A 130,588-nucleotide genomic window follows, 5' to 3' on the forward strand; every position below is an offset into this window, starting at 1 on the left:
CACGCAGCATCATCAAGGACCACAGCCACCCAGCACGCAGGCTGTTCTCCTTGTTACCGTCAGGCAGACGATACAGGAGTATGGCTACGTGTACCACCAGACTCAAGAACAGTTTCTACCATCAGGCCATCAGGCTTCTGAACTCATAAACACATTTCAAATCATATATGTTGATTATTTTTTAATATTGTCTTTTTAACTATTTTTAATATTGTCTTTTTACCTTACTAATGTCATTTTTTAATCTTATTTATCCTTGGAATATTACTGCTCAGGTGACCCGTTGTCTTGTCAAATACATTTCATTGTACCGTTGACCCTGTGCCAACCTACGTATGACAAATAAAATTTATTATTATTTATTATTATTATATTATTAGAAGGGTGATTTGACTAATAGGAATGAAGGAGTCAAGGAATAGGTGAGGGACTCAATATCCTGGGAGTTTTTTTCCCCTTGAAGAGCAGTCACTGCAGGACCAAACAAACGGAGAAAATAGGAATAAATACAAATGGTGTTTGGTGTCACCAAGTGATATTGCTCTGGATACCAGCACTTTTTAGGATTCAGCACCACTCTAATTATTCTGACAGTGATTGGAAAGTTGGATTTCTTTGGCAAAAGGTAAAATAACTCTTTAATTACTATGGTAAAATTAAACATTACATAAGCACTGCAGGGAGAGTGTTCTTTAACTTAGCATGGCTGTTCATTGTTAAGACATTGGTCGTAAGTTGTCAAGAATGATGTGATTAATGAGTGAAAAACCTAACTGAAGAGCTGTTGGAGCCGAGACACTTTGTGGTTTATCTTTCTGACTGTCGGGTCTGGGATGTGTGTTTGAACTCAGCTAGACTGTGAGAATAAATCAATATTCTATAATGCTAATGGTTGCAGGGGACCGGATTGATCCTGCCTTATGCATTCTTTAAAGAGTGTGAAAAGGTTCATCCCCTCACTCTGAGCGTGTTCAAACCCAGGCTGTGGGAGGCGAGCGGGGAGTGATGGCTCATTTAGCTGCACAACACAGCCCATCACAGTGGTGACTGGGTGCTGTGAGACCAGAGGTGCCATCTCTGAGTGTCTCAGGCAGGTAGACATGCTATTTCAAATCAAAGCATTGAGTTTCCCCTGAAGAAGGGTCTCAACCCGAAATGTCATCTATTCCTTTTCTCCAGAGATGCTGCCTGAGTTACTCCATCTATTTGTGTCTAACTTCAGTTTAAACCAGCATCTGCAGTTCCTTCCTACACGAGTTTCCTCTACTGTTGAGGAAATGAATTTCCTCTGTGAACGCTGCCAATAATCACCCTCCTACTAAAAACATAATCACTATTGTGGCTGCTTTCTGTACCAAATTGACTCCTACTTTTCCCACATCAACATACAAGTACATGTCAAAGAGAGAGAAAGTGAGGAGAAATGATGGAAAATGTACCAAGCTTTGGGGGGAGGTTGTGCAGGGAGGGCTGGGATAAAGAGAGAGAAAAAAATATCTCCAGACAGGTCTGTGTAGTGGCCTTGAGATCAGATTCCAAATGTAACAGGGGCTTTCAGCTGCTGCAGCAACTTACACAACTACAGTCATTCAGCCATTCAGAGACTGAAAGTTACAGCTTTCAATACATTTTGTGATCCAGATTACAGGTTACTACAGAAAATTGTCCTGATAAAACTTGAAACCAGTGTAAACAGTGGCCGAGTGGTTAAATCAATCCAGAGATTTAAATTAATGACCCAAAGATCAGCATTTTAATCCCAGTTATTTAAATAATTGTGAAATATTTCAAAAATACAAAGCTGATTTCAGTAATGAATCCACAAATTCATCATTTTATCACACAAAAAATATCAGTTAATACGTGTCACTCAGGTATTGAAATTCTGACTGAATTATCTGTGATTCTCGGCATACAATAATGTAATTGTCTTTCATCTGCCAACTGGTCAGTTGTATTAAAACTGCTGCATTAAAGAGTCATCAGATGGAGTGTCACTACCAATGCACGCTGCCCTCAGGATGGCTGCTGTGGAGAGGGAACAGTTGCCCATCTCTTCGCAGTGTGTGGATTTGCAAAGAGTGTCTGGAGAAGGATACTACGATACATCCCACACTGGTCCGTTACAGATGACCCTCCGATTTACGGGATGTTCCCAGGGACATGTTCAGAGACAGACATCAAGAGCTGCTGGAAGATTATCCAGTGAAAGACACTCTTTGGTCTGCCCGAAACTTGTTGGTCTCCCAGCAGAGCGAGATGTGCATCAGGGAATGTTGGTGACTAGCCCATCCTGGACTGTAGGGGTCCGTGCTGAGGTACCCACCAAAGGTTGGCACAACCAATGCAAGTCTCTGTAAGGGAGGGCCACAGTCTAATGTCCTTCCGCTGCTGGACATTGAGGGGCAGAGTCCAGCGGGGACACCCCTCAAACAAGGCAAGGGATACCACCCCAGGGGACCACATGTGTGGCAAGGGTGTTTTGTTTAAAGATAGGTGCAAACACTAATGACTATGACACAATTGAATGTATAGATACTGAGAATGTACGAAGAATGTATCCCGACTATACTCCTTACACACTCACAATTGTGTGGCTATTTTTTACTCTAACTCATAAGTTCATAAGTTCATAAGTTGTAGAAGCAAAATTAGGCAATTTGGCCCATCAAGTCTACTACGCCATTCAATCATGGCTAAACTATCTTTCCCTCTCAACCCCATTCTCATGCCTTTTCCCCATAACCCCTGACACCCAACTCTATCTGCAAGTTTGCAGATGACACTACAGTGGTAGGCCGGATCATGAACAATGACGGTTTGGGGATAGCATCAAACAGGAAATTAGGGATGCGTGTAGCAAAGGTACAACAGTCATCATGGGTGACTTTAATCTGCATTTAGATTGGACTAACCAAATTGGTAACAACACTGTGGAGGAAGATTTCCTGGAGGGTATACGGAATGGTTTTCTAAGCCAATATGTAGAGGAACCAACGAGAGGGCAGGCCATCCTAGACTGGGTATTGTGCAATGAGGAAGGATTAGTTAGCCATCTTGCTGTGCAAAGCCACTTGGGCAGTGACTATAATATGGTAGAATTCTGCATTAAGGTGGAGAGTGACACATTTAATTCAGAGACAAGGGTCCTGAACTTAAAGAAAGGTAACTTTGATGGTATGAGACGGGAATTGGCTAGGATAGACTGGCAAATAATACTTAAAGGATTGACAGTGGATATGCAATGGCAAAGATTTAAAGATCGCATGGAAAAATTACAACAATTGTTCATCCCTGTCTGGCATAAAAATGGAACACAGAAAGCGGCTCAACCGTGGCTAATGAGGGGAATTAGGGATAGTATTAAATCCAAGGAAGAGGCCAGAGGAAGCAGTAAACCGGAGGACTGGGAGAAATTTAGAATTTGACAGAGGGTTAAATTAAATTAAATTAACAAAGGGGTTAATTAAGAGGGGGGAAATAGAGCAAAAAAGAAAGCTTGCGGGGAATATAAAAACTGACTGTGAAAGCTTCTATAGATATGTGAAGAGAAAAAGCTTAGTGAAGACAAATGTAAGAAACATAGAAACATAGAAAATAGGTGCAGGAGGAGGCCATTCGGCCCTTCGAGCCAGCACCGCCATTCATCGTGATCAGGGCTGATCGTCCTCAATCAATACCCCGTGCCTGCCTTCTCCCCATATCCCTTGATTCCACTAGCCCCGAGCTCTATATAACTCGATAACATAGGTCCCTTACAGTCAGAAACAGATGAATTTATAATGGGAAACAAGGAAATGGCAGAACAGTTAAACAAGTACTTTGGTTCTGTCTTCACTAAGGAAGACACAAACAATCATCCAGAAATACTAGGGGACCGAGAATCTAGTGGGAGGGACTGAAGGGAATCCACATTAGTCAGGAAATGGTGTTAGGTAAACTGTTGGGACTGAAGGCAGATAAATCCCCAGGGTCTGATGGTCTGCATCCTCAAGGAGGTGGCCCTAGAAATCGTGGACGCATTGGTGATCCATTTTCCAATATTTTATAGACTCTGGATCAGTTCCTGTGGAATGGAGGGTAGCTAATGTAACCCCACTTTTTGCAAAAGAAGGGAGAGATAAAACAGGGAATTATAGACCAGTTAGCCTGACATCAGTAGTGAGGAGATGCTTGAGTCGAATATTAAAGATGTTGTAGCAGCGCATTTGGAAAGCAGTGACAGGATCGGTCAAAGTCAGCATGGATTTATGAAGAGGACATCATACTTGACTCATCTTCTTGACTAACCAGGCCTACTCCTGCACCTATTTTCTATGTTTCAACGAGAAGCAGTCCAGATATAGAACCCAGTAACATCGTGTAAGGACGATAACCTCAATTTCAAATGATTCCAATCAAAAGGTAAAACCTAGGCCTTTAGTGTTCAGATACTGAAGAAATGTAGTCTTTACAATGGTCAACCGCATGTTGCAATGGGTGCCTGAGATTCTGCAATGATATTCAAATAAATTAGATTGGTAGGACCAGATCCTCCAAATGCACTGCTGAACATATTGATATATAATTAATATAAAGTGTCCAGTTGGTTTACATTCGGCTTCATTTCACTACCATTTCTCACCTTCTTTCCAGAAGGTAGGGGGTCACATGACAAGAGAGTTCGATTACGATACAATATGATAGAACTTTATCCCAGGAGGGAAACTGATCCGTCAACAGTCATAAAAAACACAAGTTACATAAAATTAAAATACGAGTGGAAAGGATTGGGGATGTGCGAAGATTGGGGGTGAGGGGGGGGGGGGAGTGAGTCTACCCCACAACAGAAGGGGGAGGAGTTGTCCAGTTTGTATCCCCAGGGCCATAGCTGCTGTGAACCGGTCCTGCTGAGCCGGATGGTCACATCACACAAAGAACCGGCACAGACCTACTTGAACTTTATACTGTTTTAAAACTGTTTCTAATTTTGTTTCACTGGGTTGTATAAATTTATACTGATTAGCTAATTAATTTATTGCATCGTATGGAAGGCGCATTCCCAATCTCGTTGTACCCCTGTACAATAACAATAAAGATATATTGTATTGTATTGTATTGTATTGTATTGTATTGTATTGTATTGTATTGTATTGAAAGCCACAGGGAAAAAGTATCACCTGTGGTGTTCTGTACTGCACCTTGGTGAAACCAATCTGTTGCTGAAGGTACTCCTCAAGTTGACCAGTGTGTCATGGATTAATATGGGTACCTGGGTTGTTTGACTAGATATTAGTGCTGGTGAGCACCTGATCATAAGATATCGCCCGCTGCTTATGGACTGATGAGAATGTTAGGGAATAGCTGCATCAGATTGAAATTTGTTTCAGGTTATTTAGAAAGGAATGGGAGAACTTGATGAGTTCAGCGCTACGCTGCTTGCTGAGGTCAGGGGGTTCTGAACAGAAACAAACATCAAATGATGTTGAAATATTGATGTAATGGAATTAGGTGACTGCTGAAGTGATGCACTTCCAAACTAACAGCCCATCAAAAATGCGTTTGTTACAGAAAAGAAAATATGATGGAAGGAGAGAAAGAGAGAGAGAGAGAGAGAGAGAGAGAGAGAGAGAGAGAGAGAGAGAGAGAGAGAGAGAGAGAGAGAGAGAGAGAGAGAGAGAGAGAGAGAGAGAGAGAGAGAGAGAGAGAGAGAGAATGAATGTTGGGTGTGTGAGAGAGAGATGATGTGCTTATGTGTGTGTGTGAGAGAGAGAGAGTGACAGAGAATGTGCATGTGTGTTTGTGCGTGCATGAGGGAGTTGTGTGTGTGAGAGAGAGAGAGAGAGAGAGAGAGAGAGGAGAGAGAGAGAGAGAGAGAGAGAGAGAGAGAGAGAGAGAGAGAGAGAGAGAGAGAATGAATGTTGGGTGTGTGAGAGAGAGATGATGTGCTTATGTGTGTGTGTGAGAGAGAGAGAGTGACAGAGAATGTGCATGTGTGTTTGTGCGTGCATGAGGGAGTGTGTGTGTGTGTGTGTGTGAGAGAGAGAGAGAGAGAGAGAGAGAGAGAGAGAGAGAGAGAGAGAGAGAGAGAGAGAGAGAGAGAGAGAGAGAGAGAGAGAGAGAGAGAGGAGAGAGAGAGAGAGAGAAAATGAATGTTGGGTGTGTGAGAGAGAGATGATGTGCTTATGTGTGTGTGTGAGAGAGAGAGAGTGACAGAGAAAGAGAAAGAGAGAAAGAGAGAAAGAGAGAAAGAGAGAAGAGAGAGAGAGAGAGAGAGGAGAGAGAGAGAGAGAGAGAGAGAGAGAGAGAGAGAGAGAGAGAGGGAGAGGGGAGGGGGAGAGGGAGAGGGAGAGTGAGAGGGAGAGAGAGAGAGAGGGAGAGAGAGGGAGAGAGAGAGGGAGAGAGAGAGAGAGAGAGAGAGAGAGAGAGGAGAGAGAGAGAGAGAGAGAGAGAGGAGAGAGAGAGAGAGAGAGGAGAGAGAGAGGCGAGAGAGAGAGAGAGAATGAATGTTGGGTGTGTGAGAGAGAGATGATGTGCTTATGTGTGTGTTGTGAGAGAGAGAGAGTGACAGAGAATGTGCATGTGTGCTTGTGCGTGCATGAGGGAGTGTGTGTGTGTGAGAGAGAGAGAGAGAGAGAGAGAGAGAGAGAGAGAGAGAGAGAGAGAGAGAGAGAGAGAGAGAGAGGAGAGAGAGGAGAGAGAGAGAGAGAGAGAGAGAGAAGGAGGAGAGAGAGAGAGAATGATGTTGGGTGTGTGAGAGAGAGATGATGTGCTTATGTGTGTGTGTGAGAGAGAGAGAGTGACAGAGAAAGAGAAAGAGAGAAAGAGAGAAGAGAGAGAGAGAGAGAGAGAGAGAGAGAGAGAGAGAGAGAGAGAGAGAGAGAGAGAGAGAGAGAGAGGGAGAGGAGAGGGAGAGGGAGAGAGAGGGAGAGGGAGAGAGAGGGAGAGAGAGAGGGAGAGAGGAGGAGAGAGAGAGGGAGAGAGAGAGAGGGAGAGAGAGAGGGAGAGAGAGAGGGAGAGAGAGAGGGAGAGAGAGAGGGAGAGAGGTGGTGTGGTGGGGACGGTGGTGAGAGATGAAAAGAATGAGTGAGAAAGGGGGAATAATAGAAAGTTATGGAGGAGAAATGAATGTCCTCTGTAATTCTTTTTTGTGCACAATTCGCAGGCATTGCCACTTTCATTTCACTGCACATCGTATATGTGTATGTGACAAATAGACTTGACTTGACTTGGGAGCAAGAGCCACGGATTAACAGGGGAAGTGAGAGACAGAGACAGGCATAGATGAAGAGTGATCAGGTAGGAAAGAGCAAGTGGGAGAGGGGAGGAGTGGCAGTAAGATAGAAAGAACCAGAGAGAGTCTGAAAGAAAGATTAAGAAATAAAGACAATACAAACGAGGCAGAAAGTGACAGCGAGGAGATAATTAAAGATTATTTTCCATCTGATGCTGTAAATTCCTTCTCAGATTTGTAAGTGCTACACCTTATTATTTTGAATGTTGTTTGCAATAATTTACTGATTGGGACATCTAACTTCATAACTTTGCATTTATTGCAGCACTTTTCATCTCAGGGTACTCCAAAGTACGTTGTCATTAACTATTTTGGTTTGGGGTAGTCACCCCTTGTCATGTCATTTATTACCGGGCTGCCGTGCACAGTACCATGAAGGGAATGGTCTCAACTGATCCACTGTGCACTTTACATTCTTTGGTTAATATCATCCAAACAAACAACCCTCAATCCTTTCCCAACTACAATGATTTCTCCATTTTGGGGACAGATTAAAGCACTTTAATGGTTCAATGGTACTTTATTGTCACGTGTCCCTCAGCGCAGTGAATTTCGTTTTTTAGCACACAGTTAAGTGACAATCCTACTATACATTAGGCACAATCGTGCTAAGTACAAGAAGGTAAGACAGTAGACCACTCTGAGACAGTACACAAGAGTCACCACAGTTCAGGCACCATCTAGTACCTTTCAAGTCCAAAGTTTTAAACAAAATGTCAGAGTCTTAATTTGGCTATACGTTGTCTAAGTGGCGGCAGTTGGAGTTGTAGGGTCCATTGGACTTGCAGAGTTGTGATGTATTAATGTCCTCCACCACTGCTCTGCCTCTCAGAGCCCATGTTGTAGGCTTGAGCCATTGATCTATAATGTAGGAAATGTGGCAATTGGTTTGTGTACAGCAACTCCTATAGGAAGGTGACGATCAGACTGTTTTCTGTCCAGCAATGCTTCCAGGATTTCCAGCATTTTTGGTTCAAGAGTTGGTGTTGGGGATGAATCTCAGGATTGCTTCCTCTTGATTTTATATCTCTTCGTTGCTGTCTCCAATGGGTCTGCCTTGCTGGTGGACCAGGGTGCTGCTGGTGATGGCGATAAAGGAGGCCAGGATCTTAGCGCTATGCCGTGATTCTGTAAGAGAAGAAGAGATTACCAAGTTGGGGAGCAGCTGTGGAGTTTACCCATGTCAGGTTACTCAGGTTGCCACTCTGTGAGATGTCCCATGGTATAAAGTGAGAAGAGCACTGAAAGGTGGTGAAGGTCAGGCATACCTTTACTGTGGCTGAGGCTGATTTTGGATAACCATTTTGGCTCTTCTTTTGTTATAGTGTGGATTCGTGCAACTGGGTAGCTAACAGGACTATTGCGGATGGATAGGTGGCAATGGGCCAAAGCAGTCAAGGTTTGCAGATTAACACAAAATGCTTGAGTAACTCAGCTGGTCAGGCAGCATCTCTGGAGAAAAAGGATCGGTGACGTTTCGGGTCGAGACCTTCTATCAGACTATTTTCGGTATATACCAGCATCTGCAGTTCCTTTCTACACAAGGTTTGCAGATTTGCTGATTGTACACTTTTACTCATTCTAGTAATCTCATTGCAATTAGTGCTGATATTTTTTAAACAAGTATGCATTTTTTATAACTCTTCTACAGCAGGAATTGAACTCAATCCTGCTGATCATTAGTCCACACCTATAGATTAGCGATTCAGTATCTTAACCCCAATGCTTCGATCCCTAAATGTCCTGTAAATGATCTGCACTGTTCCTGCCAGTTTTGACGGAGCAGTGAGGAGGGATCTTACCTCTGTTTCTAATCCAAGATATACTTGACCTCAGAGTGATGAGACATTGTAGAGAGATCTTTACCTTCATCTAACCCTTGCTGTAACTGACCTGGGGGGGTATCTGATACAGGCATGGTGCCTGAAGTTGAAAGGATTCAATTATAAAAGACAATATCCTCACCATGATGACTTTTTACCATCGTGATTTATTTAGTGGCATGGCGAGTAGTTAGAAATGTGCCATTTTTCTAATGCCAGACACGATAACCTGATATTGCTACTCTAGCTGGGGATGGTTTATATCAAAATGAAGTAGGTAGAATGTATTGTCAATCAGCATGATTCAAGGCTATAGCATTCCCTTTTTAATCTGAACTTCATACATTAATAATGAAAATAGATCCTGCTGCTGAATAATTTTGAGGGCTTGATAATCAAGTAGAGATAAGCTTTGAAACACATGTCAATCCACTTGCTCAGATCACCAGGTGTCCATTCAATACCCATGTGAAAGGTTTTATACCTTTTTTGTTCATCCTTTGGCAATGACAAACATCCCCATCGCACCGCACACTTCCCTGTTAAACCTTCCCTTGCTCCCAGCCCCTCAGAATGTACCTTTGTCCCATCCGCAGTCAATGAGTTCATCAGCACAAAAGGTTTTGTTGCTGGTACAGTCGCAGTATGCAGTCCCATGGTTTATCAGAAGCTGATGAACCCTGGAATTGCAGGCAACTAACATCCAAATGGCTCAGGCCGAATCTAGTAGGAGCAAGAAAACAATTTATATTTTAAAAGGACATTTGACCCACTAACCCTTTCCTTCCTACTGAACTGTGGTGAATTCACATCGTCATTAATACACAGCCAATTTCAGGAATATTCATGCGTTAATATTCCATAAAAGACTATACAGACATTTTCTTAATGCAAATGTGTGTATTAAACCATTTGGTTTCAATGTTTCTGGGGGGAAACGGGAGGAGGGTGATGGCAGGAGGTAGATGATGTGGTAAGACAGCAAGAAGCCCTAGACAAAATGATATTCCCATGAACTTGCAATTAATCACCATTGAAACAGGAGATAACATCTACCCATGATATTCGTAGCAGCTCCCCCACCCTTCCCCAACCGAATCCTCCACCATTCAGTTTACTTATCATTCAGGAACCAATAGCTCTCTATACTTTAAGTTTTGTTTAGAGATACGACATGGAAACAGGCCCTTCAGCCCAACAAATCTGCGCCAACCAACCTTCACCTGTACAATAATTCTATCCTACACATGAGGGACAATTTTCACGGAAGCCAATTAAGCCCACAAATCTGCACATCTTTGGAATGCGGGAGAAAACTGGAGCACCCGGAGAACACACGCAATCACAGAGAGAACGTACAAATTCCGTTCAGAAAGCACCCTTAGTCAGGATTAAACCCATGTCTCTGGTGCTGTAAAGCAGCAACTCTACTGCTGTGCCATGTTGCATCCCTCTTTTTCTCTTTCTGAAGAGCATATAGTCCAATCCTAATATTACAGATCCCAACAACAACAGGTTCCGTAACTCTACAACCTACTTTCTAAAATAACAACACCTACATTTCCTGGCTTCATACCAACTTTCAGCTGTTTCTTGTACTCCTCAGATCTCATGCTTGACAAAAGATATCGTTGGGGCTTCAGACCGTTCATAGCAACTCGACAAGGATCCCATGTGTGACCAGCCATGGAGAGGGATGGCTCCAGTCACGTTAAGTATGGAAATCTCAAACCTCCCTCTATTCTCTTTCCCTGAGGGTGCTCTGCTTGTAACCTGGCCCACAGAACTTAACTCTATGGTCCTAGTACAACAAGAGCTATTTTGTTTGAAATTGATTACATTTATTGGTATTCATTTTTTTAAGGTGTGGAGATCTAAGATGTCAGTGACACTAGGCACAGCTCATCAAATGATGCTTTCTTTTTTGCCTATCTCTGGCTCTTTTAAAAAATGCTTAATCACCACTGCATTTGATGGGATTTTACACAGGTGTTTATTTCAGCAAAAGCAGAGGCAAAGTGACCTTATAATTCTGCCTCCGTTAGTAAGACCTGAGCAAATATGACACTTTCATCAAGCCAGTTTCACACTGCATCCAACCAAGTCAGCAAAACCCTTTTGAACAGCCTTGAGTTTTAGCTAATTAAACCTGACTAGAGTCATCCTTCCCCACGGCTAATCCTATACAGGATCCTCGTCTAACTAGCTGCTCTAGAATCCTCTCCATAGAAGGTCAATCGAAGAAGCTTGGCTTATATTCACTGGAGTTCAAAAGAATGAGAAGTAATCCTAATCAGACAAAAAAATTAATCCCAAAGGGATTGAAAAACTGGAGGTACTGTTTTAGATCAAAGATACTTCTCCAGATTTCTGCCAATTCCCGTGTTACTGATTTCCAGTCGTTGGACCACTGGGTATCATGGACTCATCGAGTCATGCAGTGTGGAAACAAGCCCTTCGGCCTGACTCGCACATGCCAACCAAGATGCCCCATCTATGCCAGTCCCACCTGCCCACGAGTGGCACATATCCCTCTAAACCTTTCCTATCCATGTACCTGTCCAGATGTCTTTTAAATGTTGTTATAGTACCTACCTCAACTACCTCCTCTGGCAACTTGTTCCATATACCCACCACCCTCTGTGTGTAAATGTTGCTCCTCAGGTTCCTATTAAATCTCTCCCTTGTACATCAGTTACTGAAAGTAAGCATACAGGTACAGCAGGCAGTGAAGAAAGCCAATGGCATGTTGGCCTCCATTATGAGAGGATTTGAGTTTAGGAGCAAGGAGGTCCTACTGCACTTGTGCAGGGCCCTGGTGAGACCACACCTGGAGAATTTTGTGCAATTTTGTTCTCCTAATTTGAGGAAGGACGTTATTGCAATTGAGGGAGTGCAGCATAGGTTCACCAGCTTAATTCCCGGAATAGTGGGACTGACATATGATGAAAGAATGGATCGACTGGGCTTATCTTCACTGAAATTTAGTAGGATGAGAGGGGATCTTATAGAAACATATAAATTTCTTAAGGGATTGTACAGGCTAGATGCAGGAAAAATGTTCCCGATGTTGGGGGAGTCCAGAACCAGGGGGTTACAGTTTAAGAATAAGGGGTAGGCTATTTAGGACATAGGGCGGCACGGTAGCGCAGCGGTAGAGTTGCTGCTTTACAGCGAATGCAGCGCTGGAGACTCAGGTTCGATCCTGACTACGGGTGCTGCACTGTAAGGAGTTTGTACGTTCTCCCCGTGACATGCGTGGGTTTTCTCCGAGATCTTCGGTTTCCTCCCACACTCCAAAGACATACAGGTATGTAGGTTAATTGGCTGGGTAAATGTAAAAAAATTGTCCCTAGTGGGTGTAGGATAGTGTTAATGTGTGGGGATCACTGGGCGGCACGGACTTGGAGGGCCGAAAAGGCCTGTTTCCGGCTGTATATATATGATATGATGATATGATATGAGGAAAAACCTTTTCAGCTAGAGAGTTTTGAATCTGTGGAATTCTCTGCCACAGAAGGCAGTGGAGGCCAATTCACTGGACGTTTCCAAGAGAGTTAGATTTAGCTCTTAGGGCTAAAGGAATCAAGGGATATGGAGAATAAGCCAGAACGGGGTACTGATTTTGGATGATCAGCCATGATCACATTGAATGGCGGTGCTAACTGGAAGGGCCGAATGGCCTCCTCCTGCACCTATTTTCTATTGTCTATTGTCTATTGTCATCTTAAACCTATATCTTTTTGTTCCTGATCCCGCAACTCTGGGTAAAAGACTGTGTATTCGCCTTATCTATTCCCCTCATGACTACATATATATTTGTGACCACTCTCTCTTGGAAAGGGCAAACGGGATTCAGAGGAGCATTTTCTCAACAATCAGGTTAGGATGGGGAAAATAGATGTTATCATTGGAGGAAAGATAATTGACCAGCAACGTAATTCAACGCTTTGACATAATGTCAAATATGATCACAGTAGATGTGAAATTCATGTAATCGTGCAGCACAGAAATATTCACTTGCTCTTAGTAGTTTTGCCAGCTTCTTGCCAGAGCCATGCATTAGCTCTAGTTACCCTCCTATTTCTTACAGGTTTTTTTACTTCACGATCTACCAACTTCCTTTTTAAAATTATTATTAAATCTGCTTCCACTTGGTTTATAAAAATGTGTGCTTTATTTTTTTTAAAGATTAGGAGATTGGAAAGCATGGATTCTGAGTGTATAGTTGTAGGTCGGTCATATGGTTTTCCCCATAAAATGTTTGATACCCGCTTTAAATTTAAATTTTTTTTTTTTTTCGAGATACAGCGCGGAAACAGGCCCTTCGGCCCACCGGGTCCGTGCCGCCCAGTGATCCCCACACATTAACACTAACCTACACACACTAGGGACAATTTTTTACATTTGCCCAGCCAATTAACCTACATACCTGTACGTCTTTGGAGTGTGGGAGGAAACCGAAGATCTCGGAGAAAACCCACGCAGGTCACGGGGAGAACGTACTAAATCCATACAGACGGCGCCCGTAGTCAGGATCGAACCGGAGTCTCCGGCGCTGCATTCGCTGTAAGGCAGCAACACTACCGCTGCGCCACCGTGCTGCCACTTAATGTTGGTTACTGCAAAAAGGCATTGTTGCAACCTTCAGGTGGATTGTAGAGCTCTAATCAGGCAAGAGATGATTAATTAGTGGGATCTACAATGCAGCATGGCAATGTTTGGTGAATATGTCTGTTTGGTAGATGATCAACATCACCGTGTTATACTGTAGGAATTTTTTTGTCAAGCTGGAAAGGGCACAGAGAAGATTTACGAGGATGTTGCCAGGACTAGAAGGTCAGAGGTTGAGTAGGCTGGGACCCTATCCCTTGGAGTGCAGGAGGACAAGGGGTGATCTTATAGAGGTGTAAAAGATCATGGGAGGAATAAATCGGGTAGATGCACAGAGTCTCTTGCCCAGAGTAGGTGAATCGAGGACCAGAGGACATAGGTTTAAGGTGAGGGGGAAAAGGTTTAATAGGAATCTGAGGGATAACTTTTTCACACCAAGTGTGAGTATGTATGGAACAAGCTGCCAGAGGAGGTAGTTGAGGCTGGGACTATCCAAACATTTAAGAAACAGTTAGACAGGTACATGGATAGGACAGGTTTGGAGGGATATGGACCAAATGCTGGCAGGTGGGACTAGTGTAGCTGGGACATGTTGGCTGGTGTGGGCAAGTTGGGCAGAAAGGGCTTATTTCAACACTGTATCACTCTATGACTTTATAATGGTGCCAAAGGATCTACTACATTCACTTGATGGGCAGATGATTATGGTCTCATCTTAAAGCAGCTCCAGCAATGAAGGACAGCACTCCTTGCTAACAGAACTGAAGTGCAGATTTAGTGCTCAATATATCAGACGGAATTTGAAACGTCCTTTCAGATTCTGACGTGAGAGTGCTCCTCACACATTCATATGATCAATATTTTATATTGATGGTAAACTGATAAATCACACACAGTCAATTTAAAAAAAGTCGCAGATGGCATCTCGCATGAATATTATGCAGAAAAGTTTCACAAGGACGTTACCAGGACTGGTGGGCCTGAGTTGTGAGGAGAGTTGTTAAGTCATTAAGGATGTTGTCAAGCTGGAAAGAGTGCAGAGAAGATTTACGGGGATGTTGCCAGGATTCAAGGGCCTGAGCTTTAGGGAGAAGGTTGGGCAGGCTAGGAATTTATTTCTTGAAGTGCAGGAGGATGAACGGTGGTCTTACGGAAGTGTATAAGATCATGAAGGGAATAGATAGGGTAAATACCCAGAGTAGGGGAATAAAGAACAAGGGGATATAGGTATAAGCTGAGATGGGAAAGATTTAACAGGAACCTGAGGGGTAACTTTTTTCACACCAAAGGTGGTGGATATATGGAACGAGCTGCTAGTGGAGGTAGTTGAAGCAGATACTGTGACAAAATTTAAAAGCATTTGGACTGGTACATGGATAGGAAAGGTTTAGAGGAATATGAGTTTACCATGGGCATGTGGAATCAAGGAAATGAGAATGCATGGGAACCAAGGAAAGTGATTTGGGGATTTTCAATACATTAGTTATAGTGATTTCTGTGCACCCGGTACAGGATGTCAGAGGTAGTGGAGAGGTTGCGAGATGAAGGTGATGGAGAGCTGGGCACTTTCTATAGGAACATGCACACTGACTTGAGTTTTCAATGCACAAACGCTAGTGTACTCTGTTTTTGTTACGAATATTTTTTTTTTTTTAACGCAACCCTCATATGCTACTGGAAATGAGCGGGGGCTAATAAAATATGAAACAGTAATTTCATGGGTGGGTGGGTCACTGACATCTTGTAAATTGGGCCCTGTAATTGGAGCCAGCCTTCCAAACTCCTTTGTTTCCATATGCCTGTTTGCTGAGTCTGCCTGTTCTCGTAACAGAGGGAGAGTAGATCAGATTTCATGATAACGCCAACCCATCTCTCGGTGCAACTAAACCGACTGCCTGCCGACCAGGGCAGCTGCAGGGAGATGCAGCTTGCCGAGTGCAAGGTTGGTTCCTGCAGGGATCCGGGAGAGATTCCCGGATTCCATCTGTACTCCGTGGTGGCACATTACAGAGGGCTTTAAAAAAATCACTCCCTGTTTCCCGGTAGTGCATGGAATTTGTGCTGCATTTGAGGTCCGGATCTTCAAAGCCCTTGTCCTCAGTCAGTCACAACCTGTGCCAGCAATTACAGGCAGAGTTACCAGGCTGCTGCTCACATTAAAAAGGCAGACAGTTACATCAATATCTGTAAATACACAGACAGGGTCTGAAGAAGGGTCCCGACCCCAAACGTCAGCCATCCTTTTACTCCAAAGACTTTGCTCGACCCACTGAGTTACTCCAGCATTTTGTGTCTATCTTCACTTATGAACATACATATTCGTAAAGATAAGTGTGCTTACTCACACATGCTCGCATGTGCATTTGCACAAACACAAGTATCATGTCCTTTTCCCACAGTCCCTTGGAATCAAGGATGACAGAAATACGCACAAAATGCACAGACCCAAAGACACAGATATAGAAATCTGGATTGTAACCTAATGCGAAGGGGAATACTCAAGATCCCAATGTAGTTGTTGCTAAGCTTCTTCACTATCTATCATACCACCTATTTGTGTCTCAAGCAAAGTTACTATCCATTTCTTGTACATTCTCATCCTATATCATTTAATATAAAAAACGAACAACGATAGGCCCATCACCCCTGAAACATATGGCACCAATCCAAAAAACAACCTTCCACTACATCTAGGAACCTCTGCTTCCTAGCATCAAACCAATTATGTATCCAATTAGCTAGTTCCCCCAGGTAGCCTACCAGATGGGACCTTGTTAAAGGCCTTGCTGAAGTCCATAGAGACAATATCCACCATCTTGCTCTCATCAGTCCTCCTGCTTACCTCTCAAAAATATCTAACAGATCACCTCTGACCTCTTGTTGGCATAGATGTTCCATGCCAGCACTTTGAAAAGTAGATTTACACCTCAAGCAAAGTCAGATTCCTTGGTAAGTATCCCACTGTTGTTTGTGGGATCTTAATTTCCATAAAATTGGTTGCCTCCAATCTTGTTTCACATCAGTAACACAGTTATAATTCTCTGCCTCATCTCAATGCCGAGCCTAGCCTCACATACTGCTCTAGTTAAATTCACTGGAATTTGCTGATCACCATTTGTGTCATTCACAATCACAATCACAATCAAAATCATAATAAAACTTTATTAGCCAAGTATGTTTTGCAACATACGAGGAACTTCATTTGCCAGGCTTAACATCAGGTTCAAAGGTCTGTCCCTTCACCCCATTTTTTCCACAAAGCAGTTGTCATTCACAATTCCTGTTCCCATGTTCCACATCCTTTCAACCCATCCTATAACCTGTCCGAAGCTTTTGCCACTTCCTCATACAATTATTTCTTCCTCGTTTGACTACAATGTTGGTTACTCGGGTTAATATTTCCAGCAGTTATGTCCAAATCACACCCTGCACATTAGGATCCAAAACACAGCGTAAATGAGGTTCTCACCCTCCAGATGGGGTAAGTGCCAGCCAGTGCCAATAGTCATGGAGGTTGCCTCATTATCTCGGAGCAACATCCTCAACCATTCCTCGTGGGTGAAAGGTTTGGCTATTTCAATAATTCCCTCTGTTTCTGCTGAGAGGGAACCAAAGTTCTCACCCTGGGCCTCAATGGGGTGCATTGCGATAGGAAGAGTTGAAGTGAGAATTTCCAGCTGATAAACTTCCAGTTCCTCATCACTGGCTCCATCCATCGGCTGTGTCCCTGGTGGAAAATGCGAGGCATTGCAACCAAATGGAAGGCAGTTAGCAGGGAGTAACACAATCAGACAGTGAAACACGAGAGCATCCAAAGTCATTGAAAACACATGGCTTGTGTTACACCTTGGTGTAATTGAGCTTTCTGTTTAATTAGCTCAAGCTTCTCTACCTAGCCTCAGGTCGAACATTAACGCCATCATATTTCTGTTCTAGTCCACGGACACTCACTGAGCCTTATTGGCCTTGTCAGGAGACCAACGCTCTTCTTTGGTCCTCACTCAAAGGTGTTGACTCTATCTGGGTGCATTGTCACAGAATGAGCTATGGGTTCAGAGCAGAGAGTGGGTCAGGGTCTCACAGTGGACCACTCTAGCTTTGGCTCCTCTCGACCCACACCTGCTTCAGTTCAACCTGTCCCCATCCACTACCTCAGACCATGTGCTTGTCAGGGCTCCAACCTTTCCGCAGATAGCGAACCGACAGTAGGATATTTGAAAGGCTTTGAGCCATGATAGTCCTGTTACTGAACTTCTCCCTTCGTCTTAATGCTTGGGACCATCTACTTCCTTCTCTGCAACAACCATGGCCTGCCAAAAGCTGAAACCTTTCCAGGGTGGAAATGTCAAAGATTAGAGGACATAGTTTTATGTTGAGAGGGGCAGCGTTTAAAGGGGATGTGCAGGGCAAGTTTTTCTTAAACAGATGGTGGTGGGTGCTGGAACACATTGCCAGTAGGGGTGGTGGTGGAGGCAGGTATGATAGTAGCATTTCAGAGGCTTTTGCATAGGCACATGGGTATGTAGGGAATGTAGGGATATGGATCACATGCAGGCAGATAAGTTGAATTTATCTTGGCACCATGTCCAGCACAGGCATTGTGAGGTGAAGGATCTGTTCCTGTGCCATACTATTCATCCAGGCTCAACCATTCCAGTTGCCTCTGTGACCACATGGGCTTCTTCCAACATGTGGGTCGGTAGGTTAATTGGTCACTGTAAATTGCCCCTCATTTGTGAATGTAATGGTGTCAGTACCATCTGGTGGGAGTTGATGAGAACATGTGGAGACTAAAATGGTATGAGCGTAAATGGGTGTTTGATGGTCAATATGGACTTAATGAGCCAAAGAGTCTGTTTTCATGTTGTATGATTTTTTAAATGTTTAGAGATACAGCGCAGAAACAGGCCCTTCGGCCCACCGGGTCCGCACCGCCCAGCGATCCCCGCACACTAACCCTCTCCTACACCCACTAGGGACAAAAAAAATTTACACACGTTTGCACGTCTTTGGAGTGTGGGAGGAAACCGAAGATCTTGGAGAAAACCCACGCAGGTCACGGGGAGAACGTACAAACTCCGTACAGACAGCACCCGTAGTCAGGATCGAACCTGAGTCTCCGGCGCTGCATTCGCTGTAAGGCAGCAACTCTACCGCTGCGCCATCTATACAATGATCATTTCAGCAAAGTACCAGGAGATGGCTGGCAAGTGTGGAAAGGAAAACACAAAGTCCTTAACAACTGCAGCACAATGGTGCAGCGGTTGATTTCCTGCCTTACAGTGCCAGGGACCCGGGTTAGATCCTGACTATGGGTGCTGTCTGAAGGGAGTTTGTACGTTCTCCCTGTGACGTGTGGGTTTTCCCCGGGTGCTCCTGTTTCCCCCTATATTCCAAAGACCTACAGGTTTGTAGGTTAATTGGTTTTGGTAAAATTAGTGTTCGGGGTATTTGCTGGTCGGCGCAGACTCAATGGGTGGAAGGACCTGTGATCAGCCATGATCACAATGAATGGTGATGCTGGCCTCCTCCTGCACCTATTTTCTATGTTTCTATGTTTCTATGACCTATTTCAACACTGTATCTCTAAAGTCTAAAGTAAACAGATGATAGATGAGCTATTCAGTAGGGGAAAGCTCATCGATTGTTGGGTTCGGATTGGCAGCAGCAAGGCTGATATTTATCATCCTGAGATGCCCTTGAGGGTGGGAAGCTGCCTTCTCACACCACAGGTGCTCCCAGTAAGTGCCAGGTTAGATTTCTTGGAGAGAGCTCAGATGCACCGAAGCTCTGCTTCATTGCCTTTGGGACACTTGTGTTTTGCAGATGAGTAAATGCCGAGCTTTCACCCACTGTTGAATGTACTGCACATCAGCTCAGAGAGGTGAACTGTATTTTTCTGGAGAGAGACACAAAGTGCTGGAGAAACTCAGCAGTTCAGGCAGCAACTCGGGAGAAAAGGTATAGGTGACATTTTCGGTCGGAACCCTTCTTTAGACTGGATTTTTCTGGATTCCTCTGTTCTCAAGGTTCAGACAAAAGTTAGAGCAAGTACTATTTAAAGTGAAAGACATTTTGAAATCATCAGCAAGTGGACCAGTGCCCAATGCCTCGCTGTGCTGAGAGCAGAGCCACAGACCATTCAGCTCAGCTATCCTGGGACATTCAATACTTTGTGTGGTTGACATCTGGCGGTTCAGCTTCCAACTCTCACCTTCGTTCTTGGGATTTGCTTGTGGTTGACCAGATGGTTGATAATGTGAGCAGAGTTGGAAAGGACAAGGGTGTGCAAAGTAAAATGGAGGAAATGTAGCCTGCTGTGTGAATAAAATGGTTATATAAAGGTTAAATGAACTTGTCCCTGATCGATGGAGAATTCACATTCTTTGGACATTCTCACATCCGAACTCAACATCATGCAAAAGCAGGAAGAGTAATAGTTGCTTTATTTATTATGGTCCAAAATAAAAACAGAAAATGCTAGAAATACTCAGCAAGCTATGAATGGAGAGAGATGTTTCAGGTTAGAACTTCATCTGACCCAGGGAAGCTCTTACTCATTTGCTCTCTCCCCCCCCCCCCCCCCTTCCAACAAATAAAATACCTATTATCTATTTTACCCATTTCCAATAGATGGGCAGGGAGGTGTCACAGCTAGGAGCCAGTGCCAGAGACCCAGGTTCAATCCCAATGATGCTGTGGGCTTACCCCACATCTGAAAGATGAAGAATCTGACAGGTTCATTGGGCACTGCAAATTGTCCCTGCTATGTCCTTGCGAGGTCGGATCAGGGGAAGAATTTCAACAAGTGGGATTAATGCAGGATTGGTGTAGATGGATGGTTAATGGTCAGTCTGCTCCCAGTTTGCTGAAAGGCTTGTTCCCCGCTGCATTCCTCTATGAATGAGATGTTGCCTGACCTGCTGAGTGTTTGTAGTCTGCTCTTATTTTAGATTTCTTCCATAATTTATGTTTTATTTACAGTGGTCAAATAAAGGAATCTAATGGAATCATATGGCAGGATTTTTATGAATTTACATTCCATTTGTTTTCCTTTCATTCAACTTTTAACACTTAAATCCTATAAACACCTCACTATTGGGAAAATCAGCCAATTCTTTCTCTCTTTTCTCTAAAAGACCACCTCAACTCCAACCACAGGTGGGACACTGCCCCTTTAAGCAGAACCCAGACCCTGTTGTCATGTAGCTTTCACAGTGGCGAGTTCCCATAGCAGCGCCCGGCAACAGATACCCAATGACCTCATCTCTGGGCTGCAGCAAAATCACCTGCAGACAACTTGTTTATCGCAATGCGGAGCAGGGACTGAATACTTCATTGCATACAGTCCGTGGTGGTTAACTCTTCATGTGCCGTGTGCATTTAAAAATAGGCAAACAGGCTGTGATTTATTTTCGCCCTTTCTCCCTCTCTCTCTCTCTACCAGTTTCTGCATGGTCTGATAGTGTCACTCTGAGCAAGGATCAGAATGGCCAGACAGAGAATGGAAGTGGTTGTGAGATAAAAATACAGGAAGGGCTGGCAACACAAACTACTCATCCATAGAAAAGGATCAGGCGTCTGCGAGAAAGATCTGCACCTCATCCACCTGACTTCAACCATGCTGCTGTGATATTCTGGAATTTTCCATGATCACTTGCCATTCTGATCATTGTCGGAAATTAATTTCAGGGAGAATATATCAAGGGGATATATTCTGTACCTAAACAGGAATAAATCAGGGAGAAAATTTGGTTCTATGTAAGAACAGATTAATGAGTAATTTATTGTCTGAATATGATATGACATGTTAGGATTTCGATAGCACTCCCTGTATAAAGTCCAGGATGTAGATTGTACCTGCCGTTTGACTGAGATCATGATAGAACACAGCAGGTGGAGATTCCCCAGGGCTATTGGAACTGCACAGACTGCACAGTTTGGATGTTACATTGCCTTCTCAATGTCACTGCGCCCAACCTGTTCCCCTCCTGCAACTGGAGCATCAAACAAATGGACAATTTTCTTTTCCTTCTTTCAGTCACCTGAAGTGCTGATCTGGGACCCCACATTGGGATTGGAACTTGTTCATGTGCCTCGTTATCGGCCTCTTAATTTGTAACCTCCTGTCATGCACCCTACTCTTCCTGGCCTTCAGTGGATCCAGAACAGGTGCATCTTGGGAGTCAGAGATGCACAGCATGGACCGAGGTCCTCTGGTCCAGCCCATCCATGCGGACCAAGGTCCCTTCCTTGTCTCGTCTCCTTTGCCTGCATTTGCTCCATACACCTCTAAACATTGATCATTCATGAACCTGCCCAATTGTCTTTTAAACGTTGCAATTGTACCCACCTCTACCATCTCCTCTGGCAGGTTGTTCCATATATCCTCCACCCTGTGTGGAAAAATTTGCCTTGCGGGTGCTTTTTAAATCTTTCACCTCTCACCTTACCCTATGCCATCTAGTTTTGGACTCCCCTATCCTTGGAAAATGATTGGCAATTTTATCTATTTCCTTATAATTTTTATAAACCCCTAAGGTTACCCCTTTGTTTCTTTTGCTCCAGGGAAAATAGCCTCAACCTGACAGTGTCTCATTATGACTAAAGCCCTCTAGTACCAGTATTATCCTTGTGAATCTTTTCTGCACCCTCTCCAACATAATTACATCCTTACTATAGTACGGTGTGCAGTATTCCAAGTGCCATCTCACCAATGTTCAGTCCAGCTGTTAAATAACCCCATCTTATCTACTACCTATGTCACCACATTCAGAGGACTATGTTCCTGCACTTGTAGATTTTCCTGTTCTGCATTACTTCCCATTGCCCCGCTTATACTGATGTGAAACGACTTGGACACTTACTCTGATAGGTCAAACAGCTGACATTACATTAGGAATGCTTGGTCAGCTGGGATCATACAAGACGTGTAGGAAAATACACATCTGCAGATGCTGGTTTAAATCGAAGGTAGACACAAAAATACTGGAGTAACTCAGCGGGTCAGGCAGCAAGGAATGGGTGATGTTTCAGGTCGAGACCCTTCTGAAGATCCAAGGATTCCCTCAATCCCAAGGATGAGGACCTGTCATTCGTGGAGTTGGAGTAAGGCCTGGGAGATTACCACCTGCCTCTGGAGGCTGCGGTTCTCACAATGCAGCTCATCAAAGCAAATGCCTCACAGATAAAGAGCATGGCTGGGACATTGTTCACATCTTCTGCCAGAGTTGGCGTGACAAAGGAGGGACTCTGCTGTGACTGCCAATCCAATCACGATGGTATTCTCAGAACTCCCATTAGCAGTGTGACTAAAAGTAAAAATTGACAAATGCAGTTTGACCCATTGAGTTTCTCCAGGGTTGAATTTGGCTAATGATTCCAGCATATGCAATTTTGTGCATCCATTAACACAATTTGTCATTTCTTTCACATAGAGTTTGAGGAACATGAGGAAATAATAAACGCAAAGCAAATTTTATTCCATGTATCCCACATTTTTGGGTACTTATTTGTGAATTCAATAAGGACAAGATTCCATGACATGATTGGCCATAATGCAGGGGTGGGTGTGCCTGTAGTCTCAATAGTATTTAAAACTGGCACAATAAACAAACATTTACAGAGTGTAATTCTTTGTATGTTTCAGAAGGCCATAGATGCTCAGTCACTGCACAATTTTAAGGCTGAGATGAATAGATATTCAAAACTAAAGAGATCATAGGATAGGAGCATCTGGTGTAAGATGGATCTTGGGATAAGCCATGGTCACATTGACATCATGGTGCAAGAGGCCACATAACCCACTTCTCCTTCTATTTCCATTCCTATGAAACCCCGTTCCATTCCAATACAAGTTCAAGGGTGATAGGAACCTCTAGTACTTGATTGTAATTAACAGATGAAATAGATCATGATCACATATCAGCTGCACCTCAATCAATGCTGCATCAGCATGGTCAAGGTTTCCACTTAATGCTGAAGTTCATTTTTGATAAATGATTGACCTGAAAACATTAACTATTCCTCTCTCCATTCACAACATTTTCTGTTGGGTGTGATCTGTTCCATGTCCAACGCCCTTTAATGCAGCAAGATCATAACTACACAATGGAAAGAATTATTCACCTCAGATCCCACTTGCATCATTAGCTCAATGGGGTGGGAGCTGCTTTACATCCTCGTCGTCCACCCTGGGTAGTTCTACGGAACTGGCAACATTTGCAGCAAAGCTTCAACTACGGGACTCTGAAGCACCAATTGCCACTTTTGATTGTTGTAGTTGACATACGAAAGAAGAAGACTAGCTCCATTTTAAATCTGTGCTCCCTGGTTATTGAGCACTTGCAGAGTGACCAGCTTCCTGCTATCTACTCAGTCCTTTGGGGAAAAGACACATCACGAGTACAATTTCCTCCCTGGTAGTGCTATGGGAGTACCTTCACAAAAAAGACTGCAGAGGTTTACCACCACCTTCTCAAGGACAATTATGGATAGATGTACCAGTGTTCTATTAAGTATCAGTAATGTTCTACCTCAGGCTTCTCCAGAGTTCCTCCAGATCACAGAACCAGTCTCCAGCCAATTGAAGCCCCATGTTATATCAAGGCAAGACTGATAGCAGTGGACAGCAACAGTTAGGAGAACAAACAATATTCCAGATGTCATACTGAAGAGCCATCATCCAGGATTGATTGACCTTTAGCCATTCTATTTCGGTCGTTTACAACATCAGTAGCTATCCAAGAGTGGGAAATTGGCCAATTATGCCCTGCTCACCAAAGGCTGGACAAATCCAATCCGTCTAATTTCTACCCAATCAGTCCACGCTCACTCAGCTGCAATGAAAGCTGACAGTGCAATCAAGTGGCCGTTACTTGCCAATGCCCAATGTGGGTTTGCCAGGACCATTCTGCTGCAGATCTCATTACAGGGAGGCCCAAACACGGACCAAAAGATCTGAATTGCAGAGGTGAACTCTGATTTGGCTAAAGTGGCATCAAGGAACCCTGGCAAAATTGAGGTCACTGGGAAAACACTTAAACCAGGCTCCTTGACTGGCATCTTATTTACCACCCCTAACTTTCTCTCCACTATCAGCTGAGTGGCTTCAGTGTGCACTCTTCAGCATGCACTGCAGACCTGCTGAGTTCTTGAGTTTCCTTTTTAACTCAAGATTGCAACATCTGCAATATCCTCTTCATTCTGATTTACACTGACTTTTGAAAAGACAACATTTTACAGATTTAAATTAATTTTAGCAAAGATTAAAAGTCCCTTACCTCTTCATTCCTTGCACCGGGTAAGATCATTTCCATTTTATTACTTCACACAATACTTTTGTACAGGAGAACAGAGACATTTCTGCTCAGATTTATTCCTCCAAGACACTAATACTATTTAAGCAGAGTGTGTACTTCCCCCTACTTCCCAGTTTCCAACAGGGATTTTCCAGATCAACTGTTTTCTCTCTACCACGATAAATAACCTTCCAACTGTTGGTGGATAAATTAAATACAGTACCCAAAATAAACTTCAAAATGAATCTTCAATAGGAACCTGCTAATGCAACCATGAAATAGAGTATGATTAATAGCCTGGATACACACAAACTGCAAATTTTGAACAAAAAAAAACTGCTGGAGAAAATACTGGAGCATGTCAGGCAGCATTTGTAGAGAGAAATGGACAAGCAGCAGTTTGTGTTGAGACCATCTTCAGACGTTAATGTGTAGGAAGGAACTGTAGATGCTGGTTTATACTGTAGATACAAAATGCTGGAGTAACTCAGCGGGACAGGCAGCATCTCTGGAACATTAATATCCTGCCTGTCCGGGGCAGCTCACACGAAAAACAGTCACACAACTCAACAGATTCAGGCAAACTCAGAACCTGGACCAAATCCAATACTAATAGCTGAAGAATGGTCCTGATCCAAAACACCAACTGTCTATTCCCTACCACATGCTGTGTGGCATACGTTTCCGCCAGCACTTTGTATGCTGAAGATTCCAGCACAGTCATACAGCACGGAAACAGGCCCTTCAGCCCAACTTTCCCAAGCCAACCAAGATGCCCCATCTACACTAGTCCCACCTGCCCACGTTAGATCCTTATCCCTAGATACCTTTCCTATCCATTTACCTGTTCAAATGTCTTTAAAATGTTATAATACCTGCCTCAAATGCGTCTTCTGACAGCTCATTCTGTATACCCACAACCCTTTGAGGAAAAGTTAGCCCATGGAGTTCCTATCCAATCTTTCCCTTCGCAGCTTAATCCCAAGTCGCCTGGTTCTCGATTCCCCAACTCTGTGCAAAGACAGTGCATTTACATTATCGTCCCCCTCAAGATCTTGTGCACCTCTATAAGATTACCCCTCATTCTCTTGCACTGCAAGGAATAAAGACCTTAGAACGGAGAAGAGGAAGAACCTTTTCAGTCAGAGAGTGGTGAAGGTGTGGAATTCTCTGCCTCAGAAGGCAGTGGATGCCAGTTCGTTGGATGCTTTCAAGAGAGAGCTGGATAGAGCTCTTAAGGATAGCGGAGTGAGGGGGTATGGGGAGAAGGCAGGAACGGGGTACTGATTGAGAGTGATCAGCCATGATCGCATTGAATGGCGGTGCTGGCTCGAAGGGCTGAATGGCCAACTCCTGCACCTATTGTCTATTGACCTAGCCTGCCCAAACTCTCCCTATTGCTCAGCCCTCAAGTCCTGGCAACATCCCGGTAAATCTTCTCTGCACTCTTCCCAGCTTAACATTTGCAGTTCATGGTGTCTTCTTTAGACTAAAACCCATCTGGAGGAACAGGTTCTTTGGGAATAGAAAAGTGCTTTTCATGAAAATAGAATGTTCCAGAAAGAGTTGCAAAGAAATAATAAGCATAGTCACTGCTGAAACACTGAAAAATTACAAGCAGCCAAATTAGGAGTTGGAATAGATCAGTCCAACTGGTATCATGGCACCATCTCCTGGTGCACTAAAGTACTGCAAGCCATCTGCAAGATTTATTGCTCACAATGTCGTCTCTCTGAGGAATGCAAATGTAGATTCTCCTTTGCAGAACACCTTTCATGTAGTCCATAAATAAGACCCACAACTTCAATTTGTCCCACATTTTAATTCTCCAAATCTTTCCCACTCTTCCTTAAAGCCCTTCTCACATTTGAGCAACACCACGTATTTTGACCCTTTAGAACTCTGCCAATACATAAACTTAAGGCAATTAACAATTCGTCTTTTGTCTCACATTTGCTACATTCATAAATTTTTGTTCTGTCTTTTATCCATTGTTTTTGCATCTTCGTCAGACCTACATTGGCATTTGTTATTGCCTTTCACCTTTCCCTTTGTTTCCTCTGGTCCCGCATTATCTCCACATGCTGTGTGGCACCAACACTGTGCCAAACAGGTGATACTCAGCAGAAATGTGCTTATCATGTTCTGCATGCTCATGGCCTAGCACATCTCACCCTACAATTGTAATCCAGCCAGTAAACCAGCCTTGGCTCAATGTGGGATGTATTAGCACCAGGCAAAATAAAAACCAAGTTGGCAACCTGGATCAATCCTGCCACCAATGGTACAGATCACATTTCTGCTGCCCTATCCTAGCTAGCTGCGAATCTGGTTGGTAAACAAGGCAGCACATTGGTGCAGTTGGTAGAACTGCTGTCTCACAGCACCAGGGAGGTCAAGGAAAGAGTGTTCACGTCGTGGCCCTGTCTCCACCACTACACACAAGAAGCGCAAGACCCCATTGTATGCAGATGCTGAGAAGTGTGTTCAGCTCTAATCTTATGATGTGGACTTGATAAAAAGAAGCACCAGGGATCTGGTTTTGGATCTGACCTCGGGTGCCATGTGTGTGGAATTTGTACATTCTACATGTGGGTGCTTCGGTTTCTTCCCACATCCCACAGATGTATGGGTTTCCAGGTTAATTAGCTGCTGCAAATTGTCCCGCGTGTGCAGGGAGTTGATGCGAAAGTAGAACTAGTGTGAACGAGTGACCAATGCTCAGCATGGACTTGGTGGGCCTAAGGGATGCTTCCATGCTTTATCTTTGACCTCAAACTAAAAGTTAACCATTATTACAAGGAGTTTGCCAAATGAATATCCCCATCTTCAGCAGCGGTTGGAACTAATGACTAAAACATTTTTTAAACCATGTTTAGTCCAAGCATGGCCTAATTTGAATTTCACTGGGCGCTAGAATTTTCAGAGCCTTGGTCTAACCATGGACTAAAGAACCAAATTGCATTGACATGCAGCTTCAAGAAGTTTTGTTAAAACTGAAGTCAATGGATATCATGGGGAAAACACTCCAATGGTTGGAGCCATGACTTGCACAAGGAAGATGTTTGTGGTTGTTGGAGGTCAATCAATCCGGTCACGAGATATCACTGCTGGAATTCTTCAGGGAAATGTCCTCAGCCCACCCACCTTCAATTGCTTCATCAATGACCTCCTTCCATCTTAAGGATCTCAGATGTGGGGATTTTAGCTGCTGAGTGAACGATGTTTGCTTCAATTTGAAACTCTTCAATAAATAAGGCAGTCAATGCCTGCATGCAGGAATTGTAAACAGGTCGGTAGCAAGACATATCTACAACAAAATATCTGGCCATGACCATCTTCCAACAGGAGACAGTTTAACCATTGTTGGCATTACCACTGTCAACATCCTGAGGGTTACCATTGATCAAAGATTCAAATGGACCAGCCACACAAGAGGAAAAGCACATCTTTTAGGGATGGGGGTAATCCAGAGAACCTGGAGGAAACACACAATCATGGACAGGATAGTTAAATCCTGCATAAGGAGCACTCAAGATCAGGATCAAACCTAGGTCCTTGAAGACAAATACTGTGCCATCCCCAAGTAATGTGGGCAGTCATTACAGATGCATTTGTGTAAAGTGTTTCATTAAGTAAAGCTATGTAAATGGTAAACACAGACAAAAGGCACAATGGCCATTTTAGTACACTGTATTGCCATGGATGGAGACTGGTGTGCTTTCCTTCGTCGTGAGAAATAGCTTCGTAAATATAGATATGTATCCCAAAGAGTCAATAACATTACAGCACAAATCCATAAATCATACATTAGCACATCATTGACAATACACTGTGGGCAGGCCGTCGGATCCTTGGCAAGGAGTTTCACCAATGTGGTCCCGAGCTAGGACAGAAGGATCAAAGGCTGCTCAATTTAGTCAAGAGTCACGAGTGTTTATTTGTCATATGCACCAGAACAATGAAATTCTTACTTGCAACAATCGATAGTCAGTGTGCACTTGGTGGGTCAAAAGGCCAGTTTCCATGCTGTCTTTCTAACTAAAACCTGACCTGATAGATGTTTTCAAAAATCATGCTGGGCTTTATTGATTGCCGTAAACAAGGATGGCAGGATTAAATATCTGAAGGGAAAAGAAAATTCGAGCTTTGGCTAAAGATAGATTGGATTGATTGTTCTGTTGATCCAACCCTTCAGTAGTTACTGGATTTAACCTTCTGTATGATAATGATTAACTTTAAAAGTAATTTTTCTGACTGTTTGGATGGGTATGTTCTTGAATGACTACAGAACATTTCAATAGATGGCAGCTCAAAAAACAATTTCTCTTCTCATTGCCATCATTCAAGTTTCTGGTAACCATTAGAAAGTAAGTCTGTTTAAAAAAAAACTACCACAGGTGTCAGGAGGAAGAGCAGATGTACATCAAAGATGGACACAAAATGCTGGAGTAACTCAGCGGGGCAGGCAGCATCTCTGGAGAAAAGGAATAGGTGATGTTTTGGTTCGAGACCCTTCTTCACAGAGAAGGGTCTTGACCCGAAACATCATCTATCCCTTTTCTCCAGAGATGCTGCCTGTCCCGCTGAGTTACTCCAGCATTTTGTGTGTAAAAATCCACAGGATTTGAGTCACTTTGTTTTGCTGAATCCACAATTTTTTTTTATATCAAACCAAAAAGCATCTGCACAGAGAAGGTAGTGTTCGTGTTTGAGGTCAATGACCCTTCATCAGAAAAAAACCCCAGAATATGCTGGAAACACCTGGCAGGTCAGATAAACACTTATGGTACAAGGGAGAATTAATGATCCAGGTGAAACACAGCATTTTATGAGAATTTAATGAAGTGCAATTTGGCTATTGCATTTCCAACAGTACAATTGTGACTTCTCAAACGTATTGAGTGGCTGTCATGCACTTTGGGGTGTGGTGGGTTGAGAAAAGAGGCACATCTCCTGTCCTGAAAACATACCACATAAGTGCCCCTGTTCTGCATCAGATCTGGCAACACACAGCAATGAGCACACAGGCCTGAAATATTCCCATCTAGTCATAGAATAACGCAGTACAGAAAAAGGCCATTCGGCCCACCATGTCCATGCTGATCTTTTTGCCCACCTGCACTAATCCTGCTTGCCCTCATTTAGGTATGTGTTCTTCTACCTTGCTTTTTCAAGTACCTGTCTAAATGTTTCTCAAAAGTAGTTACTGTATCTGATTCTACCGGCTCCTCTGGCAGCAAGCTCCAGATATCAACCACCATGTAGAAAATACACATCAGAACCCGTTTAAAATTCCTCAGCACATTTTTGATAACCCTGCCAAGAAACCCTCCTACCTATGCTTATTTTATAGACCTCTACCAGAACACCCTTCAATCTCAGGAAAACAAGCCCAGACTATCCAATCTCTCCCCTTAACTAAAGTTCTCCATCCCAGGCAACATTCTGGTGAAGCTCCTCCACACTAGTGTAACGCGCTCTCCCAACAAGATCAAACATGAGGAAAGGCGTGCACTCAGGTAGGTCAGAGGGGTTTGGTTATTCAGATAAGTCCATAAGGAGAGCCATGATCAACTGATGGGATACGTTAATGAAGATCTTGTGGCGGTCCCTGGGGGATTGGGCCACTCCCTGGGTCGAACCTCTCAATAGACAATAGGTGCAGGAGTAGGCCATTTGGCCCTTCGAGCCAGCACCGCCATTCAATGTGATCATGGCTGATCATTCTCAATCAGTACCCCGTTCCTGCTTTCTCCCCATACCCCCTGACTCCGCTATCCTTAAGAGCTCTATCTAGCTCTCTCTTGAATGTATTCAGAGAATTGGCCTCCACTGCCCTCTGAGGCAGAGAATTCCACAGATTCACAACTCTCTGACTAAAAAAGTTTTTCCTCATCTCTGTTCTAAATGGCCTACCCCTTATTCTTAAACTGTGGCCCCTGGTTCTGGACTCCCCCAACATTGGGAACATGTTTCCTGCCTCTAACATGTCCAACCCCTTAATAATCTTATACGTTTCGAACTCTCGGCACTAGATGGACAGGTATGGGGGGACGGCCTTAAGCTACAGGGTTTCTGGAAGGGGCAGAGATCTTCCCTTAGTCTGCCTCGTGGCTTGGAGTTGAGCATATGTAAATAAACAGCTTTCCTCAATACAACCGGTGACTTGCTTCATTCCACACCCGACACCGCTATAATCTCAGCAAAAGATCCACAAAGCGCATAACTTAGAGGGCCCACTTGGCAATACCAAGTAACAGAATGATTATCTTGGTCCTGAACCGATGGGGCCCCTTTAAAACCCATTGAAGTATGCCTCACATCTGTTGTGGCCAATAGGTTTATCTGGACACATGCGTACAAATGAATTTGGCAGGTGAAATTCAAACTTGCATGGCTAACTCTGTAGGTAAATAAAATAGACACAATGTAATTGGCACTGGCCCAATTGCGGTTGTTATCCATATCAATGATTTGGATGAGAATGTACTAGGCAAAATTAGCAATTTTGTAGTTGAAACTAAAATAAGTGGCATCGTAGGCAGTGAAGATGGTTATCAAAAATTGCAAAAGGATCTTGATCAGCTGGGCAAGTGTGCCAAGGAATGGCTAATGGAGTTTAATGCGGATAAGTGCAAGGTCTTGCATTTTTGGAAATCAAACCAGGGCAGGGCCTTCACAGTGAATGGTAGGCCCCTGAGGAGCGTTGTAGAGCACTAGGATCTAGGAATATAGGTATTTAGTTTGCTGAAAATAGCACCACAGGTACAAAGGGTGGTAAAGGCGGCGTTTAGCGTTTTGGTTTTCAGTCAGGGAATCGAATATAGAAATTGTGACGCTGTTAGTTATACAATATGCTGGTGAGTCTGCACTGGTAGCATTGTTTTCAGTTTTGGTCACCCTGGTTTAGAAAAGATGTAATTAAGTTGAAACGGGTGCAGAGAAAATTTACATGGCTGTTGCCAGGATTTGAGGGCCTGAGCTAGAAAGGTTGGTTAGGACATTATTCCTTTGAGCAGAGGAGGCCAAGGGGTGATTATATAGGTGTATAAAATCATGAGGGGATTAGATGGAGTGAATGTACAATCTTTTTCAAAGGTAGAGAATCAAGAACCATAGGTTTAAGGTGAGAGGAGAAAGATTTAAGAGGAACGAGAGAGGTAACCTTTTCACACAGAGGATGGTGGGTATTTGGAATGAGCTGGCAGAGGTAGTTGAGACAGATACAATAACATTTAAAAGACACTTGGACAAGTAGGAGAGGTTTAGAGGGACTATCTTAGTGGAGCATCTTAGTCAGCATGGAGTAAAGCCAAAAGACACATTTCTGTGCTGTATGATGAGGAATCTAAATCTGCATGTTCAGGAGTCAGAAGCAAATTGTTGCCAATTCCTCATTGTCCTCTTTTCCTTGAAATTTCAAAAAACATATACTTTAAATGCTCCCAATGATCTAACCTCCAATATTTACCAGGGAAGAAAATTCCAGAGACCCAGCTATTGCAAGAAGCTCCTATGTAAGTCAATTTTAAATATCTCTTCCCTAATCTTGTAACTGCGATCTCTTGTTCGAAACTTTAGTACAATGGTCATCCGTATTGCCCTGTCCTCATCAGAATATTGTGTTTTTACAAGATCACACATCATTCTAAATTCCAAAGAATATAGATCTAATTTGTTTTAAAACTCATGATAGGACAACCCACTCACCCCAGGTAGTAGTCCAGTAAATCACTTTTGGAGAACCCCAAATGCAATTTTTCAGTCAGAGAGTTGTGAATCTGTGGAATTCTCTGCCTCAGAAGGCAGTGGAGGCCAATTCTCTGAATGCATTCAAGAAAGAGCTAGATAGAGCTCTTAAGGATAGCGGAGTCAGGGGGTATGGGGAAAGGCAGGAACGGGGTACTGATTGAGAATGATCAGCCATGATCACATTGAATGGGGGAGCTGGCTCAAAGGGCCGAATGGCCTCCTCCTGCACCTATTGTCTATTCTATCTTAAACGAGGGAACAAATCTGCATAATATTCCAGGTGTGGTATCACCAGTACCCCATATAATTCCAAAGGCCAACCATGTTACAATAAAGCTCAATGGCATTTTCTTCCTCATTATGTGCTGCACCCACCAGCTACCTTTTACAATTCATGCACAATTTTGTACCACTCATCTGCAATCTTTCTCCTTTTAGAGAATAGTCTGGCTTGATTCCTCCCAATGAAGTGCAATAAGTTTCCCATATTAACTCCATTTGCTTGGTTTTGCTCACCTACTGACTCAGTCTGCCAGTATCATGTTGAGTCCCAATTTCACAGCTCGGATCAAGGATCTTTGACCTGAAACGTCGAGTCCAATTCCCATTCCACATATGCTGCCCAATTCAATGTTTCCAGAATTTTCTTTTATAATTTCCAGAATATGCAGTTTCTCAATTTACATTCATTTAGTTCTGTTAAGTGAATCAGAATCTGAGTACTATCATTAACTCCCACAATTCCATCCCACTTTTTAAAAAATCACAAAAAATAGCTTTCTCATCTCTCCTGAACTAGTTTCCAATTATTTGCTCAAGGTCATTCATTCAGTCCCTTATAAAAAAATATCCCCTTGAGAAACTCGATTATATTAAAAGGTGTATGAAAGTTAAAATTGCTACACTATTTAGGTTTGATGTTAAGGCACATCACAATTGGGTTTTTGTTGTTGATGGTCTTAAATGCAGTCTGCCATTGAACCAGGAAAGTGTACCAATTCATAGGAAAACCTTATATTGCAAGAAAATCCTTTAGGGAGATCAGACGTACATTCCAGGTGCAGGTTCACTGGGATCAAATGCCTATTCAATTTGTTTACGGTTGATCCATATCTCACATTAGTTTAACTGCTTTAGGATTTCAAAGGGTCATCCGTAAAGTACAACACCAGAGATTATTACACACCACAGCACAAAGTGCAGGGAAATACCACATGGATTCAAAATTGGTTTACACATAGAACAGAGTAGGAATTGGTCATTTTTGGGTTCGGAGGCTAAGATTAGAAGAGTGCCACAGGGTTCAATCCAATACATCCAGATTTGCCACTGATACAAAAGCTGTGAGGAAGATGCACAGGGGTTGCACATGAATAGGCCAAATACATGGTAAGCATGTAGGAGATGGATTATAATGTGTATATGAATTAGAGAAGGCTAACATGCAGCTACTAATAGTAATTAGGAAGGCAAGTAGTATGTTGGCCTCAATTACACATGGATTGTAAACAAGTATACATACATTGTGCTCCAATTATAGTCTTAGTGAACAGCATCTGAAATATTGTTGACAAAACTGGTGCCTCTGCCCAAGGATACATGGTGACAGTTTAGCAAATGTTCATTTGATGGCTTACTGGGAAGATGCAAAGATGTATCGTATAAGAAATAAGGCAGACTGCAAAATATTTATACATTTAAAAGTACAACAGAAGATCTCACCGAAATGTGCAAAGTTCAGAGGGCTTGACTGGGTAGATGTGCAAATGACATTTCCTCTGGATGAGGTCTTCAGGATTAAAACGAGAGGAAATTCCTTCAGTCAGAGGGATTGAATCTTTCCATTTCTCTTTCTACTAGGATTGTGGAGACGCTCTTACTACGTTTATTCAAAACTATTGACCAACTTAAAAATTTTAAGCATTACAATGCAACTACTGTAAAGGATCATCCATACTTTTATTGAATAGCAGACAAGCGAGTGAAGGGCACACTCTGACTTCCATTTCCTATTGCTTACCCATCACAAAAATTATTGCTCAGCCTTGAAAGTACTGTTCCCCAAGTACTAAGACTCCAAATTCTGGAGGACTTTTGTGGAAATGTGCTCAGCAATTTCCCTCCTGAACAGGCAAGCTTTAATTTTTAAGATTATGCCCTTAATCTTCATCATACCCAACATGGAATACTGCCTTTGTTCATTGCCATCAAATCTTTCATTAAGCAAACTATGTGCAGGGGAATGCATCATTTTATGAAATTTGCCCTTGCCTTTCAATGGATGGAATACCCCAGACCTGTGTGTCTCAAAGTAACAGATCAGCTTCTTGTCATTGAATTAACTTTGCCCAATCTTCAGTAACTAGGGAAATCACAGTGCAATCATTAATAGATTTATTCATTACCCTTCACTTCTGAAGGGCAAGCCTAACTTAGTCACTACATAAATAATAAATAAAGGTTAAACAAGATAGGCAGCAAATGGTTACAAATGGCACGTGGAAGAAAATTAAATGAGAAACAAAATACCGCCACCAGTCTGCTGACCATTGTCTGAGTGCATCTCGATCCAATCAAGCAGTTTCCTCAATGTAGTCTATGCCCAGGTTCAGCAACGACCACTTGCCACTCAGCTACATTACAGTGACTATACCCTGAACATAAGCATGCTTTTTTAACCAAGTGACCTGTAGTTCTTTCAGGTGTTATCTTACTAAGCTGCATCCATGATGTCATGGACATTTACTGTGAAGTTATTGCAGCTCGCTCAGCTTTGCGTTTATATTTATATTTATATCCTGGGCTAGAGTCAGCCAGTAGGCTAGTTCATCACCGATTTGTTGATATGCCATTAATCTTTAAACTACGACCCAATGCAAATATAAAAGGTTAATCCCATAGTTGTAGCATACATTAGAACAAGTTGAAATTGAGTAGTCCAATTCTACTTTACGGTGATTATGTGCCGAGATTTTCAAAATCTCAGAGTGAAGTTAGCCATAGAGCCATAAAGCACACCAATAGCCCTTTAGCCCATTAAATCTGCACTGACCATCTGGGCTCTCCTAATGAAACCAAGATCTACAAGATGTGTGCAGTAACCCGTTTAAACAGCGTGTTTAGATTGCTCAACTGTTTTAACAGCATCTTCTGCAAAAGTAAACATTCCCAGGAGTGGGGCAGGTAACAAAATCTTGGTTAAATAAGCAGGTTTAAGGAGCATTTTAAAGTGAGAACAAGCATAGGAAAGTGGACAAATATATCCATTCATTTCAATTCAGCCAAAACACAATAAAATGCTACTTTAAGAATTAAAAACAGTATATATTTAACCAATTCCTACAACTATTTATATTTGACTGAATTGTGAAGACCTTTCAATATTACAATACTTAGTCATTTGACCTCCAGTATTTCTTACTTGGGCAACCTAAAAAAAAAGCTTTGAAATAAAAGTGGTGTCTGAAATACTCATTGATTAGGCAGCATCTGGAGAAAAGGGAATGTAGGATTAATGCTTCAGTAGATAATTTTTCACCCAATCACATTCACAGTTTTCAAAGTGTTTTACATGCCATGAATAGCTAATCGTTCAGATATCTGGGAAAATGCAGCATCCATTGTTCATGTAACAATAATTCACAATGAGTAGAAGGCAATATATTTTTGCAGTACTGGTTGAGGAGGAATGCTGGTGGAATAATGGGTGATCTCACCCTTATGAAAGTTGTCTCCTGAACCACCAGTGGCCTGAACAATGGTGTAGAAGGACTGAAGACTGAAGAATGGTCTCGACCCGAAACGTCACCCATTCCTTCTCTCCAGAGATGCTGCCTGTCCCGCTGAGTTACTCCAGCATTTTGTGTCCATATGCCAAGACCAACTCTTATCTGCCTGCACCTAGTCCATAATTCTCTATTTCCTGCACATCCATATGCCTATTCAAAATGCTCTTAAATGCCACTATCGTATCTGGCTCAACCACCACCCCCACAGCACATTCCAGGCACTCACCACCCACTGTGTAAAAAAAAACTTGCCCCACTTATCTCCTTAAACTTTGCCCCTCTCACCTTAAAGCTATGCTCTCCAATATTTGATTTCTCCATTCTGGGAAAAAGGTACTGATTGTCTATCCTATGTATGCCTCTCATAATTTTATACACTTTATGCAAACTTTCCTCAACCTCTGGCATTCCAGAGAAAACAATCCAACTGTCTAACTGCTCCCTGTAGCTACTTCCAATTCAGGCATCATCCTGGTAAACCTTCTCTGCGCCCTTTCGGGAGCCTCCACATCCTTCCAGGGGTGACTAAACCAATGTCCCATAAAGCTGTATTGTGACTTCCTGACTGTTATATTCAATCCCCCAACCCATGAAAGCAAGCATTCCATACGCTTTCTTTACCACTCTATCTACCCGTGTTGCCACTCTCAGGGAATTATGGACTTGAACCTCAAGATCCCTTTGTACACCAATGATGCAGAGAAACAATCCTCAAACTCAAGAGAGTGGTCTTTTATTCTGAAAGCAAGCTGCACCATAATAATCTAGGTATACTTACCAGTCAGGCAGAAATCAAAGATCTTGGTGCTTATTGGTTAAGGAAGACATACAACTCAAATTTACCTAGCTCTATCACTTTGCGTCCATATCACAACAACTAATTCAGAGATGAAGTAAAGCAGTTGGTTTGTGACCTAGAGGCACCCAAAATAAAAAGTTCCAGACTTATGCTCATCACAATAGAAAAACTTGATGTAGGATCTGTGCAAACCAGAGAACAGTACATTTACACATGAAGCTTAAAAAAACCCAGCCACTATGTATAGCTAAAATACACAAGTCCCACTAAGTCTGAACTTGGTTTCTTCTCTTGGTCAATGGTAACATATCCAATCCCACTGCTGGAATTGCACAGCAGCACAAGTATCAGAGATCCCCATTTGATATTAAGTTTCCCTGCACCACAAAATCCATAATCTTTTTACATACTTCTAAACCAATTAAAACATAGAAAATGTGAGATGTCAACAAACAACCTTCCTTTAACAATTAAATCTTACAAAGAGTTCATTTGGAAGTTAGGTTCTAATACATTGTCACATGGTAAGCAAGCAAACTGTTGAATATACTTGTATCAGCCTGATGAACTGGGAAAGTGTGAAGTGTACTGGACAAGATACAAACCTTTCACTCGGGAATGTAAATCCACGTCAACTTGGTTTCAAAGTCACCTCAGCCTCAGAAAGTGAAGCTGGTTCAATCCCTCTCCCAGCTGCACCATTCCACTGCACAAATGTTACTGGTTTCAATCACGAGACGGCTAATTTGTAAAATGTGAAGATATTACAATGATGCACATTTCCAATGATGTGATGTTTCAATAGGATCATCAAACAGCTCAAAACATTAACATATGCTGCGTTTACTTCATGGAAACGGAAAATATCAATGGAAGGCAACAGGCTATGTGGAATGAGTAGAAGAACAAGTGTATTCCAAAGACCAGGCCCAGGCAAATTGGGTGAAATGATTCCTCCTGAGCTGAATGAGACTACAGTTGAGGATGGCTTTTAAGAAGTAGTGGGTGTAGAAGGACCATTATCCTGATTTAGAACACGTTCAATTTCCCTGTATTCCATACACACATCAGAGACCAAGGGATATGTAAGGGGAAGGTGGCTGGAAATGAATATGGGCCATGAAGGAGAAGGTATCAATCTTCCCTTGTAGTATTACAGAATTTACAACTACAGGCACAAAATTCCACACCAGGGTAAAAACTATTACAATCAATTCCAAATCAACTATTGTAACAATGAAAATATACATTTTTTTATTTTGAAATCACCAGCGAGCATACTAACTAACCCTAAATAAGTCAAACAGGTATAAGTCAGCACAGAGCAATAGGCATTTAAAAAAAAAATCTATAGAGCAAGATAGGGTGCTGGCAAGTATTCCCCCAATAATAATACAACGTGCTAATTAGAGTAATCAAGTTCACCACTACCTAGTAATTACTTAATACTATCCTTCAGGTTAAAGCCACAAACACTAGGTTTTTTTATAATTAAATCTGCTTTACGAACCAAAGTCCTAAACAAGTTGTATTCTTCCATATCATGCCACAATAAAAAAAAAGGATGTTGTAATCTGTACGTCCAATTTTATTCACGAGGAAAAAATAGAAACAAAAAACATGCAGAGCAAATAATATTAGTTTTTCTTCTGCCTAGTAAACCTTCCATTGTGCTTCGATTTTACTGAAACTTTCTGTTCTCTCTAGCGCTGCTGTTCTGGTCAAGATACGGACAGGGCAAACGGTTGTTCTTGCTTGGTTGTTATTCTGCTCTCACCAATCCGTCGCTCTCCTTTTCTTGCTCTTTTCCATTTGGGGCCAAAATATTTATGAGTTAGGAATACCAAGGTTATGTGATAACATGCATTTGGGCCTCACATAGCTACCATTGGAATGTGGGGTAAGATGCACCTCAAGTTGGAGCAATGACCAAGGAGAGAAAAAAAAATCCAGGGCGATAATATACCAATGCTATCCATAAAAACCTGGTTTTAGTAATAAAAAAAAATTGCTTTTTTGTTTTTAAATATGAATATTATAGTCTGCTTTTCAATGGTTAGGAAATTATATAGTCTGTCTCTTAGAAAGAGGTTGGTGACACTACTACAATTCCATATCCTGGGCCTCATCTTCGGAGAAGTCAGACATGGAACTCTCCGATGAACTTTCGCCAGCTCCTTCCTCTTGTTCCTTTAGTGCCTCCTCTGTTGCATATTTCTGGATGTATTCTATGCAAGGATTTGGGTGAAGGGAGGAAGAAAAGAAAAAAAGAAAATCAGTGAATGGCTTCTAGAATCAATCACATCTCTCAATTTTGAATGTAATATTAAGACAATGCAACAAAGCAAGGGCACAATGCAGCAATAAAATAAATGGTCTGTGGATTTTGAATTGTGGTCTGAAGAAGGGTCCCGACCCAAAACGTCAACTATTCCTTTTCTCCAGAGATGCTGTCTGACCTGCTGAGTTACTCCAGCTTTTTGTGTCTATCTTTGAATTGTGGTGTTGATGATCATCAGCATCAGCACTCCGTCAGAAAGCACTGAAGCTCTCACTTCTCCTGGACTCAATACGAAAGGTCTGTGCAGGAAACGCTGCACTGTACATTGCATGTGCAAACCACACGGCAACTTGATTCCTTCACCTCTCAGGTAAGGGTCCTTCTTGCTATTTACTTGACAGGATGATTTCACAAAATTAAAAATGAGTCGACCAAGGACCGAGAGGGCTGGTAGTTTTGTAGAAATATAAATAGTTGTCAGATTATACTCTGTGTAGGTTTAACAATTACACATTTTCAGTGGAACAACTGCAAAGGAGGAAATTAAGTTTGAGGATGTTTCGATTTGAGTTACTTATTTGTAAGTGCAATTTGTTGTTCTTGCATTTTTCTTTTACAATTTTTTTTTCAATAATATGTTTGTTTAATAGTTTTTAGGATTATGAAAGTCTGATTAATTCTTAAACATTGGAGTGGCTGTGTATATCCTAGTCTTTTAGTTCCCCAAAGTATATAGTCACAGATTTTTTAGGATTAAATCCTAGTTGACATTTTCTTTCTGCCCATTTTACCAACCGACCAATTTTATTCTCTAATCAAAGACTATGCACAAGACCCCAATTCTCACTATGCACAAGACCCCAATTTTCATATCTTTCGCCAACTACATTCATATCCAGATTGTTAATGTATATAAAGAGCAACGTCCCAGCATCAATTACTGCAGTAAACCACTATTCACAGGTTTTGCACAAACAACCCTTGATCATCTCTGCTCCTTGTCAAAACAATTTCAGATCGCAGCCTTTTTAAGCTCTGTCCACCTGGCCTCATTTTAAGAACCTTTTAGGATATTCTCTTTCCTTACTGAAGACTCCTTGATTACTAATGCAATGCCACCTCTTTCATATCTCTTCCCCTGCTAACCTCACAATTCTCCACTGAAGATTCTAAATCCTGTACCATTGATTGGCCAGTGCTGCCTGTTCTTCAAACACATCACAGAAAGCAATAATGTTATAGTCCCATTTATTTATTAAATTACTCCCTTCAGTTAATCAACCTTGCTTGTCAGACTCTTTGCATTAAAAGAGATGCAGTCCAACCTTGCATTCCTCCCATATTCCTAGAGACCAGGTTTTCCTTCCATATTTGTCTGCTCCTCAGCCCCCAAAGTACCTGCCTCACATTCACCTTCAGAATTAGTTTACACTCTTCTCAACACTTCCAGCAAATTCCCCCCATTCTCCGCGAGAGAATTTCTCTGCTAGGTGTGACCTGTCCAGCTTGAATCATCCCATCTTTCCCAGAGATATTACTAGCGAACATGAAGTCTTCCCTCCTTCACGACCTCTTCAGTCATTTGAGCTACCCTCCTATTTCTATGCTCACTAAATGCAATTCATAAATAAACCAGATAATCCAGGAGGTTATTCCTGTTTAATGTTTTTGGTGGGACTAACTATAGAACATAGCCTCATATAGCATTGCAAATTAAGGCAAGCTAAACCCCTCAAACATGCAGCAGATCAAGACTCCAAGACCAGTATGATCCAGAGTTTCTTCTTTGGCCATTAATTCCCAGGGCTATGTGTAACGTTCTATCAGTGTGGAGGGCTTGCTACTCTTTTGACTGCTACTCTTATCCACATTGACTGGCAGCTTACAGTTTTTAAATCCAACCAATTTCACTACAATTAGCAATCTCACCTAGCACAGCCCTGAAAACAGAAGACAAAAAAAGTCAGGAATATAAGAGAGCATTTGAAATTTAGTGAAGCAAAATGTTTAAGCAGTGACTATCTCTCTAACCATGCTATATTTGATTTAACATTGAAACATAGAAAATAGGTGCAGGAGTCAGCCATTCGGCCCTTCGAGCCAGCACCGCCATTCAATACGATTATGGCTGATCATCCAAAATCAGTACCCCGTTCCTGCTTTCTCCCCATATCCCTTGGTTCCATTAGCCCCAAGAGCTATATCCAACTCTCTCTTAAATATATCCAGTGAATTGGCCCCACTGCCTTCTGTGGCAGAGAATTCAAGATTCACAGTCCCGCCATCCCGGTAATTAATCTGGTGAACCTATGCTGCACTCCCTCAATAGCAAGAATGTCCTTCCTCCAAGTAGGAGACCAAAACTGTACACAATACTCCAGGTGTGGTCTCACCAGGGCCCTGTACAACTGCAGTAGGACCTTCTTGCTCCTATACTCAAATCCTCTCACTAGGAAGGCCAACATGCCATTTTCTTTCTTCACTGCTTGCTGTACCTGTATGCTTACTTTCAGTGACTGTTGTACAAGGACACCCAGGTCTCGTTGCACCTCCCCTTTTCCTAATGTGACACCATTCAGATAATAATCTGAATAATCTGATTAGAGTGCTTGCTAGCCACACAGGATTCTCCTGGACAATGAAAAATCTTCATTGTTTTTTTAGAACAGTAAATTAAATTTTAAGTCATTTTTATGCTATTAAATATAATTGTAAAGCATCCTTACCTTTTATTTTCTGTTTGTATTCTTCTGGTCGATGAAGATACATAGCTGCAGCATCACCGTTTAGAGGGTCAATTGGATTTGGATAGGCCAGAAGCTGGGGGAGGAACGACTCAAATATATTGGTGAGATCTGCGGGGAAAATACAAGTTACCGGTTATTCCATTTTCAATGCCAGGACTATTGTAATACATCAATCCCCTCTCCCATCGCCCCATCATTCTGCGTCATTGATTCCACATACCACTTTCTTTCCATACTGGATTCAGGATAAGAAGCCTTGTGCTCCAACTTACCACCTTCCAGCCAGTCTCAACAACCACCCTCCCCCCACCTAATTCCACCTGTCCATCAACTCCTCCTCACCTTGTTCCATCTACTGTCTGCCAGCCCCTGCCTCACTTCTCCTGCATGCCACTTTACATTGGCCAGCTCCCCTCTACACTCATTATTGATGCAGGAACTCAATCTGAAACATTGACTCTCCCTTTTATTGTCACAGATTCTGCTTGACCGTTGCCACAGTAGTTTGATTTTTGTTCCAGATTCAGCATCTGCATTCTCGTGATGTGTGTAAAAAAACTTAGAAACTGCTGTGGCCAGAAATCTAGGAAGAAAAATGCTGGAAATATTCAGGACAGACTGCGTCTGTGTGAAGAGCAGTGTTAATATTTCAGGTCAGAGATCTTTGTCAGAACTGTTCTGACGAATGGTCTTTAACCTGAAACTTTAACTCTGTTTCTCTTCCCACAGATGCAGCCCGACCAGTCAAGTATTTCCAACAGTTTCTGCTTTTAAAACAAATATGCGTAGTAGTCCCTATTATTGGCCATAGTGACTTCAATAAATCCTGGGAATTTAGACTTGTTAAAAAGTTTTAGTAACCCAAAATACGGATATCCATCCAAATCCAAAAATAATGGCCCCAGATGGGACATCCTGTACACATAGAAAACATTTACCAAATCCACAAAAAATCATTCATGAATATCATCTAATTGAAATTCCTAAGCCTGAAAGATTGATAAAAAGTGGATTCTGAATAGTCAAAAATTAGAAGCAGTCTTTCTCCAGTTCTCCAAACACAAAGCAGCTTGATAAGCACAAACAAAAAATTACTTTGTACAATCCACAAGCAAAGACAGGCTTTGATATCAGGTCGAAACGAATTTTGCAAATTGCATCAGTCATTCCATATGGAGCATTGCCTCGGGGGCATCTGAATCAGGATGGAAAAGATCCTGATGTCCATTGACCACATCCACTTTCCTGGTCTCATTAATAGCTGGCTAATTATTAGAAGTATTATGGAAACACTGGTACAATGTTATTTAAGGAAAGAGTTTTAGAAACTATGCTAATAGTGCTGGACATGGCAATGAGGATTTTCATCAGTAATGAAAAATGGGCATTATGGGCAGCATTTAGTGTACATCCCTAATTAACTGAGATGGTGATGGTGAAGTCACTTTTGTGAAAAAATACTTCTACAATTTTTGGAATAAACCCATGTCACACATTTCCAAGTCAAAAAGCCGAAAGACTTGGAAGGGAAACTGTAGATAGTGTTATTCCATGCGTCTTCAAAGTAGCGGTTGTACATATAGGAGCTGCTGAGGAACGGACCTTTGCGAGTAGTTGTGGTTCATTTCAGAGTTGGTAGATACAGCAGCCAAGCATCTAGAGTAGATTCAAGCTGATAGATATTCTGCCAGTTGGTGGATTTTTCTGTCATATCGAGGTGTGAAGTTCCTCATTGGAGTTGCATTCATCCAGGAAAATGGAGCGTTTTCTCCATCACACTACTGACTTATGCTTTATAGGTAAAGAACCATTGAACCATAGATAAAGGCCATGGATAATTGGGGAATAGCAATGTGAAAGTTACTAGCCAAAGAACACCTAGCTTCTAACCTATTTCCTGTATCAACAGTATTAGGCAGCCGACAGTAAGTTTCTGATCAAAAGTTATCACTCTAGAATTCCAAATACCCATGGTAAATGACTAGCACATTTCCGGCTTTTTTTTATCACTTATGTTATACAAATGAACATGCCAGAAAGCTGTCAGCTTCTGCTACTTAATCTTTGAGTTAAGAATGACATGTGACAAGCTAGCAACTTAATTGGCGACTGTAAATACAGAGAATCAGTGAGTTATAATAGGTATGAGAGAATATAGATTACAGGGGGATAAGTGTGGGAAAGGGTTTGATATGATCATCCTGAGAACAAACACACACTAATGACCCAGAGAACAGCATTCAGTGCTTTAAAGAAATGTAAAAATAAAACTTTATCAACCCCTAAATTCATTTTGATACCTACTTCCGATCATCCTGCTTTACAATAGGGTTTGCTACTCATTTTATCCTCTCAAAAAGGCATTACAGTCTCAGATATTAGATATTTTGTGGCACTTTATTCAACTAGTTAAAAGTGCAAGAGACCGAACACCGCCAACAGGCCATTCGACCGCAAGGATAACACACTAACCTCAATTTGTTTTTCTCAAATCTACACTGATCCACCCACTATCCCAACATCAAGTGGAATTTTATACTTCAATAGGTGTCTGGATAAAAATCATATCACTGATTATTGTCCTCTTCAGAACAGATCAACTGTGGGCAATTTAAGTCCATTCTAGATTAATTATGTTACTATTTAATTTATGGCATCTTGAATATTGACTATTCAACATTGGCTGTGAAGCAGTTTGGAACATTGAGGATATGTAAAGCATCGTGTAAATACAATTTATTTCCATCTTACACTGACACATGTACAAAATAGGACAAACGCAAGTGTAGGCTAACGGAATGTGTTCAGGGAGAGGAACCGAGTGCATTCGCCGAACGGAGGTTGCGTATCAACCCGCCTCCCAGCCCAGGCGGCTGCCATTGGTGGAGCGGGAGCACGTGGCCGCTGGCTGGCCGAGGTCACATAGGGCGCAGGGCGGTGATGTCACCTTTTATCCCTTATTTGAGTTAGAAAGTTGGCAGCTCCTACTCACAGTCAAAAACACAAACACTAAATCACAATAGTTGCCCATTCACTTGATTCCTTTGTTGGTCTTGAGCAGGAAGCTCCAATTTCTACGCCAGAGTTTCAGTGGGAATTCAGAGAAGCTTTATAACTCCAGGAAAAAACTCACTACATTGAAAATTGAATAATATCTTTTTTTAAAGTATATGGTAAATCCTTAAAATATAGACTTCTGTGGGGCAAGTATAGGGAAACATTAGTGATTTTCATGAAGGCATAACAAAGTAGATTCTCTGAAAGGATAAGGTCTGATTGCTGAAAGTCAAATGGCATTGTGAAGAGGCTGAAAAATGCACATGCCTTCACTTGATCACCAATGGGTTTGTGTCTATTCATGAAAGGTCAGTTTCCTTGTGCACAGTTGAATTTCAAGTCAGTTACAATTCTTACCAAAACAAATCAGCTGGTATGCAATGGTGGAACATTACTGAAATTGAGAGAATAATATTGCAATGACCAGTTTATCTCTTGCATATGTGGCCTGGACTCAAACTCAACACAAAATTATTTAGCACTACTGATACCAAATTGATGTTAAGAAATTACACGACGGAACTCGACAAAATGAATCTATGAAAGATGTGAATGGATACATAGGAAAATAAATGGGGTCATACAGGAGCACCCGGAGGAGGTCATCATACAGCTCCTTTGACTAACTTCCTTGTGAGCAGACCACAATCAGTACAAATTGGCAACACTTCCTCCACGAGGATCATCAACTTAGGAACACCTCAAGGATGTATGCTCGGTCACCTTCTCTCCTCCCTCTACACCCATGACTGTGTATGCCACACATAGCTCCAATGATACCACTGTTGTTGGATGAATAATGGGTAATGATGAGTCAAAGAACAAGGACGGATTGATAATCTGATTAAATGGTGCCAGAACAACAATCCTGAACCGGTGAAGAAGTGCTCGCTGGTGCAGGCCAATGGCATCGGCATCTAGTTTTAAGGTGAAACGACACAAAGTGCTGGTGTAACTCAGCAGACTGAATCAGTCTGAAGAAGGTTCCTGATGTCACCTATTCATATTCTTCAGGGCTGTTGCCTGACCCGTTGAGTTACTCCAGTACTTTGTGTCCTTTTGTGTATTAACCAGCATCTGCAGTTATAGAGTCACAGAGTGAAAGAGTGTGGAAACAGGTCCTCAGCTCAACTTGCCCAAACTGGCCAACATGTCCCAGCGACACCAGTCCCACCTGCCTACGCTTGATCCATATCCCTCCAAACCTGTCCTATCCATGTACCTGTCTAACCGTTTCTTAAATGTTGGGATAGTCCCTGCCTCAACTACCTCCTCTGACAGCTTGTTCCATGCACCCTCTGTGTGAAAAAGTTTCAGATTCCTATTAAATCTTTCCCCGTTCACCTTTTCTGTTCAAACTACATACAATAATACCTTACTCAGTTATAACGGACAATTGAAAATAATGGACTTCATTCCTCCTCCCTCCTCGCCTTCAGGTTTACTGAACTGATCAGGCTTTCAGAAAATTCAATATTACATACTTCAGACTTTGTTTCTACTGCCCTTCATGTCTCCAATCCTACGTTAAATCCTGCATATCACTGCATTACTGGGCCTGGGAATAAAACAGCATCAGCAACTCTAGAAGTATTTGTTAGATCTATTTGGACTATAAACGATGCTACTCGAGGCTCATGTGTGCCATTTCATGTACAGAATGTACAGAAAGATGCAATGTATTCAAGTAATATCACTACTTTAAAACAGATCAAAATGTCCCAACTAGATAACAAGCTAGAATTTCAGTTGCTTTCAAGTACAAGGTATTCACATTGATCCCATTTTGCTGAAGTCAAGAATCACTTCACTTAATGTAGTGGTCGTAGAGAAGAAGGGTCTCGACCCGAAACGTCACCCATTCCTTCTCTCCCGAGATGCTGCCTGACCTGCTGAGTTACTCCAGCATTTTGCGCATAAATCACTTAATGTAGTGTTCGACTGGACTTCCAGTTCAAAGATTACGTTAATTGTGTTGTACATTCAGTGGATGTACATGGTACTAGCAAGGGAAGCATGTATTGGCCATCTCTTATTTAAACGTATTATGCAAAAACATTTTCGAATACTTACCATAAAGGGCTGTCCATGTCTGATTAATTACATCTAGGCATACGGTTCCTGACCTGGAGAAAGTAAACATGTGAAGCATATTAGGGTTCAATAACAATGTCTTGCAACCCATGGCATTGTCCAAAACCAAGGTCTGCAGTTACTAAAGCAGGAAAAATCATATTAAGGGGCAAAAAAGTAGAATGAAACTGCTGATAAAAGAGGGACAGTTTTTAGGTGGAGAGTTAAACTGATCTAGAATAATATGTACAACAGGCAGCGTGAAAAAGTTGTTAAAACTCAGCCAGATTGCTACACAGTCAATCCCAGTTATAATAACAAGGAATAAATCCCTATATAGCTTCATTAGTTATTTTTGCTATCATTGCACAATTACAAATTCACCCTTTTAATCTCTTTGAAAATCATAATATGATTTTCTTAATATCTGACTACCATTCACAATTCTGCAACCATCTTTTGGTGTGCAGTTAATTCAGCCTCTCAAAGACCCATCCCATCTTGAAAGGTTAGAAAACAAAATGATACAAGACATCAATCAAGACAAAACAAGGACAGCCTAATTTCAGAATGGAAAATAAGTAAACTAGTTACTTGTGGATGCAAAAAACAATTGCTCATTGTTTTCTACAATAGACTAAAATACTTTTGTTGCTTCCCAGTTTTACATGTGCCATGGATAGCAGACACAGGGGAGATGCCTTCATACACAGCACCATCTGGCACACTGTCTTGACCATTCACAGTAGCCAATTTTACTAGATACGCACAATGAAATTTAATTTTAGTGCTTTAAACATTTGTTAATGGGTCCAATCTTTCTCCCTTCTCATCTTAATATGTTTCCTTAGCTGCTACTGAAAGTAAACTGTCACTTACGCTTCATCGATGTTTGGATGGAAAATTTTATTCATGAATCCTGAAAACAAGCATAGAAAAATCAATTAGCTACTCAGAAATGGAAAGAAAAACAGCAATATGGATAAAGTGAAAGCATAAACTATTTTTAGTCTAACGATTTTTTGGGTTGTGGAGAGGGTGCAGGGGTAAGTGGAGATGGACAACATATTTCAGAAATAAAAATGATCTCCATTTGGTGTTGCGCTCTATACCTGCAACATTTCCCATTTACGTTATCACTACAATACTCCAAGGAAAAATATTTTACACCATGTTCTTAATGAAGTTGTCCGTTGTTGCTGTATTACGAGTTTGACTCAGAAGCACCTCAAGTAAAAAATATACATTATAAACTTTGCACAATTAACATGATTGATTCACTCAAAGTATTTTTGTTTTAGCCCTGACAGCTATAAATTTCATAAAGATAAAAATTTGTATATGATGTACACCTAAAAAAAAAGAGAGCGCAGAGCAGAGCAGAGCAAATCAGAGCAGAAGATAACATTAACTTATCACCTTCACCATGCCTCAATATCAGGTCTAAAGTGACAAAGTTGCATTATACAAGAAAATACTTGGAAGAAAGTTTCAATTAATTACTTGGCAACTCAACATGTCAATCCGGTGATGCAGCTTACAATGCAAGTTAACAAAATGCTTATTTCACCATTCAAGAAGCACCTCAATATTTATACGTCCTTGTAGTGTGTTTTACTGGGTTACAAGTCAGTTTCCTTGTTAACTAGTTCAAAAGTCAAACAAGGTAGCACAGCATGTATAGGATATGCTACAGAAGGCTGTGGAGGCCAGTTCAATGGATATTTTTAGACAGATATAGATAGTTTCTTGATTAGTATAGGTGTCAGGGGTTATGGGGAGAAGGAAGGAGAATGGGGTTAGGTGGGAGAGATTGATCAGCCATGATTGAATGGTGGAGTAGACGATGGGCCGAATGGCCTAATTCTGCTCCGATCACTTATGAACTTATAGCCATGCTAAATGAGTAGTGATGTAATTGGGATGGCTGATGATTTTCCTGCTTTCAGCTATTCTCTGATCACATACAAACTTCAGTGTAATTCTCAACAGTGTCACCATTTCTTGCTCCTCAATCTTCTTGATTGGTTCATATTACTCAAATGAAAGAACCCCAAACCAAATATAATTGCCATGCTCCAACTTGTCACAGGAGTACAACAGCAGAGCTCGATCACATCCTTACCTGGCAACTTTCCAATAAGTGAATGAATAAAATAAACATAAACTTGAAAAGTTGTACCATTCCAAATCATAACCACGCTGTAATCAACTTACACAGAAATGATCTTTGCAAAATCACTAGAATACCCATTTAAATCAATACGTTCTCAGACCTTTTATCGGATCTAACCTGCTCTACAACCAGCTGGACACAAGGGGGAGCTCAGCTGTATAAAGCAAACAGGAAATCAGTACAGCCAGAAAGTTCAAGACTTCCCTTTTGTTCTCTGTTGCAGAAAACTACATGCACTTGCGTTGACATTTGCTATCAGTTCCCTTTGACAAAATTAGACCAACCTATCTTCAAGATTTGAATAAGCTTTCCACAAACAAATTTTAGACAAATGCACATTACTTTGTACCAATGTGTAGGTGGGAACTGCAGATGCTGGTTTAAACCATAGACACAAAATGCAGGAGTAACTCAGCGGGCAGGCAGCATCTCTGGAGAGAAGGAATAGGTGAACCCTAATGCACCCATTCCTTCTCTCTAGAGATGCTGCCTATCCCGCTGAGTTACTCCAGCTTTTTATGTCCATCTTACTTTGTACCAAGTTGTGAGATTAATGTTTTATAATTAATGGAAATTGACAAGACATTTTTACATCTAACTTTTTGTTTCTGTTAAAAGGTTAGTATATTATCTAGCACGCAGCAGAGCTGCATTTTGTAAGGCTCAAAACTTCTTTGATGTATGGTACCATATATTACATTCCATAGAATAAAATAGATCCAAGAACAACAGCAGCAGAAACATACACATCATAATCAGGAACTTCATTCTATTACTGCGATGGATCATTAAGTACAGAGGGACACCGCAGCAACATCAGACACACAAACGAGGCGCTATCTCAGTGAACTACAATGGCAGATTTCATGTGCGCTAAGCAACGAAATAAAACATGCAACGGACAAAGCCAAACCGTAGCAGAACTAATATATCAGATCAAACCTCTAGAATGCCACCACTCCTCATGAGTGTTGATTGACAGCTAACAACAGGCTCCAATGACAGTGTCCAACATTAGTGCTAAATACGGGAGCATTTATAACTACATTCAACCTAGCAGACAATCTTGGCTTTCTTCCAAGACCTCCAGTATCACAATAGCCAGTATTCAGCTAATTCAACTCACTCCACATGATAAAGAATGATGGTTACCACAATTTATTCACAAAATGCTGGAGTAACTCAGCAGGTCAGGCAGCATCTCAGGAGAGAAGGAATGGGTGACGTTTCGGGTCGAGACCCATTCCTTCTCTCCTCAGATGCTGCCTGACCTGCTGAGTTACTCCAGCATTTTGTGAATAAATACCTTCGACTTGTACCAGCATCTGCAGTTATTTTCCTACATTACATGGTTACCACAAGATACAATAACCTAAGGGACTAATAACCACATTCTACTGTGCCCCCAAAGACATGCTCTACAGAGCTAATGGTAGGTCGAGCCTGCAGCTCCAATACAGAATTGCATCTGATCTTGTTGAAAATCGCCCCCAAGTGCATACTCGTCAAAATAAGCACGGCAAAGACAATCTGGCCAACCACCACTTAATCAGTCTACTCTCAAACAAAGTGATAGAAAATGTTTATAACTTATCCACCAGTGCCAGTTTGTTCTTAGTAGGACCGTTAAGCTCCAGAGTTCACCACAACCTTGAAGCAAAGAGCCAAATTCCAAGGGCAAAGTTAGTGATGGACCTCAACAGCAAGACAGAATATGACCGCGTGTATAACAAAAACGTAGATACTGGTAAGGCCCCAACTCCTTATATCAAGTTCACCAAGTTTATTGTCTTGTGCACAAGTACACGAGGTACAGGTACAATGAAAATCTTGCTTGCAGCTGCACAGGCACAGATTCCGACAACACACAAAAAAGGCAAATTATACATAAATTATAAAAATTACAAATTCTTGAAGACAGCACAAGCAAAGGACTGAGCAAAAGAAAACTTCAGTACAAAACACAATTAGAGAAACAAGTTTGTGGTAGTGTAAGAGGTGGTCTGTAGTGTTCTGTTTTGCCAAGTTGGATCAAGATTGTGCAGATCAGTTCAAGAACCTGATGGTTGTAGGAAAGTAACTGTGATTGGACCTGGTGGTGTGCAACTTCAACCTTCTGTGCCTCCTGCCCAATGGTAGCAAAAGAAAAGGACATAGCCTAGATAAATAGTAGGGATCCTAATGATGGATGCCGCCTTTTTGAGGCAGTGTCGCATGTAGATGCTTCAATGGAGGGGAGGGCCATGCCCATGGTGGACTGGGCATTCCCCTCAATCCTCCAAATAAAGCTTCACACATAAATAAACACATCTATTTCCATTTAATGCCTCGATTCAGTGATTGTTGCATATTATGATTTGAAAACTTATGTAACAATGGGTCCATTCCAAAAGGACACGGTAAGGAGCTAGATATGTGGTCCGGAAACTAATCATTATATTTCTATAGACAATGATTGGTTCCTCTCTGTATATGTATAGATATTTGCATGGAAAATTGAGACAGTGCCAGGGGCCAACTTTGTGACTACACAGATAGGAAATCAATAGATAACAAGGACTGTGCACATAAAAATGATGACAGCTATTCCAGCACTTTCTTCCTCCCTAAAATGCAGTGATAGTTTACAAAACACACAAATTGACAGAGCCAGAGGTTCTTCTACAACACACCAGTGCTAGCAACACTGCCTGCTTTTACATTTCAATTAGCATGAACACCAGCTGTAACATTATGGCAAATTTAAGCTGTAGAGCATTTTGAAGGTAAAAATATGTCCAATTTGGGGAAATTAGCCAAAGTGGTTGACAAAATTTTAAGTTTAACTCGTTTAATAAATTAATGCAATCTTAAATTTAGAGCAGAAATTATATTGATGAGAATCTACAGCAAAGTTGGCAATTCAGCCCAAAAGATATGTACCAGTGTTTGTATTCCAACCAAGCCTTCTCCACCTTGCTTCATCTCACCCCATTATGCAGGCACAATAAATAAGTTGTTCTAATCACAATCTGTTCATGCAAACATATATTAGTGTTGTCAACTCCCATTGTGTGCATGTCAATCTGAAGAGATTGTTACTTGTTGGACATTATGGAATTCAGAAAAAAATGGATTTGAAAAATAAGTTGAACACACATAATAGGAGGCAATAAAATAATTGGGGCACAGTAACACTGGTTGCCAGGCAGCCAGAGTCTTCAAGTTCACGCTGCTCTGGTCTCACTGATTAAATAGGTAAAACTAGACTCAACAGTAACATCACAATCGAGAATATTGGACCAAAACTTCCCAACCTGGCGTTTTTAATCAAGAATCACTACCCTTTCATATGGATGTGGAGGGTTTTTATTTTGTTGGCTCAAAGGCATTCTGAACTTCAATGGCATGGTCTAGACAGTGGCAGTGGTGCACTGAAGCCTCCCCTCCTGACCAGCTCAGCGACATTTAAGTAAATAATTTTTTTAATGAGTTCAACAAATAACCAAAATACAAATAATTAAACTGGAAAAATATTAAATAAACCACAGGTCATGCAATTCCCATCGAACTCAACAGGTCCAGCCTGGCAATGGATGCGAAAGGCAATTTCCCAGCAATGCAATTCATAGCACACATGAAAGACCCTTGCTACTTGCTCATTGCTTTTTAAACAATTCACCTCATTTTGTGACCTTTTTCTTCTATTCCTTCATGCTTTCAAGGAAAAACCCCAAACCATATCCTCAATCTCTTGACCTTACCATTACAGTCTTACACCATTATCTTAATCATAAATAGTCCAATTTCTGATTACAGCTTTGTATCCCTCCTTACACCAACTTCTTGCTGAACCTGCCCCAGGAAAAAGGACTCATTAAATTCTATTACTTTAGCAATTTCAAAATCTAACCAACTAACCTCGGGTGCCTCATTTGTTACAGCTTTTCGGAAGTTATTGATCTGTCAAACCAAAATCTTCCACCATATTTGATACCCTAATCCATGTTAGATGGGGATAGTTACATGGGTGCTATGGAATCCATGGTTTATGCTAAATGGGAATTTAACCCCCATTAAACACCCCTCTCACGCTGATTGTTGCACATTCCCATTAAATTATTGATGAAAAATACTTCCTTACCTGCCCCCTAAATTAACCGACAAATCGTTAACTGTTCTCAACTAGGGTCTCCCTCTGGTTTAAAATCTGTAATATTTACCTGGCAAATTATCACTCCACCTCCAATCTCCTTTGCTGCACACTGTCAAATTTGTGCACTTCTTTCCAATTTCTTTGCTCAAATCCCCACCATGCAACTTTATTTTGCCACTGCTATTTTATTCAAAGCTCTGGTAATAGTCACTAATGACAACTGATGTGTTTGCAACAAACCTATCTAACTCGTCCTGTTCCAATCTTAATAAATGACAATGTCACTATCTTTTTCCAAAAAAAAACCAATTTTTGACTATCTTGATGGGACTGACTATACTCATTGGATTCTATTACCTTTCAACCTATAGCTCAAAATAAATTACCTAAGATTTATTTTCCCATGCTTCCACTATTACGTCTGGCATCTTCCAAGGAATTTTCCTTGCCTCCCTCCTCTTCCTTAATGTGACAACTCTTGGCCCCATACTCCAAAACACTGGAGTCGTTTGCACCCAGCTGGTGACACCCAGCTTTTACCTCACCTCTTTCTCAACTTCCCTGCTGTCCTCAGACGTTGACAAGATTTGTCTGAATATCCAACAATGGACGGAAATCAATCTCAAATCTACACTCCATTCCTTACATTTTGCCTGGAAACTGCCTTGAAGCTGAAGCAGATGGCACAAGCACAACCTTGGTGTCATTTAACCTAAAGTTTCTACCTCAATTCAAACTAAACCAGAATACATGCAACCCTGACATTGGTTCATTCCCAGCTGGAGCATATCATCTTCACTCCAGAATCTTCAGTGCATCCAAAATTGTAGCATCCAAGTATCTATTCTATCTTGCACCCGATTCTGCCGACTCTACACCCATGACTTGGCGGGGCCCATATTGCTCCTGTTCCAGACATTCAAATATAAAATTCCCATCCTTGTATTAAAATTCTCACCTTTACCCCAGCATTCTTCCTTTCTAATCTCCTTCCAACTTAACAATTTGTTCAATTTTACCATTTATTCAACCGTCTCACCTTACTCCAGAATTCATTTTTCAAAAAGCACAAGCACATTAAAATTAAATCTAGGAAGATTAGAAAATGATGAAACCCTATAATTAATTAAAACGAATAGAAATATATCCATGTTATGCATTTAAGTTGCTATTTAAGTACGAGCCAACAGTGGCAATTAATCCTAAAATACTTTGTTTCATACACAAAAGTTGTGCACAAAGCGTACTAAATATTTTATAGCTTTATTGCCGTTATTCAGTATCTGTGCAATTCTGGATTTAGGACCATAGGCTTGTGATATTACGCACTGCAGATGGCTCTCTTTCCAGCCTACAATTACTTCAATTTCATTACTTAAGTGAAAAACAATACTGCGGTGCAAAATTCACCCATGTCAATTCTTAGTAGGAGTAAAGACAAGTCACATCAGCTAGCACACTGAGTGGAAAGGACAACAGAAAATGTTTTGCAAAATGTGATTCGCACAAATAATATGACATTTCATAAATGCAGATCGACAGATATTGCCCTCCTGCTCCATTTATTGAAACTACATTATGAAACAGCTGAAGATAGCTGGACCTAGGGCACTGCTTAGATCTGGAGGCAAGGTCCTGGGCTTGAGATGACTACCTGTGCCTCACAATTCCAACCAATAAAGTTTCTCCTTAAATCCCACCAACCTCAACTATATTACAGCTCATTGATATCCCAGTCAATAATAATGTTACTAAAGCAATCATTCCCCTTCTTCCCCCCCCCCCCCCTTTATATTTGGCCCAACACTGTGGTGACGTCTGGAGTAATGTGGTCCTGGCCAGTTATTGTAACTTTATTGGCAAGTGTTACTTAACCGCACTATCAATTACACCCTACAGCAGTTTCTTAATGATAAAGTAAATAAGACTTACTCCTGTGCTGGCCCAGTTTATTGGGGCACAGTCCCATTAATATCTCAAATTTAAATAAATATCTTCCTTGTCCACATCACACTTTTAATTTCCTCCAGCCCTTTAAGCAGCTGAGATCTTTAATCCTGGCCTCTCCCATTCGCCCATTTTTAAAATCACTCCATCAATGGGGCTATGCAAAATGTTTTGATATTTTATGTGTTTAACACACGATACAAATGCAAACTGCCATTATTTTCTTGAACCCCCAGCAATTTGACATGGCAGTTCTTCCTTTGTCCTCTTGGGGAAAAAACTCTATTTCCACTCCAAATCCTTCCCAAGATCTTAGCAATGTCAACATCTTTACCTCCTCTCCATCTCCAATCTACCGCCAAGAAAACTAACTACCAACTGGTGCAACATCTTGCATATACATTTAATAAATCAAAACAATTAACAAGTGTCACAGTAATTCGGGCAGATAACAGCAGATAACAAAAGTTGACACTTAGAGACATTTTAGAAAGATCAGGAGTTCTTGGTCGGAAAGATTTATGGGAAGGAATTCCACAGTGCTGGTCATGTCAGCTAAAGACCAAACCATACAATGTTGCACTGATTATATTCAGAAATTACCAGGAGGACAAAATTGGATGAGCATAGATATCCTATCACGTTACAAGGTTGGAAAAATTACACAAATATGGAGGATTTGAAAGCAAGGATAATTCTTTAAAATCAACTTTGCTTAAGAAGAACGAGTGAAATAAGCCAATTTTATCACAATAAAAATCTGGCCACTTTTCATCATCATCTACTCTCATCTCCAAACCCCATTTCCTTCGATTCAAAAGGTCTAAAGTTTTTAATCATTTTTTATCTTCAACATAGAACGTAGGCATTCACAGCCCCAGCGGGGGCGAAAGTCTCAAAGATTCCCAACCTTTGATTAAAGAAACTTCTAAATGACACTTTATCCAAATATTACCTTTACTTCAATGTTCCCCAGTCGGGGGATTTTTTTTTTCTTCAATAAGATCATGCATCTTTCTGATAAATTTTTACTCAGTCACTTACTTCATAGGGCAATCGCTTATCCAAGAAATTAATTTAGTGAGTATATTTTGCGCCACCCCAGCTTTAAGTATAGAAATCAATTGCTTCAATATTTTGTACTCTTATTTTCCAGCAACAAAGGATAACATACTATTTTTGCAATTCTCAGTATTTACTTTACCTGCCTTTAGACTTTACTTTAGACTTTAGAGAACAGCGTGGAAACAGGCCCTTCGGCCCACCGAGTCCACACCAACCAGCGATTACCCCGTACACTAACACTATCCCACACATATGGCATGGGTTCGCTTGGGATCCAAGGAGAAATAGCTGGATGGATAGAAAATTGGCTTCACGGAAGAAAGTAGAGGATGATGGTGGAAGGTTACTTCTCGGACTGGATGCCTGTGACTAGTGGTGTGCCTCAGGGTTTGGTGCTGGCCCGTTACTGTTTGTCATCTACATCAATGATTTGGATGAGAACATACATGACAAGATTAGCACGTTTGCTGATGATACAAAAGTGGGTGGTTTTGCAGACAGTGAAGATGGTCGTGAGAAATTGCAGCAGGATATTGATCGATTGGCCAGGTGGGCTGAGGAATGGTGATGGGATTTAATACAGAGAAATACGAGGTGTTGTATTTTGGGAAGTCAAGTTTATTTATCACATATACATACACGATGTGCAGTGAAATGAAAGTGGCAATGCCTGCGGACAATGCCTGTGCAAAAAAAAGTTACAATTATAGCATATAAATTAAAATTAATACGAAAAAGAAAATTTAGTCCCTGGAGTTATAATAGTTAACAGTCCTGATGGCCTGTGGGAAGAAACTCCGTCTCATCCTCCCCGTTTTCACAGCATGACAGCGGAGGCATTTGCCTGACCGTAGCAGCTGGAACAGTCCGTTGCTGGGGTGGTAGGGGTCCCTCATAATCTTACTTGCTCTTGATCTGCACCTCCTGATGTATAGGTCCTGCAGGGGGGCGAGTGTAGTTCCCATGGTGCATTCTGCCAAACGCACTACTCTCTGCAGGGCCTTCCTGTACTGGGCAGAGCTGTTCATAAACCAGACAGTGATGTTGCCGGACAGGATGCTCTCTCCTGCCCCAGAGTAGAAGCATTGAAGGATCCTCAGAGACACTCTGAATTTCCTCAGCTGTCTAAGGTGGTAAAGGCGCTGCTTTGCCTTACCCACCAGTGCGGCAATGTGTGTTGTCCATGTCAGATCCTCTTTGATGTGGACTCCCAGGTATTTAAAGCTGCTCACTCTCTCCACAGTAGACCCATTTATTTCCAGTGGCGTGTACGTCCTTGGATGTTGAGTCCTTCTAAAGTTCACAATCAGCTCCTTAGTTTTTTTGACATTCAAGAGGAGGCTATTGTCCCGACACCAGAGTGCCAGATCAGCCACCTCCTCCCGGTAGGCCTTCTCATCGTTGTCGGAGATCCAGCCCACCACCACAGTGTCATCAGCAAACTTGATGGAGTTTGAGCTGAACCTGGCCACACAGTCATGTGTGTACAGGGAGTACAGTAGGGGGCTAAGGACGCAACCCTGGGGGGATCCTGTGTTCAGGGTGAGGGGGCTAGATGTGTGTTCCCTCATCCTGACCACTTGGGGCCTGGCGGTGAGAAAGTCCAGGACCCAGGCACACAGAGGAGTGTTAAGCCCCAGTTCCAGCAACATCTCAGCAAGTCTGGTGGGGACTATGGTATTGAAAGCTGAACTAAATTCAATGAAAAGCATCCTCACATAGCCCCCCTTCTGGCTGTCCAGATGAGAGAGAGCGGTGTGCAGAACCTGGGCAGGACCAAGTACAACATGGGCAGGACCTACACAGGGAATGGTAGGGCCCTGGGGAGTGTTGTAAAGCAGAGGGATCTATGAGTGCAGGTGCATGGTTCCTTGAAGGTCGAGTCACAGGTAGTCGAAAAGGTTTTTGGCACATTGGCCTTCATCAGTCAGAGCATTGAGTATAGAAGTTGGGATGTCATGTTGCAGTTATACAAGATGCTGGTGAGACCACATTTAGAGTATTGAGTTCAGTTCTGGGCACCATATTATAGGAAAGATGTTGTCAAGCTGGAACAAGTACAGAGATTTACAAGGATATTGCCAGGATTAGAGGGTCTGAGCTATAGGGAGAGGTTGAGTAGGCTAGGACTTTATTCCCTGGAGTGCAGGAGGATGAGGGGTGATCTTATAGTGGTATATAAAATCATGAGAGGAGTAGATCGGGTTAATGCACAGAGTCCTTGCCCAGCATAGGTGAATTGAGGACCAGATAGGTTTAAGGTGAAGGGGAAAAGTTTTAATAGGAATCTGAGGGGTAACTCTTTCAGAGGGTGGTGGGTGTATGGAACAAGCTGCCAGAGGAGGTAATTGAGGCTGGGGCTATCTCAACGTTTAAGAAACAGTTAGACAGGTACATGGATAGGACAGGTTTGGAGGGATATGGACCGAAAGCAGGCAGATGGGACTACTGTAGCTGGGGCATGTTGGCCGGTGTGAGCTAATTGGCCGAAGTGCCTGCTTCCACACTGTATCGCTCTATGATACTATAGACAACTTTACCGAAGTCAATTAACCCTCAAACCTGTACATCTTTGGAGTGTGGGAGGAAACACCCAGAGAAAACCCACGCGGTCACAGGGAGAATGTACAAATTCTGTACAGGCAGCACCCGTAGTCAGGATCAAACCCAAGTCTCTGTTGTAAGGTAGCAACTCTACCGCTGCGCCATTGTGCCTGTTAACTTCCTGCACTTTATATACCAGTACAACCAAACTTCTTCAAAAACTAATATTTAAAAATTTCCACAAAAAATCAGTATTTTCTTCTTGCCAGACCGCAAAACCTAACACCCTCGCATATACCACTTCCTAAACCAGTTACAGAGCTATCCCACGCACTTTCATACGATTAGCATCCTCCTCACAACTTGCTTTTTCATCTAGTTCTGCAGTACCAAACATGAAAAGATTCAAGGAGGAAACAAATTTAACAGAGGGGGGATACAGGCCAGCCTTAAGTGCTTTAGAGGAGCTGGGGGATAATACACAGAGATTAAGCATTCTGGAGATGAGCCAAGGCATTGTCGAGTCAGACACTATAAAAGGTCATTCTTAAGGGTGGTGTGAATAAGTGGTACGAGACAATTTTAAGGAGAAATATAATACCAAGATTGAACAACGTATTTTACTTCCCTTTCTCCTCCAATCTACCATTGTCAGAGTTAGATAAATTCAATGCATATAGAATGCTTGGTGGGAGCCATAGTCCTTGTGGGTTTCAATATTTAGTTGAAGAAAATTTCTGCTCATCCTTTCTGATGTCTGACTAAGAAGTCTGACAAATTAAGAACAGTGGAGCGCAAATGAGATGGCCAAAGTTTGGGATTTTCCCTCTGAAAATAGATTTTATACAGCGCCCAAGTGCAATATGCTTACAGCCATTCTCACATCCTTATGCATCGCTTTAGAAATTCAATCCTATGCTTTGGGCACAATTATTCATTAATTGATTGTTGAGAATGCCAATCCATTTGAAACAGCGCTGGGTGAATTTTAATTAAATTACCTTGAAGCTTTACATCATTGGGCACTCCAAAACAACTATAGCTTAGTAAGATTGCTGCAAATGGAACCCTTGTCACTAAATCCCTTCCTCATCTTTGACCTTGCAGCCCTTTGTAACAGAGCTAATGAGAAAAATCAACAACTGGCTTACTACACTTATTTCTAATACAGCTTGAGTGCCAGTATGTAGAAATTATTTATTTTGAAGGCACTGTAGGTGTAAGTAGAGATCCTGTTGCTAGGTATTTATAATTATCAACTTGTAGCTAGCAAATAGATCCTCACCAACCCAGATGGACAACATAGCATGCTGTGGTCAATTGTGTGAAAGGTCAATGACTTGGAGGAATTTTGCTTTGGTCTTAATCACAGAGGATGCTAGCAGTGGGCCAGTTGGGTACTGTATTAGAAAGGAATTCTAAGAGAAATAACCAAGGAACCCTGGGAAAGTTGGCTCAAATTTGGAGGCTAAAACAAATGTATTGGGTACAATCTAGATAACCACAATTCTTTGATCTTCTTTACAGTCATTGTGGTTCATGGTACTGTAAACCCAAGATTTTTATGAGAGACAGGAAAAGTTGCTTAACATATCCAAAACAAGTGTTAGCATCATAAAATAACTTAAGATGTCATGTCCCTTTCCTATTGAAAACAGATATTTGAAACTTTAAATACATAGACATTGAGTTTCCAAATCTAAAGTTCTCAAAATTAATAACAATTTCTACACAGCAAGATTTCAGGTCAGTAATGAAGCTAAAAAGAATGTTATTCTCACTTAAACAGAGAAAGTAATTACTATGATAGCAAGAACTCCTCACACACCTCACCAAAATAGCAATGATATAAATGTACATCTAACTCTTGCTGAGAGATATTTTTACACCTGCTTCATGTTTCAGGGTTGCGTGGCAAATCCTCCCCTATGCACTGCAAACATACATTGATACATGGCTGCTGAACACTATTCAGCTATTACTGCCGAGCTGGAGTAATAGCTGAAGGGATACTGTGCTGTCCTCTTCCTTCGAAACATAAAATAATGCTGAAACAAAATCAGAGGCACCAGATGCACCCTAATGCAATTGCATGCTAGGTGTTAGAAGGAAACCCATTGGAAAAAAAAGGCATGAATAAAATTTAACAGCAGTTTCAATTAGGGTTTGAGTTAAAATCCATTTACTACCCATAGTACTATTAATGCATGGAGAAAGGATGGAAAGAGAAGGAACTGGCAGGAAGAAAGGTATGTGCATGTTTGCAATAACTAATGCTTTGCTACTATGCTCAAAATCATAACTCAATGCAAACCCAACCTATCTTAGACACACAAAGATTTAACATTGCTCGCTCCCAATATTTACAAAGACCCTGCCCTTTCCTGTTTTATTAATAGCAAGGAAAGATGCCTGGACAGAACAGGGGTTAACTCATCTTGCAAAGTTTTGGATAGAAGCACAGTTGGTTACTGTGCTTCTTAATGTCTCCAACCAGAGGCACCCAACAGGGCAAAATGCAAACAGAAGTTAACACAGAGATTGGAAATCCAGGTTACTGATATTTCTTAGTTAACACTGGACATTAAATTTTAAACTTAGCTTTTGTTTTACATACTTTCAATATTTTCTTTTTTTGCATTATAGCATTATCTTTGCTTGAGGATATACAATAGTCAAGATGCATTTATTGGCCCTCTTCTTGTTCATTTGTCTTCTCCAAATAGAGAAGGAATGCATGAGCTACATTTACCCTTGAATACATTTACCCATCTGCTGTAAACCATGAGGATCCCTCAAGAACCAATACTATTTAATCCCAGCTGAACCCCATCCCGTCCTCACCCATTTCTCTATACAAAGTGTTCCAATCAAACATTGGTCTGTAGCTGCACGGTACAGAAGATTTCATCTTCCTACTTGACAGAATTAGTTCATTAGATAAATATGAAGTGATAAAGAAAAATCCTTCTCTGAATGGCAACATGCCTCGATTGAAGATTTTTAATCACTTGGACACAATACATTAATCTAATCCATACCTATGGAAGGAGATTTGAATGGATATTTGTCTGGTAGGTCCACTCTAACTTTCCATACACCACCTTCATAGGGAGCTGAACAAATAGAAAAAGAAAATGAATTTAACTACATTTAAACAAGTCAATACACAAAAGCTGTAAAACAGATGCTTAGAAACACCCCCAGGATGACCAACCTGTAAGAATTATGATGTTTTAATACACAGTTCAAAAATTACATTGCAAATTTTTAATCTTTTGATCCAACAACTGAGAAGATTTCACCTTTTCTTGCTTCTGAAGACAGAAACATTGAACTTTCACACTATAAATCCACATAAAGGAAAATAATCAAAGGATACGAGTACGTAGGGTTGGGTATGTGAGAACAATGAATGTAGATCTACCTTAATCCTCCCTAATTAAGGGCAGATTAGGGCATCCCTACCTTAAATGTACAAATCAATCAAGTCATTTCTACTTAAAATTCCCTACATCATAAATGAGCATGTTTACCTATCCTTAACTACCCTCAAGCATGTAGAATTATATCTCATTAAGCATGTGCAGTCAATGTGAACCTCTCTTATAGCTGGTAGGTAGGAAATCTTAGATCTCTGCTCAATAGTAAGGAGGCAATGACAGCCAATCTCCAAGTCAATGTATTGGATGAAGAGATTAAAAGTACCATTAGCAAATTTGCAGATGATACAAAGCTGGGTAGTAGTGTGAACTGTGAGGAAGATGCTGAGGTTGCAGGGTGACTTGGACAGGTTGTGTGAGTGGGCGGATGCATGGCAGATGCAGTTTAATGTGGATAAGTGTGAGGTTATCCACTTTGGTGGTAGGAATAGGAAGGCAGAGTATTATCTGAATGGTGTCAAGTTAGGAACAAGGGACGTACAACGAGATCTGGGTGTCCTAGTGCATCAGTCACTGAAAGGAAGCATGCAGGTACAGCAGACAGTGAAGAAAGCCAATGGAATGTTGGCCTTCATAACAAGAGGAGTTGAGTATAGGAGCAAAGAGGTCCTTCTGCAGTTGTACAGGGCCCTAGTGAGACCGCACCTGGAGTACTGTGCGCAGTTTTGGTCTCCAAATTTGAGGAAGGATATTCTTGCTATTGAGGGTGTGCAGCATAGGTTTACTAGGTTAATTCCCGGAATGGCGGGACTGTCATATGTTGAAAGACTGGAGCGACTAGGCTTGTATACACTGGAATTTAGAAGGATGAGAGGAGATCTTATCGAAACTTATAAGATTATTAAGGGGTTGGACACGTTAGAGGCAGGAAACATGTTCCCAATGTTGGGGGAGTCCAGAACAAGGGGCCACAGTTTAAGAATAAGGGGTAGGCCATTTAGAACTGAGATGAGGAAAAACTTTTACAGTCAGAGTTGTGAATCTGTGGAATTCTCTGCCTCAGAAGGCAGTGGAGGCCAATTCTCTGAATGCATTCAAGAATGTTTGGGGTCAGGATCCTTCTTCAGACTCAAGCATGTTTATTAATTGCAATAATTGCTCTCGTAAAGAGTGGTTTCGAACTCGATCAATGGAACTGAACGATCCATTTAATACCCAAGTATTGGCTGCAATAAACTTACACCAGTTAGTTTGCTATCATGGATATGGAGGACTAGCTGCTGGAGATATAATTAACAATTCTGCAACCCTCTTTTTGATTTTCCAAAGGCAATTGCAATTCATTGCTTCAGTTATTTAGTATTGATCATGTAATTTTGATGCTTTCAATACTGATCGATTACTAGTTTAATTATTCATTCATAATAAGCACACAATTGTGTCTGAAAAAGGGTCCTAACCCAAATCACCGTCTATCTATTTCCCTCCACAGATGTTGCTCGATCTGCTAAGTTCCTCCAGCACTTTTTTGATGACTTCGTTGTAGACAGAGCAGGAATCGAGAGAGGGGCCACACGACCCTCAGGGATTTTCTTCCAATTTTTCAAGTTAATTTTCTCCTCATCCTGGAGATATTGACACTGAGCTGAGGTGTAGGTCGACAGGTGCCAGTTAGTCTTCAATACTTTTGCCCAGTGAGCATTCTTCATGCACAAGATTGCACTTGATCTCATGGTTTGTTATTATCTGACTAGTGTGGGAGCAGACATTCATTTAAGACAAATCAGCCTTGGCAATGAACCACCTACTGTTGAACAAGTTTAGGTTTACACACGAAAAATGTTCATCTTTAGCACGGAATTAAAGACTGTACTCTTACCACGAAGCTTTGTGGGAATGGGGTAAAAAAATTGACAAAAAGGCACCTCTATTTCAGATCTAAAAATGTAGCTTCTAATAGAAGGACAAGTTTCACACAGGCAATGAAATGTGGTCTTGTACATTGTTCAACAGACTGGATAACTTTTGACTAAGGAAATATTAATTGTATAAACTCAACACAAGCATGTGGTGCTGATCAAGTAAATACTTCATGAAATGGAAGTGCCCATAAATTATTAACAATGCATAAATTTTCCCATGTACTTTTGCATAATGAGATTATATCACTCAGAAGTCTGATATTTATCTGCTCTAATTCACCCATCACCCAACAATATGCAAGTCAGTGGCACTCTTAATTTGTGTCCAAAGCATTCGGAACATTGCATGTCTACTTACTTCCTTGTGGTCCATAAAACTTGACTACAAATTCATTCAGCCCACCAAGTATGGTAACTTCATGCTTGCTTTCAATACTGAAAATGTGTCAAGGAAAGCACAAAATGCAGAACAGAGACAATTTCCAAATAATTCATTAAAGGATGTTAACTGAATTCGTTTAAAAAAAATAAAAGTGGAAATACAGAGCAATGGGTTCTGAAGAAAGTACAGTCAAGACTGTATAAATTAAAACAGAAAATACTGTCAATACTCAGCAGGTCAGGCAACATTTGTGCAAAAAAAGTTAATGGTTCTGGTACTGGACTCTTGAACTGGCCTGAAGCATTGATTATTTCTCTTCCCACAGATGTTGCATGACTTGTACTCTTTCCAGCATGTACTGATTTTACTTTGGATTTTCAACATCTGTCAGTTTATGATGAACATTGTAGGGAATTATCATCTCACTAAAATAGCTTCTTCAACGTTCAGAATAAATCAGTTTTGATCCCAATTTTAAAGTAACATATTGCTCTGAAATTGCACAAAGAACCACAATCTTAATTTTCTCTCCAACATTTTAATTGCTCTCCAAATAGCAAAACACAGCCTACTTTCGCAACCTTTAGAGCATATTTAACTTTGAAACATTTATGAAAGGTGTCGACAAATTGATTGAGAAGAAATTGTAATTTCCAGAACAGCCAAGGTCAAAAAGCCTTGAGGTTCTGGAAGACAGGAAGAGAAATAGCAACGACACACGAGGACACAACACAAGCCCAGTCTAAAGAAGGGTCCTGACTCAAAACATCACCTGCCCATTCCCTCCACAGAAGCTGCTTGACCCATAGTTCTTCGAGAAAAAGCAACGTTTAGAGAGGGGGTCTTGATGACTGTTTACAATGGAACAGATTTAGTTGTGATAAGCAATACGCAGAAACAGAGTGGAACATGAACATGTATAAATGTATTTTTAGAAATAACGTGCAAAAAGATAAGTTAAAAGAGGTTGACAGGGATAAACATTAGGAAGTAGTTTTAACCTTAAGTGTACAATCAGTTCATGTTTTATTTTTACAAGCCTGGTGTCTAAAAGTGTTCTGGAACTGTAAAGGAAACATTCATCCCTCAAAACTGAGCCAAGGCAGACTGAAACTGCCCTCAGAGCACCAAAATACAGTAAAACCAAAAACCCCAAGTCTTTCAGAAGTTAATTCTACAGTTAATCCAAATTGATGCCAAGTGCTTTTATGTTACAGAATTATCTGTACATTGCCCAGTGAGTTCATAATAGTCTCAATGAGGACAAACTTGTATTGCAATGTACCTAAAATCTGCAATCCAAAATTGGAATTGGTTTCTCAATTGCATGAGAATAGACTTACAATACAGTTCTCTGTACCTGACTGACTAGAAGCTTTCCTCATTCTCTCTATAATTTCAGATGTCTAATTAATCTGTGCCATACCAGCTCACAGGTGAAATTCTCCTTTGCTTCAGTGTAATACGGCCTGTTGCAATCTCCACTAGCCTATTTCATTATTTAAGTAAGTTCCCACAATGACTGCAACAATGATTGGGATGGAGTAGAGAAGACCTATGGAAAATAATGGTTTGCTTTCTCACCATTAATAAAGCACTTGAACATGCAATAAAATAGATGTGAGCAAGTTCAAGGAAGGTACCAGTAAGAGTTCAAGGAAGAAAGTAGGAAGAAAAAATGTATGCACATGTAGTGGGTGCGGTCACCGCGGTAATCAGGCCAGACGCCAGGTGAGTAATTAATAACTTTATTACCTGTGGTACCAAACACCGCACTCAAGAAGAACGTGAGTCGACACACCCAAACCCTTTATAGTCCCAGACCACCTGACCCAAGGGGACTGACCCAGGAAGTGACCTAATCCCTCCCGTCCACTGAGTGCCGAGTGGAATGACCAAGGGAGTGGCCTAGCCCCCGGGTGCCGCCACAGTACCCCCCCCCCCCCCCCCAAGAACCGAAGGCACGAAACGGACAGGGGGACGGACGAAACGGCCAGCCCGTGTGCGCGCCACGGCGGGCGCAGGAAGCAGAAACACCCCGCCAGGGGAAGGCACCCGCGGGAACTTCGGGGGTAAGGGCCGGGACGCGGGACGACCCCGAGGGCGAGGCTGCGCCAGTAGAACCGGCTGGCTAATGTCCACATGCGCCGGCTTCAGCCGTGAAAGAGAGACCGTCTCAGGACGACCCCCCATGTCCAACACGAAGGTGGCAGAGCCCCGCTCAAGCACTTTGAACGGTCCCTCATAAGGCCGCTGAAGGGTTGGCCGGTGGGCATCCCGACGCAGGAACACAAAAGGACAGTCCTGCAGGGCGGAAGGGACATGTGACCGCACCGAACCGTGGCGAGACGTCGGCACTGGCGCCAGCGAGCCCACCGTCTCCCGAAGGCGTTGCAGGGCGGCTGAGGGCTGTTCTGCCTGACCCTGGGTGGAGGGAACGAACTCTCCGGGCACCGTCAACGGAGCCCCGTAAACCAATTCCGCCGAGGAGGTGGCCAAGTCCTCCTTGGGGGCGGTGCGGACACCCAGTAAAACCCACGGCAACGCGTCAACCCAGTCCGGGCCAACGAGCCGGGCCTTCAGAGCGGCCTTGAACTGGCGGTGGAAACGCTCCACCAGGCCGTTCGCCTGCGGATGGTACGCTGTGGTGCGGTGCAGGTTAACCCCCAGCAGTTGGGCCATGGATGACCACAGCTCGGAGGTGAATTGTGGCCCCCTGTCGGACGTAATATCGAGCGGAACCCCAAATCTGGCAATCCAATTTGCCGCCAAGGCACGGGCACAAGTAGAGGCACACGTGTCCGGCAGTGGAACTGCCTCCGGCCACCGCGTGAAACGGTCCACCATTGTCAGGAGGTAGGTGAAACCCCGAGAAGGCGGCAGCGGCCCCACGATGTCCACATGGATGTGGTCAAAACGGTGGCGAGGGACGGGGAACTCCTGGAGCGGCGCACGCACATGCCGCTGTACCTTTGAGGTTTGGCACGGGATGCAGGTGCGCACCCAATGCCCAACCTGCTTGCGTAACCCGTGCCAAACGAAACGGGAAGCCACGAGGGTCGTCGTCGCCCGAATGGAAGGGTGGGACAGCCCGTGGAGCACCTCGAACACCCGGCGTCGCCAGGCAACAGGCACGATTGGGCGTGGCTGCCCGGTGGACACATCGCAAAGCAGCGTCGCGCCCCCAGTGCCACAGGGAACGTCCTCCAACCTGAGGCCCGAAACGGCGGTACGGTAGGCGGACATCTCGTTATCGGACAGCTGGGCCGCCGCCAGGGCTGAGTAGTCGATTCCATCAGCCACTTGCAGGACGGCGTGGACCGCGGGTCGAGACAAGGCGTCGGCCATCCGGTTGTCTTTACCCCCGATGAAACGGATGGAGGTAGTAAATTCCGAGATGTAAGCCAGCTGCCGCTGCTGGCGAGCTGACCACGGGTCGGACACCTTGGCGAAAGCGAAAGTAAGGGGCTTGTGGTCCGTGTACGCGGTGAAAGTCCGCCCCTCGAGAAAATAGCGGAAGTGGCGGACCGCAAGGTAAAGGGCAAGGAGCTCGCGGTCAAAAGCACTGTAGTTCCGCTGTGCGCCGCTGAGGTGCCTACTGAAGAAGGCAAGAGGCTTCCAACACCCATCCGTGTGCTGTTCGAGCACCGCCCCAACCGCTACTTCCGAAGCGTCGACCGTCAGGCTGGTTGGTGCATCAACCCGTGGATGCACGAGCATCGTGGCCGCAGCCAGGGCTTCCTTGGCGTGTTGGAACGCCGCCACCGCATCGTCGGTCCATTCGACCTCCCTGCGCTTGCCCGCCATGAGGTGGAACAGCGGGCGCATGATCCGGGCTGCAGATGGCACAAATCGGTGGTAAAAGGCCACCATTCCCACGAACTCCTGGAGGCCCTTCACGGTGGTCGGGCGTGGAAACTGGCGCACCGCGTCCACCTTGTTCGGGAGCGGCAGCACACCGTGCGGGGTCACGTGGTGGCCCAGGAATTCGATGGATGCCACCCCGAAACGGCATTTGGTGATGTTGATGGCCAGCCCATGATCGCTAAGGCGTTGGCATAGCTGGCGGAGATGGGCAATATGCTCCTGTCTCGAGCGGCTCGCCACCAATATGTCGTCCAGGTATACGAATACGAATTCCAAGCCACGGCACACGCAGTCCATAAGCCGCTGAAAGGCTTGCGCAGCGTTCTTGAGTCCGAACGGCATGCGGAGGAATTCGAATAGGCCAAATGGCGTCACGATTGCCGTCTTGGGGACGTAGTCGGGGTGGACTGGAATTTGGTTATAGCCACGCACCAGGTCGACCTTGGAAAATACCGTGGCCCCAGCCAGGTGGGCATTAAAATCCTGGATGTGAGGGACCGGATACCTGTCGGCGATTGTGGCATCGTTAAGCCGGCGGTAATCTCCGCAAGGACGCCAACCACCGTCTGCCTTGGGGACCATATGTAGCGGGGACGCCCACGGGCTGTCTGAACGGCGCACGATCCCCAGTGACTCCATAAGGCGGAACTCCTCCCGAGCGAGACGGAGCTTGTCCGGTGGAAGACGCCGTGCCCGGGCGTACAAGGGCGGGCCAGTAGTCGTTATATGGTGCACCACCCCATGCTTCGGGGCGGCGGAGTGGAACTGGGGGTCCAGAATATCGGGGAATTCGGCCAGAATTCGTGAGAACGCAGCGTCCACGGACGACAGGGGCCCATCAGGACGCACGACCGGGTCGCCCAAGCGGAGGAAAATGGGCTGCAGAGTGACAGAGTGCACTAAACGCTGCCGCTTAACGTCCACGAGCAGGGAATGTGCCCGTAGGAAATCCGCACCCAACAGTGGCTGGGACACATCCGCGATCACAAATGGCCACGAGAAGCTGCTCGCCCCGAATTTGAGGGAGATCGTGCGCACACCATATGACCGGATTGTGGTCCCGTTGGCTGCGGCGAGGAGGGGACCGCGGTTACCACTACGGAGGTCAGCCTGCGAAGGGGGAACAACACTCACCTCCGCCCCGGTGTCCATGAGGAAACGGGCCCCGGAGCGGCGGTCCCACGCAAACACACGATGAATCTGGCCGGCCGCCGAAGCAATCAGTGACGGCCGGCCTCTGCGTTTCCCGGGAACGAACAGGGCTGCCGGCATTGACGGGCCGAAGGGACCCACCGCCGATGGAAGTAGCACCAGCCCCCTCTGCTGGGTTCCGTGAAAACGGGCGGCTGTGCGGGCCGATCTGACCACCAGCGACCTCCGGTGGCGTATGGAGGAACTGCCGGCAGGCTGCGCGCGACCCCTGGGTCCGACCACCAGCGACCTCCGGTGGCGGATGGGGGAACTGCAGGCGGGCCGTGCGAAAAAGACGCGCCGCCGGCTGGGTGAGCTGCTGAAGCCGGATACCGTCGGGAAGGCTGTCGGGGAGCGGTAGTAATGCGGGCGATCGAGGCTCCTACCTGCGGGTAGTCGTCGGCCGTCGGATGGACTTCCAACGTGTCGAGGGCCAGGTGACGGGCCATCATGAGCTCATCGGCGCGCCTGCCCAATGCCTGCATGTTGGGGAACGGGGCGTCGAGGAGCTGCTGGCGGAGGTCGGACGGCAGCAGCATCAGGTAAACATGTTTAAAAAGGAACCCGGGCTCGTAGTCGCCTAGCAGTGCCTGCATGTCGGCCAGTAGTACCGACGGGCGGCGGTCACCCAGGGGCGGCATTCGGAGGATCCTGGTTGCCCGCTCAGCCTCGCAGAGGCCGAACTGCTGACGGAGGAAGGCTTTAAGGGCCACGTATTTATCGGTTGCCGGGGGGTCGCGGAGGAAGGGTCGGACCAGGCGCGCGGTGGCCGGGTCGAGGGCGCTGACCACGTGAAAGTATTTAGTGGCGTCGGCAGTTATGCCCCGCAGGGCGAACTGTGCCTCGGCCTGGTCAAACCAGAAGTCGGGGTCCTCGGTCCACAATGGAGGCAGCCACACCGACACGGCGTGGATAGCGGCGCGGGCGGCAGGGTCCGCGGGAAGGTCCAAAAGCGGTTGTGGTTGTGGTTGACTGGAAGAGTCGGGTAGTAGCAGGTTCTGGTCCATCGCGACTTACGAGGGAAAGTCGGGGTCACCAGTGTAGTGGGTGCGGTCACCGCGGTAATCAGGTAATTAGTGGTACCAAACACCGCACTCAAGAAGAACGTGAGTCGACACACCCAAACCCTTTATAGTCCCAGACCACCTGACCCAAGGGGACTGACCCAGGAAGTGACCTAATCCCTCCTGTCCACTGAGTGCCGAGTGGAATGACCAAGGGAGTGGCCTAGCCCCCGGGTGCCGCCCCACACACATATACTCAACTCTATGACTCCAATAAGTTTTCTTTTATTTCAAATCATTCAAAGATTGAATGCAACCAGGACATCTTCTGTTCATTTCTCCTCGAATGCTCCCTCTCACATTATAGTCCAAAATCAGAGTAAAGTACAGGGTCTACAGTCTTCACGTACTGCTTAACAATAGCTTGTTAGTTTGAGTTAGGCTTGACTCTTCCGAATGCAATATAACTAAATCTTTTGGATTTCAGCCATTTAAAAGTTGCTCTCCTCGCCCCAAGACATGGTGGATACTTCAGCAGCAAACTAACTTCCATCGTCGGTTTCACTCCTTCATTCCTGTGGAATACGTCAACATTTACTGTACCCCATCACAACTTCTGCATTCCCCCCCTCCTTCCATATTTCAACTTCAGCCCAGGCTCTACAATGTACGAAAAATAAAAAATGACCCCACTGGGTATTTATAGTAAATATTAATAGTTATATTAATATTAATAATTAATAGGTATTTCTAGTTTAAAAAATACATGCGCAGTTCAATTTAGGAATTGTTAGAAAGTTGGGAAATTTTTACCATTTAAATATCAGTGCAAGAGAAGTGTCAGTTTTAATTTTGAAGTACAAATCACAAGATATTACACTTAGATCACAAGCACAAAACCAATTATTTTGAAGGGACAAAGAAGAAGTAGTGGTAATCAGAAGTATTTAAGAGTAGACACAAAATATATTGGTTCCTGTTAAAGGAATGAGTCACAAGTGGAAAACGTATGATCAGTCAAGAGATGATACTAAAATTCATCATCTCTTCTAATATATTGATACTCAACCAAAACAATTGGACAAGAGAATGATCAGAAAGAAAGCAGAGTTTCTAGCATCCCAAAGTTCTATGGTGTATCATGAAGGTGGTGGTCCTGAGCAGAAACGTCATCTGTCCATTTCCATCCACAAATGCTGCCTGACCCTATTTCCCCAAGAAGGGTTTTGCTCAAGATTCCAGTAACTACAATCACTTGGGTCTCTAATTTGAACACACTATCATGATCAGAGTCCACATCGCTCAAAATACATTTGATATATTCTTTTTAGAATTTCATTTTGTGCAACTTGCAATATTTAACTCAAATTTATTCTGCAAAAGCAAAATGGCACATTAACAGAAATATATTATAAACATTTTTTTTTAATGTATCCAATTATAATCATTGTCTCTACTCATTTCCTGTAAATCTGGTTTACCAACCATTCTTCATTATTTTTCCTTACATATTCTCACAACAGGTTGGAGAACAAGATTCTGTTGGCTGGATAATTTTGTTAGATTAAAAAAGCTAAATATGCTCAGGATTTGTTTTTATTTTCATCCTCGTGATAACTGGAAAATGATTTTAAAATGCTTGCCAAAATGACAATGCTAAGTCTCATTGGAAATATGGGGCCCTTCTCCAAGATGTATGAAATTGGATACAGTCATTGAAATAAATAATTGGTCAAGTCCGATGGGTTTTCATCTTTAAAAACGTAAATTTCATTAAAATAAGCAGATTTTGGTCCCTTTAAAATAGGGAGATTGAGAGCTTGCTCATTATGTTCTTTTTATTTAAATTGATAAGACTGCACAAACAATAGAACACTTGTTACTAGAATTGTATTTAAATAAAATGTTCTTACAGCATATAGAACAGACAGCACCAAGTAACACAATTCAATACATCTATAATTAAACCATCTCTGCTCAGAACATTTTAAACTGAGTAACAGTAGAATGACTCACTGCTGGTTAAACAGTATGTCATGTGAAGGGAGTAATTGCAAGGAAATTAAAAATATCATATAATAAATTATTCAACATACTGGTAATGCAATAAAACAGTATTAGTTTAATATCTTCATAACTGATGACAATGGAGACAAAAGTCAAATTGAATACCAGACATCACAATTAATCTCAGAAAGCTGCAAAATGGCCCGTTTCATCTGTTACTGGTACGACAGACAGTTTCTCACAATAAATGAAAATGTAACTCAAAGGCAACCAACTTTAACAAGTTATGAGGCACGCTGGGAAAATTAACATCTTGACTTATTGGCACAGGTGAAGTTGTTCTGGAGATCTTTTCCAACAGGTGAAATCATGTCTCTAGGGCCCATATAATCCATTCATCAGTTTTTAGCAAGAACGGAACAAGTGTTAGACCAAGAAAAGGCAAGTCATGGATGGAAAAATATGGGGAGAAGAAGAATGTATTATTCACTACAATTGCCCAATTCACAAAATTAGGAAGCTGAATGTTTCAACCAAATGTCTGGACAATCCAGCACCTCATTTGGCTTGATACTGGTATTGGAAAAGTAAAACCAGGATAGCCATTTCAAAAGAATAGGGAGTGGCACGTCTAGGGAACATTGTATTTAATAGAGCCAAATGGTTAATTAGGGCAAGACAAATAAAATGGTTCTTACATCGGATTTGCCACAGTACAATAAGCCTGTTTTTGAGAAGTGTCATGGAAAAAAAATTAAGATTAAATTAATTTAGTTAATTAGAAATATGCATTTGCATCATTACTTTGGTGATTTGAAAGTGATCTTAATTTAGAACGGAATTTTACCCACTATGCTGCTCTTTCAAAGAAAAACTAACTTCGCTATTGTCATCATAATAAAAATAGAAACATACAATAGGTGCAGGAGGCGGCCATTTGGCCCATGAGCCAGCACCGCCATTCATTGTGATCATGGCTGATCAAATACAATTAATAACCTGTGCCTGCCTTCTCCCCATATCCCTTGATTCCACTAGCCCCTAAACTCATCAAGTTACTCATCACAACTTTCAGTTAGTATTACTGAGCCCAATAGCCCAGGAAACACCACATGTAATTTATATCTGACCTATGGTTAGTTGTGCCATGTTTATGAAGACCTTGGGAATGGATGCAACTGATACCTATTTTAAAGTTGAGTCAGTGTTATGCAAGAAAAAGAAACTGCCGATATTCCTGCCATTGATCTCACCAAGCTGTGACCATCACTAGGAAACACATGTGGACAACAAGTAATGAAACAGCTTTGGCTGCAATTTCTCCTAACAAATCAATTCAGCCTGTCATGATATGATCCAGGTCGTTCCATGAAAATGGGTGTTATAGTATAGAGTTAGAGGATTACTGGATCGTGAGGAACTGTGTTTTAAAGAAAAGTTTAGAAAACAAAGAAACAAATCTAAAAAATATGTTATTTGCTAACAACTGAACTAAATGGAAATCATTCATTATTTTTAAAGTAATAATTCCACACATTTCCCACTGTCTCTCATGTGTCTTTGGTTTTAAAATGCAACCTCAAGTGTTACCAAAGCAACCTAAAAATAATCACAAAGTACTTAAGTTACTTAACCCTTTGGCAGCCAATTTTCTCCGCTCTTCTAACGCACTGACTGCAAAATTTCAGAGCCAGCTGTTTTCATTGGTGTTTGAATGGAAAGGACGGGATTTCATACCAGAGGTAGATCCTGTCAACAAGTATCAGTATTTAACACGTATGAATTTCTATTCCCAATTTCAGAGCAAAACGAAGTGTAACATAGTTATCAGTGCCAGACATCTGCTTATGCAGCAGTGTTAATCAATGCTAGACTGTGCATTTCAGCTGTTCATTAGATAAATACGCAAGCTTCCATGAATTCCAATGAATTTGAATAAGAACAGACTAATATACTTTCCTGATGTTTGTTTAGTATCAGGTTCAGTAAAGGATATCAGAAAACAGGATACTGACAAGAGCTTCAGAAGTCCATCTGCCACCCCCAAGGAGACATAAAGGCAAAAGGCAAATCTATTAACAGAGTTCTCAGTCACATACTCAACTTCCAAAAAATTATTTGGGTCTCTAGTATCAACACTTACCCCATAAAAGAGCTTGTTGTTGTGCAAAGCTGGCAGGTGTATTCACAGACATTTAACCTCTCCCTGCATTAACCTGTGGTTCCCACCTGCTTCAAAACAACCACTATCATTCCAGTGCCAAAGAAAAATAATTTGCTTTAATGACAATAGTCTGGTGGCTCCGACATCCGCTACCATGAAATGCTTCGAGAGGCTGGTCTGGTCATGGCACACATCAGTCCCAGCCTAGACCCAATGCAATTTGGCTGGCATCGTAACAGGTTCATCCGAATAACACAGGGTCCTACGTCAGACTTGATTAACTGTAGCTCCACCTTCAACACCATAATTCCAACCAAATTCATCTACAAACTTGTGGACTTTGTATCCTCTCTAAAACTATATCCTTGACTTCCTGACACAGACTGCAACCATTAAGGATAGGTGACAAAGCTACACTTCATGCTGTCTCAGCAAAGCCACCAGCATAATCAATGACTCATCTCACCCCAGACACTCCCTCTTCTCCCCTCTCCCATCAGACAAAAGGTACAGAAGTGTGAAAATATACACCTCCAAATTCAGGGACAGTTTCTTCACAGCTGTTATCCAGCAACTGAACCATCCTATCACCAACCAGAGAGCAGTCCTGAGCTACCATCTACCTCATTGGAGCCCCTCGGACTATCTTAATCAGACTTTTCTGGACATTATCTTGCACTAAATGTTATTCCCTTTATTCTGTATGTGTACACAGTGGGTGGTTTGTATGTGTTCATGTATAGTCTTTCCATTGACTGGATAAAATGCAACAAAAAAACTTTTCACTGCACTGTGCACGTGACAATAAACTAAACTAACATCCTTCACAATAATTCCAAACAATAATTGTGCATCCTCAGCCCCTTACTATTCTTCCTTTACACTTTCTTTGCAAATGTGCGGTTTGTAAACGTACCCACATTACTGGTTGGCTCCATTGCCCAATCTAACTATTTTCTGAAACATTATCATCATCAATGAGACAGTACTGTTGGTAAACGTTGGTAGAACATGAAGCTAATTGTCATACATTATCATTACTTTTAATAACATATCTTCTTGTTGTTTTATACTAAGACTACTTGAATTTTGTATGCAGGTATTATTTCATTTGAATGCATGGCATTATTTCAGTTGAATGCAGGGCTCTGCTGAACAGCAGTACAAGGTTTAGTTTAGCGTCCACCATACTCAAGCACTGTTGCTATATTAGCTGACTCCTAAGGGATGAGAGGAAAAAACATTTTATACACCAAGTGACTGTTGAGGCTCACTCTAAAACTGTTGTTGCCAGGATATTTGTATCATTTTATTAGAAAATGAATAAATGCCTTGTGGCTTTCAATTGGGGTATTGAGTATAGACGTTGGGATGTATGTTACAATATGTAACACGTTGGTGAGACTCCATTTGGAATATTATGTTCAGTGTTGGTCGCTCTGCTATAGGAAGGATGTCATTAAGCTGGAAAAGAATGTAGAGAAGATTGACAAGGATATTGCCAGGTCTAGAGGGCCTGAGCTGTAGGGAGATGCTGGGAAGGCTAGGACTTTACTCCTTGGAGCACAGGAGGCCGAGCAGTGATTTTATAGGGGTGTATAAAATCATGGGGGGAAATAGATAGGGTGAATGCACAGAAACTTTTACCCAGAATTGGGGAAATCGAGAATCAGAGGATGTGGTTTAAGGTGAGCGGGGAAAGATTTAATAGGAACCCGAGGAGTAACTTTTTCCACACAGGCGTGGTGGGTATATGGAATGAGCTGCCAGAGGAGATAGTTGAGGCACATACAACAACATTTAAAAGACATTTGGACAAGTTAATAGATAGGAACAGTTTAGAGGGATATGGGCCAAACACGGGTAGTTGGGAATAGTGTAGATGGACAGGCCCGCATGGGTACCGCCGAGAACAAAGGGGACCATTGGGGACTAAATGGAATACTTTGTAACTTTGATGGCGCCCTATATGTGGCGGCTTTTTGCATACCTTGTGTATGTAAAACAAAGAATCTCACTGTGACATGTCACATGTGATAATAAACTATAATTCATTCATTCATTTAGATGGGGCATCTTGGTCGGCATGGACAAGTTGGGCTGAACAGCCAGTTTCCATGCTGTATGACTATTACAAAGCAAGGATAGAGATGTGGAGCTTAGTAGCTTAGTGTCTAAACACCAAACCCTCCCTCATTATCAGCAAGTCAAAGGAACTGATCATTTGCTTCAGGAAGTAGGGTGGAGAACACGCAGATCCCCAATGATTCTTACCAAGAGATGCATCAAAGAAAGCATCCTATGCAAATGCATTAAAAGCTTGGTATGTCAACTGCTCTGCCCAAGACCAAAAAAAAAGCAGAATGCTGTGGGCTGTGAAAGCAGTCAAGTCCATCACACATCCCAACCCACCCTCCCCACCTCCGCAACCTACTCCATCTACACTTCACACTGCCTCAGGAAAGCAGCCAACAATCAAGGACCACTCACACCCCAGTCATTCGTTCTTCTTCTGACAGGCATAAGAATCTAACACTTGAACAGACCTCTCATGCGCTAAGGATGTATTTGCGATCTTTCAATCCACTCTTTGAAGCACTTGCACTGTTTTTAATCTGTACTTTCTGTAACTAACATTAGACTCGGCATTGTTTATTTTCTCTTTTTCCACTATGTTAGTACATACAGCAATAATAAATCAATGCCACAGGCTTTCTATTGAATGGATCCGATATTGCTTGCCTTTAGTACCCTGGAACTGAATGATAATTCTCAATTATACTTAACCAGAGTTCACAAGAGTTGGTGAGGTTATGCATAATATTAATCGCATAACTCAAAATGACCCGAAAATAAAGTTTAAAAGACTGCCTTCCAATTTATGGCTTGTTTGCCAGTACCCATGAAGGGTGATCAATTCAGCCATCTTGGGATGAAAAAAGATATTCAATTTGGTGCAAGGAATCACAAAAATCGTGGAAGTATATTTTAGTTGGAGCGCAATTTTTACTGAAGACAATCACTACCAGTCTATGTACTATGTTGAGAATCATGTGTAAGAAGGAATTGCAGATGCTGGTTTAAACCAAAGATAGTTACTAGCTACTCCAGCTTTTTGAGTTTATCTTTGGTTTAAACCAGTATCTGCAGTTCCTTTCTACACATTTCGTTTACTCCATTGCGAAATCGCCTCAAAGTATGCCAAAAGTATTGAAGAAGTTCTCCTATTCTCTCTGATGAGAGTTCTGTAACATCCTCTCTCGCTGCACCACTTGTGCATTCATTTGTTCTATCTCTCTCTATATCACCATCGATATCTCTCATTTCCCTTTCCCCTTTGTCTCGAACTGAAACGTCACCCATTCCTTTTCTCCAGAGATGCTGACAGTTACTTCATCTTTTTGTGTCTATCTGGATGAGAATCATCCTTGGTTCAGTGGTAACACACTCATCAAGGTAAAAAAGTTGAAGGCTTAACCCTCTCCAGTTGAACACACAATCTAGGTTCAGACTCCAGGGCAAATGCAATACCAACAGACAAAGGAAATGCTGAGATGACAGTAATGCAATGACTATGCTTCTGGACAAGCATCCAGAGGCCTAGACTAATGAACCAAGTTTGAATTACACTATCATAGCTGGGGTTCTTAAATTCAAGTAATTAAGTCTGGAATCAAAGTGTTGGTATCACTTACACAATCAGATTATTGAAAATCTTACTAGTTCATTCTTCAACAAAAGAAAGGAGAGTCTCTGTCTGGTCTGGCCAATATGAGACATTAATCAGAAAACACCAATCCCATGTCAGCTTGAACCAGTCAATAAAAACTGTCATTTGGACATACGCTTTACTCTGTTTAGTTCGGTAATTACTGCCAAGAATTGAAGTGAAAGCAAACCATCCTCATAGGAGCTGTCTGATAAGGTGGTTAGAAAATTAAATAATGATAGTTACCCGATAACACAGCATAGTTAAAAGTTATTTTTTACTGGCAGTAGGCAGGAGTGATAAACTTTAATGGTGTGATTAGAAAGCTAACTGGTATGTTTCTGAAGCTCACTCATAATCTATTATGAGTGAATAAACCCACCCTACCCATTCAGATAAATCTAGTGGGAAATGCTCAAGCGACACATGGGAAATAACCCAAAAAATATAGGACATGAGAAAATTAGATTAGACTTTAATCATGGAGACTGATGCAAAGTATTTCCACACTGTAAACATCCTTCACCTTTTATAGCTGAGACAAATGTCAACAATTCTAGGGATTGTTCCAGGTTGGAAATGGAATTGCATGGCTATCAATAGATTTCCCAGCTAAATATATTTTAGTCTAACATAATAGTTTTAAATAACAGATGACCCTCAGTCCATCTGTCCCACTTAGCCACAACACTATTTCTAAATAATAAATCTCAATGATTAGGAGATCTTTGAAACTGTCAAATCTTCCAACATTCCTGTCAGTAATCTGCTCCAGAGATTCCCACTCCTTTGTTAAACTATTGCACTTGGATTCCCAATTTTGGCCCCAGTTTATAAATTAGAATCATTGTACTTAAATTATGTAAGAATACAATTCCATCAAAAGTATTTTCATTCTTTACTTAATTGTGAAAAAAGTTTGTTTTCTTGCATTTCAGAATTTCAGAATCATTTGCTCTGCAATCAACTAGATCAAATGTAAGCAACACAAATGATTAGCACAAAATATCATTAAAACAACTGTCAACATAACCTTGTCATTAAAAAGGTTTATTTAATATGGTAGCTTACTCACTTGCCTCTGAACAATAGGGCCAGCAGTAGGCCATATGCCATTCAATAAGATAATTGTTGATCTGATCTTGGCACCAGCTTCTTCCCTGCCTATTCCTTGTACAGTCCAAAAATCTTGCCTTAATTACATCTGATGACTTGGCCTTCAGTTTTCTGGGGTTGAAAATGCCAAAGATCCATGATCCATAGAAGGAATTGTTCCACGTGTGTTCTAAATGATTGATCCCTTATTTTGAAACACTTGTTTCCAGATTCCTTCAGTAGGGCAAACATCCTTTCTGCACCCAGCCTGTTATGCCTCATCATCTTAATAAGATCACCTCTTATTCTGCTAAATGCAAAGGAGTAGGGGGCGGGTGCAATAGTTCCTCATGAAATAATCCTTCCATCCTAGAAAGGAATTTACTGAACGTTCCCTGAATTACTTCCAATGCAAATATGGCTTCTTAAATAAAGTGACTAAAACTGTGTAGTCTATTGATAGCTTCATCGACACTCTACATTGTTGCAGCAATATATCCCCACCTTTATTCTCCACTCCATCTTGCAGTACAAGTCAAAATTTAATTTGCCTTCCTACTTTCTTGCTACATTTGCGTGCTAACTTTGTTTGTGTATGGAGACACCTACATCCCTCTGGACAGCAGCAGTCTGTGAAATCTTTCCATTTAAATATTATGCTTTCCTATTCTTACTGGGGAACTGGATGACTATACTTTTCCCCTCATACTTTATTAAGCATTTTTCCACTGAATTAACCTCTTCATATCCCCTGAATATAGAATTCTCTTCACAATTTGATCTGCTTCAGCAATTTTGGCTACAATAAATTAAATAGTGAAGATTCCAATGTCAATCGCTGGGGCCCAAATAGCGTAAAAACAGACTAAATGAAAAAGCGTAGCAATTTGTCTGCCATATCATTCTTTTAAACCTGCATCACAAAGAAAAATTCCTAAAGACATGCACTTTGTAACCTCAGGGCTGATTGTGTCACCTACTAGAGATTCAACAAAACAATACTAATTTTACAGTCCAAATAATGCACTGAACTCCAAGTTGAAACTAAGACATAGGAATGGCAACAAGATTCCACCAAAGACACAACACCTCACTTTCCCTTTTACTTTTACAAAGGGAAATTGCTCCATTTACAATTCCCTGGTCAACTCTTCCATTCCCACCAGCCACTCCCTGTTTTATAGTTTTTTTAACATTTGCCCTGCACCTGAAAAGGCGTTGGATCTTCGGGTAGTGAGAAAGGAAGAGGTGAAGGGTTTGGAGAAAGTGACCTGCTTTTAAAAAAAATCATTTATCCACGAAAGAACCAGTTGAACATTATTACTGTACTCAACTAAGTGCACATTTACAAACTATTAATGCTCAGATTCAAAAAGAAAGCCAACTTAAGCAGCAGCTTGGAGACAAAAGGAAATGCAGATGCTAATTTACAAAAAAAAGACAAAGTGTTGGAATAACTCAGTGGGTCATGCAGCATCTCTAGAGAACATGGATAGGTTATGTTTCAGGTCGGGATCCTTCTTCAGTCTGATGAGATGCTGTCTGACCTGCTGAGTTACTCCAGCACCTTGTGACTTTTTAAGTAGAGCTTGCAGTCACGAGCAGCAACAATTCTATTCACTATGAACTCAATTTACTTCCATGCCATGCAAAAGATAATTAGCTGAGTTTAAGAATTCAAATCTCTTTCCATTCCATTGCTCTATACCTTAAGCTACATTGCCAAATGTGTCCTATTGCATACACCAGTCTTTTACAACTTCATCTGATGGCCTATTAGATAAATATCTCTTGATGACGTAATAGACAAATATAGTCCACACTATGGCAGTCTGAAAGATTCAAGTGCAGCTCACTAAATTAGTCTGAAGAAGGGTCTCGACCCAAAACGTCACCTATTCCTTTTCTTCAGAGATGCTGTTTGCCTGCTGAGGTACTCCAGCTTTTTGTACCTATTTTCGTTTAAACCAGCATCTGCAGTTCCTTCCTACTCACTGAATTAGTTTACTGCTTTCAGAACCTATGGCATTTGGGAAGGTGGTAGTGAGAGCAAGGGAAGGGAGGCTGCGGTGGTAAAGCAGGATGGGAGAATTGTGTGCAAGGGTGCAGGAGGAATTGTGAAAAACTGAAAAAAAGTTAGTCCGTATTAGAGGTCTAAAATCACTATCTGGTAACCTGCTAAACACTACAATTTACCACACGACAACAAGCATAGGACAGGGAATGAGAAGGCCTCAAGAACAGCAAGTTAGAATTGAAGATAAGCAGCTTATCTGAAAAAAATGAAAACACCAGTCAAATCTTTCAATTAGAGCCCAACATAATAGTGCCATTCAGTCAATGCAAATAGCACAGGGCATTAGTTTCACAGAACTTTGTCATAGAGTTTGACATAGGTTGTGAAGATTTGGAATAGCAGAACTATTAAAACAGACATTTGCTGCCATGTTGGCAGGGTTACAGTTTGGTATTGCTTGATCAGGGAACAGCATTCAAACTACCACAATCTTATACAGTGCTTTTTTGTACATTTTAAACATTAGAACAAACAACTTCTCCCAGGAAACACAGCACAACGTTCATGGCATTACATACCTTTTTATCTTGGCCAACAGTAATTCCTCAGCTAAACTGACAAACAGATTAGCCATTCATTTTGGGGCCCAATAGCACAAATTGACAAATCAGCATGAATTTTAATTTACTTTAAAGTAGGTAGCCTCTTCTCCCTTTAGGTACTGTCCTTGCTAGTTTATAGCACCATAATTGTTCATTGCCGTTTTCATGGAAAGCGAATGAACTGCATTCTTATAATACGTGGATCCACAGAGGTTGGAAGGATAGAGCTGTGCATTGGATATGGTCAGAATTAGAGAGATATGGCAGGAGTTTCCATTTCCTAGCCTGGGGACTACAAGGACAATTGCCAGCAGCAACTATGCCAAGACCACTAGCTCGGCTCAGATCAATCACCATCCCCACAGCCTAAGACAGGTTTGCCTTTTTTTTTAATGTCTTGTTTAATATCTGACCCCATTTTAGTCAGAAATCCTCATACACAATTCTGCACCCAGATTTATTTTCAAGTGTAATCATAATTTCTATGCACATCATTGCTGTTCTATATATTAAACCATAATTCTATGTGAATAATTGTCAATCCACACTGGCTAGTGAATCTTGGAATACTAAATTAACAAGTAGATAATAGATATACTCACTGGATATTGTTCTCCACATCTATCAGTGTCCTGAACAAAGAAAGAGACGTGTTTGGCATGTCGCATTATTGATGTTGACGCAATTTATTCTGAACTCAATCAACTGTTGAACAAATCCCTGGAAATTACATTACAATGCTCTGCCTGCTAAATTCATGGCAGAACCACAAACTTCAGTGAAATAATGATTATAAAATTGCAAGTTAAACAGTAGAGTTTTGATAAATATGAAGTCAATTAACCGACTGATGGCAAGGCATTTTCTACTACAGTCTGTACTTTGACCATTAGAAAAATTATGTTTATGTAATTGTGTATGCTAGCTTTTTACAATGCTAAATTCCACAAACAAGAACAAGTTAGTTTTCTTTTTGCCATTTAAAGCAGCAACATTGACAAGATCCCAGAGTAACGCCAACTACAAATATGTCACATGCTTTACCCTCACTTGGAGATAGAAGTCTCAATTTAGTCCAGGCCAAAAAAACAGAACCTCCCAGACATCAGCCCACGTGAACACTCAAATCCTGGAGATTTCACTTCCAAATCTGAGCTGACTATTATGATCTTAACAAAGCTGAAAGTACATAACCAGGTAATGCTCCACTTACTAGGGTTTAAAAAGCAACACTACACATCTAATGCTTCAAAAATTAACAAGAGCAATAATTCAGTCTACAACCAATCTTATCAGAATTACAAAGATTGTCAATTTACAAGCCAAAATAAAAAACTGCATTTCTCAAAGTACAGAACTTTTTTTTTTTAAAGAATACACACAATCAACCACAGACTCAGTAAATTGAGGAAAGCCTAAAACACAAATGAGATAATCTAATGGAGACACAAGAAACTACAGATGCTGGCATTTTGATCAAAACAAAGTGCCAGAGTAAACTCAGTGTGTCAGGCAGCATCTGTGGAGGTAAAGGAAAGGTGACATTTTGTGTTGAGACCCTTTTTCCAGACTAATTATCTCTAATGGTCCAATGATATTTTAAAACATGATTGAGAACTTCAATTTTCTCAATTCAATTATCAGACATTTAGTTGTTTTTTTGGGGGGGGGGGGGGGGGAAGAAATGGGGAGAAGTAGAATTATTTGTTTGAAAAATTGAAGTTAAAAATAAAGGATTTTCTCTCCTTAATCTGATTATAATTCATTTTGCGAGGGAGGATTTCACTGGTAGGATTAGTGACCACTACAACACCAAATAAATAACTTCGATGGGCAAATATCAATTAAAACAGAAATTGCAATAAACCAATCGATGAAAAGTCTCCAACCTGAAACATTAACCGTTTCTTTCTCACAGATTCTGCCTGACTTGCTATCTTTTTTCCATTATTTTGTGTTTTATTTTTGAATTTTTATTTAAGAATTAAATTAGCAATTGGATTGGAGTCATGTACAGGCCAGACAGGAAACTAATTGATGTTGTAATCACAGCCACTTATCATGTGTGATGGCAATATTTTAATATGAATGTAAAAATTTTGACAGTGTTACTATATGTTTTTTATCTATGAACATTTTGTCTACTATTCATTATTTAAAAAACATACACAAATGACAAGCCAACACAAAAAATCATGCCACTACTCTCAAAGAATCAAATCTCTATTGTTCAAGTGTAAAGTCACTGGTGTTGGCTCTGAACAAGGGCGGAGATAAAAGGAAGTGTAGGTCAGTGAGATGATTCGAACAAATGGAGGATCACTTCAAGTTGATTTAGAAAAAAACAATATATTTAATCTCTCAACATTTCAAAATTTGTTGGTACCAATGATTTGTTCTTGGAAATATTGATATAGCTTGGTTCTGTAACCAACAGCAAAATAAAGTCTGTATAATTGTGACCAGATAATATTTTGAGGAGTTTCAGAACATCGAGACCTCATTTTGTATTACAACAGTGACAACACTTCAAAAGCTGCAAAATGTTTTGGCATGCCCAGAGATCTCAAAGGTATTACAGTAAAATTATACTCATTATATTTTACACTTCCTTTAAACTCACCAAATTCATTGGACAATAAAAATGTATAACAGCTTTAAAAAAATGAAATAAAGTTTGGACATTAATAGTAGTAACATAGTAGTTGAATAATTTACTAGTCTGACAAAATCCCAAGGATAGAGACAGAAAGAGGTTGATAGAGGTTTTTAAAATTTTGAGAGGGACGGACAGAGTTGACGTGGGTAGGCTTTTCCCTTTGAGAGTGGGGAAGATTCCAACAAGGGGACATAGCTTCAGAATTGAGGGACAAAGGTTTAGGGGTAACATGAGGGGGAACTTCTTTACTCAGAGGGTTGTGGCTGTATGGAATGGGCTTCCGGTGGAAGTGGTGGAGGCTGGCTCGATTTTATTATTTAAGGGTAAATTGGATAGGTATATGGATAGGAGAGGATTGGAGGGTTATGGTCTGAGTGCAGGTAGATGAGACTAGGTCAGGGAGAATGGTCGGCGTGGACTGGTAGGGTCGGACAGGCCTGTTTCCATGCTGTAGTTGTTGTTGTTGTTATATAGAAAGAACTGCAGATGCTGCAATCTTGCGTAGAACAGTGCTGGAGTAACTCAGTGGGTAGGCAGCATCTCTGGAGGACATGAATAGGTGATGTTTCGGGTCGGGACCCTTCTACAGACTATCCATGTCCTCCAGACATGCTGCCTGACCCACTGAGTTACTCCAGCACTTTGTGTTTGATGCAAAGTCCCAAGAATGCCTATTATTGGACTTTTATTGTATGTGAATGCAAGCCTTTTCCCCCACCTTTCAGGCAGGAAGTTAGATTTTCTCACAATTTCATGCTTTATCCAGGCAGTCCCCAAGTCAAACAATAGTTCCATTCCAGAGTAAGCTGCCTAGAAACAAGAGTTCTTCGCAACTCCAAAACGTCAGTTTTCTGTACTAATTCATAATCCATCGCCTTACGTTGACTTGATATCATATATTTTTTCAATTTTATTTTGGTTTTAGAGGGGCAGCAAGGAAACAGGCCCTTCGGCCCACCAAGTCCACACCGACCAGCGATCCTCGCACATTGACACAAGCCTACACACACTAGGGACAATTTATACTTATACCAAGTATACAAACCCAAGCCAATTAACCTACAAACCTGTGCGTCTTTGGAATGTGGGAGGAAACTGATGATCGTGATGAAAACCCACATGGTCACAGGGTTAACGTACATACTCCGTACAGACAACACCCGGAGTGGGGTTTGAACCCGGGTCTCTGGCGCTGCAAGCTGTGTAAGGCGGTAATTCTACCGCTGTGCCACTGTGTTGCCCTTATTTCATTGAATGACCACCCTAACTATATCCATAATTAAACTAATGGAATATATATTGTATCCAGTCATCAATGAATACCATGAAACATTATTATTACAAGCTAATTATTGGGAATGAAATTCTTTTGAGAGGATGGTTGTGGCATAAATCAACTCCTGCCTCAGAAATTACCCAGATTCACATCAATTTGCCTATTGCCAGAACGGGTTAACAGAGGATGCAATCTAGACGCAAGGAACTGTAAGAGCACAGGTACATAGCTCCATGAAAGTGGCACCACAATAAGATAGGATGGCGAAGGCAGGATTGCATTCATTAGTAAACATAGAGTACAGGATTTGGAAAAGCTAAAGCTAACCATGACATTGGCAAGACCATATTTGGAATATTGCATGCAGTTCTCGTCTCCCTCCTATAAGAAAAGGTTGGAAGTGAAATAGATGCACACTCTTGCCCAGAATAGGTGAATAGAGGGCCAGAGGACATAGGTTTAAGGTGAAGGAGAAAAGATTTAATAGCAATGGAATTTACTGCCTCAGAAGGCAGTGGAGGCCAAGGCTCTGAATGCATTCAAGAGAGAACTAGATAGAGCTCTTAAGGATAGCGGAGTCTGCGGGTATGGGGAGAAGGCAGGAACGGGGTATTGATTGAGAATGATCAGCCATGATCACATTGAGTGGTGGTGCTGGCTCGAAGGGCCGAATGGCCTACTCCTGCACCTATTGTCTATTGTCAATCCGAGGGGAAACCTTTTCACACAAAGGGTGGTGGACGTATGGAACAAGCTGCCAGAGGAGGTAGTTGAGGCAGGGACAATTCCAACATTTAAGAAGCAGTTAGACAGGTGCAAGGATAGGACAGGTTTAGGAGGGATATGCAACTCGCACACAATCATATTTCCACCATCAGCCATTGAAATTTAATTATAAGCTGTCAATTAATCACGAATTCGATAGTTTTATATTCTCCTACTCTATTTGGAGTTCTGAACCAAATACCACTACTAATGGTATTCTCTGTAACGTCAGACCTACAAAGCCAGGGTAGATTGTCATCTGAAGAATTAATGTCCGAGAGGAAAAAGAACAGTATTCAAACCACTGCACTTTCCACATCCCAATTTCATTTATATATACTGGCATTTTCATTTTTTGAGGAATCGGAGCCTGGCCAATATTTATCGTGCTTCCCAAATTGCACTTAAGGTTGGTGGTGTGCCATTTTCTTGAACCACTGCAATGCTTTTGGTGAAGGTACTGCCACAATGCTGTTGGGTGGTGTTCCAGAATTCTGACCAACTAATAATATATACTGATGAGCCAAAACATCGTCATCATGGGCACTCTGACCTGTCTGCGGCTACGCAGCCCCATACGCAGCAGGGTGCGATGCACTGTGTATTGTGATACATTCCCCCAGTGACCACCATTAAAATTTTCTGTGACTCGTGCCACAGTAGACCTTCTGTAGGTTCAGACCAGACAGGATAGCCTTCGTTGCCCTCGCGTATCTATGAGTCTTGGGCACTCAACATGCTGTCGCCTGTTTGTGGATTGTCCCTCCTCAGATCACTGCTGACCGAGAGCACCCCACAAGCCTTGCCGTTTCAGAGATGCTCTGACCCAGTCGTCTGGCCATAACAATTTGGCCCTTGTCAAAAGCGCTCAGGTCTTTACTCCTGCCCATTTCTCCTGCATCCAACACATCAACTTCAAGAACCGACTGTTCACTAATATATCCCACCCCTTGACAGGTGCCATTGTAACAAGATAATCAATGTTATTCACTTCACCTGTCAGTGGTCATAATGTTTTGGCTCATCGGTGTAGAATGGCAATACATTTCCAAGTCAGCATGTTGTGCGGGTTGGAGGGGAACATGCAAGCAGGTAATAGTTTTCCCATGGATCTTCAGGGAGTAAATTTCTGACCGTGTGATGAAAGGAAGTTCGCTGATGAAGCAATTGCAGACTGGTGAATCTAAGACAGTGCTCTAAAAGAACTCCTGCAAAGGCAGAAAAGATTGATCTCTAATCACAACCACCATCATCCTTTGTGTATCCCACAGCTTCAAAAGGTTGAGTCTTTTCTCCTTGATGACTGTCAACTTGATATCATAATCAAATACTGCTTTGATATCAAAGGCTGCCAACTCTTGTTTTAGCTCTGGAATTTAGCTCTTTGTGCTGATATATGCAAGGTGGTTTGCAGGTAATTGATCAATGGATTGGGTGGGAACAACTAGTGGTCTGCTCCATTTTATTTCTAATACTATAGTGCAGTGGTTATGGTATAATGCAAAGACATTTACAAATCAGATCCAGAAGGCAGGATCCACATCCTAAAAAGATTAGAAAACCATACGGGATTTTTACAATAATCGTGTAGTCTTCAATCATTACTAACAACTAGTTTCTTGTTTATTCCAGATTATTAACTAGTTTAAAATTCTGTAGCTGCCATAGTGATGTTTGAATCAGGCAAGGCTAGTTTAACCTTCTTGACTAATAGTACAGTAATCTAATCACTGCAGAGCCATTATCACTCAAACCACAATCATATTTATTCTCTGGAAGGTTAAATATTTTTACAAGACATTTACAGAATGTGCAAACAAAATGTGCTGCTCAATGAAGTTCTGTCAGATACCAATAGCCTACCCCTTTTTCTCAGATGTTAACACATAGTCTTCCCCGTTTAGACCGAGTTTCTCCCTGGCTCCAAACTAACCACTTAAAAAAAAACAAGCCAGAAGAAGTCCAAGTTTTTTGGAATCTGCACACAGCAAATTCTCAATCCCATTTTCAGACTAGTACACTGTGCAACTCAGATTTGTAAAAACATGGCCATGTACAAGGTAACATTGTGTTACTTTGTGAATCAAAAAACAAAACTACTGCAGGACATTTGTACAACTGCGCATCACTCCTACTTTTTAAACTACATAGATGCCATTTCCTGGGTGAAAGTACAGGCAGTCTCCAGATTATGCAAGGTTTCCGTTAATGTTCGTTAGCCGATTTATCCACGGCAGAAATGTCCCTTCTCTATAACTACCCATATTATATTGCTCTGTAGACACTAGCTATTATTCTTTCATTGGATAATCCACCCTAAAATTACCCATAACTACTGGAGTATATACCCCATCCAGTCATGGAACGTTATCATTAGGGTTTGAAAAATGTATGGGAGAATCTGCATAATGTCCTATCACCTTGACCCTGGGAACCCCAGTACCTCAATTTCCTACAGCAGCAATCTGATGAAAACAATTTGTGCTGTTCAGTTACACAGATCTGCAATACATTCTCTAGTGATTTCTATAGTTCTACTCACGAGATTTCAAGATTGATTGTGCAATAGTCCATTGCCTTGCCTTAGGGATAGCAACACGATCCCATTTACAAGTTTACTGAAGCCTTGTTCAATCATACATTGAATTTCAATGAAGTCTTTTGAGAATTAATTTTAATGTACAAACTCTTCAAGCACTTCCTCATTGAATGGATGTCACAAGATACAATCAGAGCCACACCAAAAGGTTTGAGAATCACTCCCTGGAATGTGAAGAAGATGTGAAGCAAGAGGTTTGCTTTTGAGATGGAGCCTGGTGTGCTTTAATGAAAGCACACAAAGCAATAGTTATAAGTACAGAATCAAAGCAAAATAATGAAATAAAGCTTAAACTATTCCTATTGGGGATCTCAGATTATTGCTAGTTATCCCAATGATTCTGGGACAAGTCTTCAAGATTAGCAGCTTCCAAACCATCCCGACTTTCCTTCTCATCCAGCTGTTTTGTGCATGAATCACATTGGAATTACTGATCTCATGTTTTGAACGGCAGGTACAGCTAATGAGTCTGGAGCTGCTCGCTTTTATTTTCATCTAGGACAAAAAATTCCAAAGTATGGACAGCAAACCAGTACTGGATTACTTTGTAGAATAAATGTAAGAGGCACCCCAATCATCCAGACCACGGAGGGATTAAAAACAATTCTGAAATCACACTGTAGATCAGGATACATACATACCAGTGGAGGGAAACGGATAATGTTTAAGTCGGGGAATATTGAAAGTTTATTACAATACCCTTGTAACTTAAATTAAGATGTTTTACTGACAATACATTTTACCAGGAACCTGGCACAAACCCCTGCCATACCTGCTGGTGTGAACAACTGTGCCAGGAGCTTCACAGGCTTCCGCAGGCACTGCAGCCTGTCCAAATCCAGGCCTCACAGGGAACTTTATTCATTACCTGGGTGGTTCACTCCCCTTATGCCCCACCAATTCATCTGGGCACAAAGTTACTAAGACAGTGTGTGGAAACACCACATTCCTGCCACAGCAGTGGGCTGCACAAGCGTACAAATATATTACCAGTGAGTGTTTAGAGTCCAGGACCAAAACATTTTGCAAAGTTAATACTGTACAAGGCAACATCAAGCCAAGTAAGTCTACTTGGAAGATAATATTCCAACATCATCTCGTCCAAGAAAAGGTTCTCCCAAAGGCTATGGACATGAAACATTATTTATTCTCTTTCCACAGATCCTGGTTGGCCTGCCAAGTACTTCCAGCATTGCTTTTATCTGAGTAGATCAATTTCCACCCACCACCCAACTGTCTGTGCTTGTTTATAAATTACATTACATCATCTTTAAAAGTATCTCATTAGTTTCCTCCATGTGTAAAAACACAAATGGATTAAGCTGGCTTTTGTGATTTTTATTTAAACTAGTCAGAATATTGTTTTGGATCAACATTTTCTCTCATTGGATCCAGGTTAAAAAAACCTGATATGTCAAATATTGATTTAGACCCATCTTTTATGAACAAACAAAAATAAACTGCAAATTTGGGAAAGCTGTACAGTTAGCTGGCCAGGCAGCATCAATGGAAAACATGTTTGAGGTCGAATTGGGAAAGAAACAAACTAGTTTTAAGTTGCAGAGGATGAGGGGGGATAGATAGGGAAATGCAAATATCTTTGATAATGTGAGTTCAGAGGGATAAGTTAGGGGTCATTCAATCAATGGATTAATGGAGAAGGACAAATTCAACAAGAGCTATGAAATAGGGATTGCTGGAGATAAAATAACTTAAAAGTTGCAAAATACAGTTTTAGGAGACAGCCAGCAGTTCTGTGTTAATGAAGAAGAAATACTAATCCAATGTCACAGATGGATGTCCTACAGTAGAAAACAGTCAGTACAAATATAAAGGTACAAATCGTTGCATCGTTTTTTAAAAATCTGGAAAAACTACAGTACTTTGAATGCCTGCAAGCTGTTCTGGGGATGATATAAACACCAACACGTGCTCTCTCCCAGTGGGAGTTCTGACATGCTACTTGCAACTAGGGCAGTTTTAACACAATGAATTTGCTTTCTTGAGTTCTTAAATTGCACTGTAAAAACGAACTCTGCTTATTACATAAACCATGATTTTGAGCATCAAGCATTGCTTCCAACTTCAAATTCATAAAATAACTGTCTCATTGGTCAAATTTAGACAAACACCAGTTTTAGGTAACCCCTACAACTGTCTTCTTCCCTTTTTCGTCTATCCCCCCTTTCCTTTCCCCCACTCCTTCCCTATGCCCAACTGGACTCACACCAATTTCCCCCCTCCCCCTCAACCCACATTCCTTTCTCTGGCTTCACAATTTGCAAAACCTTAATTTTTTTGTCGTACACCTTCTGTTATAATCTCTGGCATCTGTTCCAACCGTCTGACTATCAAAAACCCCACTCATCTGCATTCCCCTATTACCTGCCACGCTTTGTTCTGCCTCTTCTCTCCCCCAGTCCACCACAATCAGAATGAGGAAGGGTCCTGAACCAAAACCTATTCATGTTCTCCAGACATGCTGCCTGATCTTCCATATCAAATTTGAAGTAACCCTAGAGTAACCGTATTATGCAGCACAGAAAGTGGTCATTTCATTCATCGTCCATGTCAATTTCTTTGCCCATATCATTTGCCTCAGTAGAATTTGTATCCTTGAATGCCTCCTTTTGCCAATTCCAAATATCAATCATCATGTAAGACATTCCACACAAATCCCCTTTAACTGCTTCTTTGCAGTTTAAACCTATACCTTCTCATTTTTTTATATCCCTCTTATGGGGGGGGAAAAAGCTTATCATCGACCTCATCTTATGGCTCTCAATTTTACATACCTCTCTCAAGCCACCATTCGCCCCCCTCTGCTCCAGGAAAAAAACATCTCCAGCCTATCTAATTCAACCCATAACAAAAGTCCTCCATTTCAAGCAACATCCTGGTGAATCGCTCTACCCTTTCTAGAACAACAATTTGAATGAAATAGGTGAACAATTTTTTGTACAAAATGTACGGAAATCCTATCCCGTGGTCCAATAAATTCCCACTGATGCAAAGTTCACTGGCCTGTAGTTACCTGGTTTATCTCTGCTGTCTTTCTTAAATAAGTGAACATTTGCTGCCCTCCAGTCTTCTGACCAGTGGCCCATGAACGTACAAAAACCTCTATCAGGACCTCTGCTCCCTTTCCATAGCAACTTGGGATACATCTCATCTGGACATAGGAATTTATCAACCCCAGGTGTCCCACGAGATCTAAAACTTCCTTTTCCTTACTGAACTGCTCGAGATCTAAAACTTCCTTTTCCTTACTGAACTGCTCCGATAGTCCACATACCCTACCCCAAACTCAGTATCTTCCATGTGGTTTCCTTGGCAGGTGAGAAGCATTAATTTAGGACCTCATTCACAATTACCCAACTCCACTGAGATTACTCGTCAGCTCCCCAAGACGCTATGCTTTTCCTATCTACTCTTTTGCCCCAATATACTTATTCGTCCAACTGCTTCAAGATGTAGAAAATACCAAACGAGGACAACAAACTGTACAGGCCAAAAATTAACTATGCTTATTCATCTTAAATATATAGCTGAGAATCTTCATTGTTCTCTCCTCATGAAAATGCTCATAGAAATAAGACACTCAATGTTTGTTTCTTAATTCAACAGTAAAGTTTAATATCTTTAGTAGACTTTAAGATAATGTTTATGTGCATGGCATTAATTACCATTGTATGCAGAGTTCAAATTATTCACAATTCCTGAAAGATGACTAGTAGGACAGCAATTTTGCAATGGAACATTATACATTATACATTTAACCCCTCACTTTGTGCAGTACTATTCAGAAATACCATGCTATTTACCAAACTTTCTGCTGAAAAGCTTTAAAATAAGGAACTCCATCTGTCTTCAATCTTTTCTTCCTCCTACATTTGCCCATTAACATTTAAGCATAGGACTACAAAGAATTCTGCCATCCTCAAGTCAAAAATGAAAGCAAATAAAAAAGGAGCTAGAATTCTACAAGGGAATAAATGTGCAGAATCAAGCTTGGATGCAGTAAAACCCCTCCCACCAGAGCCTCCAAATTAATAACCCACTGATCGGCAGTTGCGGTGGGATAAGACACAGGAGGGCTATTGCCATTTATGGTCATTGCTCTATTTAACTTTGGGCAGGCTACACAGAATGCACAGGCATCTGTAGTGTTGCATGAGTGACCATCTTTTAGATAGACAATAGGTGCAGGAGTAGGCCATTCGGCCCTTCGAGCCAGCACTGCTATTCAATGTGATCATGGCTGATCATTCTTAATCAGTACACTGTGGCGCGTCGGAAGAGGCCCGAAATAAAGGCGAGAAGCCGGGTATTTCGGGACCTTCTGTTTTATTATTCCTCGGTTATCAGATGGGTCGAGTCTGCCGGAATGGCTTTGCGCCCAAAACCTTGTCCTTATATACATGGTACCGGACCGCCCCCCTGGACTGGTCCATTCCCGTGCCGAGGGGTCGATAGTAGTATGGCCCGACCCTTGGGAGCCGCCACAGGACCCCCCCCCCCCCACAGAACCGGAGGCACGAAGCGCACTGGTGGTCGCACAACCCGACCGGACCGTGTACGGTAATTGGTCGACAGAGGGGCCGGCGGAGGCACAGTTGGAGGGACAGGTGGTGGGATCCACAAAGGTGGGCGACCTCGTGGCCGAGGCTGGGCAAACCGCACCGGTTGGTCGATGTCTAAGTGGGCCGGCTTCAGGTGGTCAATTGACACGGCCTCCGGCCGGCCCCCCATGTCCAAAACAAAGGTTGTCTGTCCGTGCTCCAGCACCCGGTACGGGCCCTCATACGGCCTCTGGAGTGGCGTCCGGTGGGCGTCACGGCGCAGGAACACAAAGGCGCAGTCCCGGAGGGCCGATGGCACGTAAGGGCGGAATGTCCCATGGCGGGACGTCGGCACGGGTGCGAGCTTGCCAACTCGCTCTCGGAGGCGCTGCAGGGTGGATGAGGGCGGTTCCTCTCGCCCCGGCAACGAGGGCACGAACTCCCCGGGCACCGTGAGCGGGGACCCGTATACGAGCTCCGCTGAAGATGAGGCCAGGTCCTCCTTGGGCGCAGTCCGGATGCCCAGCAAGACCCATGGTAGCTCGTCCATGTCGGGACCGGAGAGTCGCGCCTTCAGCGCTGTCTTCAACTGCCGGTGGAACCTCTCCACCAGGCCGTTTGCCTGCGGGTGATAGGCCGTGGTGTGGTGCAGCCGCACGCCTAACAGGTGGGCCATGGCCGACCACAACTCAGAGGTGAACTGTGGCCCCCGGTCCGATGAGATGACCACCGGCACTCCAAAGTGAGCGATCCAGTGCGCGGCCAACGCACGAGCGCATGTAGCTGTGTCGGCCAGCGGTATGGCCTCCGGCCACCGTGTGAAGCGGTCCACCACCGTGAGGAGGTGCGTGATGCCCCGGGACGGCGGAAGAGGGCCCACAATGTCCACGTGCAGGTGGTCGATACGCCGGCAGGGTAGACCGATCTCCTGGAGTGGCGCCCGGACGTGGCGTTGGATCTTCGCCGTCTGGCACGGAATGCAGGTGCGGGCCCAGTTGCCAACCTGGTTGCGCAGACCATGCCACATGAACCGCGCAGCTACCAGTGCGGTCGTCGCCCGGATGGATGGGTGAGCCAGCCCGTGGACCACGTCGAACACCCTCCGGCGCCACGTGGCCGGAACGATGGGGCGCGGCTGACCTGTCGACACATCGCACAGTATCGTCGCTCCTCCGGGGCCGAGGGGAACATCCTCAAGGCGGAGGCCAGAGATGGCAGTCCGGTAGGCGGGCATCTCCCCGTCCGTTAGAAGGGCCTCCGCCAGGGCAGAATAATCAATGCCGGGCGCCACTTCTAAAACGGCATTGATGGCGGGGCGAGACAACACGTCGGCCACCCGGTTTTCCTTCCCCTCGATGAAGCGGATGGAGGTAGTGAACTCCGAGATGTACGCCAACTGGCGCTGCTGTCGGGCAGACCATGGGTCGGAGACCTTTGCCAGGGCAAACGTGAGCGGCTTGTGGTCCGTGTAAGCGGTGAACGGGCGGCCCTCCAGAAAATAGCGGAAGTGACGAACGGCCAGGTACAGGGCGAGGAGCTCGCGGTCAAAAGCGCTGTACTTCCTCTGGGCGTTGTTGAGGTGCCGGCTGAAGAAGGCCAGGGGGCACCAACCCCCGTCCGTCAGTTGCTCCAGTACGGCACCAACCGCCAACTCTGAGGCGTCCACCGTAAGGGCTGTCGGGGCATCCTCCCGTGGGTGAACCAGCAGCACAGCCCGAGCCAGGGCCTCCTTTACATTGTCAAAAGCCGTTACTGCCTCGTCGGACCACACGACGTTCTTACGCTTGCCCGCCAGCAGCTCGTATAGCGGCCGCATGATGTGGGCCGCGGATGGCAGGAACCGGTGATAAAAGGCCACCATGCCGACGAACTCCTGCAGGCCACGCACCGAGGACGGACGGGGAAACCGGCGGATGGCGTCTACTTTGTCCGGCTGGGGAACCGCGCCTTGCGAGGACACACGGTGGCCGAGAAAGTCAATTGTGGCCACGCCAAAGCGGCACTTGGCGAGGTTTATAGCCAACCCGTGCTCGCTGAGCCGCTGAAAGAGCTGCCGGAGGTGGGCACATTGCTCCTGCCGCGAGCAGCTGGCTACCAACATGTCGTCGAGGTAGACAAACAGGAAATCCAGCCCACGACACACGCCGTTCATTAATCGCTGGAATGACTGCGCGGTGTTCTTGAGGCCAAACGGCATCCGTACGAACTCGTAGAGTCCGAACGGCGTGATGATTGCCGTCTTGGGCACATCTTCCGGGTGGACCGGGATCTGGTTGTAGCCTCGCACCAGATCCACCTTTGAGAATATCGTGGCCCCGGCCAAATGGGCGTTGAAGTCCTGGATGTGGGGCACGGGGTATCGGTCCTCGGCGGTAGCGACGTTCAGCCGTCGATAATCTCCGCAAGGTCTCCAGCCCCCATTTGCTTTGGGGACCATGTGGAGTGGGGATGCCCATGGGCTGTTGGAAGGGCGGACGATCCCCAAGGACTCCATCGTGCGGAACTCCTGTCGTGCCAGGCGTAGCTTCTCAGGCGGCAGTCGGCGTGCTCGTGCGTGGAGGGGTGGGCCGGTAGTTATTATGTAATGGAACACTCCGTTAACTCTTCGGCCGTGTCCTGGTCAGGGGCTCCCACCAGGTGGAAAAAACGGGTGTCATCTGTTGTGATGCCCCGCAGCTGGAACTGGGCCTCCGCTTGGTAAAACCAAACGCGAGCCCGGGTGGTCCAGAAAGTCGGGAGCTTGATGGCTACCGCGTCGACAGCTGCGGCCTGGTCGGCCTGCGAGCCGGACGGACGGCTATCCATCGTTTGTCCATCCTATTATGAATGGACCGTCGAGGTCACCAATGTGGCTCGTCGGAAGAGGCCCGAAATAAAGGCGAGAAGCCGGGTATTTCGGGACGTTCTGTTTTATTATTCCTCGGTTATCAGACGGGTCGAGTCTGCCGGAATGGCTTCGCGCCCAAAACCTTGTCCTTATATACATGGTTCCGGACCGCCCCTCCCGGACTGGTCCATTCCCGTGCCGAGGGGTCGGTAGTAGTATAGCCCGACCCTTGGGAGCCGCCACAACACCGTTCCTGCCTTCTCCCCATACCCCCTGACTCCACTATCCTTAAGAGCTCTATCTAGCTCTCTCTTGAATGCATTCAGAGAATTGGCCTCCACTGCCTTCTGAGGCAGAGAATTCCACAGATTTACAACTCTGACTGAAAATGCTTTTCCTCATCTCCATTCTAAATGGCCTACCCCTTATTCTTAAACTGTGGCCCCTGGTTCTGGATTCCCCCAACATTGGGAACATGTTTCCTGCCTCTAACGTGTCCAACCCCTTAATAATCATATGTTTCGATAAGATTCCCACTCATCCTTCTAAATTCCAGTGTATACAAGCTTAGTCGCTCCAGTCTTTCAACATACGACGGTCCCGCCATTCCGGGAATTAACCTAGTAAACCTACGCTGCACGCCCTCAATAGCAAGAATATCCGTCCTCAAATTTGGAGACCAAAACTGCACACAGTACTCCAGGTGCGGTCTCACTAGGGCCCTGTACAACTGCAGAAGGACCTCTTTGCTCCTATACTCAACTCCTCTTGTTATGAAGGCCAACATTCCATTGGCTTTCTTCACTACCTGCTGTACCTGCATGCTTCCTTTCAGTGACTGATGCAGTAGGACACCCAGATCTCGTTGTACGTCCTTTTCCTAACTTGACACCATTCAGATAATAATCTGGCTTCCTATTCTTACCACCAAAGTGGATAACCTCACACTTATCCACATTAAACTGCATCTGCCATGCATCCGCCCACTCACACAACCTGTCCAAGTCACCCTGCAACCTCATAGCATCTTCCTCACAGTTCACACTGCCACCCAGCTTTGTATCATCTGCAAATTTACTTTTAATCCCTTCATCCAAGTCATTAATGTATATTGTAAATAGCTGCGGTCCCAGCACCGAGCCTTGCGGTACCCCACTAGTCACTGCCTGCCATTCTGAAAGGGACCCATTTATCCCCTCTTTGCTTTCTGTCTGCCAACCAATTTTCTATCCATATACCCTCAATACCATGTGCTCTAATTTTGCCTACTAATCTCCTAAGTGGGACCTTGGGGACCTTGTCGAAGGCTTTCTGAAAGTCAAGGTACATTACATCTACCGGCTCTCCCCTGTCAATTTTCCTAGTTACATCCTCAAAAAATTCCAGAAGATTAGTCAAGCATGATTTGCCCTTCGTAAATCCATGCTGACTCGGAACAATCCTGTTACTGCTATCCAAATGCTCTGCAACTTCGTCTTTTATAATTGACTCCAGCATCTTCCCCACAACTGATGTCAGACTAACTGGTCTATAATTTCCCATTTTTTCTCTCCCTCTTTTCTTAAAAATGATGCAATGCACTAAAAAGAGCCAAATACTACACATAGATGATCTGAAATAAGTATTGGCTTCCTCCTTCCAAAGAACAGTAATAAAAACAGAAGTTTTACTTTAGCCCGAAGATGCAAATAACAAAGCAAGCTCATGCATGCACTTGAAGTATATACTTGAATCAGTTGCCCATTTAACTGAATATTCAATAACTACAAGAAAAGTAGACTAGAACAGACTAAAGACATTCCTTCCTGATTTTTATTTAATTTCTACCTTCATAAGCTGTGTTTTTAAAGAGCCCAGTTCTGCGGAACCACAAACTGGCAAAAACCTTCTAAAACATCTGCTTTTGACACACATTAAAGATTTCAAAGACATTCTGTCCTTCCCCTTCCTTCCTACCATTTTGCTACATGTACTCTCGAGTTTCAACATCCCTTAGCTCTGTTACAATATACCTAGATGCCTCTTGTAAGCCAATCTAAGCAAGTCTATTTCCTGTTTACTCCCAATTCAGTCAAACCGTTGCTATTCTGTAAAGCAAAAAATGCAAATGAATATCAAAATAAATTCACAACACACTGGGCTCCTTGCAATGGCTCAGCATTAACATTAACTTCAACTCACAGTATAGGAGTAGCAAATCTAGTCAAGGTTCCCATTTCAGATCATGCTCACTTCTCTCCCAGATATTCAAGTGTACGTTATTCAGTCACTACTGCAAAGCAACCTCACCAACTCCTGCATAACATCAATGCAGTGAATAACATCCCAACAGATGTCCCAGTTCTAAGCTCACATGAATAACACTTGCTTAGCCAATATTAGAGGATCATACACAAGAAATAACCTAAAAGCTCAACTTCCAGAAGTACAATTTTTTTTAAACCTGAAAATCCAATATAACCTAAATTATATCGTTCAAAGGGCTTACAACATAAAATTCAACTGTGTAAAAAAACATTCCCAAATGCATCTCTATGTGCTCTTAACTTTGGATTTTATCTTGTGAACTTACAAAGGACAGCAAAAAAAGGATCATACAAGAACTCGGCAATTCTCTAACACTTAAAATTATGATCACACAATTCCTCTGATCATATTTGCAACTGCATTATTTAATCAATACTACCTTTGAAAGTCAAAGCACGCTTACTTTCATCCCTTCAACATTTGCAAGTGAGAATAGAAAGATCTTTTAAATTTTCAGGAATGCACAACCACACGAATATTGTTCCTTACGCTTCCAGTAACTGGGACAATGCTTACCCAACATATTAAAAGACAACCAATTCCTCGGATATACTCAGACTTAAATGCAAGTTCTTCTATTATCAAATTGTTCACTCCAACAACTAACAGATAGTCAGTCTCATATCGGTGTTGTTAACAGCAGAATAAATACTCAAATTAATGCAGCCAATTATGCATCCTTTTCCCTTCAATGATAAACCTTGCTTATTAGTCACTTTAAACTTTTCTTGTTCTTCCTGTATGCCCTTGTAGTCTAACTGGATAAATTGCAGACACCTGCAGAATTTACTGCTTGACTGATGACAGCAACCTAGTTGTTAGGAAGCCAGCAGTCAATACTGAAAATGATCGTTAACCACTTTGCATTTTAAGAGTGAACGCTGGGAAATATGTAGGTAGGAGGGAAGTGGGTTGGGTTCAGGAAGAATCAGAAGCAAAATAAGTTTAAGACAAATCTGATTTCTGACAGACACATTCAATCTACTACACTAAGGCACAGCCAAGATCAAACAAAGCCAAGCTCTTTGGCTGTTGGCCCCTGGAGTTTGTCATTTCAACCAGCTATCGACATAACTACAGCACAAATGTTCATGATAGAATGGATGAACATACCAGTCCAGTATGAACACAGAAAATAGAAAAGCACAGGAATAGACCATTTAGTTTCCCCCATACCACATTTCTCCACTCCCCCAGTGGCGCATGCCAAGCACCAACCACTCTGGGGAAAAAATATTTGCCTCACATGTCTCTTTAAACTTTAGACACAAGGAACTGCAGATGCTGGTTAATACACAAAAAGGCACAAAGTGCTCAAGTAACTCAACAGGTAAAGCAGCATCTTTGGATAGTTTACATGGGCACCATGGTCAGTGTGGTGAGTTGAGAGGAAGGGCCTCTTTCCATGCTGTATTTTTCCAGGATTCTATAACATGAGATAGTCCCTGGAGACTTATCAAATGCCTTATAAATCCTCAGCATTGCATCCCAGTTTTTATATTTTAGTCTTCTCAAAATAAATGCTAAATTTACTTTTGCCTTCCTTGCTACCGATTTAACTTGCAAATTAACATTTTGGGAATCTTGCACCAGCACGCCAAAGTCCTTTTGCAGCTTTCCAAGCTTTTTATGCTTCCTTTTTCTTTTTAAAGTTACATCATCTCTCGTTGTCCAAGATTCCCTAACCTTGCCATCCTCGGCTCACTTCCTCATTGGAATTTAAGGTTCATTAATTCTTCAAGACCTAATCACAAACATTTTTGATAGTCGGTTTAATGGATTAGGTAGGATTACACAAACTGAAAGGTGCTGGATTCAATTGGGCCTTGATGGTGTGGGATAATTATTTTTAATGATCTCAACGAGCACATGGAAAAATGACAAGACATGTATTTGAATTTAAGGTTAAGAAAAAACTCTTTCGGTGTTTATGTCGATTTGGTTTTACTGCAGGAAAGGGATCTCAATATGTAAAATGTAGCATTATCACATTTAGGAGAATTATCTTAAATTACTTTATTCCAATTATTTTTCCAAATGAATTCAAAATAGTTACATGCAAACACAACAGCTAATTGACCCCATAGATTAGACGTTTTTGATCACCAGGACAAAATTCACTCAGACACGATGGGAGGGAGGCTCCTGCTGTTCAGCTATGCAATTCATAAACACTCAGAAAACAAGTTTGCTCATTGACGTTATTTTCTCACTACTGCATCATAGTAATGGACTACTGAAGGTCAATACCTTAGACTGAAACATGAACCCACATCTTCTAATTGAAAAGGGAGTGGAAGATACTGAAGACATTTATCACCTATGAAAATTAGAGGAATACTTCAACATGCATGTTTTAAATAATTTTAGCATGTTATTATTTGGGTGCTACAATAGTCAGGAACATTTATAACAGAATAGAAAGTAATCTGCTGTCTCATTCCATGTAGCATTGTTAGTAGTGTAAATTGCAGAGCTATTAATAGATTTTGTGAATAGAAACGGTAGCAGTGGATTTCAAAATGTTTAAATCCAAATCATTCACTTAGAACCCAATATTAGATATTTATTAAGTGAAAAGATAGAAGTATAAACTTCATAGTCAGCACACAAAAAAAGCTATCCTTTAAACCCGGATGACTGGAATACAAGAAGATGAAAACTCTAATTTAGTTTTAGAGTGCCCTATAAGCTGTGCATTTCTGGGCAAAGCACTTCCAAGCACCTTCCTTGGTCTTGGAAGGAGTGCAGTATGGATTGATAATGCTGAGCAAGTCCAAGAGCAAAATTACAAGGAGAAATTATAGAAACTTTTCCTGGAATTCAGCATGTTTAAAGCAGCGATTGAAGCGCGGGATTCAAGGGAATTAGGTAGATAGTGAAAAACCACTTCAGCATATTCGGAAACCAGGTGCCTTGATCCACACCAATGTGGTTGGCAAACAGTTCTAGAAATGTGAGTTTTGCCACCCGAACACACTTTTCCTCAAGATATATTGATCATCAGGGTAGCTAAAATTAGAGTATCGAAGGCCAACACACAACCAGATAATCAATGTCCACAATGGTCAATGCCATTAAGACAATACTGGGGATAAAACTGAATTCCTTAGAAAATTGAGTCGCTGGAAAAGCTCAGAGGTTCAACCGCGACTTGCCACTGGATCACAATAAATAGTACAATTTATCACAAAATGCTAATCAGTGCATTAATCCACACACTACAGTTGCAAGATTGAAAAAACTAGGTGAGCCTTTATTCATGCAGAAAATGTTATGTTGATTTTTATGTTTAACCGCCTCAAAGGAATCCTGTGCTTCTACCTTTACTGATTAATGGAACAGGCCACCATGTAAAACCGTGCATTTATTTAGAATTATTCTTAACTATCATCCTAAAACACCTGTCAATTTAAATGTGAAAAAGGGAGTCACCGTTGTTTTTTTCTTAGACAATATCTTGGGATCAAGGATGACTTGCCTCCATTTCAATTCTGTAGCCTCAGAGATGGCTGATGACATTAATGTGGAACCAACAGTCTGACAGAGGTTGGGCAATAGTATTTGATGTGGTTTCCTTTTGTTTACGCTCGATTTTCACATTTCTGATGATGAGACCCACGATAACCTATGCCATCCCAAATGTTTCATTTTGCAAGATTAAAGGCCAAGGCTCCCCCAAAGTTGGTGGTGATATTACACCTTTTCAGGAGGCTTTAAGGATATACTATAATTGTTTCCTATCTTTCTGGTAATCTCCTGCCACTAAGATTGGAATACCTGTTTGGAGAAAATGGTGCCTGGTATGTGAACAATACAGTTTGCTCATTGGAGGAGTCACTGTGTGTGCTGGGGATACTGATCCGAGCGAGGTCTTCTAATTCCAACCAGTGAATTAAGGATTTGGGCATGTGGTACCACTTTGGTGCTTTGAAGTAGTTGATGTCCATCCCACACACACCATTTCCTGGTAGTTTAGATAATTCCTCTGTCCCTCTCTTTCCCCTCCCCCTGCCCGGTTCTCCCACTAGTCTTCCTGTCTCCTACTACATCCTATCTTTGTCCCGGCCCCTCTCCCGACATCAGTCTGAAGAAGGGCCTCGACCTGAAACGTCACCCATTCCTTCTCTCCCGAGATGCTGCCTGACCCGCTGAGTTACTCCGGCATTTTGCATCTACCTTCCATTTCCTGGTAGTGATCACTGCTGGCCAATAACTTAGCATTAAGTCTGCAATTTTGATTTGTGCACTTTCTTCCGCAGATAATCAAAGGTGTCCAAGTGTACTGAAGGCAACTGCGAAATTCATCATTGACGTCTGCCTTCAGAGAGGTAGAGTCTGAAATATAGGTTGAATTCCATTCTCAGTGTTGTGTGGACTTTTACTGTACAAATTGTGCAGTAGGGACAGGTTGGTATAGAACCATGGGACATTGCACCAAACATCCACAAAATGTTCACCAAGGCTTATGTGTGCCCGAATGAATAATAACATAAGATTAAAGAAGGCTCTCTACCCGAAACATCACCTTTTTTCTTTTCTCAATAGATGCTACCTAACCCGGAGTTTCTCAAGCATTTTTGGTGTATCGCGAGTCGTGAGTATCTTCGGTGTAAATCAGCATCTGCAGTTCCTTTCTACACACAAGATTGGTATCTGAACATGCACATGCAAACCTCACGTGGCTACTGCATTTCAATGACAATTGGAATATCCTTGCTTTTACACTAAAGACAATGGCGATTGAAATTTATTTTCTTTCTCTAAATAAACTAAATTCTAGCAGGAAATTTGTTGCAAACAGATCCAGTATTGCAGCAAAATCTATATCACTGTTACACATTTCTTTTCCCTTGAGGTGTGGAGGAGTTTCCAAATTTAAGAGCACATTGCATTAAAGGATCTTGTCATCATTTTCATCACTCCAGTCAGTGTAGTTTCTGGCAAGAACCAGGTAACATCTTATCAATGTTAATTACTGCAGACTTCAGGGCAATCCAGACACCGAGAATCTGCAACTGCTGTTAATTGGCTATGTCAGAATGTATACTAGTTGCAGGGGAAAAAAGTATTTTTTTACAACAGTACTTCTATTACTTCTACTATTGTTTGAGGGCTGTGTTAAAAGATAGAAGAGGAGGATTAGGCTGTTGTCAGTCCAATAGTTATCTACATGTGTAGGAAAGAACTGCAGATGCTGGTTTAAATCAAAGATAGGCACAAAATGCTGAAGTAACTCAGCAGGTCAGGCAGCATCTCTGGAGAGAAGGAATGGGTGACATTTCAGGTAGAGACCCTTCTTCAGACTGATGTCAGGGGAGTGGACGGTACAAGATAAAATGTAGTTGGAGACAGTAAGACTGGTAGGAGAACTTGGAAGGGGGAGGGAAGGGGGAGGGAATGGAGAGGGAGGGAAAGCAAGGGCTACTTGAAGTAAATGTTCATACCGCTAGGGTGTAAGCTACCCAAGCAAAATATGAGGTACTATTCCTCCAATTTGCACTGGGCCGGAATGGGAGGAGGAGTTAAAGTGTTGAGCAACCGGGAGATCAGGTAGGTTTAGGTGGACTGAGCGGAGATGTTCAGCAAAACAATCGCCGAACCTGCGCTTGGTCTCGCTGCTATACAGGAGTTTGCTGAACACCTCTGCTGATCTACCTGATCTTCCGGTTGCTCAACACTTTAATTCCCCCTCCCATTCTCACACTGACCTTTCTGTCTTGGACCTCCTCCATTGCCAGTCTGAGGCCCAGCGTAAATTGGAGGAACAGCACCACATATTTCGCTTGTGTAGCTTACACCCCAGCGGTATGAACATTGACTTCTCTAACTTTGTAACCCTTGCTTTCCCTCTCTCTCCATCCCCTCCCCTTTCCCAGTTCCCCACCAGTCTTATTGTCTCAGTTATCTACATGTCACGGCACAGGCAATGCAGACATCCTGAACAGGCTTACTTGGACATTGATATAATATCAAGTGCCGGGATGGGGGTTATCGTTACAAGCACTCTCCCTACTCCCTTCCACCACAACATTTAAGTACTCTTAGCAATGTCTGTAGCTTCCAGAGTTGTGCTGATGACTATAGCATGCTTGTTCTGTGTTAAGAGGAAGCAGGACATCATGAAACCTTTAGTTATTCCACAGGGAATGTCACTAAGACATCAGACTATCGTATTTTGTTACTGCAAAACCAACCCCAGGAAGAATCCAGTTTGCCTTTCTAAGAGTGCTCATCATTTTATTCTTTGAGCTGGCCAGCACCTGCCTGTCAAGTCTTTAAGTTTCCAAGACTCAATGAGAAAATGACCAGATAATCTGTTGTGCAGGGATAAGTCTTAACAGACTGTTTTCCTCCAAAATGTCTCTGTAAGCCTTCAGCTCAACTTGGAAAACAAATACCTATTTACCATTTTATCAAAAGATTCATAGTTTGGAAGCCACAACTTTTCTCACTCTGCTAGATTCGAGATTTTTCATTCATTTCCAAAATGGGATCCAAATGCACAATCTGATTTAGATCAGCAGGGCTGCAATAGCCTCCCATGAACAATTTCTTTATCTGTTTGCAGATCCTATTTGTGGATGTGAACAAAAAAATGGTTACATTCATCAGGAGCCTCATTACCTCAAAGTAAGTTACTTCTGAAGAATAGAGCTCCCATAAACTACATCTCATTTTTAAACAGAAGTTGGCTGTGCTTCATGACAGTCTGAAGAAGGGTCATGACCCAAAATATCATCTGCTCATTTCTCTCCACAGATTCTGCCTGATTCGCTGTATTCCTCTTGCAGTTTTTTAATTCAAGATTCCAACATCTGCAGTCTCTTGTGTCTCAAGACAACCTTTTTTTGTTTCACTGCACTGAAATGTTTGTGATAATGAAATACTTACCCAGAAACTAAATCGAAACTATGTAAATGACCAGCAGAAAATAGATCACAATAATAAAAGATCAAATGAACAGGATTACTGCATAACTAAACAGCTCAGGCTTCTCAAATATAACAGAAAATAGAGTCTCTGGTAACGTCCAGGAGTGCTGTAGGCATAGGTAAAATCATGCCTCGAAATTGAAACCAGGAACATCTATCACAATAGTCCTCAATGACAAGACCAAATAACATTCAGATGTTGAAAAGCAAAAAAGCTGCAGATGTTGGAAATCTGAAATGGTAGAAAAGCCAAAACATTCAGTTAATCAGAGAGCATGCGTGAAGAGAGAAAGTCAACATTTCATGTGAATGACAATCAGACGTTAGCTGTTCTTAAAGATCACTTGTTTTTCACTCGACATATTGTATTTGTTACTCAATTGCCTTTACTGCAGCAACAATTAGTACAATTCTAAAAAAAACAGAAGCAGGAGGCAGCGTTCAACCATTTAATAGGTTCACGGCTAATACCCAGTTAATCATTTCTTAAAATCATAACACTTTTCTGCAGCAACCACATACCCAAAGATGTTCTTACTGTCCAAAAATCTATTCAGACTTGAATGCACTAAGTAAATGAACTCCTGGAGGTGAGAATTCAAAGCCTCTATCTTCTGGACAAGAAATGTCTCCTCAATGGTTAATTCCTTATTTGGGATTTTGCTCCCAGATTTAGGACGCCTCAGCCAAGAGAAACATCATCCCTTATCTACTTTGTCAAGCCCTGCCAAAACTTTACACGGTCCAAAGAGATCACTTTTCATCTTCCAAACATAAGAAAGCTTAGACCAGGCCTGTTTAAACTCTACGAGGGCTTTTCCAAAATCCCAACAATCAACACAGTGAGTGTTTTTTTTGCATCTTCTTCCATTAAATATTTGATAACCTGTGATTGAGGATGAATCATAGAATAATCTTCTGATTTCCTTAATATTGATAAATTTGAGTACACATTTAGAGTATCCACAGCCACATGTTTTCCCCACACAAAATATCGCATTTCAGTCCTAAATGGCAAATTTTTCATCCTTAGTTTGTTCTAGGTTCTCCATCCAGAATGTCCATTTCACACCGGATCTTGTATGCCTACAAGATTTACTGCAATCCTCCAATTTGCACCTAAAGGAAGAGCTGGCCACTAACTGAGGCACACATTTTTCATAAACTAGTCATTTTCAAGTGATCCAATTAACAGGATGTATTCTGCAATCAAGGCTGATCCTGCTGTATTCAAGTATTGCCACACAGGATGGATCACTTAGGCTATGGATTCACCAGCACCTTTTGCAGAGAATGGGGGGATTATGGATCACATGCAGGCAGAGGAGATTAGTTTAACTTGGCATCATGTTCATCATAGACATTGTGAGCATAAGGGCCTGTTCCTACGCTGTACATTTCTATTTGGCATTTCAACCCTGCTCCACGATTCAATAAAATAAAATTTAACCTTTTTTGGAGTGTTAATCCAAGTTGCCAGGCTTCACCTTTTGCCAACTAGTCTAATGGGCAAAGAGGAGAAATACCTGTGGGGTTGGAGCAATCATCATTGCGTAGTTCTGGTTGCCCCATTACAGGAAGGATGTGGAGGCTTTGGAGAGGGTGCAGAAGTTGTTTACCAGAATACTACTTGGTTTGGTGATTATTATCTAGAAGGAGAAGTTGGGCAAGGATAGTTTGCTTTGGAATGTCAGAGGTTGAGGAGTATATATGAAATCTTGAAGGACATAGATGTCAAAGACTGGATAGCATAACCTTAAGTTAAGAGGGGCAAAGTTTAAAGGAAATGTACAAGGCAATTTATTTTCTTTATGTAGATTGTGGTGGGTGGAAAGCGCTGCCATGGGTAATGGTGGTGAAAGCACCACAGTTAAGATAGTGGCATTTAAGTGGCTTTTGGATAGACACATGGATGTACAAGGAATGGAGGGACACGGACCATGTGCAGGCAGAAATTAGTTTAACCTGGCGTCGTGTTTGGCACTGACATTCTGGCCGAAGGTTCTGCTCCTGTGCTATACTGTCCCACGCTCTAGGAGTTAACACCAGTCTGAATTATTTGAGAGAAATATTCACTGAGCCTCGAGCAGCTGCTGTACTGCTAAAGAGAATGAGCATTTACATTTTTAAATTAGAAAGCTTTGGCAACCTAAGAGGGGAGAACAGCATGTACACCAATGCTAAAATGATGGGGCTATTCATCAATAAACAGCTGTCAAAATACCTCCAATGTGAAAACAATCAAAACTGTTTATACTTAAACTAAATTTCAGTGAAAAAAAATTAAATTGTTAATTCACTTTTGCACAATATGATCATGTTCATAAGCTAGCTAATCCATCACTAACTATCCAATATGTCTTCCTTCTTACACCAGCTAATCCATGACTAACTATCCAATATGTCTTCCTTCTTCAGTAAAAATAGTTTCCCTCCCCCTGCTGTTGTGGACGGAGTCCTCAGTATCCCCTCTGGCTCTCAAACCCTTCCTTCCAAACAGAACAAAGATAGAGTTTCCCTGCTCCTTGTTTTTCACTTCACTTTCCTTCGTATCGAATAGATATTTTTGTGCCATCACATCCAAACACAGTTTTTAGTGGTAGTTGATAGCATAGAGTAGACAGTTATAACCTATTTTCCCAGGATGGAAATATGAAATATTAGAAGCCATAGCTTTAAGGTGGGAGGGTAAAGGGTTAAGTTTGTTTTATAAACAGAGGTCGGTGAGTTCCTGGAATGTGGTGCTGGGAGTGGCGGTGGAGGCAGAACCAACAGTAGTATTTGAGACTTTTGGATAAGCACATGGATATGCACGGAATTGAGGGATATGCATTATATGCAGGCAGATAAGGATCAGTCTTGGAATCATGTCAGCACAGACATTGTGGGCCAAATGACCTGTTCCTGTGCTGTACTGTTCTATGTTCTTTAAAACACAGCCCTCTGAATAAATCATTCTTTCATATCTACACTCAACTCAGAACATAGACTGGATTACAAACTTGAACAATCAGTACAGTAATCAGTAGTCTGTGCAACTTCAACTGCTTTTGCAAGGTTGACCGTGTTCAGGTTTGGCCGCCATCTTATCTGGTGCCCTTCAACCTTATTTGATTTAGAAATTGTACATTTCTATTGGGAAAGTACAGTTTTTATTGATATAGTTCCTTCTCAGCCATATCTATTTCTCTTTTTTATCCCCCATTTATCCCCATTGGGGAAAACCAAACTAATGTAGGGAGATTATCAAGAACAATACTGTACTATTATTTCCAACCAACAGAGCCAGGGCATTTCACAGTTCACCAGAGAATATTGATTAAAAAAAAAATTAGAACCTGTAACTTGAAGTTGACCACCAATGAAACAACCCAATCAATCCACCAAGGCCAGAAGTCACAAAGATGCAACCATTTTGAACATCAAATAACCAAAAAACCTCAAACATCCAAAACATTTCTTGAACACATTGCATCTTTTTTTGATTGTCAAAGCTAATGTTGACTCCTAGATTGAACAAACGCCACCCTATTGTGCATTGGTGAAAGAGTTACTATCATGCAGGCTACTAGGTCCTGGTGTTACAAGAACCATGCAGACCAAAACTGTGAAGTTCAACTCCTTGAACACCCTGGTTAACAATTACTTGGCCAAAAGGGAAAAGATACTAGAAGTGACAAGGCATTGGGTAAAGATTATATATATAAATGCCTATTGCTGCAATCTTGAACAAAAAAGTTTACATTCCAGACGAATCAGGTCTGGTTCATTGACTGTAAATATCAACACCATCTCTCTCCTGATCCACTGAGTGTGCCCAACATAGCACTTTTCAATTTCCAGCATCTGCAGCTTTTTGCTTTTACATTGTATCAGCATTATCTGGGAAAAGCCTTTGGTGTCCATGCATTGTAGGGAAAAAACATTACTTAAATCACATGTTTCAATATGGATACCAATGTTTCCCATGGGCTTTTGCTCCTCGCCTCAAATTACAAGCAAATACCACATAGATATAATTACCAGAACATCATCCTAGATTTATTAGGCTCTTTCTCTCTAAACAAAACCCCAGTTTACAAATTATATTGCTTGAGTTTCCCCTCCTGCAAGCCAACTCTGCAGAGAAAGAGTACGCCAGAGGTGAGAATAATCATCAACGTTTCCCAGATGCAAGCTTCATGAACTGTCTTGAACACTGAATAAGCCCTTTGCAAATTCATGAATCATAAGCAAATTCAATCTACAACAGAACATGCATATACACTAGTAGAATCAGCTATCCATGCTAATCATACAAGTTCCATTCTTCCTTTCTCAATCCTCAATTTTCCTACCTCAATTAGGTCTGCAGCTGCATGATATTCTCAGGGTCACTTTCGTCAAACAGAACCACACAACAACACAAAAGAACTGATGGTCCTCTGTACAACCAGTTCCATTTGCTTCCCATAAAATATACACTGTATTCCAAAAGTAGGTCAAATATTTATCTCAATTCCTTTTTAACAACAAAGGTAGACACAAAATTCTGGAGTAACTCAGCGGGACAGGCAGCATCTCTGGAGAGAAGGAATGGGTGACGTTTCAGGTCGAGACCCTTCTTCAAGTTAAAAATCCTTTTTAAAAGCCTAAGATTGGATACCCAATCTTGGAATCAGCTGCACCTGAATGCAGTTTCAATCCAAATGAATAGATTAAAGACCCACTCTTGCAGTGCGCAAGTTAAAGTTTAAAATTTCCTCTGAACTTTATGATGCAAATTCATGTGGCACTTTTATTAAAGTCAACGATGAATAGTCCAGCCTCTCAGGTATAGTAAACATTTCCATCATCTGCTTTGCCCCAATTTACCATCAATGACAGACTTTAGTCATCAAGAGCCACGTTATCAAACACCACTCAAACACTTTAATCAACTCCTAATTAAGCCTCATGTCCACTTTGTGAAGTATTCTTTAATAGGTTTATAGTGAATAAGTCATAATATCAAAGCCTTCTTTGTAGATCTTCACTTCAACAGGGTACTACTAGAGATACCAACAGTCAAGCAATCACTCAACTGAAGGGGTGATTTGTGAATTAAAACATTACCCTAAATTTGATCTCATCCTGCAGAGAAGAAAGTCCAACCACATCAGCTGATCTTAACCAGGGATACTTGGAACACTCAGTACTCTGAGGAAACAAAATCTAAGAATTCACTGGGTACTATGTTAAAGAACATGTGTGTACTTCAGTGAGAACAGAATGTATTGCTTTTAATTGGTCAAACATACCACTTGCATTTAAAATCCAGGATGTAAACTGAAATCCAAAATACAGGGATATGGTTGGAGTGGTAATCTTAGGACACCAGCTGGGGAAATTAGTTTCTAAGATCCTCACTAAAGGATTAATATTAATGACATTTTTTTTCCAACTCCCATCATTTCTTTCCCCCATATCAAGGATGGACAAGTAATGCAGCATTAGTTCAACAGGTGTTGGAAGAAGCCTATGAAAACATTCTGCTCAGATGCCCTCAAATAACAAATTTCCCCCATCACACCCATGTTCTTATCAAGTCAACTTCAACATTTTCACAAAATATTGATCGTAGATTAGCAACATGTTTGGCACATCTTAGTAGAAAGGCGGTTTTAATGGAATTCACCCAATTTTGAAAATCATATATTGAATCCTGATACGAGAACTTATTTCATCATTCTGTCAGTTAAGTGTAAAGCAGATCAGTCATCAATGCTTGGGGGGGGGGGGGGGAGTAATGTGCCAGACCAAAATACCTTCCCGACAACTGCAGAAAATGAGACAGGATTAAGCAGTCATGACACCGAATATTAACCTGGGTGACTTTGTTACATAGTACTTAAAGGCAGAAAACAAATACAAAAGTCAGCTGCTGACAATAGACACTGGAAGTCTGGGAATAGCCTGGATGATTGTCCTCTGAGCTGCGATAGCAAGATAAATCAGAAAACACCAGTGTTGAGCTTGCACATGTGCATCTGATAGCATGGTACAAAGGAAATAGTCCTGACTGATGCTTAAAACAGAAGCCATATTAAATAACTTACACCCATAAACATTATATGAAAAGTGAGCTTGACAAATTTTACACAGAACTAACTAGTGCTTATATTTTTAAAAGATGGCTAATATTTCTGTTTTTTCTCTCCAATTACACGCTGTACCGATATTTCTAACAGTGGACAGCTCAGAATAAGTCATCCAAGACATGGAATTAATCAATCTCTCAATTAAATGACCTATTTCTGAACACAGAAGCAATCTTTAGAACATTTCAGAATTCCATTTTTTATATAAAATGGTTGAGAATTTGTGTTGAAGAACAGTAGCGAGATGTAGCCAGATTGTTATTGGTACTGATTTGCTGTAATTTAATTTTGAACCTATAAGTGGAGAGCTGGATGTCCAAGTATTCTTTCCTTCGAGGCATCGGTTAGTGTGTTAGTGTTGTAAGCTCCTCCTCCAACCCAATTCCGGCTGGTAACAGTGCAACCAATCGCTCTCTGCAGCTCACTTTAGGACCAACAGTTGCTGTCCAACGAGTTCCAGCAGGTAGCACCATTAAAAAAACACAAGGCCAAAAAATGGGCGAGGGGCTAACAAGATATTAAAAACGTAACATTTATGCATCTTTCCAAACGGAAATAAAATCCATGCCATACATTCTAACTATAAAACGAAAATGACAAGCCGGCACTTCAAAACACAGCAAGAAACAAAAAAGTCAAATTATTCACAACAACGAAAAATAAAACAATGAAGCAGCAAATATTCAACAACAAAGTGACTGCCCAGTAAAATGTACAATTGGAGCATTAAAATGTCATCTGATTAAAGCGAGTTGACATCGACGACCAAATTCCATTAGTTTTTCTGTTTTCTCCCCATCCCCCTCAACTCAACCTAGACTGATCAACAAGCCAAAAATACCCTGCAAATAAACGACGTCAGACAATCCCCAACCTCTTTTGTAGCTGAAAACACACAAACAAGGTCTGGTGAGAAGTGACGATGTTTTATAATCATAAACCGTCTGGTGAAACATTACATCTGCTTTCAAACAAACGACACACAACAAAATAACAGGGCTAGATTTTTCTCCTGAAGACACAGGCCCAACAGGCAACAGAACAATTTGACATTACGGCCAGAAACAGTAAAACTGTCATAAATTCAGAACAGGACGCCACTAATTTAAACAAAATGTCAATCAATCTTCGTCTCAAACAAAAAAAAAGGTTGACTTGAAGAATAATAAAACTTCACAATAAAAGGGGACGCCTTAAAATCCGTCACCATTTGAACGTGGAAAAACACCAGTTTTCGATATAAACCATTGAACAGTCCGAAAACCTGACAGACATAAATAACCTCCAAAAAAAAATTCAACCATCACCCCAACATGTCAGTTGCCTTTTCATAAATAACTAAGTGCACAATTAGATATTAAAATACCCAAATGATGGGCTAAACCTGCGGTGTGGCACTAAATAAAAGAAAACCAGCCTGTAACACAAACAAACGGCGCAGTTGACAGGATAATTAACAGGCGAGACAAAGAAACAGAGGAGGGGGAAATGAGAGAAAAATGAAGCCCCTCCGTGGGGAGGTATTGCTTGTCTGAAGGATACAGTTTGACCACATCGGTGTCCATTCGTCTTTTTCCAGGGCTCGGGGATGACATGTCGCTGCTGGGTGTTGAGGTGGCTTTTAGATCCTTCCCTGGCTGGGCCTGTCTTCCTCCAAACCCCCGTGTACACAACACACAGAAAACAAACCAAACTCTCTCAGGTGTAATCGAGACACGAAATCCCTCTTTTCGAAGGAGGGGGGGTGCAACGAAAATTATATATATATATATAGATATATTTGTCGCTGGATATGTCCGTTCAGCCCGAGACAGGAGACCGGGTGCGGGGGGTGGGGGGGGGGTGGATGCGCCGAGCGACGCGTCCGTCCGTCTGAGGGGTTCGTCCCCCACTCTGCGCTCTTCACTCGGACGACGCCACTTTGTCCTGTTCGGGCTGATTCTCTGCCAGTCTCTGAGGTTCACTTTAATGAGCGCTCTGTGATGGCGGCTGTTTGTTTTGGCCACTATCTTCACACGGTTACCCCACCACACGACCACCACCACCACCCTCCTCCACCCTCCTCCTCCTCCTCCTTCTCCTTCTAATCCTCCTCCTCCTCGATCCTTCGTCCTCCTCCACTTCACACTTTTTTTCCTTTTCTCGCTCTCTTTCTTTCTTTCTTTCTCTCTCTCTCCCTCCCTCTCTCTCTTCACCTCCTCTCCAGCTTCCTCTCACTCTGACTCTTCTCTGATCCTGAACCTTCTCTCCAATACCCGCCCGTGACGTTGACGTTGTTGTTTGTCGGCGTCGTCCTCCACGACGCTGTACGTGGCCTCACCGCCCCTTCCTCCCACATCCCTCTGGGACTTGTAGTCTTTTCTATTACTTCAAACAAACTCAAGAGTCAAACAAACTCAATCAGTCTGAAGAAGGGTCTCGACCCGAAAAGTCACCCATTCCTTCTCTCCTGAGATGCTGCCTGACCTGCTGAGTTACTCCAGCATTTTGTGAATAAATACCTACGATTTGTACCAGCATCTGCAGTTATTTTCTTACACGAGTCAAGATAGACACAAAATGCTGGAGTAACTCAGCAGGACAGGCAGCATCTCTGGAGAGAAGGAATGGGTGAAGGACCCATGGCTTCTTCAGACTGAGAGTCAGAGGAGAGGGAAACTAGAGATATGGAAGGGTAAGGTATGAAAAGGACAGTTCAAAGCAGATGCTGCTCAATGAAATGTAGAATGGTTCATTGTTGGCTGATGGGAAGGTAACAACGAGACATACAAACAGTAAAATGAATCAGGAGGGCAGTGAAACTACTTGGAGAACTAGGGTGAGGGAGGGATGGAGAGAGAGGGAAAGCAAAGGTTACTTGGTTAGAGAAATCAATATTCATACTGCTGGGTTGTAAGCTGCCCTGTGAAATATGAGGTGCTGTTCCTCCAATTTGCATTGGGTCTCACTTTGACAGACGTAAACTCTTTTCAACAACTCCACTAAATTAATTTCCTTATATTTAAAAAAAACAATCTTTTGTAAAACTACTTTTTCCTTTATTTCAAAAATGACAATTACTCAATAGGCGCGTGTTGGTGGTCTTCCAAGTACAAATAATTCCAATAATAATGTCAAGGTATCCAATTGATTGAGGCGACAGAGGTACTACTGGGTGTAAAGCATGAAGGGAATTGTAGTTCGTGTCCTCTATTAGTTATTAATTGAGAGAAGGTAGCAGGTGGCAGCAACATTGAAGAAATGTGGTGTGGAAATCTACCTTGGGATGGTGTATTAACATTATTTAAAGGGAAATCTTTGTTATGAAAAAATGTGCATGAATGCAAAGGAAGGAGAAAGTACTGATATACAGTCTTTCACATCTCTAGAATATCCTCACAAGTACCATAACTTTAAAAATGCTTTCATTATGTGTTTTATGTAATATAAAGAGGAAGGCTTATTTGAGCATAGCAAAATCCCACAAACAGAAACGTACAGAAATGAGGAAAGTGGCATTACTGGACTTGGTTTTGGGGAATCAATAAATAAATATCTGTGGGGGAACATCTAGGAAACAGTGATTGTAAAGTCTAGAATAGGGTAATGACCACTTTGATGAAAATTTACACTAACCTTTCACCAATCCCATTTTATTCCTTCTATATTCCCAACAATTCCCCCAGATTCCACCACTCAGCTACATTTTTGGGGCAATTTACAGTGGCCATTTAACCTAACACCCAAGGTAGACACAAAAAGCTGGAGTAACTCAGCGGCTCAGACAGCATCTCTGGAGAAAAGGAATAGGTAACATTTTGGGTCCAGACCCTTCTTCAGACTAACACCCACATGTCTTTGAAATGCAAGAAGAAACTAGAGCATCCAAAGGATGCCCACAAGATCACAGGAAGAATGTGCTATCTCCATACAGCCAGCACCGGAGGTAACGAATGAACCCATGTCGTTGGAGTTCAGATGCAGCAGCTCTACTAGCTGTGCCACTGAGCACTGAATTCAACAATTACTGCCAAACAGTCATTTTGTGTTTCCAATATTCATTTTTTTCCCCTTTCTTTTCTTTTGACATTTTGGGTTTCATCATCTTTTCCGAGTTATGTCTGACATATCTTTTCCATTCACCATTCTCATTTAGCCAGAACTACCACTAGAGTCCTTTTAGCTCTCCTGATCTCCACTCCATTTTCCTTTCCTTTCCTTTCCTTTATGCATATGAAAACTTGTTTTCCATGTTCTCAAAAAAGATAATTGACCTGTTGCTTTGACGGTTTCTTTCTCCACAGTTGCTTGCCTGCTCCTTATTTCCATGCCTTTTTTTCTTCCTTTTGTTCCTTTTTGTACAATTGATTGGTTTTATCCATTGATTTGGAATCCAGAGCAGTGAGTGCATTGAGGTCACCAGCTCAGCACTTTGACTTCACCACATGCACTGCCTTGGGGGATGAGAGATAATATTGTGAACTGATAGTAAGCCAGAAATCCAGCTCCCCATACACCACGGAGTAGCTTGATATACAGTATGTGCTCCAATCTCCTGTAATCACACTTGCTTAACTCATCAGTCCCCTTACACAGACTTGGTGTTAGGGCAGAAGGAAACTAAACTGCTTGGTGGGTGTTTGAATACAGATGTAATGAGTTGTAAAAAAATATACTGTTATCTAGATAGAAGAAAATGTAAGTAGGAACTTCACTAAAGATTATAAGGGTGCGTTCTTTCCTTAGTCCAAAGATAATCATTTGCCTTTCATTTTTTGATGGTGTGAAATGAAGAGACAAGGGACAATTTAACTATATATTGGTGCTTATCAGCATGACCTTCTTGTGCTAGCAAAGGATCGGTGAAGTGCACTCTCATCTCTGAGTAAGAAGCTTGTAAGTTCAAACTGCGCTCCTGAAATGTGAGCAGAAAGCTCTCAGCTGACACTCCAATGCAAACTCCATGGTTTGCTGAGTTGTTGATGATCTAATCCTTTGGATGGATGCTAAACCCGTCTCTGCTTCCTCCAGTTGATGCAAGATATCCCTTGACACTATTTTGAAGAAGAGCAAGGGAGTTAGTTCTGGTAGTCTGGCCCATGTGTATCACTAGGAATAACTCCCTTGTTCCTTATTATAAAATACAGATAATCGGATCTTTGTTACATTGCTATGTTTTTTTTTAAATTATACTAAGTGCTCACATTTTAAAAGTATCGTTATCCATAAATTACTTTGGGACATTCTGAAAGAGGAGTGAAAGGCACTATAAAATGTGCTATTTCATAATGTTCTTATAAGGCCATTCAGCCAGTCAGATCCATGTTGGCTCCATGGGAGTGACCCCATTAGTCTCATTCCATCCTTCCTGATCTCCCTCTACCCTCACAACCCATCTAGTCCTGAGACATGACCTTAGCCTTGACTCCTCCTGCCATTAACTCACACAAAGTGACAGTATCTCGTAGACAATTAACCTACCTTCTCGGCTCACACTCTAGTGCTGTACTGAGAGAGTACTGTGATGTTAGGCTTTGACACTGAAGGCCTCATTCCTGAGGTGCAACATTACATCGAAGAGCCAAGCGATTCTCAAATGGAAATATAAAACTATAGGAAGAGTTGGAAATGTGTATATGTGTTGAAAATGCCCCATTATCCTGACCAATATTTATTCTTCAACCAATATTTATTCATCAACCACTGAATAGATTATCAGCCTAACAAATCTAATCTGATGTGATGTAATTTAGAGTATTGTGTACAGTTCTGGTCTCCACATTACAGGGAAGATGTGGTAGAGAGAGTACGGAAGATATTCCAGAATGTTGCCTGGAATGGAGAGCTGTGGTAATAAGAAGAGATTGAGTTTATTCTCTTTGGAAAGTATGAGGGTAAAATATGACTTTATAGATGGTGGCACGGTGGTGCAGCAGTAGAGTTGCTGCCTTACAGCGCTTGCAGTGCAAGAGACCTGGGTTCGATCCCGACTACAGGTGCTGTCTGTACGGAGTTTGTACGTTCTCCCTGTGACCGATTGGGTTTTCTCTGAGATCTTCGGTTTCCTCCCACACTCCAAAGACGTACAGGTTTGCAGGTTAATTGGCTTGGCGTAAGTGTAAAGTGTCCCTAGCATGTGTAAGATAGTGTTAATGTGCGGGGATCGCTGGTCGACGCGGACTCGTTGGGCTGAAGGGCCTGTTTCACGTTGTATCTCTAAACTAAACTAAACTTTATGAGGGGTATTGATAGGGTACACAATCAGAGTCCCTTTTCCAAGGACTGGAGCTAGAATTAGTTGGCACAGGTTCAAAGGTAATAGTGAAGAAATTTCAAGTAGTTCAGAGGGGTAAGTTTTTCACTCAGTAGTAATGAGCTGACTAAGGAGGTGTTGGAAGCAGATACAATTACAATGTATAAAAAACATTTGGACAGGTACTTAAACAGGAAAAGTACAGCGGCCAAATGTAGGCAAATGGGATTAGTATAGGCAGGCATCATGAAACAATAAAGCTAATTATTTTTTAACTGACAACAAATTTGAAGGTTCTAGCTTCAATAAAAACTTGTGTGAATAAAAACTTGTTGACTTTACTCCAAAGTTGGTTAACTCCTAATTGTAATGGAACTTGAAACAGAGACCTTTCCAAAGAAAGAAGGGTGTTCTTGTGTATACAAAATTCCATCCAAAGCAGCCAATTGTTAGGGAAGTTGACTTGACATAGATAATGTAACTTGAAGATAACAAAACTCAGTTAGAGTGAAGAAAGGAGAGTTTCTGGGTTGATCATATTACACATCATTCACTATTGTTAAGCAGATGATATCATAAAGACCTGGTATTGTTGAACATATAGTGATGACACTGAGTGATGTTGCAAGTACCTTAAATCTCTGAGTAACCAAAGTGCCAGAATATGATTATTACCAACAAAAGAGAGCCTAGCCTCCCAACCCTGACTTTACAATGGCATTACTAACTCTGAGACCCAACGATCAACATCCTAGAGGTCACCATTGACCAGAAACCTAAAAAGGATCAGGCATGCACAATCCATGGTTACAAAGCTTAGGCTGGGTATTCTGCAGGAAGTGACTCCCCTGCCAACACCCCAAAGCTTAACCACCCCACAAGGCACGAGTCAGGAGCATGAGAGGATACTCTCCCCTTGCCCAGATGAGTACAGCTCCAATGACTCTCAATAGGCTTAGCACAATCGAGGACAAAGGAGTAGGCTTGATTTGTACCCCATCCACTTCCCTGAACATTCAGTTTATTTTATTTTTATTGTCACGTGTACCGAGGTACATTGAAAAGCTTTTGTTGCGTGCTAGCCTGTCAGCAGAAAGACAATCTATTTACATTGTATAGATACTTTACATGATAAGGGAATAATGTTTAATGCAAGGTAAAGCCAGCAAAGTCCGATCAAGGATAGTTTGAGGGTAATCAAAGAGGTAGATAGTAGTTCAGCACTGCTCCCTGGTTGTGGTAGGATGATTCACCCTGGTTGTAGATGCCTGATAACATCTGGGAAGAAACTGTCCCTGAATCGGGAGGTGTGCGTTTTCACACTTCTATACCTTTTGCTTGATGGGAGAGGGGAGAAGAGGGAGTGGCCTGGGTGCGACTTGTTCTTGATTATGCTGCTGGCCTTGCCGAGGCAGTGTGAGGTATAAATGGAATCAATAGTAGGAAGGTTAGTTTGTGTAGGAAAGAAAACTGCAGATGCTGGTTTAAATCAAAGGTAGACACAACATACTGGAGTAACTCAGCGGGTCAGGCAGCATCTCTGGAGAGAAGGAATGGGTGACGTTTCGGGTCGAGACCCTTCTTCAGAAGCAGGGTCTCGACCCGAAACGTCACCCATTCCTTCTCTCCGGAGATGCTGCCTGACCCGCTGAGTTACTCCAGCATCTTGTGTCTAGGTTGGTTTGTGTGATGGCCTGGGCTGCGTCCACAATTCACTGCAATTTCTTGTGGTCCTGGAAGAAATTCCCTAACCTACTGACACACAGCGGTTGTGCAAACGATAACTGCAAATGGTCAAAGTCCTTTTCTTGAGTAAAATGCAGAAAGAGAGGTGAACTTTTCACCTTTACAATTTTCTAAGAATTACAATTACTTCAACAATTAAGTTTTACAATGCCTTAAAATCGCAGCAATTATATTTACAGAGGGGATCAAGGGGTATGGGGAAGGTGGCCCTGAGGTAAAAGGCAAGCTGTGACCATATTGAATGGCGTGGAAGCCACAAGGAGCTGAATGTCCTCTTCCTGATTCCATTTCTTGTGTTCTTATGGACCTGCCTCATCACTTCTAGATCCCCATTGTTTGCTGGTAAGCTACAATTAACTGTGCACCATTGAACCATTGAACCATTGAAATGGGAAAGGTTCATATTCTCCTTCAGAGTCCTGTGTATAATACCAAGGCTGACAGTCCAAAAGAAAAACTGAGGGAATGCAGCACAATTTAACGTTTCATCTTTCAGAGATGAGGGAAATATTGTGCTTACATTACTTATCCCTCAACCAAATATTACCTGGTCATTGTCATGCCAATATTTGGAGTTATCGTTAATGAGATGTTTCTATGTTACATTAGGAGTTGTACCTCCAATATGTAAACCACATTGGGACATTGTAAGATCACAGAAAGCAGGTTATTTTCTTTCTTTTAATGTTTTGTTTTCATCTCTCAATTTAAAATCAGTCTTGACTCTCTACTTGATGAGTCAGAGTATGGTCATTGCTTTTCCGAACACTCCTCTCTGGTTTATAAATATGCCCCCATCTTTACTTCCTTCCTGGAACCTAATTCGTAGAATGACCCAGTTAGATATTTTGTAACAAATTGCTGCTGGATTAATCCATCCAACTTTCTCCAAGAATACGTAAGAACTGAAAAATGACCTTTGTAACTCTATACCCACTGGCCCTTTTTAGATGTGGTTTTAACTGCATTTCTCTCCATACATGTTCTCATTTAATCTGGTGCATTCATAGAGGAACGGTTTTCATAATGGCCATCACTCCTGTGGTTCCGTTATCCTGACCTTTCACCTTCTGGCTGACATACAAATCCCTCCCACATCAAGGACACTCATCCAGTATTTCTGTATGGCTACAGAATGAAAACATCATATATATATTTCTCTACCCAATTTATTGTGGGAATGTATTGTATGCAGTTATGTAATATACATGTGTAAGTGAATGAGAAATGGATCTTCTCTAAGTCAGCTTTTTTGAGGTTTATCTTATGTCGATATTTGATTTGATCAGGTACCATTTGGTGGATCTCTGTCTGCCCAAAGTTGCAGACGTGCACTTTGCAGACTTAAAGAAAATAAGTAAATTTAGCCTCCACATTTTTTAGTTATATTATAACATAACATATCGGTGACAAGGACATTTGTTCCAGAGGTCAGATATAATTGATGAAAAAAAATCTTTTTAGAAAAGCCTAACAACCAACTGCTTAAAAGAAATGAGGAAAGGAAAATGGGCACAAAAATAGGCTCCATTGCAGCAATGAAATGGGAGAAATAATTCAAGGTACTGTAACATTTCTTCAATGCAAAGAAAATTGGTAATGAAGATTAATAAAGGGCTATCTTAGTTAAAGTGGTTGGAGTCCCAGTGTCGAGTTTAAGGCGAAACTTGCTGAGATTGAGATTGCTGACACCTGGCCATTAAAGAAATTAAGGATTTGTGGTCTTGTTGAAAAACTATGTTAACCCAAAGCCAAGTGAAATTGTGCAAAGGTTTAAGTTTCATTCGCATTTAAGAAAAACCTAATGAATCAGAGAATGATTCAGAGGCAGTTATTACCAGGGGTAAATTTAACCTTTGAAAGCGCACTGAAAATTACTTAAGCATGGAATTGGCAAAATTATTCTGGACTTGCAAATATGTCGGAAGGAACTGCAGATGCTGGTTTAAACCGAAGATAAACACAAAAAGCTAGAGTAACTCAGCGGGTCAAACCAGGGCCGTCTTAACGCATGGGCCTGATGGGCACTTGCCCGGGGGCCCACGAGCATAGGGGCCCCATGCTGATCTGTGTATGTTAAGTGACTTGCAATAAATAATTACTACTTTAAAAATGTAGGTTCAATAAGTGCTTTTTTCGCAACATTTTCGGTCACTAAGTGCTTCTCACAGCGATCTGTAAGTGCTTTTCACAACAATGTAACACCCTAAGTCCATCGCTAAGTGCTTTTCGGTAAGTGCTTTTCGCCGGCACAACAGGGGGGGGGGCTGGTAGGGAAAGGGGGGTGGGGGAGAGTAACGGTAGGGGCCCCAGTACACTGCTTTGCCCGGGGGCCCATAATGCTGTAAAAACGGCCCTCGGTCAAACAGCATCTCTAGAGATACTAAATTAACTACAAATCGTAAACTCCTTTTGACATAGTGTGCCGAGATCGTAACTTCACACATTTTAAAGAATAGGGAAATCATATAAAGAAGGGTCCCGACCTTAAACGTCACCTTGTAGTGGCCTGGCGGAGGCCAGAGAAAAGGCAAGACGCCAGGCAGTGTTTTGTTAGATTGCTTTATTAGGCTGTGAGCTGGTGCCCACAGCGTAGTTCTCCAAGGGATGATCCACGCCTTCCCTTGGTCTGGCTTTTAACTCCTTTCACCTGTCCGTCACGTAACGAGGGGGCTGACCCGAGGAGTGGCCTGATCCGCCACAGGCCTGATCCGCCACAACCTATTCCTTTTCTCCAGAGATGCTGCCTGACCTGCTGAGTTATTCCAGCTTTTTGTGTCTATCTGGACTTGCAAGTGTTACTGACTGTTCCACATGGCAGCAGGCCTAAGAACAAGTGACAAAACACAATCTCCAAACAATCTAAAAGGTATTTTAGAAAGATTTTAAACAAAGGCTGTTCCCATGATTGAGGGAAACATATGCCATCTGAATGTTGCTCAGGAAAGAAGTTCGTCATGTTTGTGGTTTAAAAGACCTCATTGCAAGAGCTGGTGGGAATGCGTATAATGTGGAGCAAACAAAATGAAAGCTTAGTTCAGAGAGAGAACATGGAAACAGGCCCTTCCGCCCACCTAGTCCACGCAGCTGTCGATCACACATTCACATTAGTTCTATGTTATCCCATTTTCTCATCCACTCCCTGCAAACTAGGGGCAATTTAAGTTCACACAGCACCAGAAACCCAGGCTCGATCCTGACATTGGGTGCTGTCTGTGCGGTGTTTGGAAGTTCTCCCTGTGACTGCGTGGATTTCCTCCAGGTACACCTGTTTCTTCCCACATCCCAAAGATGTGTGGGGGGTTTGTAGGTTAATTGACTTATCTGTAAATTGCCCCTAGTAGGTAGGCAGGCAGGCAGGCAGGCAGGCAGGCAGACAGACAGACAGACAGACAGACAGACAGACAGACAGACAGAAAGAGAAAGAGAAAGAGAGAGAGAGAGAGAGAGAGAGAGAGAGAGAGAGAGAGAGAGAGAGAGAGAGAGAGAGAGAGAGAGAGAAAGAGAGAAAGAAAGAAAGAAAGAAAGAAAGAAAGAAAGAAAGAAAGAAAGAAAGAAAGAAAGAAAGAAAGAAAGAAAGAAAGAAAGAAAGAAAGAAAGAAAGAAAGAAAGAAAGAATAAATAAGCAAACAAACAAACAATTAAATAAATAAATATGCATGCCCAGGAACTTGAAGTTGTTGACACTCTCCACAATTGACCCATTAATAAAGACAGGTTTGTGGATCATTGGCCTTCCTCTTCTGGTCAACAATCAGCCTCTTTGGTCTTAATGACTTTGAGAGCAAGGTTCTGGCACCATTCAATCAGACGATTGATCGCCCTCCTATACTCTCGCTTTTCATTACAGTAATTCGTCCAACAACGGTGGTGTTGTGGTCAATTTAAAAATGGAGTTGGAGCTATGTCCAGTTACAAAGTCATGGAGTGAGTAGAGCAGGTGACTGACTACCCAGCCTTAAGGTGCCCCTGTGCTGATGGTTATCTAGGAGGAATTGTTGTCATTTCGTACCGATTGTGTTCTTTGATGAGGAAGTCGAGCATCCAGTTTCAAAGGGATACACAGAGACCCAGTTCCCTGAGCTTGGTAACCAGTTTGGAGGGGATGATGGTGTTGAACGCCAAGCTTTACAGCCTGATGTATGTGCTTTTACTGTCTAAATGGTCCAGTGCAGAATGGAAAGCCAGCAAGATCGCAATCCCCCCATCCCCCAATGATCTATTGTAGCTGTAGGAAAATTGTAGTCGGACCAGGTTCTCGTTAAGGTAGGAGTTGAAATGCGCTGTCACCAACCTGTCAAAGCATCTCATCACCACGGACGTTAGTGCCTTTGATCAGTGGTCATTGAGAAATGTTGCGTTATTCATCTTGGGCAGCGGTAATATATTAATGCCCATTTAAAGCAGGTGGGAACCAACACCTCAGTTATGAGTGGTTGAAGATGTCTGCAAAAACTCCAACCCAGTTGGTCCACAAGGGTTTTGAGAACACAACCAGGTACACCATCAGGTCCAGACGCTTTCTAGGGTTTACCCTCCTGAAGGATCGTCTAATGTCGTTCTTGGTGACTGAGACTGCAATACCATCGGGGGCTCTGGGGGCCTGAGAAGGTGAAGTGAATAACTGACATGAACTGATGAAGTGGCCGAGGCAGGTACAATAACCACACTTAAAAGACATTTGGACAGGTAGGTGGATAGGGAAGATTTAGAGGAATATGGGTCAAAAGCAGGCAAATAGGCTTAGCTTAGATGGGCATTTTGGTTAGCATGGACGAGTGGGCCCAAAGAGCCTGTTTGTGTGCTGCATGACTATGACCCTAATGTTTACATTTTTACAATGTAAAAACCATCAGTAAAAGGCCATTTAGGAAACGCATCACATGAGGTAGAGAATAATGAATAAATAACAAAAGAGATGGAAACAAAATGTGCAGGGTTTTAGCGAGAGGAAAGGGGATTGAGCTAATTGGCTTGCACTGCCATTGGGCAAGTAAGGCATGGTGTCTAAAGAGAGTATCATTCATTTTAAGGACAGAGAGATCTGAGGGTGTGTAAGCAATGTGAATTCAGGAAGATCTCACTATGAGGGGAACCTGAGCACAGGATCTCACTTTAGGAGGTTGGGAGGGTGGAATTCTGCATGTTTTATGAAATTGTTCCTTCATGCTGCACAACCACTTTGTGCAAGACCTCTGAATCTTTGTAATGTCACTTGGAGCCAGTGTTTAACTCCTAGTTACACAGGGCGCGACAGATCCTTTGGGTAGGGGCTGAGAGTAAGGAGAAACTTCTTCTTCTTAAGCCCTTGGCACCTCTAGGGAGCATAGGCCATTGACAAATGTCCATTTGGTTTTCATTCGTCAATGTTTCTGTAACTCCCACTTTTTTCCAGGGTGGGGTAGCTAACCCCATGCCCAACCCCCAACCTGGAGGACCAGGGATTGCTTCGTGTGCCTCCTCACCCATGACCTGTCCGGTTTGGTTGAACCTGCCAGGGATATAAAACCCCACCCGGCATAGCTCGCAGGATCACTGGAGTACACAAGCCTCTCCACCACGTCAAGGTTGCAGTGAGGAGAATAACCCATCGTTATAAGTAATACAAAGGACAATTACGAAAAACAGTTTAATTCTCTAATGTTAAATGAAAATTGAAAAATGTTAAATGAAAGCCACCAGCATCTACAAGGACTCCACACACCCATGCCACCGTCTGTTTGAACTACTCCCATCTGGCAGACGTTACAAAGCCTTCTACGCCCGCACCTCCAGTCTAAGGAACAGCTTCATTCCTAGAGCTATAGCTGCTCTGAATCGGTCCTGCTGAGAGCCCGCCATGATCTGTCTCTGCCCCCAGGGTCATCTGGCACAACTGACCCTGCATGAACCTTTTTTGCACTTTACCTCGTTCCCCATTTTTCTTTTTCCTTTCCCCACCCCTTCTTGTTGTTTACATGTTCACTGTGATTTATTTCAATATTTGATTTGACAGCATCGATATGGAAGCGACAATCAAAATCTCGTTGTACTTGTACAATGACAATAAAGGATATTGTATTGTGTTGTATTATATTGTATTGTAAAACCAAATTCTGTTCATCATCCATTTGACAGCTATATTGTTTGGATCCATTCTCTTTGCAAATAATATTTTTCTCCAGTTGAACACTGAGGAGGCTGGAGCCATTATCTTCAATGTTAATATGCTACATAATTACCACCAATTGAATATTTTTCTTGGCACAAAAGAATACAAAGGCTGAGCTATATTCCAGGGTTGGCCCCCTGTGATGCTGGACACCCTGGGATGTAATGCTGAGGCTCTATAAGGCACTGGTCAGGCCGCATTTTGAAAATTGTGAGCTATTTTAGGCACCATATCTGAGGAAGGATGTGCTGGCTCTGGAGAGGGTCCAGAGGAGGTTTACAAGAATGATCCCAGGAATGAGTAGGTTAACATATGATGAGCGTTTGACAATACTCGGCCTATACTCGCTGGAGTTTAGTGGAATGAGGGGGGACTTCATTGAAACGTACAGAATGGTGAAAGGCTTGGATAGAGTGGATGTGGAGAGGATGTTTCCACTTGTGGGAGAGTCCAGGACTAGAGATCATAGCCTCAGAATTAAAGGACATTCTTTTAGGAAGGAGTTGAGGAGGAATTTCTTTAGTCAGCAGGTGGTGAATCTGTGGAATAGTTTGGCATAGAAGGCTGTGGAGGCCAAGTCAATGGATATTTTTAAGGCAAAGATAGATCGATCCTTGATTTGTAAGGGGGTCAGAGGTTATGGGGAGAAGGCAGGAGAATAGGGTTAGGAGGGAGAGATAGATCAGCCATGATCAAATGGCGGAGTAGACTTGATGGGCCGAGTGGCCTAATTTGCTCCCATCACTGATGATCTTATGATCTTATGACACAGAAACAGCTCAGCATAGGGACTGACTGAATGGCAATACCTGACACAGAGAGTTAATCTTCCCAAACAGGTGAGATCTCAAGCAGGGCAAGATCACGTTGATGCTCACTCATTATTATGTCAGATTTGGGAATTGTAGCGAATGCTGACTTTTGATCAGAAACTAAATTATTCCTGAGAAACAGACATAATGTTCACAGTGTGAGTGGATATCTATTGGGGACAGATCTTTCTTATCAGAAACTAAAAACTAAGTGCAGAGATATTTTTCTGGGAACCTTTCTATTCCGAGGTTGTAACTAAGATATATTTCTGTAAATGAATCATATGGGAAAAAAAATCTCCAGTTTTTTATACTTTAGCTGGAGCTTTTCATAAGTTTGTCCTCAGAAGGAAAAGCCAAATAGGTGAATCAAACTGCTGACAGTCCATGCCTTGCTTTCACAACCATACAGCCTCTTAGCTGAGGTCAGATGGTGAGTTAATCTCCGAGGGAAAGGGATCATGAAGCGGGCCTGTGTTCATGATTAGTGTTTGCTGATATTTAGCACAATAACATCACCAGCAATGCATGAAAAGTTGTTTCATCAAACCTTAATTAACAAAATTTGACAAGAAGCAACATATGAAGATCAAGAATCAAGAATGTTTAAACCAGGCCTTGTTGCAACCAGTTAGTATGCTCTTTATTGTACACCTGTAGAGGTTCGATAGAGTATTCGACAACATGCCAAATCTCCTCAAACCTCTGAGGAAGTAGAGGCGTTGATGAGCTTTCTTTGTGATTGCATCAATATGCTGGGCCGAGAACAGATCTTCAGAAATATGCAAGCCCAGGGACTTTAATCTGTTGACTCTCTCCATCGCCGTCCCATCAATGAAGAAATGTTCACTGATCCTCCCATTTCCCTTTCTGAAGTCAACAATCAGCTCCTTGGTCTTGCTAACATTAAGAGCAAGATTGTTGTTCTCGCATTATTTAATCACAATATCAATTTCCTTCCTGTATTCTAACTCATCGTTACTCATTATTTGCCCAACCACACATGATGAAAAATTTGGCAATAGAAGCAACTTATAGAGAGTTAATAAGGAAATGAGAGGCAGAGGTTTTGGGATCGAATTTCAGAGCTTAAGTATTGGTATTGCTAGTCAAAAACGTAACCTTTAATGTGCTGTGATGGAAAATGGATGTGAGCCAGAGAATAGAATTAGAGAAGTAAAGCAATCATGGAGGACTGTCGGGCTGGAGGAGATGTCAGAGGTGAGGGCAAGGTATAAACAACCCAAATATAAGCTCTGCATATTGTCTGGTTCTTGATCCACAGATTTCTCCTTCATTTTGGCATTACAAGCTGTCCTCCAGGTAAATTAACCATAGGCCTTTCTCCTCACAATCATCATTTGCCTTGTAGTGGCCCCAGAGTTTAAAAAAAGACCCGTTCTCCCTAATACTAAATTAATATAATTATATGTTATTCGGTGCGCACACACACATGCACCTTTGTTTTATTTCCAGCACTTTGTGTCTCTTTTTGTAAACCAGCATCTGCAATTTGTTTTGGTTTTCTTTTGGTACAGTACTACATTTTCAATTTCAGACTAATCTTATTGAAAGAAATGTATTTTAATCTATTCCCCTCATGAAAAACATTTAAATGGGAACATTAAATTATTACATCCCATCTGTGCTTCAATGAATCTGTACATTAACAAGGCATCAAGGGTGAGCTGATTAGGTCGTGCAATTTAAGCAGTAAAATGATACCACAACACATGTCAATTACTTTCCTCGGGGAGACGTTTAACAAATGTCTCTTAGTAAGATCATATATAAAATGTACTAATTTAAAATTGATTTTCCATGCCTCATGAGGTCAATCAATTTCCACCGTCTGAAGAAGGGTCTTGACCCGAAACGTCACCCATTCCTTTTTTCTCCAGAGATGCTGCCTGTCCCACTGAGTTACTCCAGCTTTTTGTGTCTATCCACATTTCCAAATATTTTTCTTGTGTACCAAACAGCATCTAAACCCCAAACCCTTCTCCCACTCCAGAGACAAGGATATAATCTATGCTGACACTTCAATGCCTCAATGCTTAAAGTACTACCTTCATATGAAGTACTAACACCAAGCTCCCAACTCCCACTTGAAGATCCTATGGGTTCTGTTTGATGAAAATCAGAGAATTCCCTTCCAGCCCTTACCAGTATTTACCCTTCAACCAACATGGCTAAAACAGATTGTCAGGCCATTAACACATTGTTTCTTGGAGGACCCTTGTGTGCAAATTGACCACACTGTCAAAGCAATTAATTGACTGTAAAGTGCAATGGGAAGGCATCAATTTGGGATGCACACACTGCCAAATGCAACTCTCGAGGGAATTCGGGAATAAATTTATTTAAAGAGGTAAAGAATAAAGATTGGTGAGGTGGAATTAACTGACATGGGGAGCAATTAAGGCAAATGCCACAGTTGTGTTTGCAGGGAATCCAAGATAATCACATACCAAATCATGAGAATTTGCCTCGTCTTGAGGATGACTTTGGAGGATTGGAAGATGTGTAGGGTTTCTTTTATCATGGGGTGGCTGCCACAACTATAAGGGGGGGAAAGGAATAGGAAGTTATGCTACTACATGGGCTCAACAAAATGATGACTTGGGCCACTGCAGAGGTAGGGCGATGGGAGACCAGAGGCTCTGCTGCATAGACTTGTCACCAACACATATACAGTCACACAATCTAAGCACACAGACCCATTCAGGTCACACACATGGCCACAGCCATAAGAACTATTCTTTTCCTCACACTCTCAATTTCCACCAATCTTCAACACCCCCTCAGTCTAGATTTTCCTGACTATCTCTCACACAGTCTAGCCCTTATCCCTATGGATGATGGAACTACTTTGGAG

General features: G+C 42.1%; 1 protein-coding gene across 1 annotated transcript; it reads right to left on the reverse strand.

The window, feature by feature from the left end:
• Nucleotides 1-34,004: 34,004 nt before the first annotated feature.
• ube2h (ubiquitin-conjugating enzyme E2H (UBC8 homolog, yeast)) lies at nt 34,005-114,826 on the reverse strand. Its single transcript, XM_078419541.1, has 7 exons — nt 114,312-114,826; nt 65,041-65,117; nt 62,419-62,493; nt 48,390-48,429; nt 47,511-47,563; nt 42,360-42,488; nt 34,005-39,580 (listed from the first exon to the last, which is right to left on the reverse strand). The coding sequence occupies exons 1-7, from the start codon at nt 114,362-114,364 to the stop codon at nt 39,456-39,458; spliced, it is 552 nt and encodes a 183-aa protein (XP_078275667.1). The 5' UTR covers nt 114,365-114,826; the 3' UTR covers nt 34,005-39,455.
• Nucleotides 114,827-130,588: the final 15,762 nt, after the last annotated feature.

This window comes from Rhinoraja longicauda, chromosome 23, assembly GCF_053455715.1.
Source record: "Rhinoraja longicauda isolate Sanriku21f chromosome 23, sRhiLon1.1, whole genome shotgun sequence".
Lineage (NCBI taxonomy): Eukaryota > Metazoa > Chordata > Chondrichthyes > Rajiformes > Arhynchobatidae > Rhinoraja > Rhinoraja longicauda.

Bases quoted from the DNA above. Each gene is read 5' to 3' on its own strand.
- ube2h (XM_078419541.1), bottom strand. From the start codon at position 114,364: ATGTCATCCCCGAGCCCTGGAAAAAGACGAATGGACACCGATGTGGTC. The intron at 65,118-114,311 runs GTATCCTTCAGA...ACACATTTTCAG, and splicing joins GACACCGATGTGGTCAAACT to TATTGAAAGCAAGCATGAAG. The intron at 42,489-47,510 runs GTAAGTATTCGA...TTTTCCCCGCAG, and splicing joins GACATGGACAGCCCTTTATG to ATCTCACCAATATATTTGAG.